At 43.0% G+C, this 144,179-nt stretch overlaps 1 protein-coding gene across 1 annotated transcript; it reads right to left on the bottom strand.

Moving 5' to 3' along the window:
- Window positions 1–30,588: 30,588 nt before the first annotated feature.
- Pax3 (paired box 3) lies at window positions 30,589–127,880 on the bottom strand. Its single transcript, XM_051154018.1, has 8 exons — window positions 127,525–127,880; window positions 126,131–126,366; window positions 124,635–124,764; window positions 123,342–123,476; window positions 61,042–61,247; window positions 50,504–50,669; window positions 49,493–49,707; window positions 30,589–31,420 (listed from the first exon to the last, which is right to left on the bottom strand). The coding sequence occupies exons 1-8, from the start codon at window positions 127,607–127,609 to the stop codon at window positions 31,154–31,156; spliced, it is 1,440 nt and encodes a 479-aa protein (XP_051009975.1). The 5' UTR covers window positions 127,610–127,880; the 3' UTR covers window positions 30,589–31,153.
- Between the last annotated feature and the right edge of the window lie 16,299 nt (window positions 127,881–144,179).

The following is a 144,179-nucleotide window of genomic DNA, read 5'->3' as shown; positions in this document are numbered from 1 at the left end:
ACCTGTCAAGGGGCAATTGATACTTTCCTTAATATGCCGTTAGCTTTCAGTGCTAAAGAAGGGCCCCCCCTACTCCATCCCTTCAATAGAAAGGCTCACACATACACTCAACAAAAAACTAAAGAGAACCCACAGAACTGCAGATCTTTTTAAATTTTTATTTGCTTTTTTATCTATTTAGCATACATGTATGTGATATGTGTGGGATGTATGCACACATGTGTGTATGTGGAGAGGGGTGCCTGGGAGGAGGATACAGAGGCCAAAAAAGCGTATCTCATGTCCTCTGCTATCTGTCCACTTTATTCCTTTGAGGCAGAGTCTCTCCTTGAACTTGGAGCTTCTGCTTTTCAGCCATGATGACAGGCAGCCAGCTCCAGAGAGCCTCCTATCTCTGCCCTCTGCAAGGCTGGCATTAAAAGCACATTCAAGACCACACCCAGTTAGTTATATGGGTTCTGGTATTCAAACTCACATGTGCAGACGCATTCTTAACTATTGAGCTGTCTTTCCAGCCCTAGAACTGCAAGTCTTACTTTGAAATAGTAACTAATCCATCGTTCAGTTGCTCCCAGTACCCGTACGGATTCTACACCACAACTCATAGAATGAATTGTTATGTATTTATGTACACACGTACATGAGTGCATGTATCCAAGTCAGGGGTCAATCTTGAGGGTCTTTCCTAACCAGCTGCCTACCATGTGTTTTGAGACAGTCTCTCACTAGGACCTAGGGGGTCACCATTAGGCTATGTTAGATAGCCAGCAAGCCCCAGATATCCTCTGATCTCTGTCTCCCCACCTCTCCCACCCCAAGGATTTTATAAGTCTTATAAGTATTAAATCCAGACCCTCATGCTTGTATGTCATAAATTTTACTGCCTGAGCCCACCCTCACCAAATACCTTTAGTTGTAAGCATCAAAATATGGAAGCTTTTCTTTTATTTTGTTTTTGGGTTTTTTTGTTTTCTTTAGTATCCGCTTTTTACATTTTTAATTTATTTTTAACTTATATGCTCACTTTACATCCCGACTGTAGCCCCCTCCCTCCTCTCCTCCCAGTCCTCTTCCACCCTCTTCCCTCTATCTCCCCCATTGTCCGCAAAAAACAGGAGCCCCCATCAACCCACCCACCCCAGCACATCAAGTCTCATCAGGACTGAACTCATCCTCATCCACTGAAGCCAGGCAAGGCAGCCCCTTTAGGAGGAAGTGATAGAAAACTCCCCAAAACTTGCAACTCATGTCTTCTTTGAAACTCAATGCTTGTTTACAAATAAAAATAACCACTCTCCCAGGGGCTGGAGAGATGGCTCAGTGGTTAAGTGCACTGGTTGTTCTTCCAGAGGTCCTGAGTTCAAGTCCCAGGAACCACAGTGTGTAATGAAAAATGGCGTGCTTTTCTCAAAACTCACACACACACAGATCTCAGTCATGTGTATGTGCACCCACGGGCAAGTGTATGTGCTTCTGATTGTGTGGCTTACACAGACAGCCTATAGGAGTGCTGCATGTAGAACATTCAAATCTAGAATTTGCATGTGCATAAGATGTGAAAATACTTGGCATGCAAACCCAGCTTGGAAGTGCATAGGCACAGTGGGTGTCATGTCCAGATTTGTGTTTCCCTTTGTGGCTAAGGTTACTAACAGACCAAACCCCAAAGTCTTCTCTTGAAATTTCTGCTTAGCCAGAGGAGAGGCACTAGCCCCCAAATGTCTAGTTTGTAGCACCTTGCACAAAAGGCTTGCCCTCTTTCATTATAGTAAGCCAACTGGGAGAGCACAGAATCATTACAAACAAACCCCACCCCAACCCCGCTGTTGTTCCCACTAGAAGACTGGACTAAAGTGGAATGCATAGGAAAGGAGAAAAGGTGGAAGGGTGGTGTCATAGTATGCTTGATTTGGGAAGATTGAAACTAAACATAGCTGGCTGGAGTGAATGAGAAAAGGGTGGGCAATGGTAGAAACCCAGAAAGGGATTGAGAAAAAGTTGTGTAAGCAACCTAAACAAGACTGCACCAGGACCTCAGAAGAAAGCGATGGACCTGTCCTGCCAGGAACTGCTCAGTCTCTGCCTCTCTCCTCCAACATCTGACTTGTTTTTGAAGTCTCAGGTAAACCTGCTTAGACAACACCAGATCACTAAAGTGGTGGCAGCAAGCATAGGTCCCCCTGAATCCCTAAACACAAACAGAGTGACTAGAAAGCAAAACCCAAAGCCCACTGGACAAAATATACACAAACTATGGTATATTTTTGATGTATTTTTCAGACCATAAGACACACTTTTCCCCAAAAAAAGTCAGGGGGTAAATTAGGGTGTGCATTATGGTCCGATTCCTGTTTTTATTGTTTTACTGCTCTAAAAACTAGGTACATCCTATGGTCCAAAAAATATACTCCAAAAAATGGAATATTAATAAATATTGCATAAGAAGAACGAATCTTTGCTATAGATTGGAAAAACTTTAGAAATAATAAGTGAAAGAAACCAGGCACATAACATTACATATTGCATATATCCATTTATATGAAATGTCCAAAATGAGTAAATCCATAGACATAGAAGACAAATTGTTGGTGGCCAGAAGCAGAGCTCAAGGCTAGTAGGAAATGGCTGTTGAAGAGCTACAGAATTTTCTTTCCGAGTGATGAAGTACCTTAGAACCAGCTAGAGGCAGTAGCCATGACATCATAAACACACTAAATGACCTGATTAGCTACTTTAAAATTTTAATTTTGTGTCACATAAATCATATCTCAATGACTCCTACAAGTTGTCTTCTGACTTCTGCGTGCACCACAGAATATACATGCATGTATACACGCACACATAGACATTTAATTAATTCATTCATTAATTAGCTAATTGTTTAAGTGTGATTTTACTCCAGCTGGTGGTACAATAAGCTGCAACCCAGACAGCTGTAAGAGCTTGGTCCAGGCAGTACCTGAACACCTGCAGACAAACTAGGCTACCAGGCCACATTGAAGGACAGAGCCCATGTCAAAGAGCAAAGTGCTAAGAGATCAGCTAAGACTGGACAGAACAGGGACAAGAGAAATGAGGCAAAGAGAGGCTTTGGTGTTTGAAAAACTAAAGGGAAGGCGGTCTTGGGTGCTGGCGTGTTCTCTGAACTAGTACTGCCTAAGAGTTTAGGAAAGCTAAATTTGCTCAAACGTAAGTAATGAGAGAACACTAAGATTAGACCCTGCATAAAGCTACCACTAGAAAAAAAAAAAAAAGAAAAAGAAGAAGAAGAAGAAGAAACAAGACTGTCAGTCCCAGCAGACCAAAACAAAGATAAAAAAGATTAAATTTTAAAAAACCCTACAGGATGAAAGCTCAGCAAATATTAATGTTAAAATATCAGAAGAAATGCAACAGAACTCAAGAGAGAATTAACAGTAAAGGGAGAATGATTTCAGAAAGGACTAAATTAGATGAACACAGACTCGGCAAACACAACAAAAATTCTTTATGAGAAATAGAAGGGAAAGAGGGAAAGGGTTTCTTATGTGAATCAAGAAAAAATGAAGTCAAAGGTTTTTAAAGCAGCTATTTAAAAAAAAAATCACCAAAGATAAGCAAAGAAGGTCCAACTATGAGGTGAGACAAGGCTCTGAAAAAGAAAACTGAAATGAGGGGGTGGAAAGAATATTCTAAAACTATAATTCTGCAAACTTGCCTGATGGAGAAAACCTATAGGATTCCCAGCAAACATGAGACTATTAAAGCAGGGACATTCGCACATTCCATCCTAGTAAAATGTCTAGTGCTTAAAATAAATGACTCCTGAGTGGCGTGGCGTGTAAGCCATTGGGCATGCAATTTTTAAGTGAGAGGAAATTAGATTATCTTCAGAGTTTTTAGCAAAGACATTCGTGGGACAAGAAAAAGGACTGATACATTCAATGTTCCCAGGGAGGGAAGAGTGGACTAAAGATCTACTGCCCACAAGATCTCGTGGGCCAAGGACCTACACTAGCTTTCAAGTGTAGGAAGATCAGGGGAACTGTTCCTAACACCCAAGGGGAGATAAATCCCATGAACGCCTCCTAACGAATCTGCTAGAAACTAGAAACAAGCTTGAGACAAACAAAATAGATAGAGACCTCAGCCTGAGGCCTGGGGATGGTACGACTGACAGAACAGGGACTGATGAGATCAAATCCATGAGAGAAAGATGGCCACGCCAAGTGAAAATGTGGGAGACCAAAGACGGGATATTCTACATCATAAAAATAACTGTTTTCGGTAATTAAAATTGGCAAAAGTTTCATTAGTGTTGTTCTTATGAGATCCTTGTGTGAATAATGTAGGAAAAGCAAATGAATATTTATGAGATTCTAATTCTGTCGTCTTCTGCATCCGCCAGAATTATGGTTCTTGGTAAAGAAGAAAGTAACAGTGAGCACAGGGCGTACCACACAGCAAGAGTTAATATATGACATGGTGAAGGTCATAACTGAAAATATCTTGATATATTTTAAATGTTGAGCCACAGCATGTGTGTAGGTCAGAGAACAACTTTTGACAACTGGTACATCTTTTACCCCGGGGGTGTTCTGGGATAGAACTCAGATCACCAGGCTTGACAGCAGGCACCTTCTAATGACAACGTTCAAGAGTCTGTTCTCTCCTTATACCATGAGGTCAAGAAACTGGGCTGTGGTCATCAGGCTTGTTTGGCAAGCAATTGAATCAAGCCATCATACCAGCCTTTTCATTCTCTTTGTCTCAGTAATGTTGGTAAGGACACTAAGCTCTGTCTCCTAGAATCCTTATGACAAAACAGTGCAAGAAGCTTTTTTCCAATATAGGGTCTCTTTGTGTAAGTCTGCCTACCCTTGAAATTGCTTTGTAGACCAGGCTGCTCTCGAACTCAGAGAAATCCACCTGCCTCTCTCTATCTTTCGGAAAGCTGGGATTAAACACATGCACCACCAAGCCTGCCTAGAAGCTTTTGTTATCAGATTTTACTCTTTATTTCTAGGAATTTCATATGTGCTAATAAAATCAGCATGGCTAACTGAAGTTTGTAGCATCTTTTTCTATAACAATAAATTGATGCATTTGTTGAGAAATCGTCTCATAAGTTGGTTGCCAGCTGTTCTTCTGCCACAGCTCATCTTAGTCTTCTACATCTATTTTGCCTCCTCTTCCTCCAGACTAAGTCTCCATATTTGAAATATGAATATCTTAAGCTGTCCTGAAAATCTAACTCATTATAATGCACTGCATTAAAGAAATAAATACACATTTGCACACTAAAATAAGACTTGTCGTTAATGTGGGTGGCTGTGTACAGTTCTGCAGCTCACACTAAGATGAACTAAACTGAATTTAGGATGGTAAGCAGAACTGATCCACAGATGACTGACTGAACAGAACTGTCTGATAAACTTCTGCCTGTGCCAAAGCTGGGCAGTCCCCAGTCTCAGTCACCAGCATATCTCCACACAACAGCCAGAGCAATAAAAACCAAAAGGGTCCTGTGCTGATAGTACATGAATGAGCACAGCTGCCTCCCAAAGATCAAAGTGTCCCAGCACCTTCCTTCAATGCCTAAATACAACCCCAATATTCTGATTGACCCACAAACCCTTGTATTATCTGGATCTTCCCAGCTTCTCCAAACTCACAGCCTACGACTGTCTCTTTCTTTTCCATCCTGTATTGCACGGCTTCTGGACCTTTTGCCCAGAATCTTTTTCCCCTGAATCATCACGTAGCCATCCCCTTTCCACTCAGGCAGCTGACACCTCTCACAAGCAGGCCCATGAGGTCCAAAGGCTCCTTTACAACAGCCGTGACAACCTGCTCTTCTCTTGCTTAATTTGTCTTCCGATCTTTGTAACCTGACCTGACAACCGTGCCTCGTCTGTATCAGGCACTTGAGTACAGATCGCACATGAGCAATCATGCCTGCGTCACAGATCTCTGTCTCTGTGGGTCCTAGAAGAGTATCTGACTTATAGTAAATGACTAACAAACATATATGGCTTTGGTAAAACTGGACGCAAACAATGAAAGAGTAGGGATAATATCACAGATGGGGGAGGCATCCAAATTCACTAATGTCTACAGTATAAGGTTTGCTGGTACCAAATGTGATTCTCACAACTCCTTCGAGACTGACGTGCAAACAAGTTATATTCAAAACAAGCACAGAGGACCTCTTGATTGCTCACCAGTCTCAAAGAAGTCGTTCTCTTGGTGCATTTTTGATATTATAATACAATGCAACTAGCTAACTGGCTGTAAATAACAATAGTGTTTCTTAGTGTCCTGAAGGGTATCAAAGTGCCAAGAGACAGCCCCACTCTGGGCTGATAGACAGATGCCTTCTCACTGTAAGGACGATAGGGGACAGGACCTCTCTGAACTCTCTTTAGTAAGGATGTTAGACCCACTCTGACAGTCTGTCCTTTTGGCCAAAAGACTTCCCAGAGGCCCCACTTTCTGTTACCTTGTGACTTTAACATGTAAATTTTGAAGGGACATAAACATTTACTCCACTGAAAAAATAAGCCAAAAAATTAAAGACACTGTGAATAAATGCATATTAAATATTCCATGCCATTGCATTGGCTTAACTTGTATTGAAAGTGTACTTTTGTGTATTCATAAGAATAACTTGTATCATTAAATGAGCACCAATGAAAATCAGGGCAGCTCTGTGTTAGAAGATTCATGAATATTTCCAAATCATGGAAAGGAAAAATGTCAGCTTTCAACTCCCAGCCCTCTGTGAAGGGGCAGAACACAACACTGTAATTATGCTCCGCAGATGCTGCGCTAATAATTTTCCCATTGCATGTGAATTCAATTGGAGAAATAAGCAGGACAAGGGGGGAATTGATCCATTTCCATACTCAGTAGTATTTGTTCATAGGAAGGCTAAAACGTGTTTGCTGCCCTGCACAGGCTCTCTGAGCTAACTCCCAGTGAAAGCAGAGATCCACAGTCTTTGCGGCCAGATACTATCAGAAGTGACAAATTCCTTCGAACGGTTCACACTCCTGATTTAAGTTATTTTCCCTTCTTGTTCTGCCTATAACTCAGAAGAACATAATCCAAAAGAAATATTACTAGTGCCCCATGATACAGTAGTGGTGTGTTAGTTCCAACCCAGTCTTCTCCAAGTTGCAGAATCAAAGCGGGGACCACATAGACTAGGCTACCGCTTCATGTGGCTTTTTGAAGTTGATCTTTGTTCCTTTTGCTTCAGACACCACCTGCATTTGAGCAGTAATTTTGTCCTATCAGTCTGAACTTAGCTAAATAAGGTGTTCACACTCCTCCCCCCTAAGATAGGCAGAAGACTTCTACCTGTCCTTAGCACCCATATTTGTGTTTCAGAGTTCAAAGAATCCTTTCCTCTTCAAAGCAATAGTTCTCCGCCATGAACTGGTCACATTCTTCTTTCAGTGTTTATTCTTATTAAATTCCTATTTTTCAAAAAAAAAAAAAAACAAAAACAAAACAAAACTTTCTTTGAAATAGCTTTCTGCGAGCAGCCATAACCCAACAAGACACTTGGTGCCAGGAAGAGTAAAGCAACATGACAAAGTGAACGGAGAAATAAGAGGACGTCATATGGTTTGGATTTCGGCTTTCCTCTCTTCTGCTGCGTTTTTTGACTTGGCTTTCCCATTTTCTTTCCAGTAGTTTAGAAGTCCTGAGAGCTGCCGGGGTCAACTTTTCTAGGCCATGCTGTAGCTTCCTGGGAGAGTCCAAGAGTTCCTTGGTCAGAGCATTCCTCCTTGAGACACATTCTTCTCCGGTAAAAAGATGCACTCCCAAGTCATAAGAACACAGCGACAAAGTTTCCATTTCCAAAGTGAAACTAAAATGCCTCGCAGACGAGAAACACATTTGAATGCTCTTTGCAACCTTACTTAAAAAGTGTTTTAATAACAGAGTAACAAGCAGGCTCAACTCCAAATGTTTCACCAGAATAGTGATAAAGTTTAGCCTTACATATAAATAATTTTCAAACAAAACGCTCATCTCATATGCTTCTCTGTGGAAAATAGGAAGTATAAAAATCTTATTCCAAAATATTCAGAAGAGACTCAAAATTTCCTATTTTCATTTCAGTTCCCAAACAAGAGCGTCCATAGCCCAACATTACTCACAGGGGAAAGCGAGCTAGTTTTTAGTTCTTCAGATGCTAAAAGCCCCCACAGTCTGTTGCAAGTTGACAGTATGGAGAAATGTCAGCGTTTGCTGTTTGTTTCCTTTATCTTACTGTTTGGCTTTCACTTTCGGGATTTTTGTTGGGTTGATTTGGTTTGGTTTGGGATAGTTTGTCCTAAATCACGCACCCTCACTTACTATTAGATGTCTGGTCTCCCATAACTCCCAACTTCTTGTTGTGTTTTCCCAGCAAGACTATTCCAAAGTTAATTATTGTTTTACACAGTCATGAAACCCTATCACAGCGACAAACATACTCAAAGCACACACACACTCTCCATCTTCGAGCGAATGAAAATCCCAGCTGTTCCTGCCTATGACCCTGGTCCTCGTGGCCAAGCACACCCCCCTTTGAAGTGGAGCGCACCTCCGCGACCTGCGTGTCGTTCACTTGGTACTGTTTCTCTAAGCCTGACCCTTGAACTGATTGTCTGATGACTAATTCACATGCTAGAGCAAGGCAAACCAGTATCAGTGACCTGCCTGCATTTGTCATTAAGGGTTTGTAGTAAAAAGAAAGATGAAAGAGAGAGGCGTAATAGTAGACCAGCAGCCAAACGTTGTAGGATGTGTTTTGAGAATGTGACTTATAAAAGAAATGGGCAACTCGCTGTAAATAAGGCTTTCAAGTTATGGGAGAAGCCTGGATATACATTATCATGTATAACTTCCCTGATTCTTCACTCTTCCCAGACTACTAGCTACAGGAGATGAAAGTCTACCAAGCATGGTACAAATCTCAAAATCATATGAGAAGGATCTAATAAAGATCAACTCTTAAAAAAAAATGTCAGCATCTGAAACTAGGCTGGCCTGCTGCCACCCTTACTATCACAAACCCTGGCAACCACACTTAAAGTGTGTGTATTGACACTTCTGAATGAAAAGCTATGTGAACTGTTAAAAAAAAAAATCATTGCCAGTTTTACAGAGCTTAAGATAACCTTACTCGTGTATGCAGAAAATAAAAACTTATTGCAAGAAGCAATTTAGTTACACATCATTTTGTCAGCAAGATTTGCATTCTATTAATACTACGAAAGGCACTCTGCAAATACCACAGTGAAATTCTTTAAAGAAATAGCAAGGCCTCTAAATGTGGATAATGGGTCTTTGAACAGACTCTAAAGACTGACTTCCATAGACTGGACCAACTCTTTTAAAGCAATACATAATGAAAAGTCAAATAAATGGGGTGGGGCAGAATGGTAAGATTAAAAAGAGAGTAAAAGATTAAAAGAGGGAAAGAATATAAGGAAAATTCAAAAGGAAAAAAGATCAAAAAGGGGGATTAACCATGTTACTTGTTGTTTTTCAGAAATTAAAAAAGTATGGTGGATGAGGAGTTTGTTTCCTTTCGGCCCAAGAAAAATGCCAATTATGGTAGCTAAACTGCCCGGATCACATGTCAGCATGCTTTGGAAATGTGAGAAATGGATGGGAAATATAAACACAGGGCAATAGCTTACAGTTATGTTATGAATTAAGCCAGAAAAATATCAAGATTTAGTCACTGAATAAGCTGCCAAGGTTAATTTTCCCTGATGAATTTGAGCAAGATCAGATAGAAACAATAGCACTGGGAGTCCCGAGTTGTACGCAGCACTCCCCTTGCCTTCTAGAACCCAGTTATTCATTCACTCATGGAGGGAAAACAAAACAAACAGCCTAAGAGAATACAGCGAAGAGTAATGAAGTCCTGAAATCCACCCTTCTTTCTTGAATTCATGTGACCAATGCCCTGAGTTCTGAGGGTAGATCTCTGATAGTAAGATAAAACCAGACAGCTAGGCCTTAGTCACTTAATGGTGGCTTTTATATACCATTGCTTTTCTTGCTATACACTTTTGATATAAGGTATTAAACTAAAATGCTCTTCGAGATACATAAAATGGTCTGGATTATATTTATTAACCAACCTGATAAAATTAATTTGGTGCATCTCTGAGTGAAAAAAAATAGGCTCTTGTCATGTGTGTGTGTGTGTGTGTGTGTGTGTGTGTGTGTGTGTGTGTGTGTGTGTGTGTGTGTGTGTGTGTGTGTGTGTATTTTGTTTAAGTCAATCATGGTCATTCATTTGTTTTTTTAATTTGTGAGTATAGGGTTCTAGGGGTGCTGGGGCTAGAATCCAGGGCTACATGTATGCTAGCCAAATGTCCCACTACTAAAAGAAAGCCCAAGTTCTGATATTTTCTCTTTATGGTTTTTCCCCCCTTATCCACATATTTTCTTTGGGGTCTGACTTTGTTCTATTTTTCATTCCAGTCTATCTAAAACTAAAAATTTTTAAATTTTCTTTTTAACAATAGATCTTTTTGATTCCCAAGTATTTACTGCTTGGAAATTAATAAAGCTATATAACTTAGAGGAATTAAAAGGAAAAGGCAGTAAAATAGAAATCATGGAAGTGAAAAAATAATAGGAAAAAATTAGAAACTACTGAGCTAAGGCTAAAAGCAATCCAATAAAAGGCTAGATTGGAATGCTAAATTGTCTTCTGGAATTAATTTTTTTAAATGCCCACCTGACTGTACCATTTAGATGCTCCAATACATACTGAACATGATCTCCATGAGCTTTCAGGGTGTATGCACCCACCATACCATTTCACGGGACTTTAAGAAGCATTTAACAAGCACCGCATTTACTCTTTCTATTATAAAAGATGCAAAACTTGGTATTTGACTCATAGGTGCTTTTACTTTTCATTCAAAGTTCTCTAAAAAGAAAGTAGCAGAGCCTACTGTCCATAAAAAGCATGTGTATTTTGTATTAATTGCTCCCCGTTGTCAGCAGTCAAAAGGGGCAAGCTATCTGCCTCAGCAAGTGTCTCTGTAAACAAACAATTACTTTACCTCCCGTTGTGCTTGTGTTGTTAGCCCTCTGTGGCCTGGCTGGGGAAGAGAGTCAACATGGACGATGCTAACGGGAGAAATAAGATAGCTTAAGGTGGTGAGCGTAAGGCCCAATGAAAATAAGGTTGCTTTCCACATAATTCCACTTCCAGAGGAACATGACTTAGGGAAATGGAGGTGGCCACATGCAAGGACAAAGAGCTGACTGCAATCTGTTCATGTCCAACCAGAAATGGTACAAGGGAGAGATCACAAGACAATCTTTTCAATATTGCGCATCAAATAGATAAAATGCATTGGTGAGTAAAATACTAACAGGAATGGCTTGTTGGTGTACTTAAGTATTCTGGGGGACCAGACAGAAATGTCTCTTTTGGGTTTGGTGAAAGTAGAATGGAATGAATATTCAATGTACCGTAAAAACCCAAAAGGACACAATGTATACACTTTCTCATTCATATTTTTTAAACAAACCTTTGTTCAAGAATTTAGTATTTTGAATGGACCCATAGGATCTTTGAGGATTGACAAAAAAGAATGGAGTGAGTGAAGGCTTTCATGTCAACCAGGAAAAGTAAAGTGGCAAAATATCTAGTTAGTTAGTGATTTAAGAAGGACAAACATGGGTTGCAAACCATAGTTTGGGTAAGAAAGGCGTACAAATCAACTAAAGCCTTGACTTACTACTTTGACTACTGTGTGGGAAACAGATTGAGCAGGTGGGGTGGGGCGGGGGATGAGGTGGTGGGGGCAGGGATGGGATCTGGAGCTGGGATGGGGGCAAGAGTGGAAGCCAATTTCTGTCAGGAAACACTGTAGGGAAATCTAAGAAAGATGGACTTCTGGCTCAAATAGAATGCCAGCAGCAGAAGTAATAGAGGCTATAAGCTCGAGACACACATTTTAATGCAAAGTCAACAGAACGCAATGCTATTTTGTATGGGGCATATGACAGAAGACTCAGGGACCTGCTCAACTGAACAAGTGGTGGTAACATTTGCTCAGGTGGGGAATAACCCATTTAGAAACAAATTGCCACAACAAGAGGAAAAAAGACTTCTGTTTGAGATACATTAAGTTAAACTGCTTTATTGGCTCCATCCTGGAGAGTCTAGGGCCCATGGCACAGTGACTGCACAGCTTGCCTTGATCAATGAGGTATACACAGAAGCAAAGTGTATTACTCAGATAGATACACAACCATGAGTGGCACCTTGATCTTCATAGCCACCTAGTAGAAATCAGAACAAAAAGAAAAATTTTGGGGCACTATTTTTCAAACCATTTATCTTAGCCCATTCAATGGGTCATAAAATTAATACAAAGATCATGACCAGCAGTCTTTTAATGAAAAATTAGGGGATGGGATAGAACAGGATAAAAATATAGAATTAGGGCAGAAAAGAAACAATGAAGGGAGGGGGATACCATACATACACTTAACAAAATCTACAGAAATAAAAACCTAAAACCAATTATGATCATTTATTTGAAAATAACAGCAAAAATATGATGAATACAAGTATTGGTAAATAATAATTGATAATTGCTTATCTACATCCCGTTTGACTTTCCAGTAGGTAATTTTCAGTTAAGAATTAGGAAATGGAAATAATAGTGTTAAGCCTTAAATAACAATCTAATGCCAGACATAGAGATTTTACACCACTTCTTCCATAGACTTTGTGCCTGTGCGTGTGTGTGTGTGTGTGTGTCTGTGTGTGTGTCTGTGTATGTGTACACCCAAGAGCCCTCATGATCAGATAATTTTTTACTTTTTATGCATACCCCTCTTCTCATATTTTATGCCTTAGTAATTTAAAATCATGAAATCAATAAATGATCATTTTCTGCCTTAAAATTTAGGTTAAGTAAAAATACAAACGGTAAGGAAGGAAGCTGGGGCAACGGCTCAGTGGTTAAGAGCATTCACGGCTCCTGCACAGGGCCTGAGTTCTGTTCTCAATACCCACATCAGGCAGCATCAGCCACCGTGACTCCCGCTCCAGGAGCTCATGTACGCGTGCCCACACATGTTCACACATGTACAGATGCACACAGATACACATAATTATACACAACAACTAAATCTTAGAAAGATGAAAATACAAGAAGACGGGCTTCCATACATTTGAGTGCTTGCAGGCTATTGCTTCCTCTCATAACGAGCTTGATGTGGCAAGCCCTATATCCAAATCCAATCTCTCGACACAGTCACACAGCAAACTTATCCAACAACCGTTAGGCTGTAAGCAAAAATATTCTCATTCAGTTCTCCTGGCAAGCTGGGAGGGATGAATTAATAGCTTCATTTTATCACTGAGAAAAATCAAGGCTCATGAAGTTTAATGAGCTGCCTATTCAGCCAATCAGTGGGCTTTTGGATTCCAAAGCAGATCACTGTGAGGCTAAGCCAAGCTGGTTCTCGTTACACAACTCCACCACAACTGCTTCCTCTAAGTGCACTGTTCTGCCTGCCTTGTTCATCAAAGGAGGAGAGTGCCAGCACCAGGCCTTTCTCTCTCCGATAGCAAATGGTCATGAGAATTATAGGACGTTTGGTAGATGAACACAAACATGGAAGAACTATAGCGTATAACAGAGAAAGTTCTCCCGTGTGTACTGTGCAGAAATAAAACAGTCTAACAACAAACCCCAGATAGATTAGTGTTTACTCAGTATTCTATTTGAGTAGCAAAAATAGGGGTACATAGAGGTATAGCTACATACATACTACGTCTGTTTGCATATGAAGAAAGCATATTCAGCAGAGAGCCTGGTCTGGGGCTCCTTGTGGACAGATAAAACAGGAGGTCAACGCTATAAAATAAAATTACTTTTTATACTTTTCCACAGCTCTTAAGCTGTGGTAGTCACCAGTACTACAGTTCATGTAATTCCAGATTCTCTCTTCTGTGTGCTGAGAATGTGTTTCCCCCTCTTAGCCTGTGTGGCTTGCTGTGGTCTAGAAAAAGTAAGATGTGCTATGTGGCATGTCCGGGGCTGAAGCTGCAAGAACTAGAACCCAACTTACTACATCTCCTGCTCATACCCCAGTCACACTGAACCACAGATATTAACACAAAGCTTCACCTGCCAGGGTACTTAGTCACTATAATGAGCAAAGCTCGCCTGGAAACACTACACATGTAGAGACAGTGGCAAACGATTCCTTGTTGTCTGGCACCACTCCAATGCAGGGCTGTTTATTGTGACAGTATTGCCCAGGCATTTTGGCTGATGGAAGATAGAAGAGGAAGTCTGCTAATAAAGAGAAATACAGAACAGAAATTATATTAAAACTTTTTTCTGTTCTTTACTGCACATTAGATTATTGTAAGATTGTAAGATATTTATGTTTAAAGATAAACACTAGATGGCATTGATGATGATAATGGTTTTGTATGCTATGTAATATTTAAAAGAATCTCCAACACTTTGTCTCTATGGTGTTTATATATTTGTTTTTTAATTGGTAGACTACTATTGACCTTTATTCTTAAACATAAAAATATTCTTAAACATAAAAATAACTACTCTATTTAAAAAGATGCAAACTACTGCTATGAAAGACTGTTCTGTCTCCTAAGATGAAAGGTGTATTACAAAGGTGTAACTCTTAAATGAAAAAGATTATATAACACAAAATTTTTTTTTCACATTTCTAAACATTAATGTGCTTTAAAATGATGAATTATAAATTTATTTATCTATTTATTTATTCTCTTTACATCCTCATCATAGCCCTCTCTCCCAGTCCTACCCTTCCTCACTCTTCCCCCATCCCCCACCCCTGGCCCTATTCCTCAGAAAAGGGGAGCCCCACCACCACCAACTCACCTTGGCTCATCAAGTCACATTAGGACTGAGCTCATAGTTTTCCCCTGTGACCTGGCAAAGCAGCCCTGCCCAGGCCTGGGGGAAGTGATCAAAATGCAGTCCATATCAGTAACAGCCCTCGCTCCCCGTACTAGGGGACCCACATGAAGACCAAGCTACTCATCGGCTACATCTGTGTAGGGGGCCTAGGTCCAGTCCATGCATGGTCCTTGGTTAGTGCTTTAGTCTCCACAAGCCCATCTGGGCCCTGGTTAGTTGGTTCTGTTGGTCTTCTTGTGGAGCTCCTGTCACCTCCAGGTCCTTCTATCTCCACCCCACCGCCTTACTTTTCGACAAGACTCCCGGTGCTTTGCCCAATGTTTGGTTGTGAGTCTTAGCATCTCTTTTGATCAGCTGCTGGATGGAGCCTCTCAAAGGACAGCTATACTAGGCTTGCATCTGCAAGCATAGCAGAGTATCAATAATGTCATGGGTTGGCTCTCTCCCATGGAGTGGGTCTCAGGTTGGCCAGTCATTGGATGGGTATTACAAGAATTAACTGAGCAGCTAATATGTCCTTTGTAGTTATAACCACAAAGGAAGTACCATTATATATGACAGACAAGGAGCTAGAGAAAATGTCTCAGTAGCTAAGAGTACTTACTGTTCTTGCAGAAAACCCAGGTTTGTGTCCAAGAACTCACAAGGCAGCTCATAACATCCTATAACTTAGTACCAGGGGATGTTCTCTTCTGGCCTCTGAGAGCTCTTGCTTCCACTAATGTGTGTGTGTGTGTGTGTGTGTGTGTGTGTGTGTGTGTGTAGAGACCGACAGAGAGAGAGAGAGAGAGAGAGAGAGAGAGAGAGAGAGAGAGAGAGAGAGAAACAGAGACATGGACTCACAGAGAGAAAGAAGTTCAGACAGATGTGCACACACATTGAAAATAAGTGCTTTTACAACATATTTTGATGAGGTCTTTACTATCACATCAGCAAACAAATTAGGAAGAAGATAACAGATAAGGATGCCATGCTCCCATATCCAAGCCTCACAATATCACTGGGAGGAGCCAGATGCATGATGGGCCTAGAGAACCAGAGGGACCTCTGGGAAGAAGTTACTGCAGCGTGTGGTTGCAACTCTCCTGGTAGCTCTGAAACCACAAAGAAGTTTCTTTTAACTTTCCCATGGTCTCCAAATTTTTGCAATGAGTCTATATTTCAATTTCAGTCAGAATAACGCCATAAAAGAACAAGTAACAGTGGGTGGAGTGGGAGGATAATCGAGTACTCAGTTAGAAAACCCAGGAGGCCCAGGCTTCCTCCAGAAAGGGGAGGGCCATATTCAGTTACACCTGCAGATGGAAACGATAGAGGCCTAAGTGGATGCAGAAGCGAAAGTTGGCACCTCTGTAAGTAGAGGAGGTCTCCCAATTGAAAAGTTATCCCATAAAACATCCATCAAGATAGCAGTAAAAGGGGTGAAATGTGTACACACATAAAAGCAATTGAAAACACATTTGCCTAATTATACAGACAAAGATATCACGATGAGTGCTGAAAGGGGATGAAAACCTAGGAAATTCAGAATCTCCATTCAAATGGAACCCCACTCCAGAGTTGTCAATATGGCCCCAGGCCCAAATGCCACCAATTATGAAAACATTAAAGAGTTAATAAGTCTGTGAAGCACATGCAAAGGATGGACGGGGGATCTGAAGGAGGCAAAGCCACAAGTCTGTTTTTATCAGCAATGGCTCGTTCATATTTCTGTATGAAGCTAACTTTATTAAATCACTCAGCAAAGGTCAAGTGGGATGTGACTTTTCTGAACTACTTTCCTATTTTGTGACACAGACTGAGAGGCACACACTGTATTTCCAAAGACTGAATGACATTGATGTCCAGATGTTGATTTCCTGTGGGATGATATCAGTCATTTGGGCAATGGAGTTTTACACGATGCTATGCCAACTCCTAGCTAATCCCTTCAATACCCCCCCTATCTTAATAGGACAAAGGGTTTGAGATTCTGAATGGATGACCAGTTCAAAGGAGGATCCCATTAATTAAATTCCTATTATAAAACATTTCACAAATAGGACCTCACTTTTCTCTTGGCATGCCTAGCAAGTGTCTAATGTCAGATGTCACTATTCTGGCACATATGATTATAGAGAGAGATTGAGACAGACACACAGACACACACACACACACACACACACACACACACACACACACACACACACACATTGAAAATAAATACTTAAAAAAATATGTCAGTGTAGTGAAGGAAAGAAAACCAGAATATCAGTTTTGTGACTTTTTTTGAGTGAATGCCGAGAGATGTTTTCCCTCTTGCTGTCACCAGCACATTGGCCTCTATGCCTTGTGCTGTACCTCATTAAGAAGCATGACATTATGCCTTTTGTATTTACCCAGTTGATAGGAAAGAAAATCGATATTTGTTGGAATCTCACATGTTCTAGAATGCTTCTGAAACACACCAAACTATCCCAATTAATCTTTCCACCCTAGGGGTTGAGACTATTCTCAATTTCTACTTGACTTGAAAGTGGCATCGCACAGAAGCTACTCGCTAACAGAATATGTCAATTAACAGCAGATAAATCAAAATCCAAACCTTGTCTGGCTGATTCTAAAGCCAACACATGCAGGTCAAGTTTCCAAGTGCCAACTGCTTGGTATTCCCAATCCTGCCTCCCTCCAGTGCTATCATCCATGAAAGATGGAAGACAAATGTCTCTCCTCTACTTGGAAGACTGCAGTCAGTTTCCCATCTCATATAAAATTAAATGCAAGTTCCAGACTATGCCTCACATTAATGCAGCCTGGCCAGCCTCAAACAGACCAGACACAGGGTCCTAAGTCCAGTATCTCAAACAAGCAAAACTGCACCTCAAATCCAGCCACCATGCATGCTGTGCCCTCTATCTAGGAAATCTCTGCATTTTCAGGTTCCTTTCCTCCTCCTCCTCCTCCTCCTCCTCCTCCTCCTCCTCCTCCTCCTCCTCCTCCTCCTCTTCTTTTCCTCCTCCTCCACCTTCTTCTTCTTTCTCTTCCTCTTCTTCTTCCTCTCCTTCTCCTCCTTCTCCAAACCTTCCTTGATCTGACAAGCAGACCTCATCTTTCTCTCTTTGCACTCTTCTATTTCTTCCATCACTCAGCACTAAGGCCTCTGCTTCCTCTATTTGTAGCTATCTTTATCCATGCCAGTCAGCTTCAGAAGCTAGAAACCCAAGTCTGGTGCCAAAACATCCTAGTGACATTTAGAAGGATTCTTTTCCCAGTAAGGTCACAGTTGCAAGTATCAGGAATTTGTACATGCCTTTTTGAAAGACAAAATTCAAACCACAGCCATCATCCATCTATCAACCTATGCCCCCCCTTCAGCACACAAACATGGGTAAGTTGCCACCATCTTAGAATAGTAAATGCTTGCTTTGATTTTCCAGTCACGTGACAACCAAATCACTCTCTTAGGCCAGGCATTACCCCTTAATAATGTGTTTATCTCATCCCCTATTGTACCACTCTGCTGGGGAATCCCTGAGTGGCTTCAACATCTCTGGGTAAAGTCAAGAAAAAAGTAATGCCTCCGCTCTGTCTTTTCCCCCGCAATCTGTTTTTCTATAATGTGATTGGCACATCCACCATCCAGACCATCAATTCCACTACCCAAGTGAGAACCCTGAAAACTGCTCTAGATCCTTCTATGCCCTCACACTGCACAAGCAATCTACCAAAACAGCCTCTCATCAGTTCACTTCTAAATATCCCCCAAGTCCCATTCCTTGCCCTGTGGTACTTGTCTGAGCCCTCCGCATCTTTTTTTTTTTTTTTAAACTACCATCATAGTTGCCTCCACTCCATGACTTCAATTAAACCCTCTCCACAGTAGCTTGAATTCCACATTTAAGGCATCTGTTTCCTGTGGAACAGGGCACACTAATCTCATGTGGAAGCTTTCAGTTTTATTTTGGTGTTTGTCATTTTTATTAATAATAATGTATGAATGCTTAGGGAAGGGGGACATATGAAGAGGCTAGGAACATGAGTCTTTAACACAGCAGGGAAGTCAAGGGGCTAATGAGATTCCATCCCACTGACCCAACAAAGCTTGTCATGTGACTTTGGGGAGGATGTTGAAACTCTAGGATTACACAGTCTTACTACATGTCTGAGTTGCTGTGAAGGTGTGGAGATCACATGCATAGTCCCTTCAGCAGCACGGGGAAATTATTATTGGTAGAAGCTCATTATAATATCATTGTAACCAAATAACAGACAACAAGTAGCCCAAGGGAGGAAGTGTTGATTGGTGCTCACAGTTTATGAGGCGTCCCAGTTTGTTTTTCTGTTGCTGTGATATTTCAGCAACTTCAGGGAGGAAAGGGTTATCAATAAAAGCTGAGGGAGCTGGGAACCTGGGGCAGGAGCTTCACACAATAAACATGAAAGAGGGCTACTTACTGGCTTGCTTCTCCTGGCTTGCTTAGCTATCTTTCTTTTTTTTAAAAAAAAAAAAAACTTTTTATTGATGCTTTCTGAATTTCATATCATGCACCCCAATTCCACTCGTCTTCTTATCCTTTCATATCCATCCTCCACCCTTGCAACCTCCCCCACCACCACCACCACCACCAAAAAGAAAAACTAAAGCAAAACATAGAAAAAAATCTTTGTGGAAGCTGTAGTGTGTCACACAGGGAACCCTTTTGTCCACACATCTTTACTTGCAAATGTTCATTGCAATGAGTCATTGATCTGGTTCCAGGACTCTGACTTCTGTTACACCATCAATACTGCATCCCCACCTGGACTCCTCTCAGATTTCCTGTTGCTTCCCAGTGCCAGGGAGACCTTGCCGCTTTGGATCTGCACAGCCAGCCACTTCATGCACCCTAGAAGTTCATCGATGGGGTAGATGTTGGGGTGATCCAACTCAAAGGCCTGGATCTGGGCCTAGGCGGTAGCTAAGTTAGTCGGTTTAACAGCTCTCCCACACCCATACCAGCAGGCAAAGCTCTCCAGCACGGTCCCAGATAGCTCACCCACTGCTGCAGCCAGCAAACAGCAGGGACAGCTCTCTGGCTTTCATGTCCTCAGGCTGCCTCATATAGATACCGGGCCTACCTGCCCAGGGTTGGCACTGCAACCAACAGTGGGCCCTCCTGCACCAATCAACAATGAAGAAAAATTCCCCACAGACCAATCTGATAGAGATAGTTCCTCAACTGAGAGTCCCTTTTCCTGGGTATGTTTAGGTTTATGTCCTGACAAAACTGTGACATGAAGGTACAATGTACATCACAGTGATGAAGGCATGGTGGTGTGAAGCCACTGGCTGGATCTCCACAGACTAAGAAGTACAGCCACTGAGCTGCACTCCATGAGACTCCTCCCCCATTCCTACTTCCTCCAGCTAGAACCTACCTTCTAAAGTCTCTACGATTTCCCAACATACATCCGTTAGCTAGGGACCAAGGATTCAAGCACATTAGCCCACAGGAAGCATTATAGCTGAACCATAGGATGGGAGTAATCCCCTAACCATGACGCTATCATATTTCAGTGGCAAACCCTTCCATTTTAACAATGGAATCCAACTACAGCAGCGTGGTCCAGCCTGAGGTACTGTGTGTCTGGCCTGGTCCCACCACAGTCTCACGCAAAGGTGCCTCACAAAGCACGGGCAGCTTTCCGTGGCATCTCGCCTACCGCAGTCCTAGCTATTTGCACATCTTCTTGGATCATGTTCAGGCTCGGGATCTCTCCAGGTGTTGCTCAAATATTAACTTAACTTGTGTGTTCCTTATTCTGTCATTCACTTGTTGAGGTTAAGGAAAGGCTCATGCCTGAACCACGGTATCACGGACTCCTGAGGCTCACATGTAATTCGAAACCAAATGACACTGGAACTCCAAAAAGATGCATCTGAATTACAGATGTGGACTTGGTGTGTGAAGCTGTAAGGCAGCACACAATGCTGAGGAATCCCTTGCTGTAAGGAGGAAGTGGTTATGTACCTCCTCCAAATACCTTCACTGGGGTGGGGGAGGGGCCTCCACCACTGCATCAGGTGGACTACCGATGTTAATTTATCAGTGATTCCAGTGCACTTCGGGCATCCCTTTCTCCCATCATCATGGCTTACCTCCATCCCCACCCACATCCCCATCCCCTCTTCTATAGTTGAGGTGAGGCTATCGGTAACGTTAACGCTGCACAATCAATCCCAGCTAGCAGAAACTATCTTTAAAACTGACTCTGTGTTCTATTAAGTCCATAATGATACACAAGCCCTCACAAAACTCAGAGAGCCAGTTTTGCTTATAAGTATAAACAAGGTGGGCAGAGTTCTGACAACAGTAGCCACATATTTAGAGCTCACTGAAGATACAGTCTAACTGAGGCGTGGTTTTATCAAGAGTCTACCAATACAAAACAACTGTGGAGGCCTTGTGCTGTATCAAGTCTCAGTGTACCATTCATTTCTAGCATTAAATGAGAGAGTAAATACAAGGAAGTAAAAGAAATGGATGAGATAGGAGCGTAAACACATACATCAGTGTGTGTGTGTGTGTGTGTGTGTGTGTGTGTGTGTGTGTGTGTGTGTGCATGGTGTGCGTGTGTGCATGTACGTGTCCACATGTGTCTGCACATGCTGAGTTTGGAGTTTAACAAATCATTGTTTCCTGTTTTGGGCATCATGAGCAAAACATTTTTGAGCATATGGAAGAAGCAAAGTAATTTGTAATTTGGACAGAATCATGAAAGTCACCAAAACTATTATAAATCATATTGGGCACATAGAAAAGTGATATTGAGATGCAAGAGCTGACATAAGTAGCAATTTTGCTTCTTTCAATGATTTTTCACTTAAAAAATTGAAATTTGATCAGCGCATATAAGCACTCACTGTGAAAATATAAAGGCCCAAGTTCAATTCCCAGGCACCCACTAAAAAGCTAAATGAGGTGGTGCATGCCTACAATCCTAGCACTGGCAGGGCAGAGGTGGGCAGATGCCAGGAACTCACTCTCCAGTCAGCCTAGCCAAGCAGTGAGCTCCAGATTTAGTGAGAGACCATAGCTCACAGAATAAAGTGGAGAGTTATGGAAAAAGTCCTTGACTTCTGCTCTCTGCACACATATGTAGATACACACGCATATGCACAAGCATGCACACACAGAGATGTCTACACATGCACTCTCATATTACTGAAAACTCATGAGTATCTTTTTCTAAAGAATTTTTTTAAAAAAGACTTCCAGGGTCCCTAACACCAGTAGGATACCATTTGTTAAGCTGTCTCCAAAGTAACAGGATTGCCTTTGTTTAGTTTCGAGTTTTAGTTTCAGTTTTGGCGTTTCTGAGACAGGGTCTCACTGTGTAAACATGACTGGTTTGGAACTCTCTAGAAGGTCAAGCTAGTTCTGCTTTGGTCTTCCTCCTGCTGGATTCAAGGAGAAAGCAGAAATCTCGGCTTATGGTCATTATTTTCTTATAATTGGAATAAAATCAAACTGATGAAGCTTTTATAAGGAAAGAAGCCTCATTGTTATAAAATATGAATTTAAGCTACCAATTAGTGATCGGTAAATAGAAATGTCTGTAATTCTTATGAACAGATAGAGTCCTCTGACATATAGTTTTTTATAACTTCACTTATTAGTGATTGCTTTTGTGATTTTTGCAAGCCTGATTTTATTAAACAAGCTCTGTACTTTCTACATAATCATGTTTCACTGTAATTTTTTAGAGAGTCCTTTCTTCGTTGTTAATACAAAAGTAAACTAAAATTTAGCTTTCATCAAATGATCTTACAAATTATATTATAAATTCATCCATAGATCAGAGCCACTTGAATATAGGAATTATGATCTATTTTTTTCTCTTTTTCCCTCTTCAACTTCTGGAACCTAAAACAGATGTAGTGAATTAACCAAAGTCCTAAATAAGTGCCTTTGGTGCTTTTTCAATTTTAAGAGACCATTTATATCACAATATCAGAAAACCTTAAAGACTAAAGCACACAGTTACAGAACTTTAGTGTTTAGACGGCTTGCAACTGAAAACAAACACGTCTACTCTACTGAAGGCACACTGTGCCACGTCTGGTGTTCTCCATCATAGGTGCATATCCTGTCTTTTAATGTTTATATATGTTTGTGGGTGTGAGTGCGGTTATATAGGTCATGGAAATAGAAATGGAGCCATGAGAGAGGGCAGGGAGTTATTGAGAAAGACGGGATGGTAATAGAAAACACATACTGTGAATATGAAAGTGGAGCAGGGGCTATGTGGTGGAAGAGTATGGGGGGCAGGGAGGTGGGGGGAAGTGGGAAGGAAGGCCATCCAAAAGCAGACTATGCTTCAGAATCCCATAATGGAACCTAAACCTAATATTTTGTATGCTAATTAAAAGAGCAAAATGGATAATATTTTTTAAAAAAGAATCACGCATGTGCGGCACAATAGCCAAATGTAAATGGCAACAATTTTATTCCATTGAAGAAATGAGTCAGGCAATTTGACAATTGCCATAATAAAATTGAAGATGAAAAGGCTTGGAGAACGAGGAACCAATACATTCAGATTGCAAAGTAGAAGACTTTAGTCTGAGACCAGACCCTTCCCCTTCCTTTCCTGCTCTCCGTGTAGGGACTGCTGTGGGGTGAAATGTTTGGTTCCTCTGCTTTTCTAGTACTAATCAGATTCAGTCAATAAAGACCCTAGCAAAAGAGAGCAGGAAGTGTGAGTGAGAATCTCTTCCCCTTAGATTCCTCCTCATTCTTCTTCTTTTTTTTAATGTTGTGAACATTTTATAGATGTATTTATTTTATGTATATGGATATTTTGTTTGCATGTAGGCCTGCACATCAGAGGATGGCATCAGATCCCATGGGACTGCAGTTATAAAGAGTTGTGAACCATTGCCATGTGGGTGCCGGGAATTGAACCCAGGACTTCTGGAAGAGAGTAGCCAGTGCTCTTAACTTGCTAAACCCTTTCTTTAGCCCCTGGATCCATCTTCCTGAGGCTTCCTTCAGGTGTCTGCATGCTTCCATTGGAGAAGGATGCTCTCTCCCTCTGTTCTTCCCTCCCTTGTTCACTCACTCTCCTTAGGTACAGCCGCACTCCTATTATGACCAAGTTGCCCTGTACCCCTTCAAATTTGTAAATAGTCGCTCTTTGTTTAGTGAGATGCCCAATTCAAGTTCTTTGCCCAAATCTGTACTTTCTAGAAATAGATGACCCTCCATGAACTACTCTTCCAAGCCCATAAGGAAAGCATTGATAGCTTCAAAGTTAATAGACTCTGAACTACAAAACACCTAAGGAAGAAAGAAAGCCTTCTACACCCAAAACTGCTTCTCTTCCTCTCTGTATACAACTCCATGTTCTTGGCTTTTCTTTCCCATTTTACAATCTAGAGACTGCTAGCATGTGTATGCAGTGAGGATATGTACAACTTGTCCCAAAGAAGAATGTAAAGTTGAACTTCAAGGAGAAAGAGAAAGAGACAGAGACGGAGACAGAGAGAGAGACAGAGACAAAGGCAGAGACAGAGGCAGGGAGAGACAGACAGAGACAGAGAGAGGCAGGGAGAGAGAGAGCACGGTTGAATATAAAGGTTGACAGAGAAGTCTCCACAGCCGGGTAATTGGTATGAATGGCTATGCTGGTCAGCCTAGACCAAAAGGCAGAGGTGAGGAAGGACATTGCATGGTAGAAAGCAAATGCCAGGGGTAGCATGGGGCAGCTTGGAGACCTCCTGCAGAGCTCTTGGGCAATGAAAGTGCAGCTGGCCCACAGTGAGTCAGTATTACATCTCCCCATAGCTTTGGCAGTCAGCTAAGGACTGTGATAATGACAACACATGTATGTTCTTTCCTCCTGTTTTATTGTCTGACTTTGAGACCAAAGCGTTTGGTTAATTCTTAAGAAAAAAAGGCACCCCACTTTACCTCATCTGAGATCCTCGGAGTCTAAGCAGCTATGGATTTTTATAGCTCTCTGGCTGTAAATTCCCCAGCCCCAGCCCCAGCCCCCTTATCTGACTTCCCTGGCTTCTTTTGTATGGAGACTCAGAAGCTGGCTTGACATAAAAACACAGCCTGCCCTTGGCCACTGTGCTTGCCCATGTCATTTTTTATTTACCCTTAGAGATCCAGCCTCCAGGGTACTTTCTCTGAAAATCGCTTTAGTGTCTTGTGGAGTTTTAGCTTCTCTTTGGGTTCCATATAAGCTATTGCTCACACATTATTTCTATCTGAATTCTTCTTACTGACCTGGCTCATTCTACTCTGGAGTCTTCTGCCAGCAAGAGCTGTCTTGTTTGTATTAAAGCCCTAACTCCTAGCATCAACTCAGAGCTCAGTAAATATACAATGTATTCATCAATAGTTGGGAAACAGGAATCACTGCCTGTCTCCCACAGCAGGCAAATAATAAAAAGATCCGGCATAGGCGGTATCTTTTCTGAGACACAGGTATTGTGTGAGTGCTGGGCTACATGGAGTGGGGGAACCAGATGAGCAGGACAATGTGTGCTCAGAACTCTCCAGAATGCAGCAGGGTCACAAGATGCCCCCACACCTCTTGCGGAAGAAGAGAAGCAGGGCTCATGTCTAATGGATAAGCTTTGCAAGCCTCTTGCTGAAGAGACTGTGGGGTAAAAGCACAGGGCCAAACAGCTTGGCTCCCTCAGCCATGCAACTGCACCACATTATCTCGGGCACCATCACTGGACTTGTCTGAATCTCCACACTCTGCTCTCTGGCTTAAAAGGAGAAATGAGAATAATGGCCCAAGGGGGAATGTATGAGACTCGTGGGTCTCCATATTCCAAAGTGACTTCTTCCACTCAGGTGTGCCAAGGAGGTAAATGTACAAGGCCACATGTGGATGAGGCTTCAAGGCTTTATTATGGTCAAAGAAGCTCTCTCTCTCTCTCTCTCTCTCATCTCTCTCTCTCTCTCTCTCTCTCTCTCTCTCTCTCTCTCTCTCTCTCTCTCTCTCTCTGTGTGTGTGTGTGTGTGTGTGTCTGTCTGTCTGTCTGTCTCTGTCTCTGTTGTCTCTGTCTCTGTTTCTCTGTCTGTGTCTGTCTGTCTGTCTGTCTGTGTCTGTCTGTCTGTCTGTCTGTCTCTGTCTCTGTCTGTCTGTCTGTCTGTCTCTCTCTCTCTCTCCCTCTCTCTCTCTCTCTCTGTGTGTGTGTGTGTGTGTGTGTGTGTGTGTGTGTGTGTGTTTCTTTTAATTCCACAGATTACTATACTGCCAGGTCTGAATAGACCCACTTTTCCAAACAATAAACCAACTAAACCAGTAGACTGTTTTCTAAGTCTCCACATGGCAATCCAATAGATTCCCTCTAGGACCTTCAATGTCCATCAGAAACATTATAGTAGGGGATGTACTGGTTTATTAGGGCCCCTGGCTCTTACTACTTCTCTTGGTCTTTGTACCAATCCAACCTCGAGCCTTTGGTCCTGCATGAACCAAGTGTCCCCTTGCCTAGAGATCAAGTGCAGACAGAATAGGAGAGTCACACTTCATTATGTGTTCATTCATTAACTGGTAGGCTTGGAGTGCCTATTGTGAGTGAGATTCTGTGCTAAGCTCTCTGGCATGAAGTGCTCAACAAAGTGGAGAGGGCTCTACAGAAAGGGAAATGTGCCTTAGGACACTGTTATAGCGAGAAGCCCCATAGGAACACTATCTCTTGCATCTCCATTATGCATCAACCCAACACTAACCTTTAGGTGTGTCAGTGCTTGTCCATACCCAGGGTCTACCAAAAAGCCTGCCTCTTAGCACTAGTGATTTTCCTTGTTTGATACTAGTTTTATTTAATTATGAAGTGTTTAAACCAAAAATACTCACGCAGGATAACTGAGGCCCAATTCTTTTTTTTTTTTTTTTTGGTTTTTCGAGACAGGGTTTCTCTGTGTAGCCTTGGCCATCCTGGACTCACTTTGTAGACCAGGCTGGCCTCGAACTCACAGCGATCCGCCTGCCTCTGCCTCCCGAGTGCTGGGATTAAAGGAATGCGCCACCATGCCCGGCTCCAATTCTTTATCTCCAGAATCCGTTTCCTTCTACAGAGACCCTGGTTCTGGTCCTGTGTTCTAATTTTAACTCTTACCGACACAATGTGAGAACAGATTCTTCCACGCCTTACCCACACAAGTCACTCATTCGCTGGCGCATCCTCTCCTCCATGTCTGAACTCATCACCATAAACCAGTGGCCCCGCCCATTACCGTGTTTCTGGATGCCAGAACGCTACGCCTATTCCCAGTGAAACTGCGTGGGAGCAACTCTCAGCAAGCTGACCACAGGATGGCCACAATTGGACAGTCTTTAATTCTGCTTTGTAGTTTTCACTTTTAACCTTTCATATGCATGTAAATGGTGATAAGATCAAGGAGGGAACTTCATGAAGAAGCTGGGACAAACTTAGTTACACATTAAGGGTTCAGAATCCTCAGTGTGGCTTGTCCCAAAAGATGAGAGTAGAGATCCCAGGCCAGGGAAGAAGTCAGATGTTGGCTTTCCTGGGGATTGCTTAGAAGAAGAAAAAACTCGGGGGAAGAAGATCTATAAAAACTTTGAACATGAAAACTTCGAGCAAAGCAATAGCTTCGAAGGCACCCAGAAATAAGAGAAGGACATGAAGAAATATATCAGAAAGAGAGCTGAGTCGCACAGGCCAGGACCTGAGGTTAAGAGGCAGGCGGGAGAAGGCCCTGGGCAGACTGGGCTTCTGTCGTGAAGTCTGAGGCCTGGCAGCACATCTCATATGCACTGGAGTAGATCGGCCTAATGACATGGATATCTGACGCAGCTTTTGGAGGACACAGCTCTGCAGCTTCTACTGCCATGTCTGGTAGATGCTGAGCTCTGCGTCTGCTGGTCCCTCCTGCATGTAGTATTGGCCCAACTCAGGGCCTGGGTCCACTCATCTATAAAGTAGGGCTAATGACATCCACCTCACAGGAGTTCTGTGAGGACTAACAAATGTTAGGCATTCTGGGAAACTTATCTTCCTTTCTTACAACTAACTGCTTTATTTATGTATTTATTTATTTATTTTTGAAAACATAGGAGAAGAACAACTTGGTGGATGGGAAGGGCAAGCAGAAGCTGAAAAGAGAATAGACATTTTTAAATTTAGGAAACTTTTACCTACCATATGTCAAATCTTAAGATCTGACATGCTTTGGGTCAGTTGACTAACAGGACTCTCTACAACAAAGTTCCAGAATATTCTACAGCAATTCTAGCTGTAGATGGCTATGGTGTAGTTGAAACGACATCACATGAGACATTGGGAAAAGTAATGATGTCACATGAGACACTGGGAGGAATAAGTGACTGCAGGAGCTTCAGTAGGTACTGTGATTAATTACCTCCTAATAACAACTGTCATGATGTAATGAAACAACACATTCAGCACCCCCTTACACCTCATCTCTTTGTGCTGTCACCATACCAGTGTCTAGTACGATGCACGGCCCATCTAGACTCTCACAAAGTTAAGTGCAGGAAGTAGTAAGGAAAGAGGAAGAGGAGGAAAAGACTGAGGGAGAAGAGGAAAACAATGCAAGAAACAGGCAGTCCTATTTCCTTCCAAGGCCAAAATGAGTTGCTAAAACCAAAAGTCTTTAAAATAGAATTTTCAAGGCAGAGAAATTTTAGAGGCTGGTGCACCAGGGCCATACTTATAAATAATACTAAAGAGATTTGACATCCCTGAGAGAACCAAAAAATGGTAGATAGATGGGGCTGAGATCCTTTTCTAGATTCCACACACTGGATATTGTAAACTCAGCCCTGTGGAGTGTGTTTAAGCCAGAGTCTTGTGTTTCTATGTGACACTTTTGTCCATGTCACAGTCCCATGTACAAGAGACCAGCAGGAGGAATGTCCCATGGTGTTCCTCTTAGCCCCCTTTTTCATTCATTCTATAGTCACCAGTGCCCCCCAAAAAATCAATGTTGGACACATTTTCATTAACTGTTTATTCATTATAAATAGTAAATATTTACTGCACTTTTTACATGAAAGACATTTTTACAACACATCATTGTTGGTTGAGGCTTCAACACAAAGATACTATGTCTCCTGTTCCATCACCCATGCCCAACGTATAAAATAACTCAGTTCTATATCTAGTCCCACTAACACACTACTTCATTGTTCTTAATTCTAAAGGGAATGTATTTGTGCCTACCTCATTCATGGTTCCAAGGATAGAAAGAAATAAATAAGAGCACCTCCCACCTCCTCCTTCCTCCTAACATTTCAAAACACAGATTTATTGACATCCTAAATGTCACCAAATAAATGTATGTAAACCTCTGCCCCCTATCATCCTTTAATATTGGGTATCACTGTATAATTTAGAAGTACATGAGAGCCATGTGGACATTTCTGCTCTTTGCCCTGCCTTTCATAGAAAAGAGACGAATGTAAACTACGTTCACTGTAGAAAGCATGATTCTCGGACATGGTCTCTGAGCAAAAAAGGAGCAAGCAGGGCGTGGATTGTTTGGCAAAGAGCAAACACCACTGCATTCTACCATGATGAGTTATGGGCTGCAAAAATAAGAACACCTGCAAAAATATAGTTCTGGTTTCATTTCTATCACCTTGGCCATTGCCAAAGCATCTGTGAGGTACACAGTATTGCACACTGAGAAGCAGATATGTTATGGGTGTCAATGTCTTCTCCACCATGCCCTTCCCCCCACCCAGACTGACTTCCAAATCACTATGACTTGGGAAGTAAATGCCATCCAGCTATCCCCACAGCGGAAAACACTGTTTTTCTCCTTATCCCACATCCTTTTACCAGACATGTCTGGGACATGGGTTGACAACTAGGTTACAAATAAGGGCACGATAATAATTTATTAGGGAGATTCTTCACATCTAGTCTGGCGCCCTATAAAATGGTGGTGTCAATTTTCATATCAGTTTCCAGTGTGTCAAAGTCAAGGATTCCTCCATTTCCAATTCATTACATAAGCAGTGTGAATGTCATAAACTTGGTCAGCCTTGGACATCAAACCTGTTACCTTTCAAGAATTCAACTATAATATATGGGAACATTCTGCATTCTCAAAGCAATCCATGAATATCAATCTTCTCTCTGTCTCTCTCTGTCTCTCTCTCTCACACACACACACACACACACACTCTCTCTCTCACACACACACACTCTCTCTCTCTCTCTCACTCACACACACACACACACACATACACACACACTCTCACACACACATACACACACACACTCTTTCTCACACACACACACATACATACACACACACACACACACACACACACACACACACACACACACACGGAATGTTTTAGCTTCTTGATTGACAACAGAGTTAGGGGGACATTTTCATGTGTAGCCAGGTTATGTCACTGCCTTAAAATGGTGCATTTTATATCTCTGGGTCTTCCTTGCCTCCCCTGCTTTCTGTCCAGTATGTTCAAAGAATCTGAAAACAACTACTGGAGAAAGAAAATCACTTTCTTTTGTCTCCACCTCCTTCAAAGGCTGATTTTTTTTTTATTTATTTTGTTTTGTTTTTGCTTTTTGCTTTTTTTTGTTTGTTTTTGTTTTTGTTTTGTTTTGTTTTTCTGAGAAGATTCTTCATGTCTAGTCTGTGGAGGCTGGAAACAGGGCCAGTTTAGCTCCAAGTAGACAGTTCACTTACGCAATATCTGGCTTGAGATAATGAAAGGCACCTGTAAGGAAACACACGCAGCTTTTTAGGTCATGCTGGGACAATTCACAGTTAGGGGCAAGATCAGCTACAGGCTGACAATGTCATATCTAATACCACGATATCAAAGGATCAAGACTAATATTTTTATTCCTGAGACAAGTTTGACACAACTCTGTGTCCCGGGCTTATCCCCATATGATCCTGGCGCTGACCTCATTAAGAACATGTGTTTCTAATGCCAGAGGTTATTGCATTTTGGCCAACCTCTGTGTTTTACCTACTGACGATCCGGTTTTACGTCCCAGCAATTAATAACTGCAAGATGTTATTGACATCAGTTAAGAAAATAATTACACAAGGAAGCCTGTGCTGTAGCAATCAGCTGGCCTTGCCACAAAACTGATACTGGGATGAAAGGCTTAATCATGCCTCCAGTTCCCCTTTCTCAGACAAGAGGTGATCTCTCTCCCTTCCAGGAGGAATTACCCCCTAGAACGTCCAAGGCTTACTTTGTCCATACTGCCCATACTGGTAGCCTGTGACAGGGTCCATACTGTAGCCTGTGGTGCTATAGGTGGGAGGACAATAGGGCTGAGATGTGGGCAGACTGTCCACATTCTTCATATGTTCCAGTCTCTGACTGCAGCTGGCAGACACCGTGGTCGTGGGTTCCAGGCCCCCAGTGAGAGGGGAGAGAGCATAGTCGGTCTGAGGCTGGTGTGGTACCCCACCGTGGTTGGTCAGAAGTCCCATTACCTGCAACAACAGGCAGAGTGGAAGAAGTTAAAAGTGTAGGCAGAAACAGATGGCATCCCAGAGCCAGCGAGATCTTGAAAGGCCAACTTTTATGTCTGTAGAAGTCTGTTGAGGAGTTTGCTCTGAAGGATTTGACCCCGATTCAAAGTGGCAGCCCCATGACCTCACCCAGTGATAACATCTGACTGCAGTTTCAGCCAAAGGAAGGGGAGGGAGAAGGAAAAGAAGGAAGCAGAGGAGGAAGACAGAGAAGGAGAGATTATAGCATGTCCGCTATGATAACATCAGACTGGAATTTCAAAGAAAAGTAAAGAAGCGACAGAGAGAAGGAGACAGAGAGAAGTTCTATCAGTCTATAGAAGAAAATGTCTAATATAGTACATCTGGACACCTAAGTGATTATATGTGTGTGTGCAAGTGTGCATGTGCGCATGTGCTTGTGCATATGTAGGCATGTATGTTTCTATGGATCAGACTTAGAGATCATACATGCAGAGCAAGTACTCTGTCATACAGTTACATCTCCAACCATGCAGTTAAAAACTCACTTGCATATATGTGAGTGTGTGTGTGTGTGTGTATACACATATGTATGTCTATTCATATGTGTGTGTGCATGTATATATGTGTGTGTGCATATGTGTATGTGTGTATGTATTAGAAGCTGGCGCTAGAGCTGTAACTGTGGCAAAGTGCTTGCCTGATGTGAAGAAATCCCTGAGTTCAACCACCCCCCCCCAAGCACTGCAAAAATGAAAAGAGAAATAAATCTAAGTAGCCTGAGACCTCCACATCTTTTTTTTTTTTTTCCATGTTCCAGCTCAAAACAGCTTCTCTTTGGCCCATCAGTCAGCAGCTAGAGATCAGCCCCCTCACCAGTGTCCCCTGGGCTTCCCTCATTGGGTCCACCCTGTCATCTCACTTTGCCATTTTGATTTGTGAGGCACGAGAGAGGTGAGAGAGGTGGCACCTGCTGCAATCCTACTCCTCCCTACTGCTGGGAAGCTAGTAGTGACAAACAAATGGCCAGAGACTCTCCAAGCAGGCAGGCATGCTGCCTAAGGGCTGCATTCCAAGGGCGCAGAAAGTTGAGGCAAAAGGATTGCCCTGCGTCTGAGGCTAACGTACGCTATAATGTGAGACCCTGTCTCAAAAAGCCAAAGCAAATCAGAAGACCCTCCAAGCATGTGCTTCTATTATCTATCTATTCCTTCCTTCTCAGACCCACGTTTTTCATAGAAGAAGAGTTAAAAGGGACATGCGCGGGTTTTTTTTTTTTTTTTTTTTTTAAGGTTATAAATGACCTCAGAGAATAAGACACCTTAACAAACGCAGCAATCACAGAACAAAAACTCTCAGATCAAAACTTTTTCCAAACTCATATTCGCTGGCCCTTCCTACCCTTTCATCATGGAATGCCAGTGGGTAATTAATTCAAAGCTAGAAAATACCCACACAAGAAAGAAAGTGACTTTCCCCCCAAGAAGCAACCGCAGAAGAAATCTAGCAGATGAAGAATCCCTCCCTCCTTCCCCACCCCACCCCACCCCCAAAAAAACACAGTCCTACTAAAAAGGCATTTGAGTGAGACACCCCACAGATGCATAGCAGTTCATCATGGTCCTGCGGAAATAAAAACCAACCGAGACCACAGTCCTCTGCGGTAAGCACAAAGCTAGGTTTACACGCAGGCGACTCAGGCAACAGACTCCTAAGTCTAAGAGTTCTGTCCCAGTGGGGTTGGAAGCCACTCATACACCCCCATAAAGCTCTCTCTCTCAGACTGGAAAAAAAAAAAAGATCCTATAACTTCCTTTGGGAACAGTTTGCACCACCTTAGAAGGAAACAAAATCTTAATAAAGTTTTAAACCGATCCATCTTTTAGTGGGCCATAAGATACCATGCCAGAGACATGCTTACTGCCTCTCCTCCATCCAAAGGGCCACTTCCTCTCCCCAATCTCCCGTCCAGCTGCTGATAGGACCTCACACAAGAAGGCTGGAAAGAGATAGCCAAGACACACAGTAAGTCCAAATCCCAGGGATCTCACTGTGTTGGCGCTATGTGGAAAAAATGTGTAGGGGAAAAAAATTAATTCTAATCTAAAACTAAATCATCAGTAGCCAGGCATAGTTTTACTGAAGGTTGCAAAAAAATGACCTTAAAAAATAAGGTCAAATCAATAGGCTGGCATGCTACAGAAAGACACTTACTAGAGCAGTGATCCTCAACCATAACATAGTCATAACTGCAATTTTGCTATTGTTATCATAATGTAAATATCTTGGATTCAGGCTATCTGATATGTGACTCCTGTGAAAGAATCATTCAACCACAAAGGGGTCATGGCCCAATTGTTGAGAACCACTGCTCTCAAGTATGGCCTCTAGTAGGATCATGCCCAACACTGTTTATAAGTTGATTTTCTCAGTTGAAAATATTGAATGAAACTAAGACTGTATTTAATTTATTTCCTGGATGTCTTCTATCTCCGTCCACAGTTCCTCCTCCTCCTCCTCCTCCTTCTCCTCCTCCTCTTCTCTCCCCCCAACCCCTTTCCTCCTTCGAGCTTGTATAGACAATTTTACAGTGTGTACTCAGGAAATTCATCAACTTTATTGCTACACTAATTTGCAAAAAAAACAAACAAACAAACAAACAAACAAACAAAAAACCACTTGATTTCAATCCAAATTAGGAGCCTCTATTTTCAAAGTCTTTAAAATAGAATTCGCAGCTAGGTGTAGTGGGCACAAGTCCCAGCACATGGGAGGCAGAGGCGGGAGAATCTGGAGTTTAAGGCTGATCTCAGTTACACAGTGAGTTTGAGACCAACCTGGGATATGTGAGATATGTCTCGCAGAAAGAGAGAGTAGCCTTACTCGATTACCAAACAAGAGCACTCCTTTCAACTCAAGATGCACATCTTGAGCTGGCAGTGCTGAAAAGAACAGACCAGACAAACAAAAATGGGGGAAATTTGATTTTTCTTATGAAAGAGGGTAGTGACAGGGAACGGGGGGAGGGTGTATGTGCTGTAAATCAACTGTGTTCCCTTAAGAAAGACGATTTTGATTCTATCAGTCCTGAAAAAGAAAATATCCAGTGGTATCAGGTGAAAAGGAATTAAATGTTAGATGAATGGTGTCCTTCAGAAAGATATTTATTTAAAACTCAGCTCGCCATATGTGATTTAAAGAGAGTGACAGGATCTACAGGTATGGTCACAATTCAAGAACTAAGGAACTTGGGGCAGAATTCATTCAAAAACATACATGATCTTCCATGAGCTAAAGATGTATATTTTGTGACAAACTTTTAAAAATCTCCTGCCACACATCCACACATTTCTTGTTGCATAACTTTCAAAGAAGCAGTAATAATTTTTTTTCAAGGGGGAGGAAACAAAATGGCAGAGTTTTTTTTTTGGTTTTTTTTTTTTTTTTGTTTTTTTTTTTTGGTTTTTTTTTTTTTTTTTTTTTGGTTTGTCCAGAGTCTTAAGCAACTGGAAACAGCCCTTCCCATGAACGAAAACAGCAGTGTATCACCCTGTTCATGCTTCAGCTTTTTGCAGCATTTGTGTTAGGGAAAAAAATTAGAACAAAATTTCACTTTATGAACTTTTGGCAGTGGTTAAGAACACTGACTGTTCTTCCAAGGTACCCAGGTTCAATTCCCAGCACCCACATGCCAGCTCACAGCTGTCTGTAACTACAGCTCTAGGGGTTCCAACACCTTCACACAGACGCATGCAGGCAACACATCAATGCATGTAAAATAAAAATAAATAATTAATTTTTTAAAAAACTTGAATTAGCTATTGGAAATAGAGAAGTCACAGTTGTATTCTAGGACAATGGATAGACTGCCTTTAAGTCTGTAAAGTATTTGCAGGGTGAGGTGGTGAACACCCTTAGTCCCAGTATTCTGGAGGCAGAGACAAGCAGATCACTGAGTTCAGACCAGGAAGTCTAGTCAACATGAATTTCGAGCCAGCCAAAGCTACACAGTGAGATCTTGTCTTATACAAGCAAGGACTTAAAGAACTGCTTTTGCCCTTAGCTCCACAGCCTGGTGGCCGGTGTGAAGGAAGAAAGGGAACTTGAAACCAGTTGTCCTTAGTCCCTTTCACTCCCTGATGCAGCCCAAGCAGGTAGCCTTATGACACAGACGATCCTCACATCCTAGGGACTGGAAAACTAGGACCGGTAACACATGCCTAAAACCCCAGATCTCAGGAGGCTGAGGCAGGAAGACTTCAAGATTAAGGCTGGCCTGATCTAGAGAAGCTCAGTCTCCAAAGAGGAGAAAGAAGGGAAGAGCGGGAGAGAAGAAAGGGGAGAAAGACTAATGAATAATTATTGTTATTTGTCTCAATGGTTCATATTGCAAAAACTTGAGACAGTCACCACTTTTATAACCTGTCATTTAAAAATTAAAAAAAGAACTCGGTTGTAGGGGCTGGGGGCAGTGAACGTATCAATAGAAATCTCTTAGCCCTCCCTCAATATGGTCATGGAATGCCACGCAGTTCTTGTCTCTGTCTAAGAACATTGCCAGCAGGTCTCCCGTATTGCTTTTCCTATAGCCATTGATTGTTCGAAGCCTAAAATAAAATCTTCATTTGTTGTAAAAATGAATCCTTGCACCCCCTCCGCTATTCCATTAATAGTCTATGTCTACTACAAGTCTGACTTTTTTTTTTTTTTAATTTGAGTATAGGGGAAAGCACAATTGCTTTGCTTTCAAATATAATTTCAAAGAAACCAATTTCAAAGCTACTCGATTCTGCCTCCCAGATGCTAACCACATTTTTAGGAAATGACAGGTAAGTGAAGGAGGTTAACAAGGGGGAAAAGTGGCTTCCTTAAATAAAGGTTTTATCCTATTAGGGAAAAATGAGTCTCTTTGACTGTTTGCTGGTATGTGGGTTGACATTTGTGTCCGTGCACATGTGCATGCAAGAACATGAATGTGTACGGGATGGGATGATGGGAGTGTGCCACACCGTGACTATGAAGGTCAGAGGACAACTTGCGTGAGCCGGTCCTATTCTTCCACCATGCCCATGCTGAGATGGGATTCCTGTCATCGTCGGCTTTCGTGGCACACCCCTTTACTCCCTGAGTCATCCCACTGTCCTGTTTATTTTGACATCCACTTATGTAAAATGCTTAATCAGGGTATCTGAACAAAACACTGTAGTAAGCACATTTCTGAGTGGCACCTACAGTGTTGCCCAGCCACTACCTCCAACTCGCTTTACAGGTGACCTTTAAAACCAGATACAAAACCTGGCAGTTCTGCGCTTACACTATTTCTGCCCACTCTCCCAATGCCGGCTTTATTAGAGACATTTTCTGAAGATCTCTTTCAGCCTGTGCTCAAGTTTCAGGACCCTGAATAGGTTGTTTACATCCTGATTGGAAGATTACATGGTTCAGAAGAGACCAACTCTTTACAACTGTTTCATGCCGCATTTCTCTTGAATTAATTTCCCTATTGTAAGATTAAATAGAAAAGATTTTTTAAAAACTATGGGCCAAATTAAGATTTACATTTAAACCGATGTGTCTGGAAAATATTTGTCTTGGCACAAACATTATGGCTTCGCCAGCATCCCTTCCTCAAAAGTGCTGGGAGGTTATCAGAAATCTAAAATGACTAAGCAAATTAGGGGGTGTGCATAGGTGCTTCTTTTCGCCTTAGGAGGAATCCATGTTCCTGTCTTTATTCTCCTTCTTGTTCTCAAGTAATCAGATGTTCTTCTGATTTAGCATTTAACAACACACATTTAGTTAATTAAAAAAAAAAAAGGTTCAGCAAATTAGTTGTATATGATACACTTGGGTTGATCCATTGCTATTGTTAAAGCCTTTCAACCTCCCCTCCAAAACTCTACTGGTAACACATTTTTTTTCAGGTGTAATTTATTTCCAAAATCAAACAAAAAAATCAAATATCTATTGAATGCCTTTTGCCAACCCAAGCATTCCAGGAGTCCGTGATTGGTTAAGTCTTAGCAAGTATACCTTTGAGGCTGCAAAGCTTCAATTTTAAATGACGCAGCACGTGTCTCAGATTCAAATGCCTTCGGAATTATTCTGCAATTGATTAGCATCTAAATAATTAGATTTGGGGTCCTGTCTGTTTGAAAGCTGTAAGAAAGAGGAAAGTTGCCTAAAGGCGGGAGTTTCTCTCAGGGTCTGTGTGGTGACCTTCTCACCCACTCTGAGAATTAACGCAAAGGGCCAAGAGGACTTCTAAGTAACTAGAGAAGCATGTCATCTGCCTAGCCAGGAAAGCATTGTTTCAAAATGTTTAATCCTTATCTCACAGGTCACAGGTAGCAGTGTTTAACGCTGGGTGGAAAAGAGAGTGAGAGCCAGACACGAATGACTCCTGTGCTGTGCGGGAGGATCTGTCGTAACTAAACTCTATTTCTGTCTGGAGACTTTTCACAGAAATCACCTCCAGTTTCTCAGTTCTTTCCAGGACCTGATTCTTGGTAGAACTCCATGATGAAGTTCACAGCCAGGCACTTCTTAGAGGTTTTCTTATATTCTCATTGTTTTGTTATCATTTCGTTTGGTTTTTTGTTTGTTTGTTTGTTTGTTTTTGTTTGTTGTTTGTTTTTTTGTTTTGAAGGGCTAGGAATCAAACCTAGAGCTTCTTACATGCTAGGCAAGCACTCAACTACTAACCTACATCCTCAGCCAAGCACAGGTCTCTAAGGACTAATGAATGAAATAGAAATCAAGGCAATTGGTCTATAAACTGCTTGCAATAGGTACACATACATACATATATGTGCATATGTGTGTATCTAGTTTACTTCTAGCCAATGATGAACTCTTATGCCAATGTCTACCTATCATGAAAAAAATAATAAGGCTCAGCCTACATAGATGAGAAAGTCTGCTTGTTAAACACAACAGACACTGGACTATGTTAGACCTACCATGGACATAATAAAATTCTCATATGTTTTAATTCATTTACGCATGCCTGCATTTAATATGCTTTGGGACCATGTCTATAATTAATATGATTTATGAGAAAGGAACACTTCAATATTTGGGGATAAGGCACATGTTTTTTTTTCCTTCTATGAATGAAAAATATAACAAAATAGCTCAAGGAAAAAGTGTTGGCCCATAGCGTTTAACGGTGGACTGACAGAGCCCTGAGTAAACTTGGGAAGTTAACGATATCCTCTTATCTGACCCTGACACATTCGCAGCATGTAATTTACAGAAGCTCTGTCCAGGGAATCTTGACAAATGTTCCTGAGGATGTCAGGGCAATGTTCCATTCTAATGCAAAACAGATGTGGGTCAGACTCCCTCATTCATCACTTACCACAGAGTCTTTCCACAAGGAATAGCATTACCTGCTGTTAGCTCTTCTCCTTTCAGGGACTTTCTCACAATCACAGTAGCCCTCTAAAGAGTGTGCACTCAAACCCACAGCCACTTCAGCAACCTGTCTGAGAACATGACTGGGGGAAATCAAACATACACCAGCTTTGGTTCGGGACTGCTTGAGGATATGTTTGGTAAATGCTAATTGACCCTTTGGGACTTAGAATTCTAACTATAGTAAGGAAAACCTCTATGCTTCGGCACCCTCTGGCACTTTAATGAGATGGCAGTCGGGAAGGTCTCTCTCTAATTTCCCGTAAACTAAACGTGCACTTAAAGAAACACAGAGCACATCCACCCTAATAAGCATGTACCCACGTAGGGCTTTACCTCACGAAACCCTAACTGCATAGACAGCTCAGCCTGAGACTCACAAATAGCTTCCAATAAACTAGAAACACTGCCCTGCTGCCCTGCAATGAATTCAACTCCACCTTAACAAGAATAGAAAATGAGAGGTGGCACACTCCCTTCTCCCTAAAACGTGCCCCTCCACCCAGATCTCAGACAAGATGAAGGACAGCTTGAGATTTAGTGGTTTTGACATGTGGGCTCCTGTTTAGAGGAGAGAATTGTACCCAAACTGCAGCCAAGTGACTCAAAAGGACCCCTTTCTTCCCTTTGCCCTTTCTCTGCCCTAACTAAATATTAGTAGAGAGTTTGTAGCCTTTTCTTTAAAATTAGTCATGCCCCCCTGCCCACCCCCAAGTTCTTATAGAGAGGACTGAGATTGTGTGGAGGTGGAGGACATCTCTGGCATTAACCAAACACATATTCACCTGAGCAAGAGTGAGCTGTCTTGACTATACGCGGACCATGAGTTGGGTTTCCACCTGGGCTATCCATCACTCATTACTTCCTCAGAAATGTTCCTTTAAATGTTGATAGCTTGGTATTCAACAAGTTATAAATATAGTCATGTGACATCCACAAAGGCTCAAACAAGAAATCCTGCCTAAAAATCAGAGAAGGGTTGACCCTGAGCAAGGCGTTTTCCTACAGAGGCACACAGGCAGGGGCATCAGCTCAACAGGGGCCTTGTATGTATCTCAGAACAAGTTATAATAGATTAACTACAACTTTATTTATTTATTTACTCATTTCTTTATTGGTTTTTCGAGACAGGGTTTCTCTATGTTAACTACAACTTTTAAAAATGCAAGGAAGCTGCTTCAGAGACACGAGAGTATTTTGTAAGAGAAAGAAAATGAAGCATTAGTTCCTTAAATGACACTCACCTCTGGTGGTTCAGCACTACGGATTGGCTGCAGGGAGTTCACAGCAAAATATTCCCTTCAATCTAGAAATTGAATCTACCCAGAAATGTGTGATTCTGCAAAGCACACTGTGTGTGTGTGTGTATGTACACATAGGAATGCACAAATACATGGGTATGTGGGTACCTGTGTATTCTCATACATCTAGAGGCCAAAGGATGATTTTCTCAGTCACTTTCCACCTTATTTTCGGGACATGGTCTCTCATGGAACATGAAGCTCACAGATTCAACTAGACTGGACGGATGGCCTCCAAGTCTCAGTGATTTCCCCCCTAGCCTCCATAACTCCAGCGTTGGAACTACAGGCATCCAATGCTGTAGTGTCCAGCTTTTAACATGGGTGCTAGGTATCAGAACTCAGATCTGTGTGCTTGTACAGCAAGCACTTTGTCAACTGAGCCATCTGCCCGTCTCCAAACTGCACACGCTCATATATTAAGTGAAAAAAGCCTAGATCCCCCATGTTCTAACCTGCAAGTGGAAGCTTAAAATGCATCTAAAAAGTAAAAGGAGGAGAAGGAGGAGGAGGAGGTACAGGAAGGTGTGGGAGAAAGGCAGGGGGACAGGGGGCTGCAGAGAGGGTAGATTATGGGTCCATGGGTCTAGTTTGATATAAAAAGTAACAGAAGGTTCTAATTACAGTTGTCAAAAAAATAACTGAGTATTTCAAATCCAGATGTTCCCAATTCAAAAAAAAAGATACGTCAAGGTGGTGGAAAACCAATTACCCTGATCTGAACACCACATATTGTCTATATGCACTGAAGGACCACACAGTGCTTCATAAAGAAAAACATGTTTTTCCAGTGGCGCCAACTCAAAAGGTCTCCCAACTCGCTAGCTACCTCTTCCACTGGACATAGGGCTATTGGCATAGCTAATCTCAGAGACTCCAGTTTACCAACCTCAAGCTTAATGCCAATAGCAATTTTTAAATATTGCACTATACACTGAAAAATATACACCTCTGATGAAACCCAGACAGATTCTTTAGAGGAGGGGGAAAAAACACAAAAACAAAAAACAGTACACAACTAATGACTGAATCAAGTCTTCTATGTTCGCAACACAAAGCATACATTCAGCCCATAATTGAATAAATATGCAAGTATTCAGATTTCCCTAGATATTGCCATTTTGCAAATGCAGTAATAAATTAAAAGCTTTGCATTGCATTCCAGCCACATATAAAGGGTGGATTCAGTCCATAGGCTATGCATGAGCACATAGCAGGGCTCTTCTGTATACTGCTGACTACAGCAGCAAGCTTTTTATTCTAGTAGCCTAGTTATAAACTAAGAAATCACAGTCAGTTTTTCTTTTCCTCTTCAGTGGCGAGAGGAATCCAAATGAGCCTACAAGACCACAGGCCACTGTCTAGTCTGTCTAGTGCACAGAAGGACAGAGCAGACAGAATTGCGATTCAAACCTACTCAGCGCACACACACAATGATAAATTTGCCAGAAAATGTGTGTCTGTGGCCCTCTCTTCAGGGTCAGGATTCCTGAGGCTGTCAGTAGTTGCTGTGTCTCCTCTGTCTATGAAAAGGAGGATTGGGCCAACTCCTTGTTACTTGCACAACAGTCCCCATTATAAATAAGCCAAAGGGCCACAACTAGAGTTGACCTAAGCCAAGGTGCTCCTCGTGCTTTGAAGGGTAGGGACCGCAGTCTGTAAAGCAAAACTCAAGGCCTCAAGTCAGTGACAGCCTCTATGGATTTAACAAAGGAATGAGCAGCAGTCTATTCACTGTGGAGCAGAAACCCCCCTATCCCCCCCACAGCAGAATATGGGTGGCTGAAAACACTCAAATGGCCCAGAGCTCTTCTGGTGTAGCTGAAAGGGGCTCATTTACGATCGTAAACAGCCTTGAGTCTTCATAAACATATGGGGCTTCTCAAACCCTGGGAATGAGCCCGTGGCCCACTTTAGAGAAGAACCAGAAAGGTGCAGAGGCTTTGGAGAGCAGCCGCCTCCAAACGGAACGTGTCTCCATCCCAGCTTTGTTTGACACCCAACAAATCTCTTTAATCAAAATCACTCCTCTTTCTTCCACAGATGAATTTCTGGAGAGCGTGGGAGGAAGGAAGTGGCTCCTCTGGGAACTGGGTTGGTGTGGCAGACCACCTGCTTGTCTGCCTTTGAGAGGCCATCGAAGGTAAGCTGAGGGCACAGGATTGGCTCAGTAATCTGCACGTCAAATGTGCCAAAGAAATGGCTTATCAGTAATATTAGCCTCAGATAGCTTCTGAACATGTACCAAAATGTCCAGAAATAAAAACAAATAAACAAACAAAACAACAGCAACAAAAACAGTTCTCTTGAAGTAAGAGCTGGGTATACCAACAGATCAATCCTTAAACTGTGTTTGCTTGAAGAAACAGCACAAAGGGGGGTGTGAGTAGGGCAAAGTTTTTCCATACATGATAGTAAAGATTTTCATTAAAACAGATGAAACAGAAAAGCACCCATTGTAACTATTCTTAGCTTATTTTTAGTGGCCAAAATCCATCCATATAATAAACTCATCTGTGGCAAAATTTTCCTTATATCTCAATGGACAAGCCACCATTATCCTGCCTTTGCCAGTAAAGAAGGTGAGATCATGCTTAATGCTATGGTCAAAGCAGTCTTGACTTTAACGTATATATATTAACACTTAGCAGCTTCTCCCTAATTAGTTTCAGCATTGACAAATGTTTGTCAAAGGAAACTATACTGAGCGATTGAAATCTAATTTGAAATGGGACCACGACAGTCTAATACATATATGCATGAAACGGAGAAACTGCCTAATAAGCGTAGCTGACACCAAATATGCAATTTACATACATTACACACTAATAATCTCAATTTTAATATTATTCTTTAAAAGCAACTGGATGGGAATTTGAGGTAAAGGCTTTCTTTTGTGAAATGTGACTAAGAACAGAAGTCAATCCCGCACCGTCAATCACCATCTCGTTAGTGTAGAGACTCACCCACTCTCTCTGGTTACATTTCAGGCCTAAGGATCTCAACACTACAAGTGTGTGACTGTTCAACCAGACTGAGACGGATGGTCAACAAATCTGATGAGATCCCCAGACTGACTCTTTCTTCCGGGGGCGCTGAGTCCCGAGCGCTTTCAAGCTGGCACACAAATCTTTATGAGAATTTTTCCCCTTGGTAGATTAGCCATGAAACAGGACAGGTGTACGGGTTATTCGATTACATCTTACCCAAGACCTGGACAAAATCTGAAAGACAGATTCTGTGCATAGCTCTGACCTCAGATATCTGTTAATAACAGTTAAATGCTCTCTAAAACAAAGCCTTTTTTTTTTTTTTTTTTTTTTTTTTGTAATTTAAGCTTATTTTCTTATTTTGTCATTGGTTTCACTCATAAGGCAGAAAGAAACTCTGCCCATGTGCTCCAAACATAAAATGTGCTCATAATGACCCAGATTTATACCAAATGTCATTTTAAGTGTTGCTGGATTGAAGGGGTCTCAAAATTTATAGCCTCTGAGGTTGCAAAGAGGACTTCCTCCTTTTAAGAAGGAGAGGGCTTTAAACTGGGTGTAAGAAAGCCTCTTGCATATCAAATGGCTCCATAGGAAAAAAAAAACAATGATATAAGAGTAAATGAATCAAAACCATATGGATCAAATGTTCCCTAAAATACACAGTTTGAAAAATTAAGGAGAAAACGTACTTGGCAAAAATGTGTTTTCGGTTTTACCAAACCCAAAACATTTGAAGAATCATTTGCAATTGTTGATGAACCCTAAATGCTGCCAAGTTGGCCTATTTTCATATATGACATAAGAATAGAGAATTTCCCCAGATCCCTTGTAACCCACTGATAGCATGTTTCACTCAAGAGCTTGTTGAAAGCTGTCGACAAATACTGCAAAGTTTATAGAAGTAGGTGGGGTGGGGCATGAAATTATAAAAGTTTGTTAATCTAATTGCCCATGTTGGGGGTATTGTCTTTGTGTGTTTTGGGGGTGGGGAAGCACTGGGGGTAGCATTTCATGCAAAGGAGAGTTAATTAAAAGAACATGGGTCACATGTTAACGAGCCTCATGTCTTAAGTGTGTGGTAATATTTCCTTGCAGTCCAACTTCCAAGTTGGTGTCCTCTGTCTGTCCCACATATGTAGGGAGAAACTGAAAACAGTGTCTGGGAGTGATAAGGGATAAAAATTATCTGTGTGTGTGTGTGTGTGTGAGTGTGAGAGAGAGAGAGAGAGAGAGAGAGAGAGAGAGAGAGAGAGAGAGAGAGAGAGAGAGAGAGAGAGAGAGAGATTGGGGGAATATCTGTATTGGCCTCACAAGAGAATATGACCTTTCAAAGGAAGATTACTGCTACCAGAGAAAGATTTCACTATAATGAGTTGGGTGGTCTTCTCAGGGAGTACTGGAGCCTCATTCTGAGCCCTGCTTCCTAGAAGTCAGACAGCTATTTGGAAAATAGAAAAGATCAAGGTTTTAACCTGCCCTTCCCCTGTCCATCTTTCAGACTCTCGCCTCAAGTCTCCTGAAAGATCCAGCCTTTTTCAGCAAATGGAAGACTAGCCCTCCATTTGCAAAGTCACTTGACCAGGCTCACAGGCAGTTCAAGGCCCATTATGAAAACATCTTACCACATGATGCTTCCCTTGGCAGAGACCAGCAACAGAAATGTGTGACTCATGGTCACAGAAAAGTAACAAGGGGAAGGTGGATGGAGAGAGGGTGGGGACCATTTGGAAAATGATGTGCCTACTACTTTATCAAAAAGCTAGAAATTGGCTAATCACAGTGGCTCATGCCTGTAAATCCAGCATTGGGACACTGGGGTAGAAAAATTGTTACAAGTCAAGGCCCACCACATATAGAGTGAGACCTTGTGTCAAGGAAGAAAAGAAACAAACAAACAAAACACTAGAAAATCCCATTACACATTGGTTCCCATACTAGTTTGAACAGTCAACAAAATATCAACATCAGTGATACTTGAGAAAATGTCAAACAAAATACACAAATATCTTAAATATGCACAATAGACTCCACCAAAGATATCTACAATGAATTGGCCACAGAATTTTTTTTTAAATCCTATCAGATGGAAAACTCTATTGGCTACCATCTCAATTTTCAGAAAGTCTTAACAAGAAGAAGAAAAATAAATAAATAAAAATAAGCCAGAATCAATGTATAAAAATGTCACTAGTGGTTGTCCTGGAAAAACTTCTATACAGTCTATGTGGAATATTTTTATTACTGGTAGAAATTAAAAAGATGAATGAGAATCGGTCAGGCTTATCAAAAAATTCTAAGTTAACCTAAGCTTAAAACCTAAACTCAGGGGCTGGAGAAAAGGCTCAGTAGCTTTGAACACTGACTGCTCTTGCAGAGGATCTGGGTTCCGTTTCCAGCATCCACATGGTGACTCACACGTGCCTGTAACTCTAGTTCCAGGAGATTCAACGTCCTCTTCTGATCTCTGTAGACACAAGGAATTCATATGGCGCACACACATCCATGCGGGCAAATCACTTATACACACAAAATAAAATGAGTAAATCTAAAACCAAAAGCTAAATTCAACCCCCAACACTGGAAAGAAAACACACACACACACACACACACACACACACACACACACACACATACACACACACCACAACTTAGAAAGCTAGTCTCTGCTAATATTTTCAAATGTGACTAAAACTCCTGTCTCTGCTTTGCTTTGAAGTGTGTTTCATTTCTACTCACTCAATAATAGACTAGACTCCAAGGCAACAGGCCAGAATCCTGGATTCTAATTCCAGCCCCTTTACACTGATGGTGGAATACAGTCTCTGGTCCTGCCATTGAATTGTCTGCTCCACAGATAGCAAGACAGAGGTGGAGAAAGAAGAAAAGCAAGTGACAATCACACCAGCTCTGTTTTTTAGGGTCACATGATCCAACCAATGTGACAATAATGGGATCTCTGTAAAGCAGAAACTACAGGACCACCACTCAATTTTTACTGTCTCTTCACCTAACAGGTAACCCAAGTCATTAGAAGTGGGTTTGTCAGCCGGGTGTGGTGGCACATGACTTTGCTCCCTCAGGGATGCAGAATCAGGTGGATCTCTGATCTACAAAGCAAGTCCGGAAAAGCCAAGGCTACACAGGGGAAGCCTATCTCGAAAGAAAATAAAATTGGATTCGTCATAACTTTCCTTATGCTAATTTCTAATGAAGCCTGACAACCAAACCACTCCAGGCATCTTTTATCTCAATAGAGGCATTGAAAAGAAGCAATCGATCCCAGGGGGTTGCAGAAATCTTAGATTTAGTCTCAGTTTTCTCCTCTGTTACTTTATAAAAAATGCTTGGATACTGCAGAATCACTTACTCCCTGTCTTGTTCTCAAAACTGCCTGAGGGACTCTGTTCTCTTTTCTGATTCATTTGGGAGCACTGTAAAAACTATGATGGCATGGAAGCCTATGTGGTGGTCTACAGCAGAACCACAGAATGCACTTGTTATTCATGAATTTAAGTGTGGAACTGATATAATATGTAAGGTGAAATAAAGAAATGCAACCAGGAAAGTGCAACAGAGGGGAGGACATCCTATTGGGACTCTAGGTGAGAGACGCATGGGAGAATGGGGAAATAGAAGGATCCAGAGGGTCCTAGAAACTTACAAGAAGAACATTATGACAGGTGGATCTGGGCCCAGGGGTCCTGCTCAAACTATGGCACCAGCCAAGGACAATACGTGCAGTAAACTTCGAACCCCTACGCAGATCTAGCCAATGGACAGGACATTCTCCATGGTTGAGTCGAGAGTGGGGACTGACTTTCACATGAACTCTGGTGCCCCATATTTGACCACGTCCCCTGGATGGGGAGGCCCGGTGGCACTCAGAGGAAGGATAGCAGGCTACCAAGAAGAGACTTGATACCCTATGAGCATATACAGGGGAGGAGGTCCCCCTCAGTTACAGCCATAGGGGAGGGAGTAAGGGGGAAATGGGAGGGAGGGAGGAATGGGAGGATACAAGGGATGGGATAACAATTGAGATGTAATATGAATAAATTAATAATATGTATAATTAAATTAAAAAAGAAATAAAGAAATGCAGAGGAAATCGCCTGTGGGATTTTTTTTTTTCCATTGCTAGATATGGAATGACTCCACCCTGCCACCAACTTTGAAGTCACTGACAATTTTCTTGAGGGTGAGTATTAATGGCCAGAAGATCAATTTCTAATATGGCCACTTCTGTAATACTTCTACAGCATTATTCCTTGACTGTTGCATACAAGAAACTAGCCACTTCATGTGCAGAGCTGGCGGTCCTGTCATTTCATTACAACTGAAGATGGCTCGGGTAGTAAGAACACAGGCTGCTTTTCCAGAGGACCTGGGTTCAATTCCCAGCACCCACGTGGCAGCTCACAAGGCATGCGACTCTAGACTCTAGAATCTGGCATCCTTACCCGTGCAGGCAAAAACACCAATGCACATAAAACTTTAAAAAGGGGGGCGGGGGCTGTTCTCTGGCCTCCACGTGACTGATGTTAAAATTTGCAGAGCCTTTCTATGCTGCTTGTAAACTCTGGAAGAAGTTTCTATATGAGACTCTTGAGTGTTAAAAAGCTGGCTGCTTAAGTAAGTCTGTCATTGTCATGTAAAATCGCATCCCCAAATGCCAGTACTTGGAAATCAAAGGAGCTAATCGTCCTGTAGGAAGGCTTCCATTGTTTTCATGTTGTTATTGCCTGCTGAGGTTTAAAGCCACCTCTTGCTTTTTTTTTTTTTCCTTAAGCCCAGGATGTGCTATAGGAATCTATAAAACTTAATTACATTTACTGTTACAAAAAAGGATTTATGAACTTTTGCCTTGAGGCGGAAATGTTTATTTCATTGCCTTTGCCAGCCAGTCTTTTCAACTCCTGTGGCTTTGAACTTCTCAGCTGCTCAGAGTTATCACCATTGCACAGAGCCCGAGAGCTCCTCTCCGAAGAAGCACGCCACAAGTTAAAAAAGCCAGAGAAGGCAAAGATATATGAGTCGTTATTTTGGCCACCCTTTGTGCCATTAAAATCTCATTTTCTGCCTATTAGAATACCCTCTCAGTGCTTAGGCAGCGGTGATAGCCCTCGATTAGTGTGTAATTGGGTATAATTGTCTTTTCACTTTTCATTTGTGTCATTCGGAGCTTCTCCCTGTTTTTCTCACCACCAAGAGGAAAAAAAGAGGTAGAGAAAAGATAAAGCTGTTAAAACTCTCACTCTTGGCCCCAAAGAGATCCAAGATTGCAATTATAGATTGCAATCCCTTTGTGACATTTCTCCAAATTTAGTGGGTGGCTCTCCTCCACCACCTGGGCCAAGAGCGCTCTAATAAAATCAAGCTATCTGTATTTAAACAACTGCTAATAATGTCAAGTTCAGACAGATGCCACATGTAGGAAATTTAACCATCCCTCTGACATGCAATTATCAGGGCAATTTATTACTGCAATCTCCCAAGAAAAGCTCATAGTCCAATGCAAATTAGAAAAACAATTACAAACGTCCAAATATTTATATAGTCCCAAAGACTAGCAATTCTCCTAATTTGTGTGCCTATAACTCATTCACTGTAGGTTCTTCTCTCAACTGGGACTCTCTGTCCCTCTCTCTCTCTCTCTCTCTCTCTTCCCCTCCCTCCATTCTCTCCTCCCCCCCCCTTCTACTCTCCCATGCCTCCATTTCTCTTTCTGCCTCCCCCTCTTCCTTCCCTCCCTCCCTCTCCCTCTGTTCCTCTTCCCCCCCACCCCCACCACACCTCCCCACCCTCGCCTCCGCGCCTGTCTTCTACTCTCCCACTCCTCCTCCTCCCTCTTCACCTCTCCCTCTACACAACTTCTCTGCTTCCTCTCCAATCCTTCTGTTAGGTCTTCGGTGTTTTCTGAGGAGGACTTTTATTCAAAATTCAGTCAGCTGGCTGACCAAATACTATTTGAAACATTCGAAATTTTGATGGTTTGACAAAAAAAAAAAAAAAAAAAGAACAGAAAAGAAAAGGAACCCCAACAGGTTTGTAAGGTTTTCAAGCAAGGCTCAGAGCTAGGGACAAGAAAAGACACAAGACAAATGCCTTGACAACTAAGCATAAACACAGAAACTCCATGATTGCGTCAGAAATCACTTGAATTCTAAGTCCAAGCTACAAGTTTTGATGCCTCCAGTATAAAAGGAAGAGAGAAAGGAAACTCGAAAACTGAAATCATGTGGCTTGTATAAAGAATACATTATGGTTTACATTTGGCAATTCATTACACTGCTGCCTCGGGGAATTTACTATTTGATTCTGGTAACGGCAAATCATCTGTCTAGAAGCACGGGACTGACCTGAGGTGAAAGGCCATTGCCAATGGCGGGGTTCATGGGGTTGGAGGGCCCCGACGGAGGCACAAAGCTGTCTGTATAGCTTGAAAATCCATGCCTGGTGCTGGGGAGGCAGTATGCAGAGCTGCTGTCTGCATTCGAAGGAATAGTGCTTTGGTGAACAGTGCTGGGCGGAAGTGGTTGAGGTCTGTGAACGGTGCTGCTGGGATCCGACACGGCTGAAAGGAAGAAGATGAGCAACCATGATGTTCTCTGGGAGACCAGCAGGGCAGGTTCAATGCAAACGTTGCCATTCATAGTTACCACTGGTCAGATACCGTGTGAACTTCCAACTACGTGTCCAACCATGCATGTGTAAAAATCACACAATAAATACAGTTGTGTCTGTCTTGGCTTGTCTATAAGCACATACCCTCCAGGGCACACTCACATAGAAAATGAACAAAGAAACCACACTGGCAATACTAACGAGCCAATCTGGTTAGTGAACGCAATGTAGTCACTACAGGTACCGAATTTCTCATCCACTATACTCTGAAAGCACTAACGCCTGAACAGGACACCAGAGTTCCAACCGTTAGAGACACTGCCTTTCACAAACCCAAAAATGATAGCCTTGCAATTTATCATTATCCCTCTTCCCTCTTGTCCTAACAAAGGATGACTTTAACAAAGCTTACTTACCCTCCCTGAATTACTATTGCAACTAGTTACTGCTCCAGAACCTCCATCGATTGCAACCAGAGGAGAAAAATCCCAGGTTTCTTTGGGAATGTTGCATTGTTTTAAAGCATTGAAATGGTGTTACCTCACAGCACCATTTATCTAAAGAAGTTTAAATATAGCATAAAGTATTTCTCAGCCACACAAGATATGTAGGGGTAAAGCTGATGCCATGAGATTGGCAAAGCAACAGCATCAGTGGCAGCATCACAGACAGAATGCACTGTAAAACAACCAAGGGAAAGCAACTGGGAGCTACATTTTCGTCACCGTCTTTCTCTTCCTAGATACCTTGTGGAATAGATGTGGGCTGGTAAGAGGTCTCCGACAGCTGGTATGTTGGCAGGGTCGGCATGGCGGTGGGAGGGAATCCCCCCGGAATGAGATGGTTGAAAGCCATCAGTTGATTGGCCCCAGCTTGCTTCCTCCATCTTGCACGGCGGTTGCTAAACCAGACCTATGGATTTAATTTAAAATTTGAGGATTTCACTGATGAAATAATAGTACATTCTTAATGAATTTTTCATGCTAAAACAGATTAAAGGACCCTTACTGACAGGGCAGATACAGGCAAGAGCCCTCTGTCTTCTGTAATACATTGGGGTGAAAGGGGAGTGAAATGTCAGGGGTCAGGAAAGGGGCTATATTGACCCTACATAGTCTTGCATCAGCTCTAGTGAAGCTGTTGATGACCACGAACAGGGATGGTTCTGAACGGTAAATGTTCTTTATTGCTGTATTCATTGACCGTGCACCATCATATCGCAGCCTTCCAGAAAAATCCATTCAGGCCCTTGGACAACCCCACATTCCAACATTCACACAGGTGGCACATGTCCTAAATTTGAGGTCAACTACATACATACATACATATGTATATGTATGTGTATGTATATGTATTTCTGTATGTCTATGATCAGTGTAAGTATAGGTCCTAGATCAGTGGCCCTCAATCTTCCTAACTCTTCAACCCTTTAATACAGTTCCTCATGATGTACTGACCCCCGACCATAAAATTATTTTTGTTGCTTCTTCATAACTATACTTTTGCAACTGTTAGGAATTGTAATGCAAACATCTGTGTTTTCCAATGGTCTTAGGTGAGCCATGTGAAATGGTCATTCAACTCCCCCAAAGGTGTCACAAGAGAAACACTCTCCTGGATAGTCCCATGAAGTCAACAGAAGTTCATATGAGTAGAACTCCTTTTCTCACCTCTTCCAGAGTGTGACACACCACACAAACCTCAACTAGAATCGATGCCCATAATAGGCTTCAAACAAAAGGAAAGATTTTGCCAGGAAAATAGTTAATTACTTCTTTTGGTACCTGTATTATATGCTATTATGCTTTGTACCGAACAATAGTAATCACCTATGTTCTGAAAATTCTGTTGGAAAGCAATTTTTTCATCAACTAATTCAAAGCCTGGGTCTTTCTTGTATCAAAGGGGAAGAGAAAAATGTAGCAACCAGCAATATAGCTGAACATCTAATATTTTGAATGGTATTATATAGGTCTTTAATACATTTCAAGATCTTACCAAACTGTGATTTAAATTGCATAATTAAAATGTAAAACTTGATGTAAATTTTTCAGGGTGCACACATAGGATACACCACATGACAAGAGAGGATTCCCATGAATCAAAAGTATTCATATTTTTATGCAGAAGCTCACCGAGATTTAACATGGAAAAAGCATAGCATTTGAGGAGATGAGATGGGAGCTTGGGATTCAGGCAGCCTCCTTCGCAGAGCCCAGAAGAATTGCTCACAGAACATGGAAGCTCCGTGTTAGGGAGTGAAGGAATCAGAAAAACTTTGGAGCGAGGACAGAGTTTCTGCTCATTTTAAAAGTTAGCCATGGTTCTCACAAGGAATATCCCCCTAGATAGAGGTCACAGTAGAGAGTAGAAAGACTTGACTGAGCCTGACTAAGAAGAAAGAAGTTGACAGGGAAACATCCTTGCTTAGAATGTTCATAGGAGATCATTTGCAAGAATCCGTTTCCTCCCTCCACCACGTGGGTTCCAGGAGTCGAACTCAGGCCCTCGGGCTTGGTAGAAAGCACCTTTACCCACTGAGCCATCTCACCAGGCCCAAATATTAACTTTTTAATATTCCTTATGTTTCCAGGTGAGGGAAAAGGTAATCCAGTGTTTTCCCACATTGATAAATAATTGAATTAGAACCTCATTTGGTTTAGTAAATTCCCACCTGGCATAGCAGAACCATGAACACTTGATTTCAAGCCTGAATTGATTGTACTTTCTCCCTACAAGTCTAAACCATGATGACTCCCAGGGGGGCATCATGGGAAGAAAACCATTTTCAAGGAAAAACTTGGGACAACTCATGTTATAGAAAGAGTTTAGGGGTGAGAAGTCATGCTTGAAGGTATTTACCGTACTCCCCGCTGTAGTCAGACTTTACATGATAAAGCTACAAGATTAAAAGACCATCCAGATTCAGTTAAGGCTCTTGCTTGCTTATTCAAAATTACCTACAAGCCACACAGTCCCAGATTTCTGTGCTATCCTGGGAGAAGTGAATGGTTAGATGTTCCGGGGTGACTTACTCCATGTAGTCACCATTCTGAATTCCAGTGCACCCCTTCACGAAGCACCCAGAAAGCTGTACTTGGATATTGCTGAAACGTGTTGCCCAACTCTCTGCCCACTGCCTTCTATACCCATTAGATAAACCCTGGTTGGGTTGACCAGGGTTGGCTATGCCTGACCAACCCCGTGCTTCAAAATGCATTCTACTGATGCCATAGCCCAAGGTTGGAGAGTAGAGGTTGACTTTGCTCAATCATAATGAAGAAATAAACACCACTTTCCATGGTTTCCTTCAAAAGACAGAATCCAAACAAACTAGATGGCTAAGGATTTGAAGCTTGTTCTCATTTTCCTTTCCCAGACTGATAATAATTAGTGCTGGAGATGTAGCATAAGGTCAGGAGGGGTTAATTTTTAAATGTTTATGTTTATGGTAGAGCATCTATTATAGACACAATTAAAAGAAAAATGTTTTCTTTTTTGGGAGGCAGAGTCACAAGGATAGGGTAAACCTGGGAGGACTAGAAAGTGAATGTGATTTGGGCTCATGATATGAAATTCCCAAGTAATCAATAAAGATACTATGTTAAAAAGAACTGATAGGAAGGAGCTACATGCTACAGCTCAATGGTAAAGGATTTGCTTAGCATGGAAGAGGTCTCAAGTTTAAACTCGGCCATTACAATTTTTAAAAAAAATATCAAGAAAAATAGTTGAGAAGCAAATCTTTACTGAAAAACAAACGTCAACAAGAAGTTCAGGGCTCCCAAAGAAAATACTCCTAATGATTAAATGGAAGCTCCCTGTATCCAGAGTGCTATTCTAGGGAGAACCAGGCACAGGGATGACAGACCTGCTTGTCTCTGGCCATTTAACCAGAGGTTTTTAATGATCTAGCCAATGTCAGCTTCAGGGCTTCTAGAACCACCTATGCTTGCCATGTATATCCCTAAAGGGAAACCATACTGATGCAGAAAATAGGAGACAGCCTTTGCCTCGTGTTTTGAAACTCAGGAAAACATCTTCAACTTCCAGTTGGAAAAAAGAAAAGCTGCCCTTAAAATGTCCTTTATTTTAAAGACCTTTGCCAACCAAGCATGAGATACCAGAATGGTGTCATCACCCTATACTTAACTGAGGAAGAAAATCAAATTCCTCTACTCAGAGGCCCCCTTTAGCTCCGCCTAGAATCATCAATGACTAACAGGAAATAAATGCATAATCTACTGTACCGTGTGAATTCATAATGAGGAATGGTTTCATCCCCAACACATAGAATTTATGATGTAATTACAATTATTTAAAATGTCTCCTTATTAAAGGCTAAAGAGATGACTCAGAAGTTAGGAGTACAGGTTGATCTTCCAGAGGACCAAGCACACGAGTGTTGGCTTGCCACTGCCTGCAGCTCCAGTTGTAGGGAATCCAAACCTCTTTTCTGGACTCCTCATGCATTATGCACTCATATGGTACACAGACATAAATATAGGCAAAACACTCACACGCATACAAAAATGTATATATATTAAAGAAATTTCTCCATATTTTGAAAAGAGTAACCATAATAAATAAATGAATAAATAAATAAATAAATAAAAAACAAAAACTGGCTTTTGGTGTTCTAAGAGTGTCTTTGTCAATAGGCAGAAAGAACAAGGTTTACAAAGTCAGTGACATCACTGTTAAGTGTAATTCTATAAACTATAAATCAGTGTAATTTCTTCTCTCTGCATCACCTCTTCTGGCTTTCCTATCACTGCTAGCATGATAAGCAAGTAAGGGCAGGAAGCACACATTGGTTGATATCCTACTATCATGCACAGTTAATTGCCTATATTGTCTCTATAATATTAAATATGTTAAATATTCCTGAGTCAAGTTTTTGCTTCAGTTGATGAGTGAATGAGCAGCCCGGCTCATTTTTACCTGTCCAAAGTCTTATTGCTTTGCCATTGAGTCCATCAATAAAATGATAGCTACACCTCTTTTTAAAAAATGATCATGGACTGGTGCTAGACCCACTGCTAGTACTCAGTGGCAGGGGATGTGCTTAGTCCTGCTGCAACTTGAGGTGCCAGAGTAGGTTGGTACCCTTTGAGGGTCTCCCCTTCTCTGAGAAAGAGAGGAGGGAAAAGGGGCATAGGGGTGGGGCTGGTAGGAGAGGATGGAGGTGGCTGGGATCAGGCTGTCAAGTGATCAAATAAGTAAATTAATTAATAAATAATAAATACATAAATAAATAGTGGGACAAACCATTAAAAAAGCAAGGATGATCTTCACATAGATTTCTACATTTTAATATCCGATGGTTATTTAAGATAAAGTTTAAACCATTCAGAAGTTCCCCTATAACATCATGATAACCACGAGGTGAAAAATAATGGTTTCAAAATAAGAATATAATTTTTATAAAATTTCCCTTCATGACAAAGTGACCAACTTGTTCACACTCCACACTGTAAGGTGGGGTAGGGAGGGTTAGCAGCTCCACAGTGAAAATGCAGGAATGCTTTTTAGTCAACAAGGCACCGTGCAAACTAGTCAAACCTCAAACCCCAGCTCCCTAGCTGCTACCACATTGTCCTTGAATGCTTTGCTTGGTGTCTGTGGAGTTCTGGTCTCTCACTTGCTAAGTGAGAAACGTAAAATTACTGCAAGACACAATTGTGATCATTTGCATGGACAATATGGTAAAGCACTCAAAAAAATGTTTAGGATCGATCAAGTGTTCAATAAATACTAACTATAAAGTTAAAATCTCACCCAGACACTTCTGAGAAAACCAAGTAAATTAAAGCCTGGCCTTAATTAAAGTGTCTTTCACTCCGCAGGCAACAGCCAAAGCCTTTTGTGCCAATGAGTAAACAAGGAAGTGCCCACAGAACACCTCACATAATTGAGAGCCAGTTTGACTTGAATGGTGGCGTAGGTCAAATTTGCTTCCAAGTTTCATGGATTAGTGCTAATTGTCCCGTGGTGTGAGCCTAATTTCTACCCATCAATAAATTACTTGTTCACATTTTTGGTTTGTCCTCAAAAGGCAGTCTAACCTACATTATTCCAGATGGGTTATTTCAAATGCAATTTGAAAAATGGGAAGGAAAACATAAGACTCTCTCCTTTGAACCAGAATTCCACGGGACTGTAAAATGCTTCATTAAACACCAGCTTCTGTAATGTGTACTGTTACCAGGCCAAGGAGAGCCCACGCCAAGTAGGTAACTTCGGGACAGATTGCTGGTTCCTCAGGACCTTCTCACTCCCTCCCACCTCCTCCTACCCCTCCCCAGCCCTCCCACACATCAGTATCGCTACCCAGCTCTAGCCTATGTATGGAGGGAGAGCAGGCAGTGGAGGATTGCCTGTCCTCACATGTGTCAGGGGTCTAAGGACACGTGCACACCCAGTCATCTGCATCTTGACATATCAAGAGCAAGGTCCCACGGAGAGTGGCAGGTAAAATACAGTTTCATTCCATTAGGAAATACAGGCTTTTCTATACCCATCCTACCTTCTAAACTAAAGTATGTTAGGTGACTTTAAGACTCCTTTGGGTTTTTTTGAGAATCCCAGCTTTGTAGTGAAGAAGATCCTGACTGATCGTGCTGCCTAATTATTTTTCCTTTCCCTTATTTTTCTTTATTTTATTTTACTTATGTGTATGGGTGTTTTAACTGCACGTTTATCTGCACATCGCATGCATGCCTGGTGGCCCACAGAAGCCAGAAGAGGGCATCTGGTCATCTGGGACTGGAGTTACTGATGGTTGTGAGCTGCCATGTAGGTTTTGGGAATTGAACCAGGGTCCTCTGCAAGGGCACCAAAGTACTCCCAACCACTGAGCCAACTCTCTAGACTCTGCTGGTAGCTTTTAGGTTAGGGATACAGGAGAGATGATATTTGGAGATATGAAATGCAGAGACATTCTTCCGAGCTAACACTTAGATAAATAGACAGACACGCAGACACAGACACACGCACTCGTACACATGCATGCATTTGCGAACCAATCTCATATCTCCCAGATCTCCTGAAATCCATCCATGTTTACCCTGGTGGTCCTTGAACCCACACTGAGATCACCTGATATAGCTTACCCCATACTTGAAAAATGGAACTCAAGTCCAAGCTCAACAAACCACTCTTGGCAAACTGGGGCCAAAAGCCACACCTTCTGTCTCCTGGTATATAATGCTGTTTCTGCAGGTAGCTGTACTTCCTGTCTTCTCTCCTCTCAAAAGTAAGAAACTCGCCTATTGCATTCTGAGATGAAATACTTATGTTTACATGCCATAAACATTTGCAAATACTTCTGTCTCATTAAAACCGCCATGCTTCCATTATCTGCTTATGAACACCTACCCAAAGAATTCAGTAGTCTGTCTTTGTGGGGTTTTTTTTTTTTTTTTCCTGATTTCCTTCTTTTTTTTTTTTTTTTTTTTTTTTCTCCCTCTTCCTCTGACATTATCTGTAGGCAGAGCCTTTGCTGCACAACAGAGGACCTTAGACTTTTGTGTGCTCAGCTTTGGCAGTAAGAAACGGGACTGTCCAAATGAATTTCTATGAAACACTGACAAAGGCCTAAGTTATTATAGCTTTAGTTTCATCTCTATCCAGAGGAGACTGGAAATATTTTTCCTCAAAGGGGCAGAACATGGAATGTAGACATGGTTTGGGGTTTGAGGGTTTGAGGTTTGGTTTTCCCAGGTGCCTCAAATTAAAGTAACTCACACTTTCTGGCTATCACTCAAAGTGGGCTGATTTAGCCACTGCTTTCCCAGATCTTCCTGAACACTCCAGCATTTTCTGCTGGCATTTTAATCAGTGATTAACTGCTCCCTTCTTTTTCCTACTGGGTTAAGTAAAATATCCATATGCTGGTTGTTCTAGGGAATTTGTTAGACTGTAGATCATAGCATGGTGCAAGCTGTGATGTGTCTCGAGGGACCTAAAGAAGCCAAAAGGAATGCAAAGAGACACCGGGTTAAAGCCACATTAAGACAGCTGTTACATTAATGAGGGCCCTGCTTTGGAGGAGAGGTCACCATAGAGAAAAATATGAACCACTCTTTATTGGTTTGATCCTTGTCCTCTGAAAGTTAATAGGCTATTATTATTATGGCCTGGCTTTCACTGAGCCAGATGAGAATGTTGGGTCCTATACAAGCTAACCAACATTTGGGCTTGAAACTTATTCTGTTCCCTTCTTCGTTTTTGACAAAGGCAAGAACGAACACACTTCAGATTTTTCATTCTTCTTTGTCTCATCATTCTAAAGTTTTGTTTTTTATTCACACTGCATTCAGAGCTGATTATGAGTCAATCTTTAGAAGCCACCAGTACCCAGGTTTGGCCAGCCATGGAATACAAGAGCTAAAATCCTGAAATAGAATTGACACTCGATGGGAAATCACTGGACTTCACCTGGCATTTAAACACCGGGCATTCACTGGACTCTAACAGAAACAAAATAGATGTGATAAGGCTTTTTATGTATGTTATATCACAGCTATAGTACTACACATAAAAGAACTACTGATGCTCTCTACCCATTTCACTGGGATACAGAGTAAATGCTTCCTGGCCCGTGGCTAGAGAAGATGGTTTCTGTCCTGTGCAACAGAGAGGAGCACTCTTTCCCAGTAAAGTGGGAAGAAGAACTCAACTGCTGCAATCATTTTTTCATTTTTCGTGTGTGTGTGTGTGTGTGTGTGTGTGATCACATGGAGAAGGAGTCCGTGCATCTGTGTTCACGTACATATGGAATTCCAAGATCGATGTTGGGAATCATCTCTCTCTTTCCCACTTTTTCCACTGAGTCAATTGAAGCCAAAGCTGGCCAATTTTTGGTACTAGCCAGCTTTCTCTACTGATGTCTGTCTCCTCCCTTTGAGGCTGAAATTACAGGTATGCTGCCATGCCCAACAGCATCTACATAAGTCCTGGGGATCTTGCTGTGGACCTCAAGCTTGCTCAGCAAGTGCTTTCACCACTGAGTAATGTCCCCAGTTCAATACTTCCAATGTTACATCAGTGGCTCTTCTCTTCATCCTTCTAACCCACCTCCAGCTACCTACTTTCCACCCCAGAATACTTCCACCACCATCCCATCCTTGTCAAACCCACAATCTACTTCTTGCCACAGCCCCCTCACCTCCACCCCCCCCCCGTTTTTTTTTGTTTTGTTTTGTTTTTTTATGAATGTGAGCCTGATAGCCTGACAGCCAAGCAAGCCTTCATGGATATCCTGAGCCTGCCTCTGCACCCATCCTTCTCCCAACAGTCCTCTGTTAATACTCCAGCTGGAGGGGACGAGCTGCTGATCTCTCAGAATGCCTGGATGGGAAAATGAGTGGTCATCTCATATTTAGCGCAGGCATTTCCAACTTTGTCCCTGTGTTGTACCCTTGGATGAATATGTGTTCTTCCTCATCTCTGTCCAATAAATTTTCCTATTTTCTCCAAGATTTCATTTTTTTTCTTTTCTCCACCCACATGATGCATTTTTATCATCACTTGACACTTGCTTGGTTTGTTGTTTGTGATTATTTGTATGTTGGCCTCATTCTTAGACTGCAGCTCCTAGAGAGAAGTGCTTTTCATATCTTCACTCCCTGACTGTCCTAGTACAACGTAGGTCATACGGAAGGCTGAATAAAGCAATCTCTTTCCCTAGACTCTGCAGCTGGAAGAAGCTGTTTCAATAGACAGGAACTGTCCTGGACAGGTGAAAGCGTAGATCAGTCTAAGGATCATGTCAACAACTTTGACCCTGAAATGCTCGGTGTGCCGTATGGCATTTCCAGACACAGAAATTCAACTTCTGGGAGGATCAGATGTCCTGGGAGCCCCTTAGTCTTGTGTAATGGACCCAAAAGTGGAAGTGGAAGTTCACCCACTGATTATGAAAACATTGTTGTACACTCAAGAGAGATGTGTTAACTTAAATACCCTCTTCTGGAAACCTTCCCAAGACTTCAAAGGATAAATTTGGGGCTGGAGAAATGGCTCAGCTGCTTAAACGTGCTTGAAACCAAGTCTGATGGTCTGAGTTCAGTCTCTAGAACCCACATGGAGGAAGGATAAACTAACTCTGCTACAACTTGTTTTCTGACCTCTGTCTCCCTCCCTCCCTCCCTCCCCCCCCTCTCTCTCTCTCACACACACACACACACACACACACACACACACACACAGTTAATTAATGTAAAAATAAGAAAGATAACGAAACACGATTGTTGTCCTGGTTCTCTTTCTGTTGCTGTGATAACCTAGACCAAAAGCAACTCAAGGAGGCAAGGAATTCATCTCCACTTATGCCTTACAGTCCATCATCCATTTAAGGAAACCATGGCAGGAGCCTGGAGGCAGAAGCCGAAGCCGAGACACGGAATGATGCTGCTTACTGGCTTGATTCTTCTAGCCTGGACCACTTGCCTAGGGATGGCACCTCCACAGCAGCTAGGCTCTCCTACATCAATTAGCAATCAAGAAAATTCCCCCACAGACATGCTCTTAGGCCAGTCTGATGGAGGCCATTCCTCAGTTGGACACATTCCTCTTCCTACGGGTGTCAGGTTGACAAAATCAGACATCAAAATGATCTTAAAAATAACACAACTGCTTCCAAACTACACAATCTGTAAAAGAGAGGACTACTGCACATGCTTTTCCACATTCTCCTAAAGGAAAGGCCACCGAGGAAGCACATGGGATCCAGTTTCTACACTAGCAGGCAGCAGTGTTAGCTTAGGTAATTAGTTAACTAGCTGAAGTTTCTATTTCCACATCCATAGATTGGAGATAGGAACTATGTCAATTCTAAGGGCTTTCGTGATGGTTCATGAGTAAATTCATGTGAAATACAAGACTTAAAACTGTGCCTCGTGAAAAATAACCACTCAAAATTTGTTTGCTATTACCTGGGAACCACCCTCTAGATCCATCATCGGCATCCTAGGATTATGGCTGCACAGGAATAAAATGAAGTTCTGTGTGATGCAAACATAGCCTCACAACGAAAACCAAAGCCTACAGACATGTGCTCACTGTAAGCGCTGTTGCTAATGCGGCTGTCTTGGTTTCAAGCACTTCTCAGCTGTGTGCTGTGTTGTAAGCTCAGCACTCACAAAACTAGGGCAGGACGCTTATGAGTCCATACGAGCCCAGGCTACGTAGTGAGACCCAAACAAACAACAGAACCAGGAGACCCCTCCGAGATTCCTTCCCGGATCTGAGGATGTCCCGGATGTCTGGGCATTAGTACCTGCACTCTGGCCTCTGTAAGCTTCGCCCTCTGGGCCAGCTCCTCCCTGGTGTAGATGTCGGGGTAGTGGGTTCTCTCGAAAGCACGCTCCAGTTCCTCCAGCTGCTCGGCGGTAAAGGTGGTTCTACTCCTGCGCTGCTTCCTCTTCAGCGGTAAATCAGGTTCGGAATCAATGTCGGAGCCTTCGTCGGACTGAGGGGCCGAGGCTAAAAGCACAGAAAGAGAGAAAGACAGAAAGACAGAAAGAGAGAAAGAAAGAAAGAAAGAAAGAAAGAAAGAAAGAAAGAAAGAAAGAAAGAAAGAAAGAAAGAAAGAAAGAAAGAAAGACATAGTAAGGTTGAATCAAAAAGCAAGTCTCCCCAGCCGCAGTGACTGGAAGCCTGTTCTTTGTGTCTTTTCATGGACATCCGAGCCCCTGCCCACAGCACTACAGCCTATGAAATGGTTCCTCTAGTTTGTCTCCCAGCACCAACTGCCGCCCCCCGCCCCACCTCCCCTGAAAGATTTGTCCTGACTATCTTAGAAAGCAAGGATGGGTCTCATTCCATTTTCACAATGCTGTACTTAAGCACTTATATGTGTAATAAATGAAACACATAGCCCAGGCTAGCCTTGACCTCAAAATCTTCCTGCCTCATTCTCCAAAGAGGTGAGATTTTAGGTGTGTGTCACCATACCCAGCTTTGAGTTCATTTTTTTTTGATACATTATTACTAATGATGGGAGGGAACAAATAACAGTTAAGTATAATGACATGTATGTACTAAAATACCATAATGAAATCAATTATTTTGTATGCTTAACTGTAGGTTTTAATTTTAAAAGATACTGTTATCTTTTAAATAGTTATTTTAAATATTTTAAGATTGACTTAGTATATAAAAAAATGAGTAATAGTAAATTATTCCCGGGTCCCCATATACTATAGGCTTTAATATTCCTATTTTTAAGATAAATCAGTATTGCATCACCTGAAACTGCAAAACGCTTTAAGGAGAATTTCTGTTTTATTAATGGTAATCTCAAGAACTAATCTGAAAGAGAAACAGTGTCTGGTGAGCCATCCTTCAAGTGAAGTTCAAAGTCTAAGTCTCTGCTGAGGCAGGGGAGCAGTCTGGATTAGCTGCCTGGCCGCAGGAGCCCAGGGCAAAACGGGAAGGGTAGGCCCCCTGTTCAAAAGTTATCACAAATTTCAAGACGGCATTAACCAGAGCTGAATGAAGGCCTTCTGGGTGCCCTGCATGACTGCACAGGACCAAAGACACTGAAGCTGACACTACCACGGCTTCTCCCCAAGAAGCCTGTAGTTTTCTATATTAATGTTGGCGGGGGTAAGCTTTATAATTCAGTGGGGAGCCAGAGAATGCCATAGAAATGCCATGAACAATCCACTTCTCCCATAAAAGCACGATCTGAATTCTTTTTTTTTTTTTTCCCCTCCTCTTATCTTTTTTGTTTGTTTTGTTTTGTTGGTTTTTGAGACAGGGTTTCTCTGTGTAGCTCTGTCTTGTCCTGGAACTCACTCTGTACACCAGGCTGACTTTGAACTCACAGGGACCTGCCTGCCTCTGCCTCCTGAGTGCTGACATTAAAGGTGTGCGCCACCACCTGGCAAGATCAGAATTCTTGAAGGAAGAAGCTATAAGAAGGGCTTGAAATGCTTTGGTGCCCTTGCCATTTGTAGGCCCTCATTTGATGGGGAAAGAGGTGGTACACGGTTCTTCTTGCATCTGCTAAGAAGGTGTTGGTGCCTCCACAACAAGTCCATTCTCATAGCAAAACACTCATTGGCCTACAGAGGGAGGTTTCTGTGATTAGAAGACAGGCAAAGCTAGGGCACTGTGCAGGAGAGCTGTCCTTAGCAGGCACTGGGACAATGGGCAGAGAGCCCTCCACAGCCATCAAGGGGTGGGTCTCAGACAAGAGAAGGAGCCACAGCTGCTTTGTTCCCTATTGCATTCAAACGCACCCTAAAACATCCCCCTAAAGAACTGGGGTTGGGAGGTGGGGCTCCCAGAGAAGGGATTGAGATGTGTTGTGGCAAATGGGTACATGTGCCAGAAAAGTGCAGAATCCTCAAGTCAACATGAAGGTAGGGGTGGCAGGATGGCCCAGTGGTTAAAGGCACTTGCCACATAAGCCTGACAAGCTCAGTTTGATCCCCAGGAGTCCCATCAGCATGAAAAGAGAGAACTCACTCTACAAAGTTGTCCTCTGACTTTTACATATGCAACAAATGACCAAGCATATAACCACATGCGTGCACGCGCGTGCGCGCGCGCGCACACACACACACACACACACACACACACACATACCCCAAATATAAATATTTTAAAACATCAACATAATTTATTTGCAGTTCAGCTAGTAGGATTGGACAAGCAGTGAGAAAACACAACGTGTTCGATACTCCTAATTTTTGGTTGTTTTGACACAGGGTCCAACTACTTAGCCAAGACTAACTTAGACTCAATGTGTAGTCCAAGCTGCTGTCAAACTCATAATCTTCCTGTGTCAGTCCCCAGACTGTTGGGATCCCATGTGTGTGTTATCATGCCCAGCTATTGATCTAAGTTCTTTCTTAAGTTCTACTATTTAGATATTTGAGAGTGGGGAGCCCGGGGGGTGCTGGAGTAATAGCACACATAAGGTCAGACTCCCAAGAGTCAGCTTTCTCCTTCTACCATGTGGGTCCTGAAGATCAAACTTGGGTTGTCTGGCCTTGGAGCCCTCTCCCTGGCCCCAGTTCTTGTAATTTCTTATCATCAAACCTAATTCTGTCCTACAGAAATTAAAACTTCACTGCATGTCAGTACAAGTTATAAGCTTCCCAAAAGGTGAGATGAATCCCGACGCATGATTATGTTTTCTAATATTTTAATACCGCTATTTTTTATGCATAGCTAAACTATGAAGTGAGGAAGCAGTAAGTTAGCCATCTAAATGACAAATTAAAGAAAATACACCTGGGAACAAATGCGATCACATAAAAGTAAAACACATTTTTACATACACAAAACATACATATGTAAAACATACACATTTACTGTATGTTAAATCATATGCTTATTTTTCCCTTACCCTCGCCTAATTTAATATAAAATTATTTTATTTGAGATAGATTCTATTTTAGGTATTAACTTTAAAAACTGACCTCCTCACAGGGGTGGAGAGGTGGGGCGTAGCATTCGCCTTTAATCCCAGAACTTGGGAGACAGAGGCAGGAAGAGCTCTGTGAGTTCAAGGCCGGCCTAGTCTACAGAGCAAGTTCTAAGACAGAACTCATTGTCCTCTATAAATAAAGAAATAATACATAGAGAAACTTTGTCTCATGAAAAAGCTGACTTTCTTTAACTATGAATATATTTAAAGGAACATTATTAACGTGTGAAATAGAGTGTGTCATGCATTACATTATAAATTTCAACAGCTCCCAATATGGTATATATATGAACATATATTTGATAACTGTGAGCTAAATAACAAAGCCATAATTTGCACACAATTTTAGAGCAGTGGCTCTCTAATGCATGGACCAGCAGAATCATTCAGAGGCCTCTGAGAAACACAGGTTGGCAGTTTGGTAATCAATAGCCAGGAGCTGGGCCCTTCAAATCTGCATCTCTGACACAATCTCAGGTGACAGCATGACACGTGTTGGATGACACTTGAAGAACATTCCATATTATCTTGTTTTCCCCCTCAAAATCCCCAAGCATATAAAATACTTCCTGCCACACTTTACCCACAATCATCACTTTTTCTTAAGTATGTTTAAAATGTACGACAGTCCTAGAGAAACAAACCGCCTATTTCCCAAGATGACAATCCATTTCCATAAACTGCTTCCCTTCCTCAATCCAGATTTCTGTTGTTCTGATTTCTCTGTCCACAGTGAATGTAGGTAAAGTCTCAGCAGAGCTAAGAGTCTTTCCAGAAGCTTCCCCGTCTATGAAAAGCCCAAATCTTCAGGTCCATGCAACGTTACTACGATCCCATTAGGATATAAAGGTATGTGGAAATTTTCATGTTTCCTTGGGGACTCTCTGGGTTTATTAAATTGTCCCAAGTAAATATGATGTGCCATGCGCTGTCAGGTCAATTAATCAAAATCATCTCTGGTTTCTGAAGGAAAACGTTGGTTGGATTTATAAGCACCAGCAAGAATTAATCCTGAGGTAAAGACCACACTATGTTTTACCTAACAATCAATATCCCAGGAAAATAAGTTCTGTGAGCTCAAGGCCTTCTCCCTGACTTGCTCATGCTGGGGACTTGGCACACAGTAGGTGCTTAATAATTGCAAGTTGAATGAATGAAAGTACATGGCGAATTTTCAGTTTTCCTCTAGTGCTGAGTCCCCTGGTAATCTACTTCTCTAAGACAGAGACTCTGCTGTCTGTCAGCCTCCCAACATCTAGTTATAGGTGGTGGGGTCTATGAATTCTTAAAAACTATTTTCAAGGTTTTCCAAGCATTTGTATAGTTGTATGTGTATTGGGAATACTTTTTTCAAAGAGTGTGTGTGTATGTGTGTACGCGCTGAGGAACTACCTCAAGTTAGCAATTAAAAGACACAGAACAGCCTTTCCTACCACAAAGAAAATTCTCTAACGAGCTAACAAATGACTACTTTTGCTTCTAAACTAAAGTGGAAAGCACTAGACGGTAGCATTTCAGGAGACAAAGAGGAAATTTTTTTCCTTGATTTCTCTACTGGAAAATTATTTGAACCAACTGATCATTTTTGGCAATACAAAGCCACAATTTTACAAGCTAATTGTAACTTCTCCCTGTCTCTAAACCCCAAAAGGATGTGGGCTTTAAAATACATAAAGTCAGCAATCCAAGGTTAATTGACCAGCTAGGGAAATCTAACTCTTTCTAAGACGGAAAAACTACTATTTCTTCTATCACTCCATAGAAGTAAAACGTTTTTTTTTTTGTTTGTACAGAACCTAATTCACAATAATTGAGTGGATTTGGATCATTCCCTTTTCACCAGGAGCAAACCTCAATTTTAAGTCCCATTTTACAGCATTCATATTCTGCTGTGTTCCAGCTAGTAGAGCAAGCTAGATAGGAGATCCTACATACAATATTGAAAAGAAAGAAAGTCTCTTTAAGACAGCTTGATGAAAAGAAATTATAGAGTTTTTTTCTTCTTCTTCTTCTTCTTAGAGTGCCTGATGGTGTGACCTGGGATCTAGACAGGGACCTAGAAATCTCAGCAATAAATTTCTAGGCTCTAGAAACTCGATCCCTGAGAACTCACCAATACCTTCAAGTGCCAAATTTGCTCTATGACTCACTAGACACATTGTTCTCAAAGTTCAAATTTCAGAATAGCTCTCATTAAAAAAAAATACACATGTGTATGCACTGTGCACCCTAAAGTGGAAATACTATTGTCTTGAACTGTAACACAATCCACAGACTTGTTTAATCGCAACCCTGAATGTTATGTCACTGTGAATGTGGTTTTTTGTTTTGTTTTTGTTTTTTACTCTGTTTTCAATATCCCTCTGCAATCCATTCTCTGGTTTCCACATCACTTTAGTGCAATGTCTCAAGGGACCATGGACCCAACTTTTTAAGATGATAAAGATCTCTCTCTTCCTCCCCTCTTTTGCAAAGGCAAAGGCTTACTCACCTTGGGCACAACAAAAGAGACCGAGAACCACGGGGTTATTCAGCTCATGATGCTAAAAATTTGGCCCAGGACTGTATGACTTCAGAAGACATGCTTTGCTCTGTCTCTTGTCACTTGATGTTCTCTAGATAACACACACACACACACACACACACACACACACGTCCTTTTGAAGAGACAGATGGCAGAGAAGAACCAAAATAGGAATTCGGGTGTCAGTCACTTAGCTGACAGCCACTTTCATTACCATTTCTCTCAAATTTTCAAATACTGCCCGAAACAATTAAAAATTTACAGAAATGGTATTGCTGCACTACTATTCTACACCAAACTGAAGACTTTCCTGATGGAATTCGGTTCATCAAAACCTTGTTGAGTTCTTTAGAAGTTCAAGGTCTAGTTATTTAAAACAAAACAAAACAAAATTCTTAAGAAGTGAAGCCATTTTGCCAAGATATTGACTAGATGTAAGAAGATTAAAATGGTTTAACCTTGCAGGCTCCTTAAGAGCCATCACAAACTATTTCCTGGGCCTAACTCCAGAGGCCACTTGGAAGCTAGCACTAACCACAACCAGTTGAGGGGATTACTCATTTTATATCTCTATTAAAGTCTTCTTTGGAGAGGTTTTTTTTTTTTAATGTACTGCATGAAAGGCTATCAAGATCTGTATGGTTCTTCAGCAAAAGTGAAAGAATAAAAAATTTGAAGTATATAGGGGCAGCCATAAGCTATTTTTAAAATAAAAACAAAAAGGCAGGGCTTTTGGAAAGCAATACCCCTGTCTGATAGTTGGGTGTTTAACTCGGTATTTGTTTGGTTTTTGTTGTTGTTGTTGTTGTCGTTTTTTCAAGACAGGGTTTCTCCATGTCGCCTTGCCTGTCTTGGACTAGCATTGTAGACCAGGCTGGCCACGAACTCAGAGAGATCCACCTACCTCTGTCTTTCTGAGTGCTGGAATTACAGGTGTGTCACTGAGCCAGGCTTAGCTCAGTCTTTTATTTATATAATAATGTCTTTGTCTACCTCCAGGTAATTTTATATTTTCAGAGGCAAATTTTCAATTACCCTGTTGATTTTACATTAACTCCTAAGATTGCACTTGGGGAAATGAGCATCAACACTAAAAAGAATGAAGGAGTAGAGCAACTGTCACGCAGGACGAGCAGTTCTTCTTTCAGAAACAAATCAAACTGGAAAGGGAAGGCGAAAGTGTTACCACCAGTGGCCTAACCGTGAAGTTTAATTAAAGACAGAATTAGAGAATTAGAGAGTGTGTCTTGGTCCCTTAGCCTCTTATGACCTCTTCTGTTGCCTCAGGAACTATTTCATCCTAGTTAACACTATTATACATGAAATCTTGCCTCAATTTTATAGGGATTTAGTCACGTAAAATTCTGTAATTATTGGTTTCCAGACAAATATAATTCAGAGATGAGAGGCAGAGAGAAAGAGAGAGAGAGAGAGAGAGAGAGAGAGAGAGAGAGAGAGAGAGAGAGAGAGAGAGAGAACGACAAAACAATAATTCACAGGCATGCGTTTGGCACACTATCTTGCTTCTAAGCAAACCCTTTTATTTGAATAATTAAAGACTCCAAACATGACAGCTTTTGAAACTCTAGGTTTGCCCTAGATATGATACAATGGGATTTACAGACAAGGAAGAAGGTGGGAGCATCTCTGGAGGACCAGCTTCCTAGCCATCCTTCATTTCCCTAAGATGGCCCCAGACCAGACCCAGTAGGCTTTCCCTTGGCTTCTATTTTTTCAGGACTAAACTTGTGCTCTTTTTAGTCCACTGATAAAAGGACAAGATAAAACCAAGAATCCTTCCGGAGAGCTCCCTGAATCCTTTCACAAGGTTTCTGGGGCTGACTACAGTATAGTCTGGAAAATGTTTAGCGATTGGCTCTAACTTTGCTCCACCTCTCTTGCCTGATTGCTGGGTCTCCTGTGAGCTTTACCGCTCCGTGGACCCGCGAGCGGTCCTCTGAGCAAGGAGCCCCTTCACACTGAGAGAGACGTGAATGACCTCTCCCGTGTTTACTCGGGTGAAAGTCAGGAACGAAGCAAGACTGATACTCCCTCCGCGCACCCAGAGTAAATGACAAATGACATTTTCCCTTTGTGATCTTTGAAATTTTTGTTGACTTATTTGGAAGCTTTTGTTGGATCCCAAGAAATGGCCTGTGGCTGCGTCCTATTCTAGCGATTTCCACGCTCCATCTGTGGAATCCATCAACGGGGCATTTACCCTCATTCAGGGTTCTGACACCTGCCTAGCAGGGTGCAGGAGACACAAAGAAAGCCAGAGTGGATGAGAAAGGGGAGGTTGGGTGTTTTTCTTTTCTTTTCTTTTCTTTTTTTTTTTCTTTCTGTTTTTTTTTTCCTAGAGAAGGGAGGGGGGGGGAGTTTGAAATGGATGCCCAGTAGGGGTTAATCCAAGCCAGTTTAGAGATGTCGGCACCTGCAGGCTTCTCATCCACATTAATTCACAAGCCACGAAGTAAACCAGGACATTGTTTTTAGTGTTTTTAAACTGTACATATGTCAAAAAAAAAAAAAGGAATCATTCTTCTGAAAGGAACAAACCAAAGATTTGCCAAAAAGAAAAGAGAGAGAGAGAGAAAGAGAGAGAGAGAGAGAGAGAGAGAGAGGGAGAACGATGACAACAAAAACAGCCTCAGATAGAGCAAGAAGCAGTGTATGATTAACAAGCCACTAAGCACTAATTATTCTTTTCAGAATTCTTATCCCAGGTTGGAATTCAAACAGCTGACTTTCCAAAGTTTTTCTTAGCTTATATTAATTATACAGAACAGCGAGTTTCACTATATTTCCACACACAATCATGTATTTTGATCTTTCTTGCTCCCCCCTCCACTCCCAGTTAACTCCCTTCCTCTTCCAAGCTAGACCTCCTTCCGTGAGTAGACTAAGTACAATTTTCTCAGCCGACAAAGAGAGATGGTTTGATAATGGTTCAGGTGTAAAGAGTAATGGTTGTTTTGTTTTGTTTTGAATTGCATCTAATATTTCCATCCCAAATGTGATAACAAAAGGATCCTTAGCAGAGAGAGAGAGAGAGAGAGAGAGAGAGAGAGAGAGAGAGAGAGAGAGAAGGAGGCTGTGCAGGGCTTTCTCAAGGAAAGATAATGTCAAGGACCCTAAATCTAATTAAGACCCTGCGGTCTGTTACCTATCCAGGTCCTGCCCAGTCCCTGGTCTTTTGGCTTGCAGAAATGTTCCTGGACCCCCTTCCCCTCAGACCCCAAGCACTTCCCTTCAAAGCTGTCGCCTCCCAGCATGCGGTCATTAGAAGGAAAATAAGCTCCTGCCAGGTTGGTGCTAATCAAAATAACACAAATAGACCCTGACACTCAACAACTCCCTCAGTGCCTGCTGCCCTGGGAGGAGAGTACAGATCGGTTATGAATATGGCCCGGTGTGCGTGAGTCTGGCAAGGCCCCTGCTCATCTCATGGGGAGAGATTTCCAAAGCACAACACAAACCCTTGGGTGTTTGTTTAAGATAAGGGTTAGCAAATAGACTAGTGGGATCGCCACGTGCCTCGAGGCTCTGAGCCGCAAGGTTCCAAATACACCTGCATCCCAAGGTTTCTTAACATGATTTTCATCTCACTGTGCCTGAAACACCTTTCTGTAGGTGGCAGTCTCCACCATGCGCTATACCCTGACAGTTAGGCACTTAAATGGCTTCCTGTTACACCACTGTAGGATAGACTTATGCCTCCTTCCATTCGTTCATTCATCTGTGGGTTTTGATTATTGGATGCTTTTCAAGTGACATTTTGCTAAAGGGAGCGGCAACTGGTCAACCTGTACCTATCTATGTTAGCACTTCCTTTCAAGGGTTCAAAGCAAAAGGAAATGATTTTTATTGGTTTAGGAGACATTGACACTGACCCAATTAGCCCGATATCTTCTGAAATCCTTTTTCTTGAGGGATGTGGTAGTGATGGTGGTGGTAGTGGTACTGCTGTGTGTGTGTGTGTGTGTGTGTGTGTGTGTGTGTGTGTGTGTGTGTGTGTGTATGTGTGTGTGTATGTAAAAAGAATTCCATTAGCAGCATGAAACCAGCTGCCTCACAGCAGAATACCACTATTTCCTACACACAAGCCCACAGGTGATTTCTATATGCTTTAAAAAATAATAATAACTTTTAAAACTCCATGGTAACTGCCACTTGAGCCTTTCAGAGAGAAAAGTGAGACCAAAAATCCCTCAAGAAAAATGTGTTGCTATTCAATTAGGAAAACTGATTAGTTAACTAATTAATTGGCTAACAGCTTTCTCAGAATAGTTTCCCCACCCGATAAGAACTTTCCCCTCAAGAGCTTAAAAGTCAGTCATAATTAAAACTGAAAGCTGGGGCTGCAACGGGCATCCAGGCTCTCTAAGAGGCTCTCTAGCTCTCTAGCTCATTCTAGCTAAGAAAGGTAATTTGCACGCTGACGGGGAGGGGGCATGGGACAGGAAAATGGTACTTCTGAAAGGCAAAGGGCCAAGTGACTTCTGTTTACAATTGCCAAGAAAGAGGCCATTATTGGCCATATGGGCCACAATTGCCCTCTTATCACAGGCTGCCCATCGTGTCCTTTGGGAGCTGTTAATGAACTGGGTAATTGAGCTGCTGACATGTGTTACCAAAACAAAACAATAGGAAGAAGAGACAAATGAACATTTTATTTGCCAATCAGAGTAGGTTCAGCTTTTCAGTGAGCCGCAGCTAAGTGACTGGCTAGATGCATAAAACAGTGCATTGAAAGTCGGCAGATGCAGGCACAAGAATAGTTAACTGACAGCTTACGGCCCATCTGTGCTTAACATTTTGTTAAAGAAATTACTTGATTTGCTAAAGAGACGATTCGTACAGCTGCCCCCAAGTACTGCGTTATAAGAGATAAATCATTAGCTAAACTGTTTCATGCTTAAAATGATAATGCTTATTAACAATTATGTCGGGACATTTTGTCAGCACAGCTTGATGCAGTTATTACTGACTAAAATGTGACAACCCATAGATATTTGACAATTTATTTGGGAAAGAGGGGACACAACACTACAAGTCATTGGAACAGCAGACATTTTTAATCTTTCACAAATAAATAGGAACTTATAGTGTCACAAATGAAACGCTAAACTCTGTGACTTGGAATGTAAAACCATTCTCCATTCAGTAGCTGTATACCTGGAATCCAGTTTCACCCTTTTCCCCCCAGAACTTCTAGATATTAGAAATGGTCTCATTTTCGATTGATAACCATTAATTTCGTCGTTGCTATGAGAGAAAACAAATAATCACTTAGAGAGGCATCACTTTCTCAAACATACTTTCTTCCTTTGGAGGAAAAAAAAATTTTTCCCCATGGATGGGGGAACCATGTTGCAAAGGACTAGTTTCAAAGGGGATTTAGCTTTTGCTTTTGTTGCTGCAGCCAAATTGAAACCACATTTTTTTTTCAGTCCAAGTGTGCTTCATTCTTTGCCACGTAGGGCAGTTTACTTCAGATGCCATAGTCCACTATAAACTGTTTAACTAGAGGTAGAACTCAGATCTCAAAACCCCTTTCTGTGATTGTTTCTTTACCAAGACTGGCCGTACCCCATCATGCCCATAGACAAATCCTCTGTGCGCATCTTCCTTCATCTTTGTCATCCCCAATCTACAGATGAGAAAACAGTGAGGTCCAGAGTGAAAACCAAGGCTATCCTAGTATAAAACCTGCTTAGCTTTGTCATTAGGGTGAGGAAGGAGTTAAAAAAAAAAAAAAGACTATGGCCAAAGTCATAATTTTTCTCCCTTCCTGGTTCACAGGTCTTGACTCAGAAATTAGTCAACCCTGGATATCAGTTGTGAAAACACAAACAAGAAAGGTGAGGGAGTAAGTTCAGCAGGGTTTGGTGTGAGTGGTGTGTGTGTGTGTGTGTGTGTGTGTGTGTGTGTGTGTGTGTGTGTATGTGTGTGTATGAAGGCTGAGTTAAATACAGTTACTAAGACAGAACTCGACTATGAAAATTAAGCCTAGGTTATGTTTACAGAACTCTAAGTAAGACACAGTGTGTTCAGTAAGGCCAAGGGCAAACTGACAAAGACAAACAAGAGCCTGGCCTTCATTCGTATTTTCCACTATCAAATACTTTTGCCGTTGTGGGCATAAACTGCTTCAAAGTCAACAAATAGACGAAGGTCCCATAGATAGACTAGGTAGCAAGACACACAGAGAATCGGTCACGGGGTAGAAAACAAAGGAATACTTTTGCCAACCCTTATTAAGACAAGACTACCCAAAGGCACACAAAACCCCACAGCCGGATCCACACGTAAGCTTGGCCAGGATTAGCATGACACAAGATGTTTGAAAACTAGAAGAAAAGACAGACTTAAGAAGAAAGTTAAATACTACACCAGCTTTGTGTGCCAGTACTGGGAGAGCTGTGCAAAGTAAGAAGATAATAAGTAAGTGAACTAAACTGCAAAGTGCATCTTTGACAAAACTACAGAATTATTATAAGAAGCCCTGAGGCCATCCCCTTCTGACAGAACAAACAGGGTCACTCCCAAATCACACATCGCTCAACAAACATTTATTGGATGTTAACAATGTGACTGATAGCCTTACTACCAGGGATGTAAATATGAATAATGTATTGAATCTAAACTCAAAAAGTGGTATACTTTTTTCCTTCCACCCTTGCCCAGGGCCAAAGAAAGAGTATGTAGAAGAAAGAGCAGAGCCATGCCCTGGGGCAACAGAGAGATGAAACAGTCCTCTCAGGGCTGAAAAACCTAGATACATTGTTTATTAAATAACACAGCTTTGGACTTTGTGAGCCTAGGATCTTTAATATAGAGATCAAAATAACATGCCCTTGCTGCCACTGACATATCCCATATGGCATTTTAAGATTGGCTTTTCGCTTTTCGTTTTCTCTTGGGTTCTGGAAAGAAGAAAGGGCAGTAGGCACAGAGAGCTTGTTTTGAAAATCCAAATCTTATCTGGGTCAATTATTGCTTGTTGGTAGATAGCAAGAGTTAATAAGCGAACATAAATAAAAAAAGGAAGCTCGCTTCCTAGAGGAAACAGAAGAGGCTCAGCTTAATCTTCGGTGGCAGAGGGATTAGTAACAACATCAATGTCATCATCCCAGAAATCCTACCTGGGTCTGCACTGTGAGGGAGCACTTCCCGAGGGGCAGAGATGGGGTCGTCGGAGGTGGGGTGGGGAGGGGGGGAATAACGAGTCAGAAGAAAACCAAGGGTCCCTCCAGCATCTCCTGAAAGTGTCCAGTTCCAGCTAGGAGGTGGGCTTTCAGACTGGTGTCATAGTCCACCAAAGGGCTCTTTAGAAGACTAGGAAAATCAGGCAAACTGCTAAATGGAGAGAGGGAAGGACTTGGAACCAGTCCAAAGTAGGACCAGCGGCTTTGAAACATTGTCTTTTCTTTGTAACCATGCCACGGGCAAGGTGATGCCGAGGTGTAGAGTAAGGGAAACTTCAGACCACAGTGGCAAATTTATGGGGTGGGACTCAGGCAGGGTAGTTCAAACAGGCTCAGAGCAGCCTCTGCTCTAACATGGGCTAGCTTCTTAGCGATCTGAATTAGGTTTCTTATCAGTAAGATTGGGTTTCAAGAATCAGTTTCAAAGGGTGGCTACGAAGAATGGAGAGTCTGTGAAAACATAAACAGAAGTTTCCCCGTGTGGTGAATCCTCAGACAGGCCCCTCAACCCCTTCCTGATGCCCTTCCTTACCAGAAATGGAAAAACAGCATGAAGAAAGACCTTCCCTAAAGCCCAAGACTGACAGAGATATGGGCACAGAACTTTGATGGCATGTGTTGAAGATCCCAGGTTTGTGAAATAAGCACATTTATCCGATTTGACGTCATTTCCTCTTCTGAAGTCCTGACCATAGACAACCAATCCGTACCACTGCCCAGTTCATCTCAGATCTAACTCATTCACTAATCTGACATGGAAGCCAAACTTTTTAAAATTCATCTGTCCTGGGCCAGACTTCTGTGCTTCAGGGTCCTGATTGATGAGGTCGGGGGAGGGGGGAGGGGGGAGTCCCATTGCCTAGATAGCCCAGGACAAGAATTCTAAACTCAATAAAATGAAAGCAACCACCAGTCTAAGACAAACCAGGTATAATTCTTTTTCTGCTGATATTTGGTTTTGTCCTTACAGGAAGGAACTTTAGGTTTGGTAGTAGTTATATTATTACTTTTATCTTGAACATGTTGCTATTATTTTTAGTTTTCAGTGTATTTTTTTTTTTAGATAAGTTTTCATCTTATGTTTATAGAAAAAGAGCAGTAGGGGCAAAATGAAACGCAGTTTTGAACAATTTCTATCTGATCATTCTGCTTAGCCACTGCAGCCACGGTGACGGGTCAGGTACCCAACTCCAGAAGGTAGGGTGGGGTTAAGACCATAAGTAGCAGCCTTTTCTGTGACACTGGCAAGTTCATTTCTATCTGTGCTGCCCTTTTAAGACACATCTAGTAAAACCAGAAGGAAATGGCTATGTGGAAGAGGGAAAAAGAAAGCACAGGAACAAGAAAGAAGAAAAGGAAGGCATGAAAAGGGAGGGAGGGAAAAAGGGAGGGAGGGAAAAAGGGAGGGAGGGGAGGAAAGGAAGGAGGGAGAGGAAGAAAAGAAAGGGGGAGCGCATGAAAAAAGAGAAGAGAAGACTGGAGTCAAATTTTCTTTCTACTAAATAATAATAATAATAATAATAATAATACAATAAGCAGTGTTGGAGTCAGTAGATTGACCACAATGTAGATCCAAAAATGGTCCCACCCATCCCCTCCAGTGATTTACAGTCCCCGAGGGGTATGTCAGAACAGAAGTCAGGATTCAGAGATATGCTGTGTGGCGCAGTTTACACTCTAGTCTCATTATTCACCTCCTAACCGTAGCACACTTCACTTCTAGTATGAGTGTCTCAAGCAAAATTATAAATTATATTGCTTCACTATTTCTGTTCCCATATTGTCTTTTTTTTTTTTTTTAAGCATTATAGAAGGAAACCCAGGTAGTGTCTAAAAATTAGAAACAACAATAGCAGGGTATAAAATAACCAGTATTGATTTTAAACTAGACAATTATGTCACATAGATGAGTGAGTGGGTGGAGGGATACCAGAACCACACTTGGATAGAGTCACACTAAACTACTGTGTTTTATCCTACTCAACTTTGCTGTTTTGTATATATTATTAATAACATGTAAGTTTTTTAAAGCTTTCGTGACAAGGGGCACGTCTAAAACAAGCAAAAATCTTCCAGCAACCAACAAGAGAAGTGATCTTTGTTATTTCAGTAATAGCCAAAAAACGTGTCTTAGAGGATGCTAATGTTCAAAATTGGAACCTGAGTTTTGAGACTGTGAAGGGCTCACTGTCCTCCTCCGTTCCCATCACCTACAGTGGCAGTTAATGGACAAATGGAGTACGTACTCACCCCTGTATCAGGGTCATGATAAATAGGTTTCCATAATACAGGTATGGAACCCAGCCAAGGGAGCGCTGAATCCTACTCAACTCTTTTACCCTGCCTAAGTGTAGGCCACAGCTTTAAGAACACTTGCCAAAGGCCTGAGTCATCAGAGGTGGCTGTTAAGTATGGCCACCCCTCCCCATCCCCCATCTCTAGCAGGGTTGCAATTAAGTGGGAGGAGTACTCTGCAGATGCTTTCTTCTTCAGAATAGAAGAAGACAGAACAGGAAGAGTGTGTGAATGCTTGAGTGTGAGCCTGTGCCTAGTGGCTGGTGAAGAACAGCCAGCCGACTGAGATAAAGAAAGACAACAGCCCCGGTAATTAGCTACATAATTAAATGGCAGGAGGAAACCCATGAACTGACCACTATTTAAAACTGCTCTCTACTGCTCTCTCAAGACACTCCTGCTTTATCCTGAAGGCCGCTTGTCCAAGAACTTTAAAAGTCGCTTCAAGGATTGTCAGGCTCTCTTCTGAAATTATACATAAAGCCACAACATGGAGGTTCGGTGAAGTGAAAGAGATCCCTGTCTCCTGGTCTGCCATCAGCAGAGTGAAATCTCCCACCAAAGAAGCTCTGAGCACAAAACTTAAGGAAATAAATCGAAGTGCATTGCACTCCACTGGGCCCAAGGGGAATGAAAAAAAAAAAAAAATATATATATATATATATATAGTGTGTGTGTGTGTGTGTGTGTGCGTGTGTACTCTCAATCATTTTAAGAACTAACCTTTATTTATATAGAAGGCTTGTTTGTTTGTGCCCTCTACAGTTTCATTTCCTATTAGATCTTTATATAGCTTTGTGGGCTGGAAGTTCTCATCTTTGGTTTTTAAAATAAAGTTGATACTTGGTGTATTTTAAAAGACTTGCCCCAAATCTCACCAAGTCCTCTAGGTGGTAGAGTTACAAAAATAAATTATCTTCACTCAAAACTCAGCCAGAAAACGATCTGGGGTCCTCTATTACTTTGTATCAACTACGGATTTGTTTGTTTGTTTGTTTGTTTCATTTAAATTCCACCTCTGGTCAAATAATTATCAATAATAACCAATATTATAAGAAGTAAAAATTAATGTGTGTGTATATCAGCTTTAAAATATAGAGGACTTATAATTACTACAAAGCCTTGGTATGGTTTTATCAGCAGACTGGAACAAACTGACTTCCAGAGCCTATGTGTGACTGTCCAGATGGCCAAGGCCTCGACAGATCTTGGCTCCCAGCCTGCTTCACTGTCTCCCGAGCACAGAATTTCTTTCTGCCTATCCATACTCAATGCCATATGTAGCTCCAAAAGCCTAGTTCCACCAAGTCTTCCCAACCAGCTATCAAAGGCCCCTTCTCCCTCCTCCTGTTCTTTCCCTCCCTCCCTTTCTTCATCTCCCCACCCTCTCTCCCCGTCTCCCTTGCCTGCACTGCCAAAAACATGACTGCTTCCGATGTGTCTGCCAACTTCCCTTCCTCACTGAACTGTGACTAAAACTTACATGTCAACCCTTGATGCGACCAGGTTCATTTCTCTGATTGGCCACTTCCTTGAATTTGTACAGGGTTCGCTGTGTGTCCCAGGGGGCGCTTGTTTCATTTTCAAGAGTCAAACCAGTCAGAGGTCAGCAAAACAACCAGAAGTTTAGAGACAGATTAAAAAAAAAAAAAAAAAAAAAAAAAAGGCACTGAACACTGCTTTCCTGATAGGAGGTTTGAATAGTTTTGCAAAGGAGGGAGAGAAACCCCGGGGTCATTCTAAGAGAAAGGGCTTTGCATATCAGGAGTTCTCTGGTTGTTTTGACTGTACACTGCCAGAGAATTCCCAGAAGAGAGACCAGCTGATGGTATCATATGGCGTCAGAAAAGGGAAGTCATTCGAGTGCGTGGAGGACGTTCTCCTCTGATCTTTCACAGGGTTCCAGTTCATTTTAGAGGCAACCCATGTTATTGATACAGACACTCCTCTTAGTTGCAGTTGTTGCCAGTGAGGGGGAAATGGGACAGTGTGTTTCTATAACCTTCCAGAAGATGCTTCTCCTTTACCACCACAGCCACATCGCTATAATGCTAACGGTAGGCACAGGGCGGAAAAAGTCAGCAAACTCCACTTAATATTAAACTAAAGAGGAGTTACATGAGCCTTTATACTGGGCAGAGAATGAAGACACGAGAGGCCCAATGTGGCAGAGCACACCTGTAATCCCAGTGCTTGGGAGGCAGAAACAGAAGGCTCAGGAGTTCAAGGTCACACTAGGCTACCTAGCAAGCTTGAGGCCAGCCTGAGCTATAAGACCCTGTCTTAAAAAAAAGAGGAAAAAAAAAAAAAAAAGAAAGAAAAAGAAAAAAGAAAAATCCCTAGGGGATTGAGATCTTCTGACTAACTTCAGACACTCTCCTCCCTTTGTCTAGGACTTGTTGTTTCTGTCTTTGACTAGGAGAGACACCAATAGAAGCATGTCTCCCTCAGTCTACCAGCTCTTCCCTTGAGTTCCTGATTTCCTTCTCATCTTCACTTCTAGATCTTAAGCATGTTTTTTGTTTTTGTTTTTTGTTTGTTTTTCTGTTTTTGTTTGTTTGGTTGGTTTGTTGGTTTCCATCAACCTGCAGTATCCTACATACCTGTCAACAAAGATTTGTTTCTTCTCCTATTTCAAAAGGGGTTGAGAAAGTTCCAGTCTGCTGTCAGAAGGCAACCTGCATTTTGTGGGGGGCCTAAAGCTTTTATAATTTCTGGATCCCTTTTCAAGGAGGTGAAAACTAGCATCTGGCTCAGTCTCACCTGGACGATCTAGCAGAACCCTGGCACAAAAGAAATAGCAAAGCAATTAAAAGAAAACAAAACTGGATCCCTTTGGCATACTATCCGAAGGTCCATGACAATGTGACGCATTGTGACAGGCCTTTGCCAGAGGAGTTCAGAAGGCACCTTGGCCCATGACAATCCCTGACATTTCCTCTTTTTCTAATTTATATGGGTGTTTTGCCTGCACGTATGTCTGTACACCACGTGAGTAACTGGTGCCCCAAGAGGCCAGGAAAGCACATTGGACTCCCTGGGACTACAGGTGCAAGCAGTTGTGAGCTACCAGGTAAGTCCTGGGACTTGTGATCTCTTGAAAAGTAGCCAGTGCTCTTACCCACTGAGCCGTCTCTTAAGCCTTGACATTTTTGTTCTTCATCAATTTACTTATTTGTTCATTTTACATCCTAATTGCAACCTCATGCGTTCCCCTCCTCCCAGTGCTATCCTCCCACTCATTTCTGGCATACCCTCCTCTTCATAATAATCCCATCTCCGCTCCTGAGCCTCTGGTGATGCCAAATAGTCCACAAGAAAATCAATTCCCTATGTCATGGACACAGTGTAAAATGTCCCTAAACAGCAGGAATGGCAGCCAGGCTTTCCTGAACTCCACTTCCAAAGAATAAATACAACTGTAGTTGTGATCATAACTGTCCTAGAGCCTTTCATAAGAGAATGTTTCTTCTGTTCATCTGAAATCAAATCTAGAAGGCGGCCCACCACCTTGGCCCATGAATAATGAAACCACATAAGCCACGGATAGTTCATTATGAGATCTGGGAAAGCTTATGTAGCCTTACAAAAAGGTGTGGGAATTAGGAACAGTGTAAGGAACACTTAGGTATAATGGAACGTTCCTGGAATAACCCCCATGGGCCTGGTTCCTCCCAGCAAGCTTTCTCGGGGCTCTTTGATCCTTCCTGGAAATGTAGCTCAGCCAGGCAATCTGGCATGCACCAACAGCTACAGCCACTAACAAGACTGTGGCAAAACGATTGACCTTAGGAGCTCAGCGCTATCATGGGTAATATAGTAATATAATATTTCTAAAGGAAAGAAAAGAGAGTGGCAGGGGGCAGGGGAAATATAGCTGAAATGACCCAGGGAAAAGTTCTGTTTTTTTGTTTTTTAGTTTTTTTTTTTTTTTTTTTTTTTTTTTTTTTTTTTTTTAGTTTGGTGGGTTTTTTTTTTGTTTGTTTGTTTTTGTTTTGTTGTTGTTGGTGGTGGTGGTGGGTTTTTTTGTTTGTTTGGTTGGTTGGTTGGTTGATTGGTTTGGTTTAGTTTGTTTGTTTGGTCTTTTTTTTTTTAGCAGATTAAATTCAACATGTTGGCCAGTATATGTAATTCTTTTGTATCTAAAAGTGAAATCCTATTATCCCTCTAAACCTGAAAATAAAGACTGAGGAAATGCTTCACTGGTAGAGCAAGCACTAAGCAGGCATGCTGACCTGAGTGCTAGAGCAACTATGATAAACACTAGTCAAAATTCTGTGACTACCGTTACTTCACAGCCATCTTGCACAAGAAGTATTGACACCAGATGAATTTGGGAAATTATTATGAAGGAATATGATCAGACATTGACCAGACATAATACTCTACAAAGAGACGAATACAAAATGGGATAATTAGACAGTTACAAGAGAAAACATTATTCTTGGTTAAATGGTTGGCTGAATCTGACATAAAGGACTTTAGAATTACACTTACTGATTATGACTGTCTGTGTCTCCTTGACTTGCATTTGAAGGTATGGATTTATTCTTGTTCCTCCAACTCTGGAGTGTCAGTAACGTTATACATCTCAGCCCCAGACCACTGACAGGAGCTCAGTGTCCCCACACAACTCCAAGCTTTCAGAAGAAATGTATTTACCATTGAAATCCTGAGCCCCATGGCCACCCTGAGAACACTACATTCCAGCTACATACTCTAACCCTTCCACCATCCTCTGAAGTGTCCTTTGTGGAGATTGGCAGGAAGGAGGAAGGCTGTAGGTACCTATCGAGCCCCTGGGGGCTTTCTGACTTTGAGGTAGTACAAAGCCAGAGCAACCAAGAGAACTCTGACAACCATTACCCCAAACATGAATATGCCACCAAAAAGCAAATAATACTTTGGAATTGAACAGGTTAAAGTACATACCACAGGTCAGCCAAACATGGCCTACTTCCTATTATGACATGTCATCCACGGATGGTCCTTACATATTGCAACCGTCAAGAAAGAATAACAGTAATCTATCAAATCTTAGTGCCCCTTAAGAAAGTCCACTGACAGATGGACACTGCTGCTCATATGTGCATTTCCCATGGCCATGTGCTACAACAGTAGAGAGCTATGTAGCTCTAAGAGACCAAAGACCAGAGTGTATAAAAATACTCACTCTATCAGTCTTAATGGAAAACATTTGCTTTGTCTATAGGATGATGACATTTTGAGTGCTTACTAATCAACGCCGTGAATCACCCCACACGCCTTTATGATTTGCCTGCATACTGTCTTCAAGCCAACGTTAAGATCATTCCTCCTTTTAGAGGTGCAAACAATATGATGCATATAGTTATATAATCATGCAGTTATTATATAATGGAAGTGAAAATTGATATTCAATCCTTGTTCAACGGATATTTGTGGATTCCAGAGTCATTCACACTCCCTCTCACTGCAGAAGCCCAGCCCTGCTGCCATCATCCAACAGCAGGCAAGCTACGGACTCAGACTCACCTCATCAACAGCACAATACAAGCCCCATATTGTCTCTAGTAGATGCAGAGAGTATACAGCCCTGGCCCTGCTGCCCCTGTGTCCTAGCAGAAATGAAACCGCAGAATCAGCTTGGATTTTTTTTCACCCATAAAAGGTTAAGTCTCTGTGGTGTTACTCAACTTAGTTAAGGAAGTACAAGATTAAATTTATGAGTTAATTATAGCTGATATTGGTACTATCATTCAGTTCACTATCAATCTACTCAATAATACCTCTCTAGGTGGTGTGGGGGTCTGTGGGGTTGTGAGTCCTTCGACTTCATGCTAGCTTCTTTGCTTTGATTTCAGACCATTGGATTATCTTGGAGTTCAAGGCTACAAGCTCACTGGCCTTTTGCATAGACCGTGAGCCACATACACCCCAGAAATACCAAACTAAAGTTGTCACTTCCCCACCCCAACTGTACACCCTGATATCCCATATGGTATTTTCTATCACTTCTAATCAAACAGCCACCCTCAGGCCAGCAAGCTTACCTCTTGGGTTAACAAGAAACCTAAAGGAAGCAAGCAAGGAAGAACTGTGACTCTGTTCCCAGGATTCCATTCTCGACCCAGACAGTCATTTGGGGAGGTTGCCTAAACTTCATGGCTCCCAGATTCCCCAGCTCTGAGGGAGTCATAACCCACTGGTAATCGTGAGAAATTGCTCCCTGGGTTAGGAATCGTCTTTGAAAAATGCAAAGTATCAAAGATATAAAATAAAAGTAAATTATAGAGCTAAAGTATAAAGCATATATTCTGGGTTGACATTAGTAATTTAACTTTGTCGAACTCGATAGACATTTTAGGGTACGAATGAGGATCTGCAGCTTCGTGACGATGAAGAGTCCACATACATGAGTGACCTAGATGAGACATGATCCACAGTGCCAAGAAAACAAGCTCTCCACACTACACCCAGAGTCCCGGGAGCAGGGCATGACACCAGACGTCAGACGCAATTTAAAGCATCTGTTTTCACCCCCAAAAGGCTGGAGCAGGTTGAGCTATTCAGTGACTCCACCGTGCAATTTGTTTCTGAATTCAAAGTCATCTACTCACTGAACTTCTTACTTCGTTCTCATTTCATGTCCAGTTCTGCACAGAGCAGTGACATAAAAAGCTGAGCAGCATGTAGCCCATAGTCTAGTCAATATTGATATTTTTTTTTAATTCCAGCAGCCAACTTCCGGGAGATGCCAATTGCAAATGGTTTTCCCCCATAGTGTGGAGTTCTAAATTTTCAGTCAGACCTGATAGTTGGGGAACCAGTCAGTACTGTGTTATTTGCCTCAGTGGGAGCGGTGACTCAGTGCTACACTTTTTTTCTCACCTAACATTTATGTTGGTTTTGTGGCGTGGGTGTGAATGTGCTTCTCTTGTGATCAGCATCTTCCAGTCTTTTGGACATATAAAACCACCCCAGGGCTGGAACTCCGTACATGGGTAAGCAGGAAGAGCTTTGGAAACCTAACTTTCCCACAGTCAACCCCGTTGACTCATCTTGGATCTTTCCCTCAGGTGACATCTCCATCGTTTTTACACATGATACAAGAGAACACTGTGGTTCGTTGGGGCTGCTAGATGGTGAATTTGAGAGCATAACTGAGCTCTTTCTTTTATGTAATGTTTATTGTGGTTATTATTATCATCATCCTCATCATCATCATTTAATGTTTATTTACTGGTTATCTATTTTATGTGTCAGAATAATTTGGGGCACATGTGACACATCACATATGCAGAAATTAGAATGTAGCTTGCAGAAGTCAGTTGTCTCCTTCCACCATGTGGTTCCTGGGGATTGAACTCAGGTCATTGGGTTTAGCAGAAAGTTTAGCCTTAACTCACTGAGTGATCTCTCTGACCCCTAGAAACAATATTTTTAAACAAGTACCTCAGACAAGAAGATATGCTACTGCTAGCACTTGCCTAGAACCTACCAAGATGATGTTCTGAGCATTTACACGTGTGTGTGTGTGTGCACGCGTGCATGCGCGGATGTGCTCAAGGATCTCTCATACAACTCTTAGGTCCCTACAGTTCATGTGACACTGGCTTATCTAGACTTTGAAGTAAGCTGCCTGTGGGTCCAAATTCTGGATCAGGGCTGGAGGGTGTCAGGTCAGTGGTCACAGGCTAGCCAAGCATATTTGAGTTTAGTTCCTGGCTAGACCCATCAGGCCAGAGCAGTTTGGCCATGGTCAGTTTAATGTACCTTACAGTGGGCACCAGCTTGCCCTTAAGAAAACCTGTACTTCTGGAGTGGGCTGTGGTGATGCACACCTTTAGTCCCAGCACTCAGGAAGCAGAGGCTGTGGATCTCTGTGAGTTCAAGGCTATCCTGGTCTAAAGAATGATTCCAGGAGCGCCAGGGCTACACGGAGAAATTCTGTCTTGAAAAACAAACCAAAAAAAGGAAAGAAGAAAGAAAGAAGGAAAGAAAGAAAAAAGAAGGAAGGAAAGAAATAAAAAAGAAAAAAGGAAGAGAAAGAAAGAAAGAAAACTTGTGGTGTAATAACAGCAGCGTGCCAAGCATGCTCATTATCTGCAGTTGTCCATGCCTATCTTTAGTAGGTGCAATCTATTCTGTTTGACTCATACCAGACCCTGTCCTTGTTACATTCCAAGGTGGTTCCCAGGCCGGCCAGCAGTTCCTCTAAAGGGCTTTCAGGGTTTGCTTAGCGTCCATTCTGTGCTCATAGAAAAGCATTATTCGCCCCAGCCAGGCTCTGTGGTTTGTTCACTGGCCAATCTGTGGCCCTTGATGCTGAGCAGGATTGCCTCAACCTCCATCGAGAAGACCCCTGAAGTCCTTGCTTCATTGCCCAGGGCTCACAGTAAGCAGCCACAGACCTTCCTGATCATCTCGCCCTCCCCACTCCCACAAAGACATTCCCTCAGGCACAAAGACCCCCTCACCTCCTCCAAGTCCTTCACCCCAAGAGACGCTTTGATTCCTCTACTGCAAGGAATTAACCTTTCTTCACTAGTAGCCTGAACGTCTCATTTTCTCATGAATATAAAATTAAATACTGTCTAACAGAGATTTTTAAACTAACAATGTTTTTTAAATTTCCTTTTTCTAAAAGAAAAAAAAAATCCTCAAGTGGAAATGAATGTGGTATTATTGAGCGCTACATTTCCCCACACAGCCTGTTTTAAGAAAACTAACCTGACTCTGAGGCAAAAAGCAGCCACTGAAGAAATGGCTTCCTGCTTTGAAATTTCCCAGGCTGTCCCCAAACCTATTCCAACTCTCAAAGGACACATATGGCCACCCCATATGATTCTTAAATTTGGCTCAGCCTGCATCACTCAAATGCACCCTGCTGTTGTAAAATAGTTTTGTTTACTAAAACTAATTTGAGATAGTAAACACAAAGGATTCAATGGAAAGTATTTCCCCAGGCATGCCATACAATAGGTTCTTTTATGGTAGGAGAACACAGTAAAATGAGAGTATGAACTTCTCTTTGGTTTACTTTTTTTTTCTGAGACAGAGTTTCATTGTGTAGCCTTGGCTGTCCTGGAACATGCTCTGTAGACCAGGCTGTCCTTGAACTCACAGAGGTTTGCCTGCCTCTGATTCCCTAGAGTGCTTAACAACATGTGCCACTGCTGCCTGGCTCCCTTTGGTACATTTTTAAACTGCCTGCACTTTCCTTAAATATCTCTAGATGACCAGCTCACTCTGGGCACACAAGAAACTCCTGAAACTTGTGTCTAAAATTCCCATGGCAACTCACTGGTAGTCTGTCCGTCCTTTGCTTTAAGTTCCTAGAACCAGCCATGAATGGTCAATTAATAATAGACTTTAATGTTTTATACATGACAATTATTTTTCTTGTCCAGCTGCGGTGACATACACCTTTAATCCAAGCACTCGAGAGACAGAGACAGGTGGATCTCAGTGAATATGAGGTCAGCCTGGTGTACAGAGTGAGTTCCATGACAGCCAGGGCTACGTAGAGAGAACTGGTCCCAAAAAACTGAGGGGAAAATATCATTATTATTTTGTTGCCTCAATACTGACTGAAAACTTTGGAACTCAGCAGTTCACAACATATTTTAAAAATAACTGGTTTTGTTTTTTATCATATTTATCACAGAGACTTTTATTCTCAGCGGCACCCACTGAGGAAATGCCCATTTTCCAGACAGTACTTCAAAGCTGTCATTTTCATTCTGTGTAGAGGAGAGTAATTTAAAGCAACCTCTGTTGAGGGTAAAATAATAAACACAAAAGTTAAGAAAAACAAGAAGCAAAAAAGAAAAAAGAAAAACAAGAACAACTCAAGGATTGGCAGGCTCTCTGGTTCTGAAAACAGCGCAGACATCAGATGGCCGGGGTGGGATGGGTGCTGCTAAGGCTCCGGAAAAGGGCTGTTCTGTGTCCGGCAGGAGCTTTGCCTCTGGTCCCTGGCAATGCTCATTGACTCTCACTGTGCTGCTCCCCCGCCACTGTGAGAACCTCCAGATGAGGGGACAGAGCACAGAGGAAAGAAAGAACTGCCGAAAGGGCAAAGAGTATTCTAGAAATCTCCCTTCTGTCCTAAGCCCAACTTGATATTCAGGAGTACTGTCAGGCACAACACTAGTCTAAATAAAAACCCACTTTAAGATTAATTCGTAACACACCACTCAGCGTTTGGTTAGGGGGGATTTTTTTTTAGGAGGGAACTATCATGCTGGAAAGAACAATATGCCAGTATATTTTTTTTGCTTCTCACTGAAACCTTAGAAGAGGTCGTCATGCTTCCAAGTCTGAATAATTTCATCTGCAAAATAGGAATACTATTTACTTCAGCCTTGTGGTGAGGGTTAAATTATATAATGCATGTGAAATTTTATTTTTATTGCCTCTTATTAGATTATTATACATGAGAACATTTTTGTTTTTATTATTAAATAATATTTAACAAACCTCATAAGGTAATTTGTGTTTCTATCTGAATATTATTAAATAATATTTAATAAGCCTGATAGGGGAATTTGGGTTTTTCTAACCTGAATACTTGGCTGCAAATGTACTTCAATACAGAGCTTATATTCAGAGCTGGAACGAGCCCACCCTCTTCTGTACATATGCCCTCCTTTTCATTGACCTAGAGATAAACTTTGACCCGGGTGTTTGATAATCACACTTTTTCTGAAGAAGTCTTGTTCCTTTGAAGAACAGCTCCACCCCAGAATCAGGACACTGAGATGCTTCAGTCTGTCTCCCCCTCCTTCCATGCCAGCCAGCAAGCGTCTGCCCTCTCTGGAATTGAGTCTTCAACCTTGCATACTGTCTGCAGTGAGATGGCAATTGGGGCAGATGAACAATTTCTTTATTCTGAGTTGTAGCGGGCCCTGAGCACATCGTTCTAAATCTGTGGATCTGAAACTCAATTCTTTTAAAAATATCACCTTCCTAGTAATGCTCAGATGCACCCACACACACACACTACACACACACACACACACACACACACACACACACATTCTCTAGCGTTAAATCAAATCTGAGATTGACTGCATGTCCCTGATTTAACATCTGTAAAAATCTTAAACTGAGGCTGACCACAGAGGTGGCAGCTCTATGAATTCTGGCAAGAAAACTAGAATTCACAAACAGCTGCCCCAGAATTGAAATCTGCAGCTCCTGTTTGGTTTTTAAATCAGTTTTAATATGCCAAGTTTTCTAAACAAAACGCATTTCATATTTTACGTCACTTACAGCAGCTCAGATCTAACTTCCAAGAATGACCTTCTGTATGAAGAAAAGCCTTTTCTTCCCATTTAGAAACAAATATGCACACACATGTATGCACACATACGCGCACACACACACACACACACACACACACACATGGCGAGCACACACAGTACCTGGAACCACATGCGCACACACACACACGCACACACACACGCACACACACACACACACACACACACACACACATGGTGAGCACACGCAGTACCTGGAAGCAATGAATTTAACTTGTCCAACAGAACATCATTGCTTGAATCTGCCCGTTCCCCACTTCCTAATACATTCTGAGGTGGAAATTCCTAGTCCCCAGAATCCTGTTTCCTTAGCAGCCGGGATCACATTGTTACTGCCTGTTTTATATCCAGATCATAAGGTAAAACCAAGAGTTTGTACAAACCAGATAAGGACTTTACAGGTAATACGTGATCTAGCAGCTGTAAAAGCAAACACGGTATTATACAGCAGTTAAGAACATCAAAATAAAATGCTTATTACTGCTAATCCAAACACAGAAATTAAATTGAGAAAAGAAAAAATGCAAGCGGCCATATACTTCGGAACATTTCAAACCCAGTGCTGAGTCTAGAGAAGTTAGCTGTTTTAACTTTTTTTTTTCTTTTTATTTTCTATGGAGTTATAGTTAAAATTTTCCACTGAGTTTTGCTTTAGCATCGGAAGGGCGGTGGTTAGAAGCCATCCATTCACTTTCCTTGTGGAGTGTGAGCCTCTCCTGCCAGCCCTAACCTCTCTTGTCCTCACTTTCTTGTGTTTAAAACAGGGAGAGCAGTGTCCTTCTGCGTCCCACCGACAGGTCTGCACGGAAAAGGAGGACTCCGCAGAAAGAGCGTTAAGACAGCAAAGTGTGCCGGCTTGCAGCAGCATATGAATGATTTTCCTACATGCCCTTCAATAAAGAAACCAAGCAATCTGGGTGCAATGGTGCACACTTTTTAATCTCAGCTCTAGGGAGGCAGAGGCAGGCATATCTCTGAGTTGGAAGCCAGCCTAGTCTACATAGTAAGTTCCAAGACAGCCAGGGCTACACAGAGAAACCCTGTCTTAAACAAAGAAACAATAAAACCACTTCTCGTTTGCGCTACACATATCTTTATTTCAGTACCCTAAGGTCACAGTTGAGGAATGAAAATTTTATATCTGACAAGCAAATGCTTAATCAGCATAAAAGGTCTTAATCATCTAGACTTTGTATAGATAATTAAGAAGGGCTTAGGTTTTAGCCAGATATGTTCACCATCACATCCTTTCTAATGCAGAGCAGTTTCAGGGCAGCGTTCTTAAATCTATAACAAATCGACTGTAGCATTACCTGCTCGTTTCAACGCACAGCTTTAAATGAGTACCCAAAATGATAGCAACAAGCCACCATCCTGCCAGAACCAGCCTGGACTCGGCAGCCTGCCAGGATGTACCCGAAGCAGCTGACACCCTGCTTCCAAAGGCCAAAAGTTTCCTACGAAGCCTTTGCCAAGTTTGAGTCTAACTTATTGAATCCCTGATAGTATCTTAAGCTTCTTTTCTTTAACTCTCACACTGACTTTGTCTTGTTAAGTTTTAATACCTGGCCAAGTTCAGCAAATTAACTGGGTAGAGCAAAAGAGTCCTATGTAGAGCATGTGTCATTTGCACAGAACGTTGACTGCGAAGCTGCAGACAGAACCATCCATCTCTCTAGCTATCCTCCTCTGAGGCAGGACAGCGGCTCGATTTCTTAACTTAAACAAGATGAAACCAAGACATCCTACCTTCCCGTTCCCTCTGCGAGTTCCTGATATGGCAGCTCTTCCATCCCCAGCCAGAACACTGCCCTGAAGCCTTAGAATACTGCACGTTTGCAAATGCTTTTGAGAGTCCAAGTGCTTAAAGCTTTATAAATTAGATAAATGATATAAAGACCATGAGCAAGCTAGCCTGTCCTTTATGAATGCACACTTAACATTTGGTGTATGCCTTCCTTGTTCTCAGAGAGTGACTTTGAGCACTGCATGACAAATGAGTAAAGCCGGTTAAACACGCGTGGTGATCCAAGGTTTCTCTCTGGTGTACATATCACGGCTTTGCTCCGCCTCTGGAACTTACAACCAAACATTTTACTACAAGAGAGTGCTTACATTGGGGGAAATATTGGTAATAGAATGACACCCCCAATTTTGTAAATAATTTCACTAATTTTGAAGATGATCAAAATATATTCATTTTATCTGCACACACATTCAAAGTTTTCCAAACTCTTTGGAAGTAAAATAAACACACCTTTTTAAAATTAAGCGGTGGAGCCAGTGAGATGGCTAAGCAGGTAAAGATGCCTGCTGCCAAGTGTGATGATCAGTGTTCGATCCCCAGAACCCCACATAGTAGAAGGAGAGAAACAGCTGTCCACTGAACTCCATATGTGCACTGTAGGACAACAAGCCTCCTCCCACAGATCAATTAATTAAATGTAAAAAAAAAAAAAAAGGAGAAAAAAAAAAGAAGAAGAAGTATAAGTGTACTGTGGGCTGGGGCTCAGTCGTAAAGCATTTTCCTGGCATGTGTAAGCCCCTGGCCTTGATTCTCCAGCACTGTAAAATTAATTATTTAAAGTAATTGTATACAAAAAGACCTTTTGTATACATAAACAAACTAAGTCGAAAACATAAGCAGAGAAGCAAAAGCACTAGATTAGCTAAAAGCGATTTGAAAAAAGACGAGTACAAGGGATGGAAAGATGGCTCAGTTAGGAAAATGTTTGCTGCACAAACCAGAGGGCCTTAGCCCCATCTGCAGAACTCATGTGAAAAAGTTAAGTGTGATGGCATTTTCTCATAATCCCTGAGATGGAGAGCTGGAGGCAGCAGGATCTCGGAGGCTCAGTGGCTCACTGTCCTAGCCTATTTGGCAAGTTCTAAGCCAGTACTACTACTACTACTACTACTACTACTAATACTAATAATAATAATAATAATAATTAATAGTAATAATAATAGTAATAATAATAGTAATAATAATAATAATAATGGACAACATTCTTAAGGAACAATAGTTGAGATTCTCTGGCTTCCACAGGCACTCACATACATGAACAGTGCACATGTGCACGCACACAAACACACACACCTTTCAAACAGGAATAAACTTAGAAGAGTCACATTTCCAGAGAAAGAACTGAGCAGACGGAACAGAACTCAGAGCCCAGAAGCAAGCTCAAGAAAGCAAGGCTGGTTGGTTTGGACAGAAGCGTAAGAATGAATTTATGAAGTAACAAAAGCACTTTCTATACACAGTGATGAAACAGAGAACCACACTCACAAATGCACACACAGAGTCTGCCCGAGGCCTAGCTGACTGCACACCACAGTTAACGCTGCGTAGACTTGAAACCTGTGTCGTACAGGAAATTTCCTCAGAGCCAGGGCTAGAAAAAAAAAATGCTTAGATGCATAAAACCACAGCCCATAAGCCAAAAGTCAACAAGTTAGACTTTATCAAAATGAAAGTTGAATTTGTTTTCTAAATTTCATGATTATTATTAGTATGTATCTACATAATGTGGGGTGGGCTCGTGCCACAAAACTTGTGTGGTGGTCAGAGGACAACTTTGTGGCGTTCTCTCCTTCTCCCTTCACACAGGAAGGGTCAAACACAGGCGAGCATGCTTGTGTAGCAAGCATCTTTACCCTCTGCGTCATCTTGCTGGCCCTTGAATTCATTTTCTGCTCCAAGGATGTAAAAAGAAGGTAACAGACTAAGAGGACTCACTTGCAAAGCACATATCTAACGAAGGACCCCGAGTGAGAACACAAGGACTCTAAGAACTCAACAACACAGGCAGTTTTTGAGTGAGCAAAAGAGCTGGGCACCTTAGTGCACAGCTGTAACCCCAGAACTTGGGAGGTGGAGGCCAGAGGACCATGAGTTCAAGGTCAGCCTTGGGCATATAAGTGAGTTTGAGGCCACTTGGGCACCATGAGACCATGTCTCAAGAAGCAAAAATTAAAAACATAACAACAACGAAAGCGAACATATTGACCAAGGTTTTCACAAAAGACAGTGAAGGACAGCACAGGAGATGCCTTGCATCGGGATTCGCTGGGAACCATGAATGACAACCACAACTACCGCCTTGTGCATGTCCGACTGGTTACTTGGGGTTAAAAATCATTGAGAAGATTAGGGCTTGGTGCTGACACTGTGAGCTCCTGCTAGCAAAAGGCAAAGGGCCTAGCTAGTTAAAAAACAATCACCAGGTTTTTTTTAACAGTTAACATGTGTCCTAAGGATGTTTACGTCCAAAAGGTATATTTACTTAGAACCCACACATGGATATGCATGGTGACTATACTGGCAATGACCTCAAATTGTAGATAACTCATATGATTCTTTTAGCTGGTCAAGGAAAAGACAGGCCAGGGCACATCCCTAGAGGATAGAACACTAGCCAGAAATTAATAGGGTGCAATGTTAATGCAGGTAACAAAGTGGACAGATCTCAAGGCAGCTGTACTGAGGAACAGAAGTCAGTCTCAGAAAACCATATATGTTATGACTTACTTCCTCCTATATGCTTACAACCAAATAACTCTACTGGAGAACAGAGAAGCTATTTCCCAGGGGTAAGAATGGAAGGAGGGTGCAATGGAATGGGACTGTTCTCTCTCTCTTCTGATTGTGATAGTGGCTCCTGGAATTCATGTACATTGGGAGGGTGGGGGAAGTGATCTAAGTTGATAATGACAATATGTGATGGAGACTGGTTTACATTCAGAAATTTAGATGCACCAAGATAGGAAAGATGTCTTCTTCAAGGCTGTCAAATACAAATAGCCAAAACCCTAAGAATGTAACATTTATATAATTGCTGATTGTGTCACCGTTCTTCTTGCCCTTGGTAATCTATTGTATATATGGGTAATAATATAAATGTATATGTACAAAAATGAAATAATTTTTAAAAACTTAAGTGTATACATATGTTCACAGCAACAACATTCATATTAACTCAAAAGTTAATAGCACAAATGTCTACCAACAGATGAATGGATGAACAACTTAGAATCTGTAAATACTATCCAATGGTGTAGCACTGGGTCATAAAAAGCAATGAAGGACCGATGCAGGTGGCAACATGGATGAATGCCTGAAACTTCACGCTGAGATGAACACAAGGGATCACATGCTGCCTGGTTCTATTTCTGTGAGAGCATCAGGGTACTTACGTTCTTAAGAATAAACACAGATAGTTGTCTGTGACGGATAGGGAACTGGGAAACAACTGATTAAATAGTGTGAGGTTTTATTGTAAAGATAGAGCTACTTTAGACTTAGGTAGAACTCATGGTATACAGCACTGCGAGCATACAAGATGCCTGGGTTTGTTTAGGGTTTTTTGTTTTGTTTTGTTTTGTTTTGCTTTGCTTTGCTTTGCTTTGGTTTTCGAAACACAGTCTTATAGCCCACGCTGACGCATAATTCTCCCACCTCCACCTCCTTCGTGCTGAGACTGCAGGCATTTGTCACCACTCACAGCTTCTGCAGAGCTGTAAACTGAACCCAGGGTTCTGTTAACACCAAACAAGCTCTCTCCTACCTGAGCTACATCCGCAGCCCTGGTTGTCCCCTTTCAGATGCTTGATGTCCTACGAATTTCACTATACTACAATATAATCCAAGAAACTCATTTCACTTTTGAAATGTAATCATTTCAAAATAACAACTTAAAGTCATGGGAAAAATGGTAATTAACCAAATTTGTTTGTGACCCCGTGATCAAATTAGCATCTTGAACAAAGCATGAGACAAGAGAGGGAGTTGTCAAAATCTAGGGAATTTCCTACCCAAAAGAAAGTTCACAGTCTCCCAAGAGTGAGAGACATTCTTGACCCAATTTTTCCCATTATTTATTCATTTATTTATTTAGTCTCTTTACAGCCTGATCCCATCCCCTTCTCGTCTTTCTTCCTGGTCTCACCCTCATGCCTCCTCCCACCATTCATCCCTTCTCCTTCTTCTCAAACAAGAAAAGACTTCAAAGGGGTACCAACCTACCCTGGTATCTCAAGTTTTCGTTGAGACCTAACATGGCAGCCCAGCCAGGGGAAAGGGATCCAAAGTCTGGCAACAGAGTCAGAGACAGCCCCTACTCCTACTGTTACGGCATTCACGGGTTGAGCAGCCTGCACATCTGCTACACATGGTAGGGGGTCTAGGTCCAGCCCATGTGTGCTCTTTGGTTGTTAGTTCAGTCTTGTCCCGATTTTTAAAAATTAGAAGAAATTAGTCTGATTGTGTGGACCTGTAACCTAAACTACCTTAAAGGCGGATACAGGAGCATCTCAAGTTCAAGGCTAGCCTGGGCAACTTAGAAAGACCCAGCTGGAGTGTAGCTCAGTGATAGAGCACTTGCCTGACACATAAGGGGTCCTGTGTTTAGTCATCATCACCACAAAATACATATTAAGTTGTACCTGCGTGTGCTTGTGAGATCAATTTTCTTTTCAAACAGCACTTGCTTAATTACAAAGATTTAAAGTTTGGGACCCAGCTTTTGGAAGGAAGAGCGTGCTTTAGAATGCACCCCAGAACAGAACACACTCCAAAGGCGGCTGTTGGATTTATTTTGACGCTTATCCTGCCTGTGAAGATTAAGAAACCCGAGGACAACTGTGTGTTTAGTTTCCCACATAGACCAGGGGTCTGTTGATCCGAGTCTATGCCCTTGCTATCCCCTCAACCTGTGCTGCCGTTCCCTCTTTAGCTTTTCTTGGCCTGATTAAATCCTGACGGTCCTCTTCTCCCAGTGATGTCTGAGATCTCTTTCTTCTCCCTTCTCTGGACCTGAGAAGAGGGTGTGGCTTGCGCTGCGTTCCCATGGTGCCTTGGGCTCTAAGAAGTACTGAGCCACGAGATGCCCATGAGATCGCCTTTCCCTCCAGGCCAAGGCACTAGGAGGGAAACAAAGCTCATTCATCCAGCAACTGGCATGGAGCAGGCTTTCAGTACGTACAGCGTACGTGGCTCTCCTGCACCTTTATTAACACAGTGGGTGCCGGCATCTGAACCCAGCCTGTCCTGGACACACAGCTTCTATTACCGTAGCTTTAAGCTAAACCCTGGATGGCAAGGTTCTAAAACTTTCTCTGAAGCTCTAAGTTAGCCTGCCGTGTACCCTAACACTCCCGGCAAGATTCTGCCTCTCTTTCAAAATACTGAATGTTACAACACCCAGCAAGCGAAACCTCAAATAACCCTCAAATATGAGTCACTCACTCACACACAGATTCAAACACACCAACTAGAACTCTCCATTAACACCTGTAAGAAAACCACACTCAACCAACCACCCCCAGTCACTCATCAGAAAGAACTCATCTCAATAAGCCAGGCAGTACCAACCTTAAAGTGCTGGGGACAGCTCGTGGGAGAGGCAAGCATTATTTATTTGGCTGGAACCTTATTATCATTTGGGGGGGGGTCTAAAATTAATATAATTCACAAATGCAAACTAGGTTCAAAAAGTGAGTATTTGGGACCTGCAAGATGGTTCTGCAGGAAAAAGCATTTGCCACCAAGCCTGATTACCAGAGTTCAGTGAGAAGAGCTTACATGAGGGAGAACTGATTGCCATAAGTTGCCCTCTGACCTTCGTATGTACTCCAAAGTATACATGCATATTCTCTCTCTCTCTCTCTCTCTCTCTCTCTCTCTCTCTCTCTCTCTCTCTCTCTCTCTCTCTTTCTGTTTCTCTTCCCCCCCCTGCTCCCTCCTTTCCTTCTTCCCTCTCTCCCTCCCTCCCTCTCTCCCTTCTCTCTCATGTTTCTAAAAGAGAAAGAAAGAAAATTGAAAATTGAGTATTTGTTTACAGTGAGAGAAAGCACACTACATTGTCTGAGCCATTTTTCTGTATCTCCAGAGACAAACTATTAGGAACGTGCCCTCTGAAACACATCCCGGCCACATCCTGGCTTCTCCTCCCATCTAGGAAACTCCACAGCACCAAACAAACTCTCAGAATCCTTAAGGGCTCACATGTGCAAGAGGCCCCAGGTTGAATCTTCATTTCCTTCCTGAGAAATCCACCCACCTCTGATGCCTTTGCCTGCAAAGTTCCCTGACATTGCTGAGCGGCTTTTCATGGCCCTGAGAGCTGTCCTGGGGTCTTTTGCATAACTTTCCAGACAAATACCAGGAACTGCTTCGCTTCATGGACCAGCAACACAGGTATACTCCCTGCAAAAGGCTTCTGAATGCCAACTGTCTTCCCAGAAGCTACCAGGCAATTATCTCATGTGACAGTAAGTGGTGCACTTTCTATAACCAGGTGCATCTGTCCTCTGCATCCCATCCCACTCTGCCTTCACCAGGTGTGGTCATCAGCCTGGCTTGTCTTCTGTTTCCTTGGCTGTGAAAAGGATCCTGCATCATGAGAGTTGTCACTTGTCACTAGAACGGCCAGGCCGCCAGACAGATCAAACAATAAACTTATATCTGAGGGAGATGAGAGATAGAGAAAGCCCTCCCCAACTCTGATTTGAGAGAACCACTAAAAACATAAAACCCCAAGGGCGAACAGATTCAGAACTTTCTCATGCACTCACAGTGAGCCATTTACCGAGTGGGAGAATTGGCTTGTCTTGTTTAAAATCCATGATAACACATGACACTGAACCTTTACATGGTAGAAACTGCACGTGGCAAATAGCAAGTAGGCAATTAGCAAGCAGACAAATATCGAGACTCTACTTGACCTCAGTCTCTCCTAAAGAGAATTCATCCTTTTAGGCGTCAGTTGGGGGAGGTAGGTAAAATGCAACAGAGTGTAGAAAGGAGCCAAGTATTTTTATTAGATTCCCCCCCCCACACACACACACACCTCCTTACAACAGACTGTGTTGGTTTGTGGGTGGGGGGAATGAGTAAGAAAAAAATGAGACAGAAGAGTAAAAGGTGACATCAGTTTGCAATTCACTCAAGAGGAGCAGAGGGAAAACTGGCGAGGCCACACCTTGATTCCCACATTGTGGATTGTGACACACGCACAGTGCACGCACTTTCAGTGTCTGAGGAGGTGAGTGCTTCTGGTCTTTCCAGATGTTATGATCCTCCATCATCCTTTAAAACAGGGCCGGGGGAGGGGGGTGGGTAAGGGTAGGGAGGCTGGGAATATGACTCAGTGGCAGAGTGCTTGCCTGGCCCAGCACGGTCCTGGATGTGACACCACCCCACCACCGCCACCCCTCACCCCGCACACTTCTGGTGGTACGGTAGCAGAAGTAAAACAAAAGACCATCATAATGAGCCCTGTGGGTTTTTTTTTAACACAAATAAAACAAATTTTCTAAATTACTGTTTAAAAAGTAAGCAGGCCGGTGGTGGCACACTCTTTTAGTCCTAGCACTCTGAAGGCAGAGACAGGGGGATCAGCCAGTGCTACATAGTGAAACCTTGTCTCAACAAACAAACAAACAAACAAATGTATTTTTCTAAACACGGAGCTTTCTATGCTCACTAGCGAAAAAACTATCCTAATTTATTCTATGTCTTGTAGATTAATTTCCTCTTATTTTATACCTTATTGATTATTCTAGCTGTTTTGTGACACTTTTTTCCTCAAGACAGGGAAGGAAATTTTCTGTGTTAAACAGTTGATTCCTGGCTGCTTCAGCAGCTACAGGTCTGGAAAGTGACAAGAATCGCATGTTCTAGTCCTGTTCCCTGTCTGTGTTAAATGGGGGGTTGTGGGGGGGGGGGCGGTTGGGAACATGTATTGGCCTATCCTACCAAGCAGCTGAAGTACAAAATTGTAAACGTTATTTTCATTATTTTGTCGTCAATGTATACTGAATGACTCTAAAGTTGGGAATGTTTTGTTTAAAAAAAAAAAAAAAAGGAACATCGCAAACTCTTGCATAAGGTGTGTAGGTGAACATTCAGACCATTGGGTTCAGTAACACATTTTTTTTCAAAGGCTAGGACTTTCACATTAATAGCTACATTCTGGCCTGTCAAAAGCTGCATGGCACATCCCTCTGTTCTATTACTGTCCCTCCAAACAAAACCTATTACGCACAAATGTGACATCAAACAGCAACCCCTAACAGCCAGTCTGCAAGTCATCTGAAAGAAGTCTGCAGGGGCCTCTTTAAAAGCCGCTGCGGTTTGCAATTACAGAAACACACTCGACTTATCTGCAGACATTTGTAGGGGCACTCCAGTTTTGCCCCTGTCTTACCCATACACCCCTGGGGAAGTCTGGAAATCATTTCTGAAACTCTGCTCCCTCACACTCTCAAGGCAGTGCTGGGTTGAGGCTGTTCTTTTGTTTGTCATAATGACCAATAAAAGTGGAATGCAAAAATATCCTCTAAGAGAAGCCAATCAGATCTCAGTCAGGGTCCCAGCCCTCCTTTCTCCCCACCCCAGTCTCTAGGTCAGGAAAGCAAGCTGCTCACTTGCCAGAAGGGCTTTTCAGCTGCCTGGCCCCAAAGCCAAGCACAGCGAGCAAGCTGGGACACTGAGTCACCAACTTCACTCCACATCTCTCTGACACTATAGCAGAAAGGATATAGTCACCAAGTCCATACTATGATTGGAGCATGGCTCTTTTTATTTTTTATTTTTTTCTTCTTTTCTTTTTTAATTAATTTGGTTTTTTTATTATTATTATTTTTATGAAAGCACTTTTCTTCATAGGTAAACACATTTGTCTTTAAGGATTGTTCCAGTGGACTGTGCACATTTCAGCCAGCTCCAGATGAAGTTGAGTTATGCTCTCCTCCGGCCTGCTAACATTTGAGGGTACCATCCTCAGACCTAGGACTATGGACTACAATGCCTCCTCGGCCTCAGCGCCCTCCCACCCCCTCCCACTCCTTTATGTATATATGTTGCATAATTATAGAGCAGTGAGTATTTGTCACCTCTTCTGGGCAGTAAGCAGAAAGGCGCACAATACCATTACTTCCAGCTACTGCCTTTCCCAAGATAATTAGGTAACGCAGTGGAAGGAGCCTCGTAAGCCTAAGGCTGTTCAAGTTAAGTGATTGACATGGCTCTGTCTGGCTGCTCTATTAACTGTTTCATTTTGTTGCTATTTGCAGTTTGCTTGGCTAATACTCCGAACAAATACAGACTGTTTCTTTAGCCCCTTTTTTCTCTTTGACCTTCTCCTGCCCATTTTCTTTGACTCTCTTCAAACTGCCTTGAAAAGGGGGCTGTTGAATGCGCAGTCCATCAGAGGCCCAGGTCCGTCCCTACCCTTGCCCTGAATGCCTTACTTCAAAGATGGGCCGCATTCTTTAATTGGCCTTTGAATTAATATCAAAGGGTCACAATGCGAGTGCCAAAAGAGAAAGGGGCTTTAATGAAGCAAAGAGCTGCCATTCACTTGCAGATAAGCACGTTTTTATGCCTGAATGGTCGCCATGGCTAAAGGCTTGGTGAAGTGAGGCCGAGAGGACTTTTCCTTAAGTAGTGATTAGTTCAAACAAACAAGAGTAAACAATTTTTTTTTAAGTCTACAAACAGAGATAACATAGAATAAATAAAAAGCCGGAATCCCAAACCGCACATCCCCTCTCACAGATCCATTCAAAAAGGAAAAAAAGGCTACAATTCATTAGCAAATCCATCCACCATTTTTAATCCCATGTATCAACATTGAAATTCCAAGAAATAGGCCTGAAAGTATTGTCATTCTGAAATGCTGAGCTGTGAGTAACACAGAGAAAAACGTTATGTCCTTAAAATCTTGAGAAAATATGTTTTTTTAATAACAAATATCCCAAGGTCCAAGACATAGTGATTTTTTTATATGAGCAATTATGCTTAAACTGTTCACACTTGATTCTTTTATACAGAAAATTTAATTTAAGCCTAAAATACTAAAATGTCTGTCTGTCTGTCTATGTATCTATCTGTCTAATCTATCTATCTGAGCCATATTTTCTGTTTCTTGTAAGGAAACCAGCAGTTAGTGGCCACTGTCATCCTTGACCCCTGGTGATACTTGTAGATGCAACTGTCCAAGGCCTGCAAAAAACAAACCCACAGCACCAGAGGTCACTGTAAGGTCAAATTCATCTCCAATCATGATGATTACAGAGTGAAATAGTAAGCCAGCCTTTCCCTCCCTCATCCTCTTTCTAAAGACATTGGTGATTAAGGAAGAAATCCAGTCCCAGAGAATTAGCGTAGCCACAGCTTGAACCAGTATCCTGAGAACCCAGCTACACCCAAGTTGGCCTCTTATAGACATAACACTGAGACTGACCAAGGCTTAGACCTTTGTCCCTTCCCTGGACGTGTTGTAAAAAGAGTTTATGTGACTCTCAACGATGCACAAGGAAGAACCTTGTTCCAATACTTCAATCCACGATCAAATGTACATTGCCAACTTCAAATCCCGGCACACCAGCTTTCCAGTGTTATGCTAAAGGAGAGAAGAGAAAAAGAGAAAGAAAGCTCCCTTATCTTAGGAGAAATCAAAGCCATTTCTTCCTCAGTGGCTCTATTTTCCACGAGCTTGTCCGTCTGCCTCAGAGTTGCCAAAATGGATGGAGAAAGGACAGCAAATAAATGTCAGAGAGTCAGCCAGTCTGCTAGTCTCCAACTTTATCCCAAGAAACTCCTTCCTGCCCTGCTGGGCCTTCCAATCTTTTGACATGAGCCAACAGGCATCAAAACAATGTACAAATCAAAAGGCTCATTTTGCTCAAATCTAGACTCTCAAAAAATATTTCTCCCATCCCAGTGTTCTGCAGGCTACGCACCAGAGTACTGCTTTGAAATAGAGTGCTGCCAGCCCCAGCTCCAAGGTCCCATCTGTGCAGGACACCGAATTAGTTCAGTGTATTTTGAACTGACCAGGGGAAGAGCTACTTAGCCCTTGTTAAACTGGACTCTAAGAATATATGAATGTCAGTCAGTCAGTCAGGGTCCAAATCCTGTTTCATAAAGGTCAATGAAACAACAGATTTCAAGTAAGTGATAACTCAAATTTTGTCACATGCCCATGCTCACGGACACATCACAGTAATGTCAAAGGGCAGGGGAATGAGCACTGATAACTGCACCCTTGGGGAGTCCAGCTCACAAGGGGCAGTGACTTTCCCCTGATCTCACTGCTAGTCAGAGCATGAAGTAGAACAGAAACTAATCTCAAGCCCAGACGTTCATGGTATCAGAGTTCCATTCAACGCAAAAGTCAATGCTGGCAGCCTGATGTTCTGTGGTTTCTCGACCAAAATCCACAAGTGGCACAAATTCAAAAACATTGCAAATCCAACTTAATGAGACAAACAAAAAAGTATTTGGGCAACATATTTACTGCTTGCCCAGAACAACATTATCGTCATGTATACATGACATGGCCATTGATAATGGTGATTCTGGTTGCTGCTGATTAGAACTTCTGTGAGTCTGTCTAGGTGCAGACTTCTTTTTCTTCTTCTCCTTCTTCTTCTTCTTCTTCTTTGTCTTTTTTCTTTTCTTTTTTTCCTTCTTTTCTTTTTGTGAGATAGGCTCTCATGTAGCCCAGGCTGGCCCCAAATTCAATATGTAAGTAAGGATGATCTTGTACTCCTGGTCATCTCATCTTGCATCTACCTTCCAAGTCCTGGGATTACAGCCATAAAGAACCAAACAAGGTTATTCAGTGCTGCAGACCAAACCCAGGCATGTTGTTAGGCAAGCACTCTGCCAGTTGAGCTATATCCCCAGCCCTGGAACTTAGCATTTTTTTTTTCAAAGTGTCATATCCCATATCTGACATCATTTAGAGTCACTGAGTTGAGAATAATAATTTTTTCACTTCAATGTCAAGGGCCGAAGGATGGGGCAATAGGGCTTGATATCAAATAAATAGTACGAGTTAAAGTTTGTGAATCTGAATAGCACACTCAGGGAAGCTACCCGAATAATCTACTTGTTTCTGGTATGGCTATCAATAAAATTGAGGGGCGTTTGCTATCTAAGGAAGCTTTAATCATTCCTGTTGGTGGCTGTTTCTCCTCCAGCTGGCTTCCAATTTGCACCTTGGAAGGGGCACTTCTGAAGCTCCATGGGAAACAACCCTCCCTGAGGCTCAACTTGCGACAGGAACAGTTCAGACTCCACAAGCAGCCGCTGGAGGAAAAGACTCTCTGAGACTTCAATGCAAGCCTTGTCCATGCATCCGCTGGACCTTTCATAATCTGGACTTTGCTCTCCCCACATTCCTGGGTCTCAGGATGCATGCTCACCTTGCATGCGTGCACCGTAGGAGACAGCCCTGACTGGGATCTGAGGAGTCAAGAACTACCGCACACTTGCTTGCCCAGGGTTCCTTCCAGTTAGGATCTCGAGGCACACGCAGAACAGCCTCTCCACTTCCCTCACAAACAACAAAATTACACTGGAATTTGTACACTAACAGAAGTTGTGCTGGCCCGATCCTTTTAAACGGTAAAGCTTCCTCCTCTAACCTAACCTCCACGTCATCCAAACACTGGACGGGTTGTCCATCACAGAGTAAATGTTACATCAGCTAAAGAGGCTTAAAGGGGAAGAAAACACGAGTCTCTATGAAGCTTCAGGAGCAGGCATCCTGCTGTAGGCTTCAATGGACAACATTTGTTATGAAATAGTAATAATTTGCATAATTTTGGGGAAGACTTTGTTTTCAAAGCCGTTCTCTCTTTCACCTGCTTAGGCCTCTACCGTGTATGGCTTTGGTTAAGTTTTGTTGATGGAGGCTCATGTTTAACCAACTGTTTTTAATTTACAAATTAAACTTGTCAGAAGTAGAAATCCTTCCTTGGAACTATTCCAATATGTCAAGAATTAATTCTAATGAAAACGGCATTGCCTAAATGCAGGATGGCCAGCCACTTATTTTATTTACACAAAGTCCCTTCTCAGTTTCTTTGATAAAAGCAGCTAAATCTTTTTCCTCTTTCATGTTTTGTCAGCACTTGATTCCTTTGTCCCTTGGCTATTTGCCTAGCTGTGGACAATAAGGAGAGAAGAATAGAAGCAGATTGTTGGAATGGCCCTCAATAAACCTAATTATGACATGTTGACTGCCCTCACCATGACACGGTCAGGGGACCCAGGCTTATTCAATTACCCTCGCCAGGTTTCTCTTTCAGACCTAAAGTTATCCTCTGACTGTTTGTATTTCTGAACAGTATTCATGTTCATTGTGAAAGAAAATCCCCTGGACTTGGAGGGGTTTTAAAGTTGATGCTGTTATTGTAGCTAATTTTTATTAACGGAATGATAACATGATAAAGAAATGGACCTTTGTTATGTAATAAGAACAAATCAGGGCGTGCTTAAAGTTACACCTCTCTTTCCTTTCTCTTGAGCCAGCCTAGCAGGACATGGAAGCAGAAATTAATAAACAAAATAATTTCTTCAACCTGCACGTCCTCTGCACGAGACAAACGGCGCACAACTGTTCCGTTATGATTCTTTTTAATTTCAAACAATAATAATAGCCACATGACTTTGGAGTGTTGCGGGGCAGGGAGGGGGGTGGGTATTTTTTTCTGTCCTTCTCTTTAACCACCAAGAGCGTCCCTTGCCCCCTTAACACCGGAGAACATAAGTTCGTCGGTAGCTTGATGCCAACAGCTATTTCTTCAGCTGCTTGAGGTACATAGGATGGACAGTATTTAATTAAAACTCTGGCCATTGGTGAGAAAGGATCTTCCCTCCTTGAACAGACTGTCCGGTGGTCACGGCAGAGGTGCCTGCAAAGCTGGTGCATAAAACGCTGGGTGTCAAGTAAAACAAAAGAATGTGAGGGGTGAATGAAGGAATGCCAAAAAACAGCCCCTGACCCGTTCTAGCTTTTAAGTTCACTCATTCTCATAAAATTAATATTCCATTTTAGTTATAGGAATGCAAAGACAGCTGGTATAGAGTGCCAGCATTTCTGGATGATTTTTTCCCTTATATGTTTGTTTGGGGTCTCTTGAGAACCATATTGTCCTGTCCCCTTAAGATAGCTTGATATTTCTTGAGACTACAGCAGAAGAAAAATGCAACTTCAATAAACCAAAGCAGGTGCCAGGAGCTTTTAAAAACGTGCTCCTTGATTCATCTCCCTCACTAAGCGGTTCCCAGCATTCTAACAGAAGCCGATCTAAACTGTTTTATGCCCTGCTAGTGAATTCAGAGTCTGGTATTTATTTGGTTCCTGTGGAGAGGGCCCTTTAAATCTGATGTGAGAAATCTATTTCACAAAAAGGCTTGTGAGATAAACTGTACAGAACCCCGGGTGTTTGGAGAACATTTAGAATAAGTGATGGCCACTATGGGTTCTATTCTGCTGGTTCATTTTCTTCAGGTCTTTCTTATATTAAAAAGGAATATGATTGACTTTGATGAAATATATATGATATGCAATTTATTTACTTATCCCAGAGTGTTTCATCCAACAGTCTCATTGAGCATTTTCTGACTTCTTTAGTGAGTAAAAATTTATATTTGCATTTATAATTGATTGCAAAAATAACTCTCATAATGTACACTCCCTATAAAGGAGAGAGAGAGAGAGAGAGAGAGAGAGAGAGAGAGAGAGACTCCTTTAACAGCAGAGAAAGTAGCACAAGCTTTACCATTAAAGTGATCTCCCCAAGAACTCAGATTACTTTAATCAGAATGTAACTCCTGTCTAAGGGAAGAGGGGAAGGGAGAAGAAAAAGAAAAGAAATAAAAGATCTGCTTTTGCTACTTTAGAGTGGAAATGTTATTAAAATATCCAAGATGTCTCAATATTTTAACTTGAAACATATGTATTTTTGCATTCCCTAAAATGTTTTAATGTTTTTATATAGTTAAACAGAATAACAACTCTTTTCGAATCTCAACTAGCACTTCCCTAAGAAAACATGAGAAAAAAAATAAGTCGAGGAAATCAAATCCTCAGATCAAGTACCGTGCGCCACCCGAGATTTGGCACAGAATTATGAATGCCGTCATTTAAAAAGTTATATGGTTATCTTGCTATTCAAACTATATTAGACAAATTTATGTCCTCTCACAAATATGACTTCTAACAACCTGTTGGAAGCCAGTCCTCATATCAGTGTAAGGCAGGAACTTGCTTGTGGATCAAAAAGGGGAGTTCAATACATTTGATTGTTTTGATTTGTATGGAGTTACTTAAAAAAAAAAAAAACAAGTCAAGCGTTGGCTAGAAGTGGCTAAGATCAGATTTCTTCTTTAATCTAAAGGTCGAGTGCTGCCTTTCACTCTTATCAAATAAAAAAAAATTTAATTTGCAATTGAGAGCTCAAAATTGCAATATATTTGATCTCAGTACAGGGTAATCAGTAAGAAAACTAGAAATAAACTCTTTCATATGGTAAACGGTAGTACCTATTATTCTGGTTGTACAAGGGGTATATTTTCTCCTAATAGTCTCATTTTATAGCATTCAGCCTCGATATCAAAAGATTAGTAAATACAGCAACATTTGCTTACATGTGTTTCCACAACCCTACATGAGATAAAGAAATCTACAATGAAACTTGAAACAGAAATATTTGATACATTAAAAAGTTATACATGTAAATATTAAAATTTCAGAATGCATCGTGTGTTGTTAATTTTATCATTCACTCTTTTCACTGGAGGATTAAAATACATGAATGAATTTCTGTCCATTTTCAAAATATACAGCTTAAAAGTCCATATGTTAAATGTCAACTGTTGAAATAAATTTCCATAAAAACAAAACAGCAAAAAGGTAGAGGAGGGGGAAAACTTAATAAAATCTCCTCTTGATAGACCATGACATTGTTTCTTGTGTTGTTTTCATTCCAAAAAGAAAAGGTCTTACATTCTTTCCAAGTTTCTAAAATGCTCACAGCAAGTCTAAAAAGGAAAGAAAGAAAAAGAAAGAAAGAGAAAAGAAAAACTTTTTAGAGTTTAAGTGGTTTCTTATTAAATCTTTACAAAAATTTTCCCAAATTGTTTTGTATAGAAAATGTTCATTGACTCAAATAAGACTTTCAAAGAATTTTTGGATGTGTATTTATGTGCCAACTCAAGGCAAAATAAGAAAAGAAAAACAGAGGAAAAAAGAATAAAAGGTTTCTTTGCCCAATTCTGTTTCTGACAACTGCTTAGGGCCAGATGTGAGGCAGTTCAATTGCTTAACCTACACTCAAGATACTAAAACACACAGTGGGCTCAGTCAGAGTAAGTGATGTACACCCACCCATGTCTGATAGTCATATTCTCTCTCTCTCTCTCTCTCTCTCTCTCTCTCTCTCTCTCTCTCTCTCTCTCTCTCTCTCTCTCTCTTTTCCCTCCCTTCCTCCTTCCTGCCCTCTCCTCTCTTTTAAGATCATTGCAAATACTGATTTGGTCAGTGATCAGAAATCTCCGCATCCCTAGAAACAGAAAGAAATTACTACCACTCTGCAGATGGCAGTAACATTTTTATATAAATACAGACTTTTATACAGCCTCCAAACAACACTTCACACTTTCCTAGCGCCTTTTGTAAGGCAAGCTTTGTCAGCAAGGACAAGAAAGCATGCATCCCTTGTGTGGAGAAGGCAGAGTTGTGTGACCTGTAGGAGCATACAGAACTGTACCGTCTAGGCTTCTGATCCTACCAGCCACCCTCTGGTATCTAAGCCATCCTGGCCCCCACCTCAAAGATGAAACAAGGCAGGACAGTCACTTGCCAAGAACATTAAATCATGGTCTCTCCACCATTGTCCCAAATGTTGAGACGCCTGTGGCTCCTAGGCTGCCTAGGGCTGCTTGAATTGCTGATGGTGAGTCACAAGCACTGCCAGCCAGGGTTGAAGGCTTTAGCTTTCAGCTTACCTTGTATGTGCATGTTCCAAAGGACCAAAGACTAAGGCCGGAGAGTCACAGGAAGCTGGCCACAGAAATATTTCCAGAGACTTACTAGAAGCATCTACATAGCACTGCATGCCACTTTGACAATGGAGGGAACTAAGGGTCTGACAAAGTAGGGTTCTGCCTGACTGCTCTTCTCCCGTGAGTGAAGACTCTGCATCAACTTGCAAGATGTCAGTCTCAGATATTTTTGTTTCTGTTTTTGTTTTTCTTCTCTCTCTCTCTCTCTCTCTCTCTCTCTCTCTCTCTCTCTCTCTCTCTCTCTCTCTCTCTCTCTCTCTGAGACAAAGTTTCTGTGTGTAACCTTGGATATCCTTGACCAGGCTGGCCTCAAACTCACAGCAATCCGCCTACCTCTGCCTCCCAAGCGCTGGAATTAAAGGCATGCACTACCACAGCCCAGGCAGTCTCAGATAGTTTTGAGGGGTTCTCTATGAGCACCAAGGATGCTATGTGGTAGAGAGATGTGTGGTTAAATGGCCTGATTCACACTTTGGCCTCCAGCATTAACAACACAAGGCACAGGATAGAAAGAGCCGTAGTGAAAGCTCATGAGTCCCAAGCACACATGGAGGGGACCAGAGCATCCGCACTGAGATTAATCTCTTCTCACGTGACACTGGAGCCATGTTCCCACTCCACACACAGATGCTTGCCATCTCACTCCACTGCTCCTGAAGACGCATGGCAGCAGACACAGCTTTGTGAGACCTGCAGCATTTGAGACTTAGAGACCCATCCTGAGAAGGAAACCCATCATGTCTTAGTTTTTGCACAGTTTGCAAAAATCTGAGGAAATTAAGACATTCTTGGGACCCCTGTCAGAGCCAAAAAGAAGCTTGCATGGGTGCAGCTCCACAAGCTCACTAGCTCTGTGGAAAATCTACGTCTGGGGGCTGAGAATGTGACTCAACTGGTAGACTACCTGCTTAGCATGTGTGAGGTCCTGGGTTCGATCCTCAGCACCTGTAAATCAGGTGGCGCATACCTGTATTCCTAGCACTCTGAAGGTACAGGCAGGAGAATTGGGGTTTTGTGGTCATTCTGGGCTACACAACAAACTTGAGGCTAGCCTAAAATATGTATGTAAAACCATGTCTCCAAAACAAGAGGCAGAAAGAAGTCCCTCCTAACAAAGTCTGAAATCTACTGACATAACCCATGTTCAAAGAATACCAATAGAATCTAAGTGCTGACTTAAAGATCCAATAGGAGCCTGTGATAAATGTAACAATACATAAACTAAAAACAGACCAAATAAAGCCCAGCTGTTCAATTCAGAGCCTCCTGACTTGTGTCCTCCAAAGTGATATGCTTCTGAGATTCTCAAGGGCCCCAGAACCTGAGGGTGCGACTCAGTTGGTAGAATGCCTGCCTAGCATGCATGAAGCCCTGGGTTCAAACCCCAGCACCACGTAAGCCAGAATCTAGACTCTAGATTCAAAAGGCTCTGGGGATTTGAGGCATCTTGCCTTCTGCATCCAGGAAGACTATCCCTAACAGCTTAGGTCTTCCGTAGGAAGGCAGATACATTTCCTCAGACCTCTGACAAGTGTCTGGAGCCATTGAAAGGGTGAGAGCTCAGAGCAGTTTGACAGCATAGGAGAAGTTTTCAGCTCAGAGACAAGATGACCTCCATACCATGCATTCCTGATCTATGGCTCTGAACCTAAAAGACCCTGGGTGCTTTTTTTTCTGCCTGAGAAAAGCAAGGATGTTTTGGCAGAGGAGCCCAAACCATCAAATCCAAGGCCCTTCCCTGACACAGAAGAAATGGGAGAAGGAACCCCTGAGTGGAGAATTCTTGAGAGCCAACTTGACTTCATCTCTTCTTGGGCAGCTCAGTGGGGCACCCTGCCTGCTGGTCCTCCCACTAGCAAAAAGGGCTCTCCTGGCTGAACTGATCCTGTCACCGCACATTCAAGATGGGATTTGCTGGGGGCTGATGGGAGTGACATAAGAAACCTATTCCTAGCCTCCTCCAGAGGCTTGCCTCCGTGGACTTCTCTAATCTCGTCTTTCCTCTACACTAAATTGGCCAGTCCTAAGATCTCTTTGCAAAGTGATAAGGCTTCTTACAGAAGAAGCTGTTGAGTTTCTCTATGGACAAGGGCAGGCTGAGTGGGAGTGGATATGTGTGTGGTGGGGCTTTCTAGGAGAAGGCAGGTGGAAGCAAGTAAGAGAGAGAAAGGAGAAGGGACCAGCCTAGAAACTGACCACTCCCACTACCCAAGGTCACTCCACAAGCCAGTGGAATGGAGGAGGTTACAGGACAGGTGGATTCCCAAACATGCCTGTGAAAAAGCTAAGCTTGTTTGTGGGACATTATTTCTTATAAAGAACTCTCTGCATGGCAGTTGATTTTATTTTTCCCAAAGTTTTTCCAAAGGGAGTTCCCATGTACAGAAATGTCAGTGTGTAAGATAGGTACTGTCTTTCCTCATGGTTTTAATGTGGGTCTTTACATTTAGTAAATAGAGAAGATTCATTTCAGGGCAGGGGGGAAAACCATTAAACCAGTAACATTACATTATAGTAATTGAATAAAACAATGAAAGTTATCCAACAAAGACACAGACAAAATTCAGTTCTGCATATTATTTGTAATAGAATGATTCTTCTTTTATCTGACCAAGGTATATACTTGTTCCTCACTACAAACTAAGCCTGGCTTCTGACCCATGCAAGAACTGTTTCCCTACTCTACTGACCACTTATGGTACTTCCTACATTCCAAGTAGCCACTGGCTTTGTCTGCAAGGATGCCCAAAATAAGATCAGCACAGGCAAGGGCAAGACACAGAGAAGCCAACCTTTACTAAGTAAGCAGAAAAAAGCCTCAAAACTGATCCCAAATAGGTGAGTGTTTGTGTTACCATCCTGGCCTTCTACAGGAGAAATGTCTCCCACCTAACTGCATTTCTCTGAATATTGGGACATCCCTCTTACCACAGGCACACTGAAGTCTGGTTCTTTGGGATTTCTGACCTGACACGTTATCCCAAGTCATCCATTTGCCCTCTTCTTCCAGACAAAGATTCAGCAAGTATTCATAGTTTGGCAGGACCAGTGACCACAAACAGACATTGGTTTCAATTAAGAAACTATAGAAGTTGCCTTTCTAGTGCTTTGTAATAAATGTGTGTTGCACACAGACACGTGCCATGGCTGTGTCTTGTCTGCATAAAACCAAGTAGTCCTCCACCTGGAGGGCATACACGGCTGGACAAACTCCCAAGTGCTATTTTGCCTTAGCAGATTACTAGTCCACCCCAGGCATTGTGGGGATTCCGCCATTTCATCTGTTCTTCCTGGAATGGATTCCCAAGCCTTTTAGAAACTGTCTGAGAGGATGTCAGATGGCCCTAAACATTCGAAAACAGAGCCAAGAGTTCCAGACACCAAAATCTCACCTACTTAGAAATAATGAAATGGAAGATGGAGGTGAAGCCCCTCCCTGATGGATTCATGAGCCCCTTCCTATTTTCAAGAATTTCTGGGAATAGGGATGGGATGATGGCTCAGGAAATTCGAGTGCTTGCTTTGTAGACCTGAGGACATGAGTTTGAATCCCCAGTTCCTACATATTTTTAACAAGCCAGGCATGGCTGCGCATGCCTACAACCCCAGCACTGGGGGAGAAATAGATGAACCACAGAAGCTTGTGATGAGCCGAAATGGTTGAGCTTCTAGTTGAGTGAGAGAACTTGTCTTAAGGAAATAGGTAGAGCGTGCTAGAAGACACATATATGTCCTGCTCTGGCTTCCACATGCACGTGTGTTGGCGCATTCACCTAAACACATGTGTGCAGCATGTACAACACCACACACACACACACACACACACACACACACACACACACACATACATACACACACACACACTGGAAGTTTACAAATTGACAGTGAAAGAGTGCCTCTCTCAGGGCTGGAGAGATGGCTCAGTGGTTAAAAGCACTAGTTGCTCTTGCAAAGGACAATGGTTCGGTTCCCAACACCCACATGAAGGCTCACAACTATCTTCAACTCCAGTCTCAGATAATCAGGAGCCTTTTTCTGGCCTCTGCAGGCATCAGGCATATATGCAATGCACATACGTACACACAGGTAAAATACTCATATACACAAATAATCATAGAATTTTTGTTTTGTTTTGTGTTATTTTGTTTTGAGACAGGCCTTCTCTGTGTAGCATTAGCTGTCCTGGACTCACTTTATAAAGCAGGCTGGCTTTGAACTCACAGAGATCCACCTGCTTCTGCCTTCCTGAGTACTGGGGGTCATAGGCATGCTCCACCGCACCTGGCTGATAATAAAATCTTAACAATAAAAAAATTAAAAAAAAAAAAGTAACTCCCCCAAAAGGCATCTGTTCAGGGCTATGAAGCTAGTCCCCTCAAGAGTCACTCTATCTGCTATCTCTCTTTACCAACAAACACAAGCATTGTGAGCTTGGATCATATATCCAGAATTCCATCACTCTGCACATGGTGGCCCTGAGACAATTTACTCTATATGGTCTAAGCTTTGCTGAGAACAACATTGCAGCGACATGGCCACCCCTAGACTTTCCCTGATGTGTAGGGAGCTGGATACTCTTACAGGTATGAATGAGATGCCACAAATTACAGGCCCAATTCAATCCAAATTATGCACGTGGCTGGGAGAGGGAAAAGGGCTGCTTTTGATTCTTCTTGGCTCTAGCCAGCTGTCTTTCACACCAAGCCTGTTTACACTGTCCAACTGACCACTTTAGATCTCACAGGCAAGGCAGGGAAATAGTAGAAGGAGATCCAGGATGCTAACAGTATCTTTCTCAGCTTGCAGAGCCTTTCAGCCTTGTACTGACAGACTGTGTGCTGAGCTGCTTGGGACGGCCACAAGAACAGTCAAGAGAGAAGTCTTTTTTGTTGTTTTCTTTTTGTTGTTGTTGTTTTGTTTTTCCTGGTTTTGTTTTAGCCCATTAAGACGTTAATTTCAGAAGTCTTTTATTTCCCTAGCTCTTTATTTCTCTTGCTGTAGGCCAGGGGGGTTGAGGGGGAGCTGTTTCTAAGGAGGGGTAGTTGAAATATTTGCTTCAATAATGTCTACTGCTATCACCTCTCCTGATCTCTGGTGATTTGGGGTGGCTTGTCTTTCTTGTATAGTTGGAGCACAATTCTTTCTGGCTTGGTTCATACTCTACCTCCGATTTAGGTAAGCCAGGCCTTGGCAACTGATTTCCGAAGCATCAAGTTTAAGGGGAAATAGGCCAAAATGATTTGAGAGAAGTAAGGTATGTGGAAAAATATAAGAAGTCTTTTGTGCACATAAGGGAACGGATACATACTGCATTGAAATGTGCAATGCTAAAAGTCAGCTATTTCTAACTGAAGAAACCCCAAGCCAGCACTTTTCAAAGTTAGAATAGAACACGTGATGTTCTGTGACTTCCTAGTTCAAACCCAGCTTGTGGATCATTGGAAGACAATTTCTCTTTTATAGCTTAACAGTTAGAATAGGTTGCTCCTAAGTTACATAAACTGCCCCTAATGGCTCCAGTACAAAACAAATGTAAGCAAAAAAGCTTAACACTGGGATACTGCTTTAGATAGGAGTGAAATTAAATAAATAGTAAACAAAAAAGAATGTTAAAAGGACCCAGTAAGTAGAAGAAAAAACATTTGCTTCGAGTTGGAAGATGTTCTAGTTGAAGAAACAATGGAATACTGGACACGTTTTTTAGAACGCAGTCACTGTTGTTGGAACAAGGCTTAGTAGCAATTTCAAAACTCCCACCCACAGACTGTGACAGAGAGAAATGTGTCTGCCTCATAAACCACCCGCCCAACAAGCCAAACACTCTCCCACCTCTCACATGTTCAGCCCCTCCACCATTTGCTCTCCACGCAGAACCCAAATTCCAGCAAAGCCCTCAAAATCAAAATGCCATCCCCTTATTTTATAAATAAACTCCCATTTGTGCCAAATGGTGCTGTTACATTGGAAATGCTCTGAATGTAAAATAAATCACCCTCTGCCAATATAACGGAATACTATGCAGCTATATAAACAGGGCTGAGATTAGCCCCGCTGGAGAGTGATTTGTTGAGACATAATGTAGAGTTTAAACTGGAAAAAATAAGGTAAAGAATAACTGACACAGAAAATTGCCATTTCTACAAAAGATGAAAAGAATGCATATACGCATGTATATGTATGTGAGAGGGAGACCTTAGGTTCAGGTTAATTGCATGTTTGTTCATAGTTTCTAGAAAAACAAGGTATTGATTGATATATAGTAGACAGGGAAAGAAAACATGCTGTCCTGCTTCGACTCATAGTTTTTGAATTTTGTACAAAGCAAGTGTTTTATCCACCCAAGAATAAATATGGTGGTTTGAAAACTAAAATTGACTCAGAGTCTACGTCATCTGAGCGTGAACTTGTTGAAGATATGACCCTCAGAGTGAAAGACCGTCCATGGAGCTGAGAGTTGGCTGGCAGAGCATAGAAGTCCCCTTGCATCTGAAAGCCTTCAAGGGGATAGAGGACATCCGGAGAGAAGGTGGCATGCTCTCCAATAAGTTTTATCAGTTTACTGGGGCCCAGGCCAGGCAAGGAGCAGAGACTGCCTGCTGTGACGCCTAAGCCGCAACAGCTGCGTAAACCGGCCTTGCCCCAGCTTGACCTATTTCTGACACAGGTCAGGTGCATGCGGGGATAAGAAAACAACCTTCCATGCAGCCAAGGCCTGCACTGTCACATGGCTTCAGCCAGAGACAGGGGCAGGAGGTCTGGGTCCCCAAAGACTCATGAGCAAGCTACTTCCATTTCACTCACAGTGCACAGTGCATGCCAGTAATACAGGGCGCGCGCGCGCACACACACACACACACACACACACACACACACACACACACACACACTACCACCACCACCACCACTTTTGGGGTGTGGAGACTACATAGAGGAAACTCAAACTAAATGGTCATTGTAATTTATCCTCCAGCTTAAGATGGCTACTGTAGAAAGTTTCCTCAACACAACTAAGCTCCAGTTTTAAAAAGGATCACACACAAAGAACTGAAAATATGTGCACAATCTCATATGCAGAACTGTGGGGACATTTAAGAATGGGCAAGCTTAAGAATATGAGAATAATATGGGGAAAATGAGAAATGACGGAGAAGTTCCTGAAATAAACAAGTTTCTGAGTTTTAGGAGCAGAAAAAGTGCATCGAGACCAATTTTCACAGTGCAGTTTGACCCAGAAAAACAAACAAGAAAACAAATAAAAGTTTTGCAAACCATACGCTCCTCTAAAAGAGGATAGAGATAGCCTGGAAGGGGTAAGGAATTTGAAAAAAAAAATATCCCTTGACATTGAGTGAAATTGTAGAATTTTATCATTTTTCAGATCTATGAAATCAATGAAGTTTTCCTTCTAAATAGCTGTCTTGAGCACTCAAGTTCCTGCCATGAGGAGAGTGGAGAGTGTATGTGTGTGCTGTGTGTGAAGGGTAAGTGTGTGTGCTTCGTCTTCATTGTTGCTGCTAAGCCTTGAATTAAGCTTTTATCTGCCCTTGGGCAGAGCCCATCTGCTAATCTGTAGGCCAGCCACTTTCTCCGCATGTTGGGTTTTGCGTCCCCTACCCTACCAGGACTTTGAGTGTTCCCAGAATAGATGTTATTTGTACACAACCACCTTCTCTTCTTATTCTGGCAGAAGCCCTGGAAATCAGCATGACCCACTTCGTCTTCTAAGTATCAAACATGAAGTTCAGTCAGGAAGTCACACCTTTGGCCATTGTGTTCTTTTAGAGCCCAAAACGGGGAGAAAAGTACTAAATCAGACAGGACAAAAACCACTCAATGCTCCAACAACCTTCAAACGGAAAACTGTCCGGTCCAGCTTCAGAAAAATAAAGGCTACCACTTTCTTTACAATAAAATAAATTACACTAATTACTTTCCTTTAGCTCAAATTAAGTTCAGCTATGATAATTGAGAGAGACAAGCACGCTTACCCTTTAGGTACAATTTTCTTAATGATGATGATACATTTGAATATTAAACTTTAGGATATACATTTGACATGGGGTGGTCATTGAGTGGAAGAATGCATCCTGGCACTGTTGATCCCTGGATACAATCCCTAGTAGCAGAGTCATTAAACAAACAAGCAAACTCATGTTTACTCTAACACTTTGTGCTAAGAAATAAAGGGGATATATGACTACTGAATTTTTTAATGTATCTGTGTTACTCATAAAAAATATCACAAAGTAAAAATGCTGACTCTCTTCTAAAATGCAAACATGTGGCCATATCAGCATTCACTATAAGAACAAAAATAGATGGGACCAGTTCCATGCTGTAAAGCTGCAAATAAACTGTCTTTTCTTGGCTATTCTATCCTCATTTACTTGTGGTGTCCATCCAACGGTATAAGACTAAGCATATTTAATGCTGCAGTTCTTTCTAGAGCCGTACTTCCTGGTTTTAATTTTTTGAAGGTCTACATTTAAGTTTCCATACATCTACGCTTTTTGGATTTTTTACTATGATCTTATGATGAAGCTGAAGATAAAGTTGTAACCCCTTTCTTCGACCTTCTTACTCAGTGCTGAAGAGGCTCGTCGCAGAGCATTTTATTCAGCTGTTTCTGAATGGAATCTGTTGAGTTGGATCCAGAGCAAGCCGAATTGGCCCCTAGAATTGAGCCCTGGTATTAATATGCTATTGTAGGCACAATAAAACTAAGCAGCTAAAAGTCCATAAGAAAGTTTAGCCAGTAAGTTACTGAGTGGGTCTAAGGACATAGACACACAGTGGGTTTTTTGTTTTGTTTTGTTTTCTGTCTGAATTCTACCCTCCATAGAAAAGATCATTTGTCACCACAGTAGAAGGAAGACATAGAAATTCAGATGACATAAATCGAGTTGCTTTGGCCCAAAGGGGACATGTGTTCTTCTCTTTTGTTTTACTTAAAGTCCATCAGTGGGGTTTTAAATGCTGTAAACATTTTTGTTATTTGCCATGTAAACTAATTTGCCTTCTCAACATTTTCCCTTTTGGGAGAAAAGTGTATCAAATCAAATTCTAAATTTTACACAGATGCTCCTTATTAAAATGCAATTTCTTCTTTTTAAAAAAAGATAAGTGACCATTTGCACAGCAGAAATTATCTGTTCCTTTTTTATCAGAAAGAAAAAAAAAAAAAGCAGGAAATCGAAGGTGAGACTCCATAAAAGTTGTGTGACTGTCCCCAGCTACATTTTCATGTCTCCCCTTGACAAGGACAATGTTCTAAAGTAGTGCTTCTCAACTTGTGGGTCGTGACCCTTGGGGATCAAAGGACCTTTTCACAGGAGTGCCCTAGGACAGCGCTAAGAAAGCACATATGTTTACATTACATTACATTATAATTCATAATGGTAGCAAAATTATAGCTATAGAGTAGCAACAAAAATAATTATGGTTGGGATCACTGAAACACAAGGAACTGTGTTGAAGGGTCCCAGCATTAGGAAGGCTGAGACCTACTGTGATGTATGTACCTCAATTAACTCTTTTCTCTGTGTTTGTTTCGTTTTTTAATCCCAGAAGACGTCACTGGTAGGGAACTTTCTAGAGTGGAAATATTCTGTTGACAGCAAAAACTACCCACTGCAGAGGGATAGAAATACAAGGCCTGATCTTGTATTCACACTGGTATAAACAAGGGGGATTTGTCTTTCCCAGGAAGAACAGAAGCTCTCAAACTGTGGATCGGAGATCTAATATTTATATTACAGGGACTAATGATAGTAGCAAAATCACAGTTATGAAGTAACGATAAAAATAGTTTTATGGTTGGGGGTCACCACAACATGAGGAGCTGTAATAAAGGGCCACAGCATTAGGAAGGTTGAGAACCACTGAGGTAGCACCCAGAAAGACAATTCTGCCTCCACCTTGACGTCCATTTGAAGAGAGAATGGCAAAGTCAAAGTTCCCTTTCACTTTCTCTCTCTGCGTGTGACATGTAGCAAAGTGTACAGCATCTTAAGCTTTGCTGCAAGATTTTAAATGAGACAAAATGGAAGAGGCAATCTCTTCTTAGACCAACAAAACTCGTCTTGGTACTAAGATCAAGCCCAACTTGGATCTGGGATCTATTGTCTCCCTGGCAATGTTTGAGCACACAGCCTAACATTCAAGAAGAGAGAGTTGCTTTAACTCTGTATGTGGGGAAAAAAACCACACATGTACATGTGAAATATGCAACAACAAATTCAATAATGCTCTATCTGACCCAAGAAAGGCAAATTATCACATATTCAAATTAACTGTAACTGGAAGCTCAGTCTATTCCAGGAAGTTCTACTATGTTGTAATGATTGGTTAGTGCTATGCTATGCTAGTATTTAAACAATGATGGATTGTTAATAAATATATAAATAAATAAATAATGAGTTAACATAAGAGATTCTGACATAAAATGTTTATAATATAAATATAGCCAGTATTGACTGCATGTCAAGATGCACCTTACTTAAGAGTGAAAGAGTAAATAATAAAATATTTCAACCCTTATAAAAACATTATTTAGAATCAAAATACACACTGCCAGGGAGTCCACAAAATCTCACACAGTGGCACATACATGATTTACAGCGAAATCTCCAAAGCTTGACTCTGACATAAATTGTAGAACCTCAGAGTAATTTGTTGGAATTTGCAAATTAAGCACAGAAATTGTATATTTCCAAAGGAGCCCTTAAAAGAATTTTTTTGCCATCATAAAAAAAAGATAAAACCAACGCAAATATATTACATTCTTAAACAAACAAAAACGCAATAGTTGATTTAAAAACCAACAAGTGCAGAAGTTACGATGGGATTTCAGGTGTTTTTCCTAGCAGTCAACATCTGGGAACGCAGTAAGCTCTGTGCTGTGACCTCAAGCTCTGATGCCTTGAGAAGAGCAGTTTGCAGGATAAATACACCTTTATATAGTCCAGGACCAGCTTAGTTCTTAGTGACCAGTTGGTAAATAAACCCTGACAATGCACATTGTATACACAAACACATATTTACTTACAAGGATGTTAAAATATAAAAGAGAATTGTCTAACCATCTGTAAACACAAAATTATAAAAATGCCCCACATATTGAGCTGTGGCCACTATGCCTCACAATACCTCACAATCTTCTGAGTAATTTATTCTCCATCTAAGGCACCAGCCAAGGAGAATATAGGCAGTAAGCTTCCAACCCCTACCAAGACCTAGCGGACGAACATGATACTCTCCACCATTGAGTGGAGAGTGAGATCTGACTCTCACACGAACTCTGGTGCCCCTTTTCTGACCATGTCCCCCGGATGGGGAGGCCTGGCGGCACTCAGAGGAAGGATAGCTAGTTACCAAGAAGAGACTTGATATTCTGAGAGCATATATAGGGGGAGGAGGTCTCCCTAGGTCACGGACATAGGGGAGGGGAGAAGGGGAGAAATGGGTGGGAGGGAAGAATGGGAGGAAACAGGGGAAGGGCTAACAATCTAGATGTAATATGAATAAATTAATAAAAAAATCTAAAATAAATAAATAAATAAAAACAACTAAAAAAATTTATTCTCCATCTAATTTTACATTTAAAAATTTGATACCTTTTCTACATAACATTCCAGCCTGGAAGGCAATTTTAGTGACAAATTCATAGTTAGAAAATTTGCCATACCAGATAGTAGCTCCCCTTCCCTTTCCTCAAAGGAGAATCTACTTGATGATTAAAAAAATTAAGCCACCAGCCTCAGTTAGGAACATGAAATGGCCACAGGATAATTGAAAAAACGCCCCATGAGCCTTCTCTATAAGACGGCAACATGGAACTGGTTCCGGTCCCTGTTTCTTCAGGGAGAGTGTGGTCACTTCCTCCTTAGAGATTTCAGAGGAAAAGGAGGATTTTCCAGAACAGATAAATTGAAATGATTCTGCTTTGATCTGTGTGGTTAAGAAGTCCTGACAAAAGAAGGTGGCCACCGAGGGGCCGAGCTGCCTGCCTTTTAATGGATGACAGTGATATCACCAAAGGCTACTTAATCAATATTTGGCCAGGGCTGCAGAAAAACTCCCTTTCAGATTTTAATTCCTAGTTGTAAAACAACCATAGAGCAGCCAGAGAGATAAGACATGAAGCTGACTGCTTAATTGCCATTTAGTGGCTGATGGGTTACATGGTGCGTTCTTGTTCTTAATAGTCCCATAATCTCCATTTGCTGGAGTGAATAAATAAGTTACCTGTCACAAGGTCTCACTGGACTGACACTACCTGGGTCACAGGACAGGCCAAACTTGCCACTGAGCCTTCCCTTTACTGACCATTTCTTGGTGTATAACTTGAACGTTTAACTTTTGTTTTGTCCTCTGAATATTCTTGGATGTTAAAACTGCAAGGGTTTAGTGCACCACTCCTACAGACTTGATTGATTTCTGTAGATTCCACTTGCCTGAGCCCACGCACATTTTCTGGTTCCACCTCACCGCCTGGGTGGGTTTTATGACTCAGCCCTGGGGACTCTTAAATGATCCTTCAGTAATTATTACACAGTGGAAGTCCCTACCTCCTGTTCTGGTCCTATCGACAGTCACATCAAACCCCAGAATAAACATATGATTTCAAGCATTAATTAGAAAATCTGCATGTTTTCAATAAGGCTAAAAAGTAAGCATTCAATACTCACGCAGTCAACCAAGAAGAAAAAAAAATGCTAAAAAAAGAAATGCTAAGGACAGAATCCCCACTCCTCCGTACCCCTGCATTGCTCTAGCTGGGGAATGTTACTGCAGTTTGGTGACCCAACGTAATTCAAGCACTGTCTCGCCAATACTCTTCTCTTAACAGCAAGCTTTCCTTGAGTGTAACTGCTAAGGATTCAAATTTTTTAAATTTAGCTCCAAGTCTAGATATGATGTAGACTCCTGGTCCTGACTGGAGTATGGTCAGGATGTGCCCAGTAATAAAAGATCTGGGTCCAGAAATCTGTGATCTTTCCCCCTGTTATTTTAATCTGTGAGAAAGTTCATCCTGTGCCTCTATGCCACACCAACCAACCTGACAAGCAAATGGCTTTGCTTCACACAACAAGACCCCCCTTCACCAGTAAGTGCTTTCCATGGTCTACTGGAAACGAAATATTCTAAGAACCGTACCTTTATTTTTCTTTAATAGATATGCATTTTAAATCTGACGTCATTTGTCATTAACTTTAGAAAAGAGCATGAGCTTGTACACAAAACGGGCTCCAGAAAAACTTTTGTCACTTTCATTTTCTGAAAATTAAAAGGTGCCCTTTTTTCCCCCCACAATTTGAAGAAATGTGAAGGGAATATCGGCTCCCAGGGATCCTGTGCCCGAATTCTATGTTTCATCCCTGAGACTGCTGCAAACCTCTCACATTGATTTGCGTGTTTTTTTTTAAAGGGGGGGGGAGCCCCGTGAAAGTGTGTCTCCAGTCCCAATCAAAACATCAATTTGGCAATCTGGCCTCTTTCCCCTTGAGCTCTCTCACGGCCACTTCAAAGCCACAGCAACAAGTCCGTAATTGTAACGTGGCATCTAAATATTTAAGCGAGAGTCTTGCCGTCGCGTGTCCATCTACAGTCCCCGTCTGTCCGGTAATTCCATTACGGCACAAAGCAAAAATGTTGCCCAAAACTCACAAACAGGAAAAGCGTCACCCTGCTGAGAGAAACGGAGGGGGTTGGGAGGAGGAGGAAGAAGAAGAAGAGGAAAAGGCGGAGGGAGGGGGCAAAGAAGAGGAGGAGAGGATGATGAAGGAGCACTTTCTATCGATTAGTCACCGCTTTTGTGTTAAGGGCTTTCTTTAAAATAAGAAAAAAGAGGGGGGGGTTGCAGAAATTTCACTAATGTGAGCCTCGGGCTAGGGAGGGAAGAAAAAAAGAGAGAGGAGAGGAGAAGAAGGGGGAGGCGGGCTGTGTCTAGATGAAAGTGAGAGGGACATAAAGGAGGCAATTGAGTCGGCTGCAGCCCGGCGAGCTAAGCTGCGGGCTGGTCGGAGCGCGGGGAGGGGCGACGCGGCGCTTTGGCGCAGGGCGCAGCAGCGGGGGCTTGGGCTATTGTGGCGGCGCCCGCGGGCCCGCTCAGCCGCGCCGGGGGAGGAACAGAGGCGCCCATTGAGCTGCCACAGCCCCTAGTGCCTAGGCGAGGACTTCGGTGGTCTAGCTGCGCGAGGGCTCTGTAGGCACTGCTGGTAGGGGGCCTGGGAGGAAGGTCCCCCAGCCGCCCAACCCTCTTCTGACCAGTGAGCTGGAGCAGGAACTATGGGCACAGCAGGGGTGCATTAGAGAGCCTCGGGTCTTGGTGGAGCACTGGCCGTGTGTGCTGTGCAGCTCTCGGATTGGATGAGGGAAAGGGAAAATTGGGAAAGGCAAAGGGGGTCGTTTAGGAAAAGGAAGAGGATCTTGACAAGAGGAGGGTGGCTCTGACCTCTTTCTGGGTGCCTGTCTCCCTGCATCCAAGCATCTGCCCAGCAGACCCCAGGCCAAATTTGTGTCCAGGAAAGCCAGTCTCAGCAGCAGGTACCAGGCCCATCTTGGCAAGAGCACACAGCAGTGGTAGGAGCACCCGAAGTCCCTCCTCCGGCAGCTTTTCCCTCCCCTTTTGCCAAGATTCTAAGAGCCCTTTCTCAACATCCATTCTATTTTACAAGTGGGACCGCCGGAGACTTTTGATGCCCAAATAAGACAGGGGAATATTTGAGGTTTCTAGACTTCAAACTGCATCTCACTCTTTCCTTTCTCTGGGCCTCTCTTGCCCTCCAGGGTTCATCCGGAAAGGAAGCTGGAGGCACCGAAGGGATCCAGGCTGCTTCTTCCTTGACAACCCCAAATTAAATTAGACTTCAGCCTCTGAGGGAGGGGCGTGTGTGTGTGTGTGTGTGTGTGTGTGTGTGTGTGTGTGTGTGTGTGTGTGTGTGGTGTGTTTTCAAAGATAGAGCCCCCACTGAGGGAAACACTCTGATTTAAAAAAAAAATGGTAGCAATTGCCTTTGAATGGCAGCCGGCCCAGCTAGACGACCCAAAAGACCAGAAACATTTTGTAGGTGAAATAGCCACTTTTTCCACGCTGGAGAGTCCATAAAACTTCCTGGCTCGGCAGCTACTGGGGCTCATTGAATAATTCATCCCTCATTGCAAGCCCATAATGTCTATTCTGGGCCCTTTGTGGGGCTGTTTTCTCTTCTTTTCTCCTTGAATTATAAAAAGGTTGCCTTCCTTTGTTCACATCAAGCTGCTGCGAGCTGGAGCTTTGTCTGGGCCAAGCTAAAGTGTGAGTTTCAATGGACTCTCCGGGCTTTGTCTCCCAAGTTCATCTCCAAGTGTAGAGAAGGCCTTCTTTGTAAACGCTGGAAAAGTTGTACAAATGTTTGACCAGCTCATTTGGGCCGTTTTGTCTCCTGGGCCTCGGTTGCTGCTGCTGTGAGCAATCCAGTGAGCGGCTGGTAGGCCCGGCTGCCACTTCCAGCAACAAGTAGCAGAGCCATGGGTCCCAGCAAGGCCTCTTCCCATAACTAAAGGCTCTCCTAGCCTGTGCTTTGGGAGCCCGTTTGAGCCGGGGAGAAGTCTGGGTCCTCAGGCCCCTGCCTTCCTTCACTTTAGCACCTCTAGAGTGCAGCTAGGGCTGGACTAAAAAAAAAAAAAAAAAAAAAAGATGGCCAGGAGAGCGTTTCTCCAGGCTAACACGGGGTTCACAGAAGCCCCTGCAGTAAACACAGAGAAGCAGCAAGCATGTGTCATCACCCTGCTAGATCTCGTTTCGGTTAGGGTGACTTTTCTTGATTATATGTGTGCCCTGGAGCCTCTGGGTTTATGAGAAATGAGGCATTTGGTTAGCAACAGCCAACTCTAAATGTTGAAGGGTACTGCCTTTGCGTCGGTTTGTAAAGTAGCTTTTCCTGAAAGGGCCAGAGTTGTCCCTGGCCTACACAATAACGGTAAAAGAACAGATACAGTGATGGGCCTGTGGTGCTAGATCCACGGAGACAATGTCTTCTTCTGCTGCTGTTTCCGGGAAGCCCTGGTAGAAACTGGTTCTTTCTTTCTGTAAACTTTTTTTCATTCGAAGATTATTCCAAACAGGTAATATGGAAATAGTCTATAATTCTCAACCCCCTGGAGGGAGATTTTTCTCTTGGTGCTGACAGGCCTTAGCCAACAAAGACGGGTGGTCTGTACCCCTGGGGGACAGAGGGGAACAGCACTAGAGCCTCAGGGGCACAGATCCTTTTAAGGTGTAAGCCACCACTTCGTCAGAGTCGGTTTCCTGATGAGTACAGGTTAAACTTCATCCCACTTGAAAGCAAACGAAAAGTAGGCAGCTTACATACACACGTGCTCACACACGTATTTATAAGGCAGCAGAGGTGGGGCATCTTTACCCTCCTACTGGCCAACAGAATCATATTCTCATTAATTCTCTCCCACATGCAGTTTTTCCCAGAGTGTAAAAGCTACTTCGAATCCCTAGATTTAATTAGCTGCCCCCATCTTCTCAGCCCACATAATTCTCCAGAGAATTATGAGTGTCCACCTGTAATGCGGTTCAGATTTCTCAACTCTAAAGAACTAGAAATGATGGAGAATAAAACTCACAATATTTTAGACTTAGTATTGTTGAAATGTGGCTCAAAGGTACAGCACTTTGTGGACCATGTATGAGGCACCGGATTTGATCACCAGGAAAATAAATTAAAAATTAGAATACGTCATTTTTTGATAAATATCAGGTACCTTTCTGGTCTTTCACTTGAACGTCCTTCCCGAGAGCAGTACCCACGACTGAGGCCTAAGGAGAGCGCCAAGCTGAGCCACTGCTAGTATGCGGTTGCGCAGATCCACAAGTCTAAGATCCAGTAGCGCTCCTCAGAGCACGCAGGCGCGCAGCCCACCGGGACCCTTACCTCTCTCGCTCAGGATGCCATCTATGCTGTGTTTAGCCTTTTTCTCGCTTTCCTCTGCTTCCTTCCTTTCTAGATCCACCTCTTCCTCTTCTCCTTTTCCAAATTTACTCCTGAGAATGCGGCTGATGGAACTCACTGGGATAAGAGAAAGAAGGAAGTGCACATGACTGAGATGCGCGGAGGGAATGACCCCAAAACAGACCTCAAAGGTCCAGGCAAGGCTCTCAACCTTCTCCCTGCCCCAGAGCAAGGCTCTGTGCTGTGCCCTGCATCTGGAAGCCTCAGGGTGCTTGTGCCTTCTCTCCGTTTTAAACCCCCTCTCTCAGTCTCTGTCTTAAAATCGTTCATACTTTCATGGAGTTTTAATTTATTAGCTTGGAGATGGAACCTATAAATCTCGCACTTCCAATTCAGAACCAAGAAATACTAATTCTGTCCCTCTCCAAGAAATGGCTGGCTACTTGACTCTGAACACTCTAAAGAGGCTTCTTCCACTAGCTCACCCTTCAACTGCTGCCCCCTACCCCCGCCCCAAGATATTGGTCCCCAAAGGCCTGGGAAGAAGAACCACAGAGGGTCTGTTGCCTGCAATTCAACTTGTTTTGAGGATAGAGAGGGTTTGAGTTTCAACTGCAGAATCATTCCCTATTGTAAAAATCAAAAGAAAACGCACTCTCCCCGATTTATTTTTTCCAGATTCCGGTCTGGTAAACAAATCCATGCTCTGAAATATATCGTTCTTACAGAGGAAAAAAGGGAGTTTCCTTTTAATTAAAAACAAACTCTTCCCGCGCGCGCAGGCCCAGCGCTAGCCCTTCTTTCTCCTCGGACCTCTCCCAAGCTGCCAGGATGCTGGATGGAAGCTGAAACTCTTGGGGAAATCGCGTCCGACCGAATTTTCACCCCTTAAGCACCCCCCAGCCAACTCTCCACCGGTACCGCTTGGATCTCCCTTCCGTGGAAGTTACCAAAACATTTGTTTCTCCTTAGAAGGGAACATCAATATTAATAATCGCTTGGCCTGCGCCGCATTTCCTTCCCTGCCGACTTAGTAGAAATCCTATTGCGGGGGGGGGGGGGAATCTCAGCGGTCTGTCTCCTAAGCCACCACCCCAAGAACGAGTAGTTCACCCAAGTGCTCTATAAAACACCAAGGATGTCTGGCTTGTAAATATTTCAGGGCAGCCTCCCAATAGCCACGATGGATAATTGGGGCGATTTTATGGCTGGTGTGACCCGTTGGAGTAAGTTACTGACGGTCGCACCTCCCGGAGAAGTTAATGGACCCAGTACCTGAGGGTACAGTGTTCCGATCACAGACAGCGTCCTTGAGTAATTTGTCTCGGATTTCCCAGCTGAACATTCCTGGGTTCTCTCTTTTGTATTCCTCGATTTTCTTCTCCACGTCAGGCGTTGTCACCTGCTTTAAGAGAACAGGCAGGTGGTGTGTTGGTACCCGGTATTCTGGGCCAGGCATGGTGCCTCTACTTCATGGCTTATCCGATGTTCTGTCCTGTATTTCCTGGGAATGTCCCTCTGCTTAGTCAAAGGACTTTAATTCAGGTTAGAAAGGAACTGACAGGAAATCATCACACTCAGTGCAGCCTGGAGACCCTCCACCTGCCCAGAGATGCTCCCGGGAACCAGATTAAATTAACAAAAATTCAAACAGCTTGGGGGTGAGGGGTGTATTTTCTGATCCCTAGAAAACCTCACTGAACCCATGCAAAAACGAAACTAAAGGAGAGTGCCTGAAGGAGCAGCAGAAAAAAATCAGATTAGGCGGGCTACAAAGAGATCAGATCTGAGCTAAGGATGGATTTGGATGCGATCTAAAATGCTCTGTGTCTGGGTTCTTGTGTTGTTGCTGTCATCATTGTTGTTGCTGTTTTTAATTAGACAAACATGGATAATTTGAAAGAATTGAGTCTTTCACTCACTTAAATAAAACTGTCTCCTATGATTCTCAGGTTAGGAGAGGAAATGGGAAATAAGAGGGACCGTGTTTGGGAGTCTTTAGTGAAACATAGCCCATTTGGCGCGTGCACACACACACACACACACACACACACACACACACACACACACACACTTGCAACTAGAAAAGCATACTCGCTTCTCTTCATCACCCAAAGAGGAGGCAGACCCTGCATAAACTCCTTCCACTTCCTAGCCATCAGTACTTTCTTTCTTTTTAATAGAAAACTGAAGTAAATTGAGGATTTCACTAAATTTCTTTTTAAAATGGAGTCAAGAGGCTCACAAAAACAAAAAACAAACAAAAAACCAACAAAACACACACACACACACACACACACACACACACACACAAACTAATAGCCCTGACTTTTGACTTCCTGAAATCAATTTGCGCTGGGGGTGGACATAGGGGAGATTCAAAGCTGGGAAAGAAACTACTTCAAGAACCAAACCTGGAATTTTTTTTAACTTCATTCTAGGAAGGCAGTGCAATGAATGGGAGTTGGGAAATCGGTTGGCTCGCTCCAGGTGTTTATTAAAATAAGTTGATGAGGGTCTCAAGATCCCCAGGGATTAAAAACTAATGTTAACCTTCCTTTGCCAAAAATGCTAGCCTTTTTCCATTGTTCAACCATAGCAACTGAGTTCTACACACACACACACACACACACACACACACACACACACACACAAACACACACCCTTTCCTTTCCTTTCCTTTCCCTTGGAAAGTTTCTTGCTCCCTATCAGACCATACCCAGTCCCCACCTGCTAGACCACAGGCCCCTAAATCCAGGCCCCAGGCTCACCTTGGGCTTGCTGCCGCCAATGGCACCAGGACGGATAGAACCTGTCTCCTGGTACCTGCACAGGATCTTAGAGACGCAACCGTGGGACACACGCAGCTGGCGAGAGATGACGCAAGGCCGAATGCCGTGGTGGGCCATCTCTACGATCTTGTGACGGATGTGGTTGGGCAGAGGCCTGCCGTTGATAAATACTCCACCGAGCTGGTTGACTCGGCCCTGGCCGAGGGGGGTGGACACTGGGAAGAGAAGGCAAAATTCATTTTGAAAGAAGCTAATTCTGCATCTTTTTGGCCAATTCGCCTGTGACAGTAAACATAAACTACCAGGTTTTGGACTCCCAGTCCCGGACTCTTATATTTATATTAATTTAAATAATTATCCAATGCAGGGGCATATAATCTTTTGGAAATTGAGCGATTGGTGCGAGATAACTGGCTGCAAAGAAACTGTATTTTCCCTTTGGCGGTGGGTGCGGGGGTGGGGTGGGGGAGGGGGGTGCTGCAAGTTGGAAGGAGACCTTCTTGCAATAAGTGCCACAAAATCCTGCCTTTAGTGTTTCCAGATTAGGGTGTAGTAGATAAGGGTCCAGGAGGGTCTCCCAAAGGAGACACAGGTGACAGAGCGCATCACCTGTTACACTTCAGAAACAGAAATGGCAGCGAGCCTGGTTGTGGACACCACAGCCAGCAGCCGAAGGGACTGTTTTTTTGATTGGTTGGTTGGTTGGTTTTTTTGTTTGTTTGTTTGTTTGTTTTTTACGCTGCATTCTACTCTGGACCGAGGTCGAAGGACTCCGCCAGAAGCCCGCTCTCCTGTCTTTACTTCTCAAATTATTTGGTAGAGTTCTGCAGGAATTTCTAACTCCCCGAAATTTCAAGCAACCCGAAAGGCATTGCCAAAACAGTTTAGAAACTTCGATATGCCACTTCAATTGAATGGAATTTAGTTAATGAATACTAAAACTTTCATTTAGGAAGAACCACCTCAAATTTTCACGGCAAGAAAAGTCTTGCCGCACTAATATTAGGAGTTCTTCAAAAGTGGGCGCCGCCAGAACAACTTCGAAGTAACTTTGAGGGGACAGAAAGAGAACTTGCTTCCGGTGCTGCGAAGCTTGTCCACCTTCCTCGCGGCGGCAATTCCAAAACAACAGGGCAAATTGGAGTCGGCAGGAGCAGGCCGGGCAAGCTCCAAGGGTTTGTAAAGGGTTTAATGCTCCTTTTGCAGTTCCCCCACACCCACAAGACCCCCTCCCCACTTTTGCTTCTTGGGGTGTGAAGTACCGAGGGAAGAGGCTCCGGGAAACGCAGGGCTCAAGGCCCTGGAGACCAGGATTGGGGTGCGGCCGCCAATCCCAGGCCCGGGGATCCGGATGGGCTGAGGCCCTGACATACCTTCCAGCGGGAAGCCGCTGCGTGGGTAATTCTGCCCCGGGCCGGGCCGCATCATCCTGGGCACAGCGCCGGCCAGCGTGGTCATCCTAGGGGCAGTTTTGCTCGCAAATTATATCCAGGTGAAGGCGGGACGGAAAAGCGAACGCAGTGTGGCTTGTGACCCTCGGGAACTCTCCAGATCCCGGAGAGCTCCTCCCCCCCAAAAAAAGGCAGGAGAGAGAAGAGGAGGCGGGGCGCGGGGAGGAGGGCTGATAGCTCCAAGTCCACAGGCTCCAAAGGCGTCCCTAGAATGCAGGATCCCAAGCCCAGGGCAGACAAGTTTTGCACGGGTATGGCAGATCGGCCCCTCAGCTGGGGCCCCTGGCAAGGGTGCTCTCGGCGCGCCAGGAAGATCAGGGCGTGAGAGGTTGGTGAGGAGGCGGGAGCGCGTCCCAAGTCTCCTCCCGTCCGTGACACCGAGTGCAGGGATCCGGACTAGGGAGCATTTATTAGTTCTTTCACCCAAAGCTTGGTCAGGAGCCCTGAGCTGCGATTGGCCAACGAGGAGACCTTCCCGGGTGGCGAAGACACACGCTGATTGGGCGACTGAGGCTACTTTCTCTTCCCATCCTTGATGGTGCCCAGGCCTCTGCCAACCAGAGGGGAACCAACTCTGTGCCCCTTCCGCAAGAAGGAGAGGGTGGACGGGTTGAAACTGGGAAAGGCAACTTGGGTGATCAGAGCCCTGAGGATGGAGAAGGGCTCGCTGTGTCCTTATGACTCTACTCCTGCGTCTCTCTGATCTCTTTAGTTTTCTATTCCTGTCTGTCTGTTCCCTAGGAACTTCGCTGTATCAGACTCTTCTGTCTGTCTCTGCTTTTCACCTGTGGATTCCTCTTTGGCATTAATAACACGGGGCTAGGGGTGGCTCAACTCGGAACCGGGCACAGGGAGTCGCGAATGTATTTAGTTTTCCTTTTTCTGGTCTGCCCCTGGGCCTGAGCTTGCCACATGAGCCTCCCAGAGAGGCTTTCTCTAAGGAAGAGCACAGGATGTGCCCAGAAGGTTCTTTTGTCTTCCTTACACTGGGACTGAAAGATAGGTAGGGTAGCCTCAGACGTAGACAGACTTGGCTAGGTTCCCCTGGGCTACAAGTCGCTAGCTGGAATGGGGGCGTTGGATTTTTTTTTTTTTTTTTTTTTTTTTTTTTTTTTTTTTTTTTGGTTTAAAAGTCCTTCTGGGAAGCTGGGACTTTAAATCTCCACATAAAGATTGATCCCTAATGCACATGCATCTATATGTTGAGGTTTTGCCCGGGTGCAGCGTTTGTTCTCAGGAATTTATTATGGCATTCAGACTAAACTGCTGGAAAAATAAAAGGAGCAAAGTGTTGGCTAGGAGCTGAAGTGTCCCCAGCAGGATATGACGCCAGGAGTGTTGTAAAGACTGTCTGTCCTTAGAGAAGGTACCATTGTGCTTAGCCTTTTATTTATAACTTGGTAAGTGCCAGCGAACTCGCCCTCTTTACACCCCCCGAGTGCCAGCCCCGCGTTCTGCACCGCTCTTTATTCCCTCAAGTCTATTCAGGGACTGTCACTCTGGGCCTGAGAGGTATTCAGGGCCTTAATCAATCAAAAGGATGAGAATCGGGCAGGTTTTTTCCCTTTGAAATAAAGGAAACAATGACTTCTGGGCTTCAAGTTCCCCTTTTTCCTTTTATAATATTTGAAATTTTCCTGCCCCTGAGTCCTCCACCCCTCTCTCTATGTCCCCCCCACCTCCTTTGACAGTTTTGACGTGAACTCAGGCCCCCAATCCTACTTGCCCACCCCCTAATTAAGGCAAACTCAAAGGAGGGGTGGGCGTGCATGTAGCTGTTCATAGTCCATACGCTGGCCCTTTAAGAGTTCACTCCCAGTGGGGAATGCTGGATAGCTCTCTGCTCCCCCCCCCAACTCAAAAGGCTTGGTTGACCCTGGGAGCAGCGGAGACAGGCCTCTGGGGGGGGGGGGTACTCCAGAAATGTCTGGACACCCTCCCTCACCCACACTTCGGGAGGAGCTTTTGAGTTCCCAGTGGAAAGCCTAGAAGCTAATTGCCGGGAGAGCTGCTTAACCAAGTTTTATGTAAAATGATTCAGTTTGTCAACGCGAGGCGGGGTGGGGGGGGATTCTCAGTTCCCTTTTAGGGACTGGAGTCCTTCAAAGTCTTGATACTTGTTTTCTAAAGCACTACACATCCATAGCATCCAAGGAGCCAGACTCTCCCGAGCTTTTTGCCTTCCCCGAAGTTGAGCGGAGCTGGATTTAGCACTTTGTTGGTCAGCTTAATCCATGGGAGGACAAGGAATCCAAGGTGTATTTCAAGGAGGTGGAATCAGGCTAAACACTCAGGGAAAAGAGATCCTTCCTGAGTGTTTGAGCTCTCTGGAGCTGAGTCTCCTCTGTGTTTGTTTGTTTGTTTGTTTGTTTTTCAGTCCAAGACTTCAATGGCATGACCCCAGCTCTCCAGAGAGCTCCCTGGGGAGCCAGCCAGGGCATCTTGTTTATAATGGGTAGCTGAAGATTCCTTCGGTACTCAGAAGGTCCCCTGCGACACTTCCACTGACGTATTGTCTGTTGAAGGGTTCATGGGTGCCAGCTCTGTTATGTATTTGACTTACCACCTGCTAGGAAAATGGAACTCAAAAGTTGAGAAGGGAGGGAAGGTGGGATGATAAGTGAGTTTTTCTTCTCACCTAACCAGCACTCTCCCTTTCACATGCAACCAAAGAATAGAGACCAACACTCCTGTCCACCTAGAAGGCCTGCGGGGGGGGGGGGGGGTTCTGAGGGCACTGAATGGACACAGCTTCTGGGTCATTTCTAAAGCTCCATATTGGGACACCTAGGCAGTGATATTGGTGGAGGTTCCCCTAACAGTGGTACACCGTACCCACACTGCCAGACCAAACCAAGCAAACCATAATTTGAAGCAGCCTACAAATTGCAAAGCTAGCAATTCCTGGTTCCCAAGGGTTTAGACACTTGCTTTGGGCCCTCTCCTTACTCCCAGCCCCTCCCCCAGATCTGTCTAGAAGCTGAAACCATGCCACCCCAAACTGCCTACTGCAGGAAGCTCTCTCCTATCACTTGCCCCTGCTGGGAGCCCCTGGGGTACCAAGTCTAGGTGCTCAACCTGGCCACAGTACAGTCACTAATTGAACAAATTCATGCCACCAGTAGATCTAGCAGGTAGGGTGAGCCTAGGTTTGGTCATCAACACTCAGACTCACAGCACACCTCAAATGTGTACAGGGAAGTCCCTGCCACAGTCTTGTGAATAATCCTTGCATCCATCCCTGACACCAATACATTTGTAAAATTTGAGTCTTGAGGATCAAAAATAGAATAATTTAACCCCTGCAACAAGTGGGGATGAAGAACGGAGCATTGGGGTTCACTCCTGTACCCTGTACCCGTAGCCACGATTAGACTTTGCTTAATTCTTAGTTCCCAAGTGGGTTTGAATCTGGAGGTTTACATCCCGGAGGCCTGGGGTGGCTTCTGCCTGGGCATGACAACACTTTTCTTTATGCATCCTCCTCACTTGGGGACCCATTCGTGAGCCTCTCCAGACTTCCCATAGATGACCTTTCTTCCAGGAGGATGCAAGTCTTGACCTGAAGTTATAATCTGTACAAAATAATGTTAAACTGAGCAAGAACGTTGAGAGTAAGGTGATGGCTAAGGCTTCCCGGGTCCTTTATGCTTCTCTGGTGGGAGATTCGCTGAGACAGGGATGGGAACAGGGGTTTTTTTTGGGGGGGGGGGGGGGGTGCTTTAGAGGTTGCTTGACTGCACTGCTGGGCGCTGGGCGCCACAACACACTGGGACAACTCCCGATGAACCATCAGTCCTACAAAAAGGCTGTTGATCACTCACAAGAAGTAAATTAAAACTCCAGATTCCAGGTCCTGAGCTTCCCGGCCAGATGCAGTGTTACCTGCTGGCTGGTGAATGCGAGGGTTAAACTCGTGGAGCCCCGCTACTACCACAGCACCAACGACGGTCACTCTGATAGCCAGCCGCCTCCTCAGTTATTTGTCAAAAGCCTTAGCGCCGCTCTTACTCTTCTCCCAATCAAAAAGCGGGCAGGGTGAGCTGGGGTTGAGTAACGAGTTGCGCTGATCTGCACTGCGCTGCCGCATTGAAATGTGTGGACCAGGACAGCGGGTTTATCCCTGCCATGCCCCTGTAGCGGAGCGGGCCTTGGGGAACTGTGAGCGGATTTGCAATAAAGAACATATGGTTTGCGTGGGGGAGAAAAGAGTAAAGGAAAAGAGAAAGGGAAAGGAAAGGAGAAGAGGAAGATTTTTTGAAACTGAAAACCAAACGGAGCAAGGCAGAAACTGTATCTTTCTAGTGTTACAGAAGTTTATTTACAAAGTTTATCTTTATATGAGCACGGATGGCGATCTGCCACAGCCAGAGGCGTCTTGCAAAATTATAATAATGATGGTAATGATGATGGTAGCAGTGGCGATAACAGTAGCAATAGTACTAACAGGTACCTCTCTGAACTGTTGGTGGGTGTAAACTGGGAAGGAGGAGGTGGAGGATTTGATCTCCTAAAGAGCCAATTTGGAACTGCTCTATACACATAGGTTTGGCTCTGGTGTGTATGTTGTTGGGGGGTGGGGAGTGAGGGAAAAAGCTTTCCTTAGCTTGAGGACTTACTGACTGGTACCAGCGGCAGTCTGGACTGCCTTTGTGCGAGGCAGGCAGTGGGCCTGTGACTAGGGCAAGGGCGGAGCTAGGAGGAATGAGACAGAGAAGCAGGGGCTACAGACTTTCTAAGGAAGACTGCTGACAGGAACAAAAGGTAGGCAAATGACCCTTCCAGGAACTCCTGTCCCAGGACAACTGGACATAAGAGCCTGGACTGTGGGTCCTACTCCAGAGGCCACCGGAGTGCGAGAGCAAGAGAGCAGTGATGTGGTGGACGAGGCCTATTGCTGAAGTGAGTTCAGACCTGTCTCTGACTCATTCTGGTTGACACCACTCCTCTGCCTCCGACCATTCCAACTCACATGAGATTTTGGGCCAGAGGACTTCAAAAAGAGGGATGAGGGTCAAGTGATTAATAAGATCGGGAAGAGAGAAAACTGAAAAAAAAAAAAAAAGAAAGAAAGAAAGAAAAAAAAAAAAGTTCAAGCATAAGGTGTCCCCTCCAAGCCTGGGCGCTCCTGATGGGGCCCAAGTGGGGGAGGGGTCACTGTAGCTGGAGGCCGCAGGGCCATGAATGTGCCCGGCTTCCTGGACCCTCCAGCTTTAAAGGCAAGACTGAAGCAGGAGACGCTGCTGCCAACTGAGGCAACGAATCACAACAGGTGGAGGAGGCAGGGTTCCCAGACTTCAGGTTGGATTCAGTCTGGCCGGAGACGTGTGCGGAGCAGGCCTGGAGCGAAGAAAGGACCACCGGAAGCTGCCCTGTACACCTGTCTGATGGAGATTCACAGTTGGAAACTGCACCGGAGGCTCAAGGACTAGGCAACTAGGCTAGGTGAAGTCGGACTGCTGTTTTCATGATCCCACGACTTTTTTCAAGTGGGGAGGGAGGCTAGAAGAGGATACGGGAGAAAAGAAAAAATCAAGAGGAAGGGGGTACCGAGAAAGAAGGAAGAAAGAATGGAGGACCGGAAAGGTGGAACAAGGTGGGGGAAAATCTCCCGCACTGAGAAAACCAAACAAGAATCACCCTGCCGTGATGGAATCACTAGACGTAAATGAACTGTTGAGTTTCATCCTAGACTCTAAATCATTTCTCCATCCCTAGCTTTTTCTCCACACCCTCACTCACCCTCCTCCCGGTCCTAAGAAAATGGCCGCTCCCTTTAAAAATATAATTTCTTTTTCTCTAGGCGAGAATGGGAGCAGGATTATTTTGAATCGCAAGCTTGGGAACAGGAGAATCACGAGGGTAACTCTGAACAGATGAAAACTGACCATCTTGACAGTGAAATGAAGAAGCAGCCAGAGAGACGCCAGAATTTAGAGCGGGCAACTGCGGTGCAGATGCTACCGGCAAGGCCTTCCTAGAGTCATCTTGCAGATAGCTGACTTGGGTCTGAGTGGTGGCAACTCAGTGTGTCACTGTCAAAGGCTTGCCCTTTCTCCTGGTTGGGATTAGGGCGGGGGGGGGGGGGGGAGGTCCATGAAGAGTGTACCAACTGCCAGCATAGATCCAAGAGTCAAGACAAGTAGCCCCGAGAGGAATGCGCTTCAGAAAACCTTTCTTTCTTCTTATTCTTTTTCCCTCCCTTTTCCAAACGAAATCTAATACTATCTGGCTGCAAAAATATATATCACCGGCCCTGAGTCTGAAAGATTAACATTCGGATACGTAGGAAATGTAATCTGCATGGCTAATTGATTCTCAGCGTATCAGTTTAAAGGATAAAGATCGATATCGGCATATGATGGATATTGTATTAATAGGGACATAAATAAAGGCCGAAGAGTCGTTACCGAATCCTTTGAAGCTGCTTCCTGGCTCTGCCGCCCTTCTAGGGGCCACGCTGTCACCCCCACCTTCTGCTGAGCTCGAAGTATGGGCTTACTTCACTGTGGAGGGAGTGGGGGAAGTCAAGGGGAGTCAAGGTTAGATCGAGAGAGAGAGAGAGAGAGAGAGAGAGAGAGAGAGAGAGAGAGAGAGAGAGAGAGAGAGAGAGGATTTTTATGTAGCCCGGCTTTAGGGGGGAGGAGAGCACTATTTTCTCCTGGGCTGGCGAAGAGGGACTGTAATGACAGAGGGTGGGATTTTACCGGAACTTACAACACCGGGGTACCTAGAAACACTGCCTAACACTCAGGGGTGTATTTCCCTGTAAATCTTAGCCTTCAGAACAGGACCCAGCACTTGGCTTGGCCTCCCCGGTCCTGGCTCCCAAAACAGCCACTAAAGATCTGGGAAAAGCCTGGAGTGGATGATCCAGAGTAGTGGTAGGGACCCAGCTCTTGAGTCCCCTAAGCGCGTCGGGGGCCAGCTCAAAGGACGCAGCGTTGCTTGGTCCTGGTAAGTGCTCTCCCTTGCCAAGCCTAGACTTTTGAGGAAAAGAAAGCCCATCTGGAGCTGAGTGCCTGGAGGAGAGTTGGTTGTGGGCTCCTAGACGGGGGGGGGGGGGGGGGGTAGGACGGGGGGCGCTGGGGTGGAGGGGGGTAGGGGAGCAACGGAATGTAGATGGGTTATACCTATTCCGACAGGAACCCTCCACCCACTGATAGCCAATTAGCCTTGAGTGCTGCTGGCTTCCTCCTCCACGGAGCTCGCACTGCCTAGAGAATATTCCCAATGCAAATAAATCACCCCAGCTCCCCCTCCCTTCTCCATTAATTAAGAGAGACGTTTCGACAAAACGAGTGTAATCTTTATTAATTACTCAACCCTCAGAGCTGGGCTCCGCATCAATCACGCCCAAAGCGAAAGTACCGTGCACGCCAGATCCTTTCCCAGAGCACATTTGGAGGAGAACTGTCACCACTGCTTTCATCTTTCTGGGCTGTCTCCACTCCAGCAGCGTTGGTAAGAGGATGCAGCTCAGCTCGGAAGGCCAGGAAAGAAGGCCTTTCTTACACACCCAGGTCCTCTTAGTCCCTTGGCTCCTGCCGCCTTGGAACACCCCCGCCCCCCCCCCCCGCCCCCGCCCCGCACTCAGAAAAAGCCTCCACTCAAGAACATCCCTATTTGGATTTGTGCTTGTTTGCACATATGATGTGTTCGGGAACATTCGCGGCTCACATCCTCCACCCATGTCTTCTCTGGGCTCCTGCAGCCCCCTATTGTCTCCCAACTTCTGGTGTGCAAAAGAAGAGCCTGATGAAAGTTGATTCTTCCAAGGCCCAAATCCTGCCAGAGCTGGGATTCTGCTAGATACAGATTATCTCTAGGCCCCTGCGGTAGGAAGAGGAAATGAAGACCCAGTCCCATTGGCCTTTCTGTGACACCTAGGAGATCTGCCCCTAAATTGAGGGGTGGTGAGGTTAAAGAATTCAACAACTTCTGGTCCCCTAGGGGCACAGCCAGCTGGGCCAGGTGCCTGTGTTGAGTCAGAGGCACTCCAGTTCTTGGCAAAAAAAGGGAAGGTCTCAGCCTCCAGGCAGCCAGTGGGGGGCAGGTGGGGGTATAATTTCTGGTTCTGCAGTCCAATAGTACCCTGCTCTTGGGAAGGCAGACTCTGAGTGCTCTGGTAAAGAGTAGTTAATGTGACCACACCTCCCAACCTGTCTTTGTCCACTCCCACTTGAACCCCATCTGTCTAACACCACCCTAGAAAGTTATGTCTTCCTGCAGTCTTGAATCTAGACTGTAGAATCTGAAATTTCCCCACTTCTGTAAAAATAAAAAGGGGGGGCGTGGTGTGTGTGTCTGGGTCTAAACCCACAATAATGACCTCCAAGGCCGGGATGGGTGATGTGTGACAAGCAAACCCATCTTCTTGAACCCCAAAGGACACTTTGTCTGTTCCTAGTTGACTGTCCTGGCTTTGCAACCCAGGTATAAACACTATATGAAGCTCAGCTTTGGACACCAAGCCCTCACAGTATCTCTGCCCCTAAAGGATTGCTTAGCCAGCCTCCCTCTACTCCTTTTAGGAACCTCTTCTGAGGGGCTATAGGGAGCTGCTGCACCCTGGCCCTGGATGTCTGAATCTTGTGAAGAAATATACCCTGTGGCATGCTGGGAAGGCTAAGAGTGGAGAAGGCTGAGCAAGGTGGGAGCAGTAACCAGAGCTAGCACCACATCCCTTGGTTTGGTCATCCCAGGAAAACCTTCCATTGCCCTACCAATTCCATGGTTGGATCACACTTAGGCTGCAGTTCCTTCCTTTACCTCCTTCTTAAGGAAGGATCCTGTTTGTTGTTTGTTTGTTTGTTCACTGGTCACCTCCTGAAAGACAGGCAGTCAAAAATGTGGATATCTTCAGCCACCACTGACTGTAAATGGAGTCTTTGCTTGACAGAAAATAAAATACAGTGTTCAGCTCCTCACTCCCCTGGAGCATCCTCTCATTGACTAGACTGCAGAAAAGTCTCTGCAGAGAATCCAGAGGAGACGGACTTTTTAAAAACAAACAAACAAACAGCAACAACAACCCACCCCTCGTTCCCTGGTTCGAGGGTTTCTGAGATAAGCAGAGGAGACAGATGGAGAGTGGTGAGAGGAAGGACACAGCAGCTGGGGCTCTACAAGTTATGTGTGGCTTTGGGATTGGAGCATCTTTTTAAAAGCCTTGGGAGTTTGGGATGAACAGAGAGGGAGTAGAGGTGATCGCACTGGGAGCTTGAAAATTCTCAGGACTCTAACTGCTTACCTAAAGAGGACCACTCTCCACTTCAAACAACTGATAACACAAAACAACGTCACAATATCTTGGCTCTACGTCAACAGGAAGAAGAGAAAACCGAAGCAGTTCCATGTGGAAAGGGAATCATGGCCAGAGCTGGAAATGTTCTCAGAGGGACCACAACAAGCACAGAAGTGTCACATTGTTGTGGAAAGGGCTCACTCTGTGACACCCAACAATGTCACATTAGAGGGTATAGTTTAAAGATCCAAACATCAGAAGAACAGAGCAAACTGTGCAGTTTCATTAAGGGACCCAGGAAAACAGGAGCCAGACCCAGGAACTCCCAGGAGCAGAATGTCAGATCCGGCTGAGAGGGAGAAACCAAGATCCTTTTCAGCTTAAAAATGATGATGATGATGATGATGATGATGATGATGATGATGATGATGATGATATTGTTGTTATTGTTAAATATTATTTATATTATAAATATTATATATTGTTATTATTATTATTATTATTATACAACTGAAAAGATGATTATTCTCAACTGAGAGAGGAGAGCCCAGTGGGTGCACACTCAGCAGGGCAGGATGATTGTTTATTCACGGCTGGAAGAGCAGTCCAGTAACTGTGATATGAACTGAGCCCCCACCCCCATGCCCCCATCACTCCTGCATGACCAAGGAAACAACAAAAACTCTGAAGTGAAAGGACCTTCTAGAAGGAAAACACAGCCACATTGCTGTGTCCTCAAATCGTTCACTCATCATTGACTTAATAATTAAATTTGCTTCATGCTCAAGATTGAGAAATTCCTTTGTTTAAAAAAAAAAAAAAAAAAGAGAGGCCAGGCTGTGGTGGCACACCTTTAATCCCAGCACTCAAGAGGCAGAGATAGACTGAGCTCTGATTTCTAGGACAGCCAGGGCTACACAGAGAAACTCAGTTTCCAACAAAAGCAACAACCACAACAAAAAGATAAAGATTTGGATGTTGTCATTTCAAATCATGAGCTACAGGCTCTTGGGGATAATGAATGTATGTGAATATTCATGTGAAGGATACATGAATAACAGAGCCACAAGGATCAGGAGCTCAGGGCTAACTTTAGCTTCATATTAAATTTTAGGCTAATGTGGGGCTCCATAAAACCGTGTCTCAATAGCAACAAAAATCAAGAGTCAAAATGAATTAAAAAAAAAAAAACATTATGGAAGTATCAGAGTGGGGACTCCAGAAAAAAAAAAAAAAGTCACCATCCTTTCTCCAATACCACAGTCTAATAAGCCACTCTTTCTGCCTTTTGTTATCCATTCTCAGCCTCTGTCTTATTCTTTAAGACTCAAAGGGCATGTCCAAAGTTCTAGCATTGTCAGCTTAAGAGCTCAGACAGCTGAGAGTTCCCCTGCTGCCTTAACTATCTCAGTAGAACTGGGCAAACCCGTATGTACTGACATTACTTAAATTATAATACTAATATGTACAGTGATTGCATCCTTTATGCGAGGGTAAAGAGCACAAAGAAGCTAATAAGCCTGTCCAAAGTAGCTCTGATGCTACTTGGAACTCAGAACAATGGTAGTTGCCGATCTCTGCAGCCAGAAATCCCCAATTTTCAACCAAATCAAACCCCTACGAGCTCAGATCAGGACGCTCCCTAAATTTTCCAGTTTGCTTGTTTGCCTTGTTATGGCGGCAAATAATTTACAAAACATTTATTGTTTGTTTGTATAGAGATAGTGACTCTGTAGCCCAAGCTGGCCCAAAACTCACCATCCTCCTGCCTCAGCCTTTCTACTTGTAGGGTCCCAAATGCAGGACATCACCCTCAGCCAAAGGTCACCTTTGATGCTTTGAGAAAGCAGGAACCTACCCAGTTCATCTCCATTGAAAAGAATTCAGAAATTTGCCCCACCTCGGTGACCTTTTAAAACACTTAACCTGGTGTACAGCCACTAAAATCAACTTATTTTAAACGAACTGTTTCTGCTTCTCTCATGGACCTGGTTTTAGCCAAGACCAAACTGAGACAACAGAGCTTCGAATTCTAGTGAAACACATAGTAGGCAGGCAAGACACATAGTAGGCACAAGACTATTTGCAGAAAGCCTTCAGAGGCTTCACATCTTCTGGCATCCCTGCAGCAAACAGCACTTGGGCTTGGAAGGCGTTGGCATTTTGGTGGCATCCTGAGGTTCTCTTTGGTACTGAGCACCCACTGCCTCTCCACTAACCACCTCTCCACCTCTGCATCACTGACTCAAAAGATGGCACATTAGGACTTAGGGGCTAAGATGACAGATCTAGTGGGCACCAGCACTCAGGAGAGGGATTTACAAGCTGAAAACCTGAGGACTCCTATTCTATCCCCCAATGCATGCCCTCAGACACCAGACCTCAATAAAGACACTCTACCTGGTGCACTTGTAAACCAGCCTGTCTTCCACACCCTGCAGCCGTCCTCCTGCCTGCGCTTGAGTTACCAGTGTGTGCACCACAATGCCTTCCTTCTTTGAAGGTCAGCTGTCAGGCGGCAGACTCAAAATTGAAGTTGGGCCCCCAGCAGGAGCTGTTCCCCAGCCACAGGTGGCTGCGATTCCACAGTCCTAGTTTCCTGCCAGCTGGCATCCCGCCAAAAAAAAACCCCACCCCTCCAAGGTGTTCCTCATGGCTGTGGCTGTCTCTAGGCTACTCCAGTTCCTGCCCAGCTGACAACACTAAGCATCACGTGTGGGGCTAGATTCGTGCTATTTCCATCCAGCTCTGAGTTGAAAGTCTTGGTGTGCAGACAGTACTGGCATTCCTAGATGGCGGGTTACCACTCAACCACAGCAGGACCCTCCCTACCGATGTGGTACTGCTGAAAGGCAGCCCTGGCTCTGCAGCTGAGAGGCACAGAGATGAAGCCGGACTCTTTGTCCCCTTATGATGAGTAAGCAGGCACTGGTAGGGAGTGTGACAGCCCTGCAAGCCACCACACTTCTGCTTTGGGTAGCCCTGCTATGTCTAATAGATGTGAAATGTCTGGCAAGCTGTAGGAGTGGCTGGTGGGAATCCAGGAGTGTTATGGAAAAATCTATCTGGTCATTCATAGTAATAATATCCTAAAGACGCTGAGGTCGGGGAAATGCCACCAAAGATATCTATGGCTGTAAACCAAGTTTATACAAAGGGGTTTTGAATGTGGGAGAGTTCTTCTTGCTTAGCGAGCAATAGGCCTGGGTTACAGCTGTGGAGGCAAGTAGAGACTAAACCAATGGCTTTAGCTAAACCGGGATCTAAGACGCAGAGATAGCAGGGCTGGTGGTGTGGCTTAACTGGTAAATTGCTTACTTGGCAAGTATGAAGGCGTAGGTTCGATCCTCAGGACACTCTATACCCTATAAAACTGGTATGGTGGCTGTATATGACCTGTAATCAATATCTCTCTCTCTCTCTCTCTCTCTCTCTCTCTCTCTCTCTCTCTCTCTCTCTCTCTCGCTCCCTCCCTCCCTCCCTCCCTTCTTTTCCACCTCCCTCCTCTTCCACCTCCCTTCCTTCTTCCTTTCCTCCCTCATTCTCCACTTCTTCTCAGCGACCCCCTCCCCGCGTTTTATCTCTGCACTGAGACAACTGGCTCCTTTTGTGCATTTCTGGACCATACCTTTGAGGCTTGGAGTTGTTCTGGTCATCTCCTTTCCAGATCTCCTTTTCGAGTTTGTACCTGTGCTGGGAATGGGGACATAGCAGAGGCAAGGCTGCGCTCCTACCAAGTCAGGGATTCTGTCCTGTTTAGAAGGCTGGTAGGGTGATAGAGAACCTCAGCCCCACGATGATGTGACGGATTCTTCCCATCGGTCTCTAAGACGTCAGTGGCCCTCCTCTCCCAGCGCCCCCCGCCCCCCCCCCGTCTCCACCCTGCCCGCACCTTCATTGCAAAGGCTGCAATGGAAGCAGAAGCAGCAAGTGGATCCTGGAGCTAGCCTCTACAAGCTCTCCCTAGTCTACAGGCCCAGGGGGAGTCGCCTTGCGCAACTGCCCTTGAACACAGAAAAATCAAAGCTAGCCCGGTTTCACAGGACTGAGGGCTGATCTGTGCCAGGGCAAATCTATTTACACCTGGTTGCAAGGGCATGGAGTTAAAGTGCATGAGGGATTTTTTTTTTCTCTTTTAGCCTTGGCACCTGTCTTGGACTCGCTTAACTTTATAAAGGAACCTAACATCCCTCCTAGTGAGTATTTCAAAACAAGCTACCTAGTTCTGACATCAAAAACTGGAGCCGATGTCCACACCTATCCCCATCACCAAAGGAGCTAGATACAGCCCTTGGCCACGACTACACGTGTTCCTGGAGATGGTTCACTTAACTGCAAGACTTTCCTAGTTATTCAGAAATCGCCCCAAATCTATGTTTGTTCGTTTATAGATTGAGATCGCACTATGTTGCTGGGGCTGGTCGCCAACTCTTGGGCTCAAGTGATCCTTCTGCCCTGGCAGTTTCCCGAGTAGCTAAGATCTCAGACACCTTAGCAGGGGGTGGGAAGTTCACAGAAAAGGCTCAATTTATAAGGCACTGCACCTACAATAATCTCAGCACACCGATACACACCGAGACACACACACACACACACACACACACACGGAGAGGAGGGAGCTAAAACAATGGTTAAGCTATTAAATAGTTCACCTTTAGTTCCAAAATATAACCACTTCCGAAATCCAAGGACTGCCCCACTCCTTCAAGAAATTTCTATTAAAGAAAGAGAGAAAGAATGAATGAACGAATGAAAGAAAGAGAGAAAGAAAAACTGGCAGGATCGAGTTCATTAAAGTGAGATTAGGGAGACAATGGCGTTTCATTAAGGTGTGAAATATAGGGCTCTCAGTTTTAGCAGCTTAGAAAATCACCTGGGGCGCCTTTTAGAAAAACCACTTCACCGCCTCCTCCCAGCCCTAGCCAATCAACTGTGGCCTCTGAGCGCCAGAGCTTCCGCGTGCTTCTTCAAACCCGCCAGGTGACTCTGGACCTGCCTACAGAAGCTGCGCGGAGGCTCTCACCAAGAAATAAATTTGCTTTGTGTATCTAATAAGAAATAGGCCTCTGCAGACAAATCACTTTCCTTACTGAGGTTGCTCCTCACAGCCCCCTAAACAGACAAAACTTTCTAATTCTCACTAGGAGTTATATAACTCCTCCCCCAAACCGTAAGGGCAGATGCGACACCATCTCTGTCTCTCAACTTCAATTGATGATTTGGTCAACGAACACATAATATAAACATTAACTTATATGTGATGGAGTCTACTAAGTGCCGGAGCGGGCCACGTGGTCCATGTTTTCTGAAGTAGCTGTTGAGATAAGTGTCTTTCTGCAAAGACTAGATACTTTTGCATGATTATATGGGGGTTTGTTTTGAAATAGTATAGGTTAGGAAGACTTTCCACCCTTTCTCCTCTCATTCCAGCCCCTCCCACACACACTAGACCCCCTGGAAATTGGCATTTCTAAACCAAAGATAATCCAATTTTACATGCAAAGACAACTGTTTTTGTAAAGGAAATGTGCACATTTTTCCGAGACTCCTAGGAATATTCTTGGTGATTGGATTATAAACACTCACTTCCCCAATGTCGTATGATCAGCAATGGTTGCAAATTTATCACGGAAACAAAATTGCTTCTCTTTGGCATAGTTTATGTCTGTTTAAGAGAACAGAGACCTCGGAATCAAAACTGATGGAAGGTAATAGCGGTGGGGGTAATCCTTAAACAGCTTATCTTACACAGACAATCAAGAGACCTAGCGAATGACAGATAAAGTCTCCCCTGCATTTGATTCATCCACAAAACTTCAAACTAAGATTAACTGCAGTTGCTTCTAACGCTCATCTTAGAGAAAGTGACTGCTCAAATAATAGCTAGTCTTTCAAGCCACACTCTAACATCCACAATAAAACAGGACTTCAAAGGAAGAAAGAGAGACACATACTCTACATGATATGAATTTACTCATCTTTGTGTAAAAGCAGAAATGTAAAGTACAGATATTAACAATTAGGAATTAAGTTGTGTGTGTGTGAGGGGGGAGAGAGAGACAGAGAGACAGAGAAACAGTTGGGTTTCAGAATTAATCAGATGGTGGAGCTACTGAGATCAATACAGTTACCAGGTTAGTGACCAGGCTTGATGAGTTAATAAAACAGGAAGTACCAGCAAGTACCAAGTAATGGAAAATGTAACAGAACTGACTCTTGGTGTTGTGGTGTGGTGAGGGAAGCCTTCTGCCAAGTCTCTAGCCACCATTCGCTGTAGAAAGCATAGTACAAGCATGCTCATAAACATATCCTAAATGTCACAATGCAGAAACGCTTAGACATGGAAGCCAAAGGCTTCTATTGCGGTTCTGTTGATGACTATGCAGTGTGAGTTTCCCTGCAGGGTCTGATGTGTGTAAATGTATTTCTCATCCATTTGTTTTGTTTTTAAACAGGGTTTCTAGTAGCCCAGGGTACATATGCAGAGAAGGATGGGAACTCTGGGTCCTCCTGCCTCCACCTCCCCAGGGCTGGCATTCCAGGAGTGTACCGTGCACCACCATGCTCAATTTTAGGTATGCTGAGGATCAGACCTATACCTTCCTTGCACCAACTGTGCTAATCCTTGGCCTTTAGTTTTTCCACCCTTTAAAAAAAAACTTTGGATGCAGACACACACACATGCCTCTGCCATGGCCCTCAGATCTCCAGAATTCTGACTGTCAGGAATGAGTCAGGAGAGCCAAGTTGTTCAACATTTATTCCAGAGTTTTCCTTCTGCCAACTTAACATTATGTCTATCGGCTACTTACCTTGTGCTGATAACTCATCAATGCTTTTGTGGGAGGACAAAACAAAAACAAAAACCAAAACCCATCAAGGTTTCTGTCCTTGATTTTACATTATGGTTACAAAAACTGGGACTTTGCCCCCTCAATGCCTCAAATAAAGAAGACTTCTGTAGTCAATTTTAAATGTCAGGAAGGATAGATTGTGGTCCAGTATCTGGGGACAGGTAAGAGATGGCAGACCTCCCTGCAAAAGTGAAATTAAAACCTTGAAAGAAGCAGTGGGTGGCACAGGTGCAAGGAACTTCAGTTTCCAGGACACTTGGGCTGTTCTTCCTTTGAGTACAAATCTTCCAGCTAACTATTGAGGGAGGGGTGGGCCGCTGAAGAACTTCCCTTCAAAAATGGGTGAAGAGTCTGATGTCCAAAGAGGTCCAATGATTTCCCAAGGTCTTTCCAAATATGAAGAATTCAGTCTTCAGAAAATATCTCCTGGCCGCAGGTGCTAAGTGCTTTCTGGAGGTATAGATCCTGTTCATCAT

This window comes from Acomys russatus, chromosome 12 (assembly GCF_903995435.1).
Source record: "Acomys russatus chromosome 12, mAcoRus1.1, whole genome shotgun sequence".
NCBI classification, from domain to species: Eukaryota; Metazoa; Chordata; class Mammalia; order Rodentia; family Muridae; genus Acomys; species Acomys russatus.
Note: the sequence above shows the minus strand (reverse complement) of the source record. Positions and strands in the feature narration are given on the sequence as shown.

Bases quoted from the DNA above. Each gene is read 5' to 3' on its own strand.
- Pax3 (XM_051154018.1), bottom strand. From the start codon at position 127,609: ATGACCACGCTGGCCGGCGCTGTGCCCAGGATGATGCGGCCCGGCCCG. The intron at 49,708-50,503 runs GTATCTAGGAAG...TCTTCCTTTCAG, and splicing joins GCCCACATCTATTCCACAAG to CCGTGTCGGATCCCAGCAGC. The intron at 31,421-49,492 runs GTCAGTCCCGTG...CTGTTGTTGCAG, and splicing joins GCAATGGCCTTTCACCTCAG to GTAATGGGACTTCTGACCAA.